Here is a 121,896-nt window from a genome sequence, read left to right on the forward strand (position 1 = left end):
ACACAACCAGCCCAGCTCTTGCCCCCCACCCACTGCATCCCAAAACCAGTCCAACCTGTCTCTGCCTCCCTAACCGGTTCTTCCTCTCACCCATCCCTTCCTCCCACCCCAAGCTACCTACTAACCTCATCCCACCTCCTTGACCTGTCCGTCTTCCCTGGACTGACCTATCCCCTCCCTACCTCCCCACCTACACTCTCTCCACCTATCTTCTTTACTCTCCATCTTCGGTCCGCCTCCCCCTCTCTCCCTATTTATTCCAGTTCCCTCTCCCCATCCCCCTCTCTGATGAAGGGTCTAGGCCCGAAACGTCAGCTTTTGTGCTCCTGAGATGCTGCTTGGCCTGCTGTGTTCATCCAGCCTCACGTTTTACTATCTGGGACTAAAAACCAGTTGGTCCCTGGATCTGATGGAATGTACACGAGAATATTTAGAAGAAGTAACTACGGAGATAATAGATGGAATGGTCATAGTCTTCCGAGAATCCTTAGATTCTGGAGAAGTACCAGAGATTGGAAAGCTGCCAATGAAATTTATTCAAAGTGGGGAGAAGACAAAAAAGGTAACAATAGGTTAGTCAGATTCACATCTGTCATTGGGGAAAATGTTAGTCTAGTACATAGGTTGTAATGGTAGAGCATTTAGAAATCCATAATGTTATTAAGCAGATTATTATTGGTGAAGCCATGCTGAAGAGGAAAATGTGTCACACAATTTAGTATGAAAATTTTTGAGTTGGTAACAAATAGGATAGATTAAAATGAAATTGTGCATATGATATGTTTGGACTTCAGAAAGGATATAATAAGGTACCACACATCAGGCTACTTAGTGAGTTAAGAGCCGCTGATGTTATGAGTGATGTTCTAGCATGGATTGAAGATTACTATTAAATAGAACACAGTGCTGGGGGGGTGGGGCTGTTCATTTTCAGGATGGCAACCTGAAACTAGTGGAATGTCGTGGAGATCAGTTCTGGGTTCACAATTATCTCTTGATGAATTAGATGTAGAAAGTGAATGTACTATAGTCAAGTCTATGGATGCCACACAATAGGTAGGAAGGTAAGTGCTGAGGAAAATCTTGTCTCCAAAGGGAAATAGACCGTTTAAACAAGTAGAGAGAAACTTAGTAGTTGGAATACAGTGTGGCAAACGTGAGGTTGTGTTTATCAAGAAGCGTTCAGGAGCTCAATATTAATATTTTAAATGGAGAGAAAACTGAAGTGTACAAATTCAGATAATAGGGAAAGTAAATAGAATATTGGCCTTTTAGTTTGAAAGAATTGCAATCTAAAAATAGATCTGTTGCCAATACACAAGGCATGAATCAAACCACACCCAGAATACAGTGAACAGTGTTAGTCCCCTTAACTAAGGAAAAATATACCCAGAGAGGGTTCACTAGTTTGATCCTGGGTATGGAGAATTATCTTTTGAGCAAAGGTTGAATGGGTTGGGTTTGAATTCATTGGAACTTAGAAGAAAGAGAGGCAACCTTACCAAAACACGCAAGTTTCTTAGAGGACTTGACAAGGTACATGCAAAAAGGTTGTTTCACCCCTGTGGGAGAGTCTCTGACCAGAGGGCATAATCTCAAAGTAAGAGGTTTCCCATTCAAAACAGATGAGAAATTTCTTTTCTGACAGTAGAAAATCTATGGAATCTCTTCACCACAACGGAGTGTAGAGGCTGGATCATTAAGTATACTTAAGGCTGAGATTAACACAATTTTTAATCAACAAGGGAATCAAGACTTATGGGGAAAAGATAGGAAAATAGAGTTGAGGATAATTAGACAACGATGATCTCATTGAATGTCAGAAAGTACTTAATAGGCCTGCTTCTGCCCCAACATCTTACAATCTTATGCTTGTTGCATGGAATCTTTGGAATTTGCATTTGTCGGCACTAACTTAACTTGTGTTTGAAAGATGCTGAATTCTGAATCAAACCCTAGTAACTTGAACAATGTGTATTATTATTGTGAAGGTGTGGGCTGATTTGATGTATTTTAAACAAAACTTTAATTATTAGAAGCTTAGGTACTGTTGGATATGTGTTCATATCCTAAACATTGTATCATTTGCTCCAAACCATGCTTAACCAACAACAGTACCTACAGCTAGACCAATCACTTCATAAATAAGATCAGCATCTTGTATATGTCTGTACTATTCCTTTTATGTGGCTCAGTATCAGATTTTGATTTTTATAATACTACCATAAAGTATCTTGGGACATGTTTTTAAATTAAAAAGGCACTGCAGATACAGGTTTATAGCCATATGGCAAGTTCACCAGTCATGTAGTCACCATGTTTCCAAGATGCCTTTGAAGAGCAAACGGTAAAATGATAACACAAACGATTCTATTTTTAGTAACTTAATTAAAAGTCCGTTTTGGCATAAAATAGTTATGCCATGCTTGTTAGTCTATCTGAATCTTAAACTGCTGCCATCGGATACCATATAGCAGTGTTCCATCCCAGGGAGGATTCGTGAATAAAGAGAGCCTCAAGGCAGATCCAGAAGTTCACCTCATGTCAAGCAATCAGTAAGACATTTCTATGGGCTAGCTGCAAGAAAAAAATGTGAAGTCTAAGAAGCATTGATACGATAAATCATGTACTGACCAGGATCCCTAAAATTTTGTAAGAGTTGTGCTTAAATGTGAAATGTGGCAATATTTAAGCAAATGCTTTTTGATATTATTTAAGACGACTTGCTTTAAAATTATGTGTGCAACAATGTTTGTAAATGGTGACAAGCCTACTTCTAGGGCCTGTAGTGCTAAAGTAGTGTGATCATGACTTGAGAATTTCAAATGCTGTTATTTGATTGGAAGTGTTTATGAGGAAAGTGAGAGGGTTAAATTAATTCTTGGCAGGGACAAAAATCAGGCAGCAGTCGAATGAAGGGATATTAATATTAGTGAGTGTAATTGGTTGTCGGCTTACAATTCACTTTTTAAAAGTTCCACCAAAGTTGAATTTCATATTCAAGAATCCCATTAATAAATTCCTTTGATTTCCATTTTGCATTTGAGTTATTGACTGTAATATTAAATTGAGAATTATCATTATTTTTGTCTTTCAGCCGAACCTGTATCCAACTGTGGGGCTTCAAACACCGGGTGAGATAGTAGATGCCAATTTTGGGCAGCAGCCATTTGTGTTTGACATAGAAGATTACATGCGTGAGTGGAGGGCAAAGATTCATGGCACAATTGAGCGATTTCCTATAGGCGACAGACTAGGGGAGTGGCAGACGATGATGCAAAAGTAAGAAATGCTGCTCCTTGCTTATCATACATAAAGGGTTAGCTGATTTATTTGGTACCACATTTAAACTAGCTCATTGTGTGAGAATTTGTTTTATAGCATGGTGTCGTCCTACCTGGTGCATCATGGGTACTGTGCAACAGCAACTGCCTTTGCCAGAGCAACAGGGCAGACCATTCAAGAGGAGCAGAGTTCAATCAAAAACAGACAGCGTAAGTCTGGCAGTGATGTGTATGTGTATAACATTTTGAAATTTCTATTTTAAGTCCCCTGTTGTCTCAGTTGCTAACTGCACTGCCCAATATTGAGATGAGCCAAATACATTTCGAGGAGGGAATTGCCTAACAAGGTAACAGTTGGGTACTATAGTCATCCTCTGCAGCTCCATACTACAGGCATGAACACTAAATGAAAGTACTTAATAATGATCCACGTTCAGGAATTTTGTTTCACTGTGAAAATGATTGCCGTTGTGTCTTCTGCAGTAAAACAGTCTGCTGACATAGATTTCCAACTTGCGCCCCAAGACTAAAACTCGCTGCCAACAGGCTTGGAAAGCAACAGGAATTAAATTCTGCCAGCTTCCATAACAGACATTGGAGCTGCAATTGCATCTGTTCAGCATGTTGAAAATCGTCAATTCCACGTTACATGATGAAGGACCAATTGAGCAATATATTAAAGGCTTTTGAAGGCAATTGAATCGCACCAGTATCTGAATATATGCTGGACTAAACAGGAGAAAATTGGATGATAAAAAAATATAAATTCAGTTGTTTGGGTTATATGGCCTGGTCATGCAGTCAGCCTTGTGAATAGATTCCACCTGTCTGGAGAATTAGGATGTAAAATTCAAAATGTGCTGATTTTTACCGAACACTTGAAAAATTGTTTCAGAAGCTAAAATATTTTAATACATGCATTTTGTTTCCATATGTCTTGTAAAGGGACAGAATGTATAAAATAAATAAGTTTTACATGAAGTCTCAAGTTGGAAGCAAATAAATGAACAGGTGTTTTGTAAATATTTTATGGTTTTACTTTCAAAAACACTGCTTGAAATGCTCTTCAAGATATGTCTACAGCAAGGAGTGTTAAACAATGAAGCTGAGCTGACTAAGAGTCTGCAACTTGTTGATCATGTCTTTATTATGCTTCTAAAAACAAGCTTTCACAAAATAGCTGTTTAGTTTATATAATGTTTTCCTGCAGTGGGTAATAAATAACAAACCCACAACAGTGTCTTGAATCCAGTTTTTTGACTTTAGCTGCCTCTAAGAGTTATACAGCTTTGCTTTTGGCTATCAGTAACTTAGCTCGAGAGATATCATCTGTCCCTTGCAGACACAAAACTCAGCCTTACCCTCTATTTTCATAGCAGTATAAGTTGCAGTGATGCTGCAATTTACAGTTGTTGCTGTAAATTGGAGTTAGTGAACCCCGACTTGTTTCCGTACACAGACTCTGAGGAGCCTATACCATAGTCAGTTTGTTTCAGTGCTAGCAGTCTCATTCTAAATGAAGAGGTCATCTTTTCAGGTCTTAGATGGGCCTTAAAAACATCATCTGTGCGACCACTTCAGTGCAGTACTTGGGAGTATTCGGTTGTCACAGCTATTGTTTTTCAGATCATGCATCGAATTAAAAGTGTTGACTGCCTGATTACAAAAGAGAAAAGAGGGAAACCAGGGAATTAGCATGATATCTCTTGGGAAATTACCAGAGTCTAGGTGAACTTCAGAGTTTCAGCTGACCAAAAGGAGCCAGAATGAATCTATAAAGGATATGACATGAGTGAACCTGAGTGAATGCTTTGAAGGAGTAACTAAAGTGGCGAACAGAGGAATGTGTATGGACGTTATTTACATGGACATCAGCAAATTATTTAATTAAAGACCCATATAAAGGACTGCAAGTTAAAGTTGAAGCTCGTGGAATTGAGACCAAATTGTTGAATTAGTTATGAAATCGGCTGTGGAGACAGGGTAATTAGCAGTACTATAATTGGCAGCATGTGATCTGTGATGCCCATTAAAGATTTGGGTTGGATCCATGAGTGCTTTATATTTTAGTGACGTGGATGGAATTGACTGCAGCATATACCAGTTTGACAATAACAAAATTAGGCAACATTAAAAACAGGTTGGATGGAAGCACAAAATGTAGAAAGGATATTAAAAGATTGAGTGAATGGGCAAAACTATGGGAAAATAGATTTTAGTGTCAACAAACCTAAGGGCATCCACCTTGAACCCACAAGATCAAAAGTAGAAACAGTGATTATCGGAGACTAGGGGTCCAGCTAAGTAGATTATTAAAATGTCATGAATAGGAACAGAAAAATAATCAAAAATCAAGAATGCTGGTCTCTGTAGCTAGAGGATGCAAGGGGATAAAAGTTAAATTACTGTCCTGATTAATTAGATCACACCTGAAGTACTGCAAATGATTCTGGGCATCAAGCATTATGAAATTTACTGTAATGATGTACGTAATCCAAAAGTTACTCCACAAAGGATAGATTATACAAACTAGTGTTATATTGCCAGGAAACATGCGAGTTATGTGTTCAAGGATTTCTCACATCCGAAGTAGATAGAGACATGCTATTCATTCTGCTGGTTGAGTAGATTCGGCCTAGGGGCCATAACCCCAAAATTAGAGCCAGAGTGTGGTTGATGGTGAGGGAAATTAGGAGTTCACTTGGCAAATGCAAATTAATGCTAGATAATTTGTTGATTTTTAAATTTAAGATTGATAAATTTGTGTTAATATAAGGATGTTAAGGCATATTTTACAAAGGTGGGTAAATGGAGTTCAGTTACAGATCCGTATTTATCAACTTGGATGGTGAACAGGCTCGCTTGGCTAAATAGCTTTGAATTGTTCTTTTTAGATGGATGTGGATTATTTCATCTATGTGTATTTGAGAAAGAGCAGAGGCATTTTCTAACAAACCTTCATCCCTCAACCAATTCTGATTAACTGGTCATTTATTGCTACTGTATGAGATCTTGTTGGTTGCAAATTAGTTGTTGATTGTTTACATAATAGTGATAACCATGTCTCAAATGTAATCAATTACCTGTGAAACTCCACCTGGGAGTTACCATTGACCAGAATCTTAACTGGCCAATGCATATTAATACTGTGGGTCCAAGAGCAGGTCAAAGGCTGTGTCAAGCAACTTGCCTCCTGCCTCCCCAGTGCCTGTCCACCACCTGCAAAGTACAAGCCAGGAGTGTGGTGATGAGTACTCTACTCTCCACCTGCCTGAATGAGTGAAACTGTTAACAACACTCAAAGCTTGGCACCATCCAGGACAAAGTACTCTTCTAACTCCTTGTACCACCAACAATGAGCGGTAGCAGTGTATACCATTTACAAGATACAGTATGTCAAACTGCCAATGTTCCTTAAACAGCTTCTTGAAACCTGTGACCTCTACTACGTAGAAGGACAAGGACAGCAGATAAAGTGAAACATCACCACCTGCAAGTTACCCTCCAAGCCACGTACCATCCTGACTTGGAACTAAATTGTTGATTCTTCACAGTTCCTAAGTTTAAAATCTTAGAACTCCCTCCCAAGCTGCATTGTGGGCTTACTTACATCCCAAGGAGTTCACCACTTCCCTCTCAAAGGCAGTTAGTGATAGGCAATAAATGCTTGCCTAGTGTGTGATCCGACCCTAACCTACTTGCCATGATTGAATATTAAAAACTTGTCTGCAACAATTTTCCACCATGGTTGGTGGAAATTTTTGAAGCAAAACATTTTTAAAGCCATGCTTCAGCAATGAACACTGGCATTTAAACTAAGCCCTTTTAGTTGAAAGGTCCAGTCAATGCCCCAGTGTTCAATTTATTTAAAATGGGAAAGATTTCCAGTTTCTGCTGAGGAGATGCTACCTCTGCAGTACAGGTTGGATGGGGTCATCAATATACTAACATTTTGGTAAGACTCACCATTTTAAAATAAAAATGGAACAAAACTGTTTCAGTAATTGTAGTTACCACATCTTTTTCAGGAATACAAAAGCTAGTTTTATCAGGAAGAGTGGGTGAAGCTATAGAAGCAACACAACAACTATATCCAGGATTACTTGAGCGTAATCCAAATTTGCTCTTCATGTTAAAGTAAGTAAACTCATACATTAAACTTGTGATTTGTTTGAATGAAGATGGCATGTGAACAGGGATAGGTTGCAGTTTTGCTCAAGTGAGGGCATGTAGCTGAAGCTCCATTAATGTTTGATGGACAAGTTGTTTTCAGCAGAGGGTCTCATTTAAAACAGACTGTTAGCTGATCAATGCTTGTTAAGTGTGAGTGGGAGGCTTGTTAGACTGAAATGTGGGAGATCTACCAGCTCCATGAACAAGCTGAGCTGGAAATTTTATATTATTGTTGGGAAGGAGTGGTGTGAATTACACAGGAGTGAGAGTTTACATGGCAACATAGAGCTAGGTGAGACAGGAAGACTGGTAATGGATGTTCAGCCCTCTTAAAGTTGGTGCTGTTTTTTTGAAGTTCTCTCCATTATTCATTTATTGGATGACAGGCCCCTTGCTATCTAGTTTGTATCTTGTTTGTACTTGAAAATTACAAGCTAAAAATCAGGTGTAGAGCCCTGATTTTCATGTTCAGGTAACATTGTTTTGTTTCAACAGTGGACGTATACATAGAAAGGACAACTCCTGTTTCTTTGGCATTATTGCCTACTGTATTATTTGTAAACTGGATAGTTGGCAGTTGAAAACCATTCATGGGATGTTTTCTCAGAGTTATTTGTTTTGACTTTTCAATTTTGTCCTTTCGTTTTACTCAAGATGTATTCTTTGCTCTTGTGTAGATGTCGGCAGTTTGTGGAGATGGTGAATGGTACAGACAGTGAAGTACGCTGTTTCAGTGGCCGTAGTCCCAAGTCCCAAGATAGCTATCCTGGATCACCCAATATGAGCCCTAGACACGGAGCAAATAACACTCACTTCAACAATGCAGGTATGGTGTTAAGTCCAGGCATAATATTGATGGGGAAAAAAATCCTCCCCCTGACTCACCACACAGCCACTATGGCATTGTGTTGTTTCTGGCTTCATCGTTATTTGGTAATGCTAAAATAAGAAGATCACCTGGTTCCTATCTTGGGATTTACACCAAACCAACTGATTATTAATTTAGACATTGTGTACCTTGTTTTTTTTTTCAGGATATCTTAGCACATGGGCGGCCTGCTTAAGTAAACTTATTGAGTTGTTCGAATTGCAGCAGTATGGCTAAATGAGAAGTCAGGTCGTCTCAAAGACACCACAGATGGAACAGAGATTGGTTCCACCAGCACAGAATTCAGTCTGATCCATGTAGGCTATCTAGCCGACTGAGTTGACCAGCAGACCCCCAAAGTATCAGAGTTGCTGTGCCCAGCACTCGGCATATTGTAACGGTGTGAACAGTGACGATAGAGGCTCCAATTTATTTGGATCATGTCTCTCCACTCTTAACACTTGCTGTTCGTATGCTTTGGGAGGATTTACAGGTTGATTTGCTACCTGTTTAGCTGTATTACGAATACCCTGTCCTTGGCTTTAAAGTTCTGGAGTGGGATTTGAGCCTCAATTTTTGCTCAGGCAGAAATGTTACTCACTGCACATAGTGACTGCTTAAAAATAATTGTTAAATTTCTTAAACCCAGCGGATGAAGTAGAAAACCAGATTTCCAGTCTTTCGCTTATTCTGTATGAATCCAGTTTAAATTTTAATGTTATAAATTTTTACCACGTTCATGATATTCCTTCCTTCCCACACCTAGGCCTTGTTATCTCATAGCCATTACACACTACCTATTGTTAGCCACTTAGAATCTCTATGAATAGCTATTCACCATCCTAGCCATATCATTATCCACTCCTTTGTCCAACTGTTTTTCTCTCTCTTGAGACTCTATCCCTATCTATCATTTACTCTTTACCCCCTGTTCCCCACCCTACCTTCTGCACATAAACCACCATTTTTCTAATTACCATTAGTTCTGCGGAAGGTCACTGGACCCAGAATGTTAACACTGATTTCTCTTCACAGATGCTGCCAGATCTGCTGAGCTTTTCCAGCAATTTCTGTTTTTGTTATTATTGGTATTCTAGAAGTGTCTTTTTACATGTGCTCAAGGTACTTAATCAGTTAATACCCTCAACCTACATGTCTTGTTTAATCTTAAGGCATTTAACATACCATTGACACAGTCTCCCTTCTACGAATCAAAACTTCACATATGCAAACATATTTTCATGCAAACATATTTTCATACAAATTGGAAAAACAAAGGATTTTCCATTATCTGTGCAACAGATCATAATACATGACATTCTCCTTCTCAGACCTATTTTTTACTTAAAGTAACTGACTGTTGATATTTTGTATCAATCTTAGAAAAACATTTTCTTCCTCTCACCGCCTTTACTCATGGTAAGGTCAAGTCTTACCTTTTCTCAGTCACTTTTTCTTGTTAAATTTACATTATGTCATGGACAAGAATGATTTTTATGATATTCAATAGGTAAAGTATTCTCAATGCCTCTTGCATATAATTTCCTCTGAAATATTTTACAAATGAGACTGCCTTTCCTATTGCTTCTCTAAGAACCAGTGTTTCTTCAGACAAAGTACTTCTAACCATCTTTTTTATTTTGTTAGTTTTTCATAGCTAGATAAAGTAAGAAACTGGATGTCAAACCTTCACTTAATGAGATTTATTTATAGAATACAACATTTTGAATGTCTGCCTCCTTCCTATCCAATGTCCTAGTTTCCTGGATATTGCTCAATCTGTACCCGTGCCTTCACCTCCTATATACTTAACCTTAGTATTGCCAGTTAACTCATCATCAGCAGTATTGGTTTTTTTTTTAAGTTCAGGCAAATACATTGAGGGAGGAACAGCCATGAAGGAAAAAAGTTTTCAAACTGCAAGTGTGCAGTAGAGTATTCCCCTGCCGGAATACTTTACCACCAACTGAATCAGGTTTAGCTTTCCAAATTTTTTTTTCTCCCCTACCACTAGAACAATATGTGGCACTTTCAAGGTTACCCCACATCTATTCTTCTTCATGTCTAACCCTATATGTTGAAAGGTCCCTAAAGCCTCATGTAAATTTTTGATTTTATAGAGGCATTCTCAGAATTATTTACCAATTGAATATTATAAAAGTCAGTGTTGTCTGTAGAATAATGTAAACTCAACAAAAAAAGTTGGTTAAGGTCTCCCTTTAATCTTATTCATAGGGATTTAAATGAATTCTAAAACAGTTCTCTTTAGAAAATCACTAATATGCATTATAATTTCCCTCCAGGATACCAATAGAACATTGCTGAATCTATTTTCCGGAATACTTCCATCCACTGTTAAGCGTCCACATTAACATCTTGATTTTCAAGATACTCTTTGAAACCTTGACCCAAGTCACTGCTGTTGCTTTAGCCTTGGAGGTTTCACCTGGGTGGAATTTTTCTCTATATCTGCCTGCTTGATGAAGCTATCTATCCCTTATCTGACATTTCTGAGTAGACATGAAATTCCTTGCAACCGTTTAACTCTTTGTTTTGCCCCTTAATTTATTTTCCACATTTAATACGGACCGACACGAGTTAGTGAGACAGAAACCAAGGTACCTTTCTTTGTGGATAGAGTCTGTTAACAATGCAGCCTTACAGCTCCTTTTATACATCAGTCCCATCTGTTTTCCCTTTTATATCTACTCAGTCAATGTTTTAAGCAAGTAACCCCCAATCACCTGAATAATTACATGCTATATAAACATTCTGGTGTCTTGGCAAACACCATAACTTTCTAGTCATAAGGGGTTCTGCTTCTTGTATTTTCAGATGTTTTTGTTGTCCTCATTCTGTTGCATAATTTAATCAGACTATGATTTGCTACTAGCTCCTTTATGGCTTCATGAACTACTATTGCAGGATCTCTTTTTTTTTTCCCCCCACTCAACCCAAAAGAAACAAAACACGTTGCCCACTGTGCCTCAGTCAGAAGCTGACAGTTGTTTCATCTCCATTCACTGGATCTTTGCATACATCACCTAAGCATTGTCCTTCGGATACATTATCTTATCCTTCATCTATTGTCATCTATTCCTCATAACTGTCAAATATGTGAGTATGAGATACAGGGGTACCTCATTTCCTTCTGTAACTGCTCAAGTTCTGAAATTTTAAAATCAATCTCAACTAACCATGCTGAATAGACCTGCTAATTTGACAACCATGTTGATAATCCACCATTACTGTCACACCCTACCATCACTGGACCTTTCTACTGTTTAAGACCCCCACTTTTATAATATAGGATTTAAAGTTTATTTCAAATTTTTCCTCTAATACCTGAGAACTTCCTGAATTTTCTCAGAGAATTTGACCTTGATGAACGCCATTCTTCTTGTGTTCAAGTTTGCACAACAAAATTAAACTAATTGTAGACCCATTCTATAGAGAATATAAATTAGGATTCCTTTCATAGATCAGCTGATGCGTATTATATTCCCCTCCCCTTTAGCCAGTGGTTTGAGTTCAGCCTCTATTCATGACTATTTGTCTACAATCACTATTTTGTCCTCACCATGTATTCCTGTAGAAAAACTGAACTGCGCTACAATAACTATAAAATGTAAAATGAAAAGGTTTGACTTTGTCTTCTAAACCTATAACTCTGTGCCAATGAAGGATCTACAGTGAGAAGGCCTGGCATCCTCCTCTTATGTTATTTATATTTTTCACCAGTCTTGTTTGAGATTTACAGCTATACTAGCATCTTTTAGAAGGATTTTTAATTAGTGACAAAAAAGGCAAGGAGATCGTCTGTGTAATCTTGACTCTTCGTTTTTTTTTAACCTGATGCCATTAACACTTTGCTAACATTCTGATTAGAAACATCAGGCTTTGTTAAGCAATTGCAATAATGCTCTGATTCAGTAAATTGCAGGTCTCTTCATTTTTCAGAGATGATTGCTTTATCATGTTCCATGCCCGGTTTTATATGTGCCTTTTCTTGGAAGGCTGGCTTGCTCCTAAATATAACCCCTATTTAAGCCAGCATAATTAAATAACCAATACATTCATTACAGGACTACAGCTGCTTGTAATTAGTACAATTCTATCAGACAAATCTTTATCTTTGTCTTCAACTTGTGAATTCTGTCACATGTCACTTCAAAATCATTCTGTTGTGTTTTAGACAGTTCATTGCATAAAGTCATTTTGATTTGTATCTAAGGCACATGTTAATTGTTTCCTGGGGATTCCTGAAATACACTTGTCCATTATTGCTGTTCCAGTCCTGTTGTCTGTTGTAATATTCATATCTTCCAAAAGTGCTTTCATCTTCAACCCTTCTGCCCGTAACTCTTGATTTATACTGACACTTGTGTCTAATCTTCAACAATCTTGAAAGGCCACATTCCTTTGTGAAGATGCAGAATGTCTCATCTGTACTATCAAGGCAATGAGATATGACTCCTTCTCCAGGAACTGAGGTTAAAGCGCAGATGTTCGATCCAAAAAGATGCCTTTTAATGATAACTGATCACCAGTAATACCAGGAACTATCAATATGTGATACTTAGAATAATCCAAAAATTTAATTGTAAGCACTGAATTCAGTTGCTAAAATTTCACCTCCACTAACCCTCTGCCCCCAGCACAATAATTGTAGTTAATTTTCCAATTACCTCACTTTTTGTCTAGTAAGCTCTGGCATGCACTCGCTGGTTCTCACTCTGTGTCTGTCTTCACGGAAGATGGTAAACTGAGGCTATAGTCTCTCAGTCTTGCATAATAGTCATAACTAAAATCTCCAGCATTCTGTTCAGTGTAACTTTGAAAACTAGATTCTGACAGTCAGTTCAAAGGTTATTCCAATAATGTTTCTGCACCAGATAAAAATGTTGCTGGTTCTCTTAATTACTGTTTGTTCTATTTGCTATTCAAGTTCTACCCAGATGTTTTCTTTCTTGCCCCTGCAAGGCATTCCTTGTACCACAAGTGCAGCTTTATTATGCCTGTGCACTATTTCTGAATCTCTAATCCAGTACTGGCAGAAAAACATGGAGGTGGATATATTTTTAGTTAGAAGAATCTTCTTGCCTTACTAGCCAAGAAGCATATCATTTTTGTGAAAGGAATAAACAAAGAAAGACCAAACTCAATTTATAGAGTAACAACCATGTTAGTGTTAGGCAACTTTCTTTGTCCATTAATCTGTTCTTGTGCCTTGCAGGAGCAGATAGTCCAAACTGCAGCAATGGAGTTGTGTTGTCAAAAAGCAAACCTGTGCACAACAAATATCCAGCTATAAGTTCCTCATCATCATCATCTTCGTCCTCTTCCTCGCCCTCCTCTGTAAACTATTCAGAGTCCAATTCTACAGACTCTTCCAAATCCCAGCAACACAGTAGTACAAGTAACCAGGAAACCAGGTATGTTTATCTCAACCCTAACTGCAATCAAACCAAATCTTTTCTTAATAAAGAGGGATAACAGTGTCTTGATGAATAAAGGCAAATCGATTTCCATTTCTCAGATCACAGAGTATGATGAACAAAACACAAATGCAGTCCTTGAATGTCTTTTAATAATATAGATGAAATTTGATGTATCATTCATTAAAAATCTAAATGGAGGATGTTACTTTCTGTTAGTTGAGACTGCACCATTTGTGTTATTATATGGTTATACATCCTTTTTATCAACTTTATTCAATGTGCCATAGTCATTGCATGTTTGTAACTCATACTCCAGACAGACTTTTGACTTGCAGCACAATGTATTTGATCATTTGTGACTTGTATCTAAGGCATATGTTAATTGCTTCCTGGGGAATTCCTGAAATTCACTTGTCTATTATTGCTGTTCTAGTCCTGTCGCCTGTTGTAATACTCAGATCAAGGGTGTCCTCACTTAAAGTTCAGGTAGCATTCTCAAGCATTGGGACTTCAAGTGAAGCATAACTTCCCACTGTGTTAAAGTCAGTGTTGGGTTCCTGAGGACAATTGTTGTTCAGAAAACCAATGTAAAAATTGAATTATTGTGCCATGCATGTGCAGCATTGTGCATTCCTAGCTGAAATAACTTGCAAATTGAATTAAGGAAAGCCTCAGTGAAGAAAACTGACTTCTTGTTTGCAGAGAAGTCTTTAAAGAAATTTACAGTGCAGGTAACAGTACAAATTCTCAACTACAGTAACTGTACAACAAGGTAAACTACTGGTAGAGTACCTTGCAGCAACAGGTTCTTTTTAAGAAAAATTTAACTCCACAGCAGTTCCTGTCCTCGTCTAAGTACAAACAGCAGAGGAGTATTTTAAAAGATTTTCAGTATCTGAGCAGAGGATTATTGAAATAGGAACTATGATCTTAGATCATTAATTGTAGGGTGCAGAAACAGTGGTGTCTACTCTAGCAGCACTATCAGGGCTTCACTGATCATTCACATGAACAATTCCTGCAAAATGCACAAGGCGCAATGCTGATTTTTTTAAAAAACATTCATTCACGGATGAGGGCATTGCTGATGAGGCTGCATTTATTGGCCATCCCTAATTGCCCAGAGGGCAGTTATGAGTCAACCACATTCTCGACCCACAGCAGTCACATGGAGGCCAGACCAGGTAAGGATGGCAGTTTCCTTCCCTAAAGGGCTCCAATGAACCAGATGGGTTATTCCAACAATCGACAATGGATTCACAGTCATCGTTTGACTCTTGACTCTTAAGTCCAGATATTTTATTGATTTGAAATGCCACCATTTGCCGTGGCAGGATTCGAACCTGGGTCCCCAGGACGTTATCTGGCTCTCTCTAGATTAACAGTCCAGCAATAGTACCAGTTGGCCATCACCTCCCCAGATGTGATCAGGGAGACATGAGGCATGATCAGGAAGTAAGGATGCTAAACAGAACAGCATATTACATAAGGAGAGTGGACATAAAGAAAATAAACAGCACTAAAACAAAAAAATCTTTAAAATGGGAGACTTGAGGTGAGGACTGCCTGTACAGAGCAGTTTGAAGTTTGAACTAAGCGAGAGATCTTGCATGATCAGTGGAGAGAGGAAACAAGATAGTGTTTGAGGTCAGTGATCTTTAAAAGTTAATGCTTCAGTTGATTACCTCAAATGCCAACTTGGTTTTTCTCTGCATAGATGATGCTAGACATGATATTTGTAGCATTTTGTTTTTTTTTTTCCGGATTTACAGACTCAACAGATGCGACCAGACCTGCTGTGTTTCTCCAGTGCACTCTGCTTTTGTTTCATATTCTTAGCATGTATAGTTTGTTGTGTTTATATTGGAACAATGTTACTTTTAAAGTAGCACTGTTTAAAATGGACTTTTGTAGTGAGAAGCTGTGCTTTAATTCATTTTGGAGCTGAATGAATATGATTTTCTATTTTTGATATAAAAATCAGAAATATACAGATACTTGATTTAGTTTTTCCTAATGCATGGTTGCTGAGAATTTAAAGGTTTCCAGCTCTTTCTTCCTATGCAAAGCACAGTTCATTGCAGGTTTGACCTAGTTAAAGCCTCTTAACGTGAAGTTATAAAGAATGAGATAAATGGTTAAGTCAATAGTCAGTGAAAGTTCAAGCTGAATCTCGTCAACTTTGATAGCTATAATCTTATTTAATAAGTTTAAAATGCTTCTGATTAATTAGCACTGTGGAAATGACTGTTTGTCATTTATAGTGAATGATGTGCTAGGGGTTTAAGAAAATAAATCATAGCATTTATCGAAATAGCAGGGAGAACTTTCACCATTGATACTTGGAGCTGAATTGCCATAGTCTTTGTGATCTCAGTGTTGGGCCAGAAAGCAAGTCACAAATTGCTAGCAGCAGGATATGCTCATCAATTTTGCCATAGGTGGCCTCCTAATTGGCTGCCAGCAGGTCCATAAGCCCACTTAAGTACGATGAATATGTTCCTGGTACTGCCAGTGCATTCTGAGTGCATGCAGCTCTGAAACTTCAGTAGTGCCCACAGGACAGGTGTCTGCTACAAAGGCAGGCAGGAAACACCCTCAGGGGAACTGGATATGGGCAATAAAAGCTGACCCAGCCAATGGACCCCACTTCCAATGAATGAATAAAATTGACCTCCACAATGAGGCTCCCTGATAGAGTAAAGGTTTTTGAAAAAAAATAGAAATTTGGGAAGGCCCGGCCAGTTGCTGGGCAGCCCTTGGTTTGAAGTGTGATGATGAGGACTGCCTGATCTATCTGAGACCCTCTTTGAGATCATGGAGCTTTGGGTCCACAGCTTGTCGGTTAGGGAGGGTGCTACCACAAAACTAGTGGCCTACCTACCCAGGTAATTGGCAAAATTCTGGCAGCCCTGTAAATTGATTCTCAATAGAGTGTTTAAACGTACAAATTGACTGCCCACCAAGCACTTGCTTTTGAGAAACTTCCCTGACAATGGGACAATGCCAGCTAGTCATCCCGATGTGTGTGTGTCCCAGCCTATTTGCCCCTCATTCCCACCAGCTTTGAGTAGTCCGCTCTTGGTGAATAGAAAGGAGAAACTACTTTACATTAAGTAAGAAAAATTGGCTCCAATAAAATATCTGGAAGTGTTTGTCTGAGATTTCCCTCTTGACAGTTAGATAATCATGAAGAATACTATCAGCTATTTGCCCTCCCAACCATCCAAATGAAGAAAGAATCCACCTAAATTGGAGCAAGACTGATTGGCTTGCATTCTTGCATGCTAGAGAACTGCAGCCAGGTAGTCTGACTGAAGACAGAAAAGGAAAAGATGAAGACCTGTACCCTCATATGTTTTATTGGAGGATAGGAATTCTACTTGTATCCATCTCAGTTGTTTTGTGTCTGAAAGATCCATTGAAATTGATTGGAGAATTTTACCATTTGATTTGTGTTATTGCTTAACAGTGATAGTGAAATGGAAATGGAACCAGAGCACTACACCAATGGAGTCTTGGAAAACACCTCCTCTAGAATAATGAATGGCAACTATAAGCATGAAGAAATCCTGCAGACGGATGAGTCCAGCATGGGTAGGATGAGGCAGAGGGCTGGGTGCGCACACTTTATGAAAGAAATGAGGAACTGTTATTGGAGCTGTAGACAACTGTGTTTGGAAAGGGAAAATGAGAGGAAGAACCTGTGCTAAACACATGCATGAAGAGGTAGTAAAGTGAGATTCTGAACTCGACAATATTTCACTGTTTTTCCCGAAAGCTATATTGGTCTTTTTGTTTGCCTCAGCCCCTTCTTTAAGTCCTCTGCCATTGTCTCTCTCATAGAACGTAGAACATTCCAGCACAGTACAGGCCCTTCGGCCTTCGATGTTGTGCTGACCTGCCATACCGATCTCAAGCCCATCTAACCTACACTATTCCATGTACGTCCATATGCTTGTCCAATGACGACTTAAACGTACCTAAAGTCGGAAAATCTACTACTGTTGCAGGCAAAGCGTTCCATTCCCTTACTACTGTCTGAGTAAAGAAACTACCTCTGACATCTGTCCTATATCTTTCACCCCTCAATTTAAAGCTATGCCCCCTTGTGCTTGCCGTCACCAGCCTAGGAAAAAGGCTCTCCCTATCCACCCTATCTCAGCCTCTGATAATTTTATATGTTTCAATTAAGTCATCTCTCAACCTTCTTCTCTCTAATGAAAACAGCCTCAAGTCCCTCAGCCTTTCCTCATAAGACCTTCCCTCCATACCAGGCAACATCCTAGTAAATCTCCTCTGCACCCTTTCCAGAGCTTCCACATCCTCCTTTATAATGCGGTCGCCAGAACTGTACATAATACTCCAAGTGCGACCGCACCAGAGTTTTGTTCAGCTTCACCATAACCTCTTGGTCCGGAACTCGATTCCTCTATTAATAAAAGCTAAAACACTGTATGCCTTCTTAACAGCCCTGTCAACCTGGGTGACAACTTTCAAGGATCTGTGTACATGGACACAGAGATATCTCTGCTCATCTACACTGCTAAGAATCTTACCATTAGCCCTCTACTTTGCCTTCTGGTTACTCCTACCAAAGTGCATCACCTCACACTTGTCTGCGTCAAACTCCATTTGCCACCTCTCAGCCCAGCTCTGTAGCTTATCTATGTCTCTCTGCAACCTCCAGCATCCTTCGTCACTGTCCACAACTCCACCGACCTTAGTGTCATCTGCAAATTTACTAACCCATCCTTCTATGCCTTCATCCAGGTCATATATAAAAATGACAAATAGCAGTGGACCCAACACCGACCCTTGCGGTAAACCACTAGTAACTGGTCTCCAGGATGAACATTTCCCATCAACTACCACCCTCTGTCTTCTTTCAGCAAGCCAATCTCTGATCCAAACTGCTATATCTCCCACAGTTCCGTTCCTGCGCATTTTGTACAATAGCCTATTGTGGGGAACCTTATCGAATGCCTTGCTGAAATCCATATACACCACATCAACCGGTTTACACTCCTCTACCTGTTTGGTCACCTTCTCAAAGAACTCAATAAGGTTTGTGAGGCACGACCTTCCCTTCACAAAACCGTGCTGACTATCCCTAATCAATTTATTCTTTTCTAGATGATTATAAATCCTATCTCTTATAACCTTTTCCAACACTTTACCAACAACTGAGGTAAGGCTCACTGTTCTATAATTACCAGGGTTGTCTCTACTCCCCTTCTTGAACAGGGGAACCACATTTGCTATCCTCCAGTCATCTGGCGCTACTCCTGTAGACAATGACGAGTTAAAGATCAATGCCAAAGGCTCGGCAATCTCCTCCCTGGCTTCCCAGAGGATCCGAGGATAAATCCCATCCGGCCCAGAGGACTTATCTATCTTCACCCTCTGAAGGATTTCTAATACCTCTTCCTTGTGAACCTCAATCCCACCTAGTCTAGTAGCCTGTATCTCAGTATTCTCCTCGACAACATTGTTGTTTTCTAGAGTGAATACTGTTGAAAAATATTCATTTAGCGCTTCCTCTATCTCATCTGACTCCACACACAACTTACCACTACTATCCTTGATTGGGCCCAATCTTACTCTCGTCATTCTTTTGTACCTTAAATACCTATAGAAAGCCTTAGTGTTTACCCTGATCCTTTCCGCCAACAACTTCTCATGTCTCCTCCTGGCTCTTCTGAGCTCTCTCTTTAGGTCTTTCCTGGCTACCTCGTAGCCCTCAAGTGCCCTAACTGAGCCTTCACATCTCATCCTAACATAAGCCGCCTTCTTCGTCTTGACCAGAGATTCCACCTCCTTCGTAAACCACGACTCCCACGCTCTACAGCTTCCTCCCTGCCTGACAGGTATATACTTATCTCGGACACACAGGAGCTTTTCCTTGAATAAGCTCCACATTTCAAATGTGCCCATCCCCTGCAGTTTCCTTCCCCATCCTATGCTCCCTAAATCTTGCCTAATCTCATTGTAATTGCCTTTCCCCCAGCTATAACTTTTGCCCAGTGGTATACACCTATCCCTTTCCATCACTAAAGTAAACATAACAGAATTGTGATTGCTATCACCAAAGTGCTCACCTACTTCCAAATCTAACACCTGGCCGGGCTCATTACCCAGTACCAAATCTAATGTGGCTTTGCCCCTTGTTGGCCCATCTACATACTGTGTCAGGAAGCCCTCCTGCACACACTGGACAAAAACTGACTGATCTATAGTGCTGGAACTATAGTGTTCCTAATCAATATTTGGAAAGTTGAAGTCCCCCCATGACAACTACCCTGTCTCTCTCACTCCTATCGAGGATCATCTTTGCTATCCTTTCCTCTACATATATGGGACTATTCGGAGGCCTATAGAAAACTCCCAACAGGGTGACCTCTCCTTTCCTGTTTCTAACCTCAGCCCATACTACCTCAGTTGACGAGTCCCCAAACATCCTTTCTGCAACTGTAATACTGTCCTTGACCAACAATGCCACACCTTCGCCCCTTTTACTATCTTCTCTGTTCTTACTGAAACATCTAAATCCAGGAACCTGCAACAACCATTCCTGTCCCTGCTCTATCTATCTATGTCTCCGAAATGGCCACAACATGGAAGTCCAAGGTACCAACCCATGCTGCAAGTTCACCCACCGTATTCCGGACGCTCCTGGCATTGAAGTAGACACACTTCAAACCAACTTCTTGCTTGCCGGTGCCATCTTGTTTCCCTGAAACTTTATTTCGGACCACCCTACTCTCAACCTTTTCCATGCTCGAACTACAATTTTGGTGCCCATTCCCTTCTGAAGAACAGTGAACCCATCACCACCAATTGTAAGATATAACTTGATTTTTTTAATCAATTTTTAAGTCTTGGTCACAGTGGTGTTTGCATTATCCTAAATTTAAGAAACCTTTCACTCTGCCGGCCTTGCCCCACCTTTTTTGAATCTGCTCCTGAGTAAGCCTTCATTTCCTTTTGTAACTGAAGGACTCTTGAATTTGAAAATGTACTCGTGCTTCACATAAAGACCAGCAGCACAGTTCCCCATTTTCCAGCACTTGGCCCATAGCCTTGAAGTTGGCATTGCAAGTGCACATCTAAATATTATTTAAATTACCCTTACTGGCAGTGCGTTCAAGGTTCCTACCACCTCTGGGTGAAAAGGGTACATCCTTTGCAACAGTCATCTAAATCTGACAGTTATAAGATTCTTCACATCCCAACTGCTGAAATGCAGCACTGCCACCTTTAAAGAATAAGTGACTACACCCTGATGGACTCTAAATACTGTCGTCACAAGGAAGCCATTATGCTCTTCACACCTTTGCTAGCTCTTAGGTAGAACTATCCAGTCAGTCCCACTACCTTGCTCTTCCCCAGTGCCCAATGCATTTTTTATTTCAGTTCTCTTTTGAAAGTTCCTAATGATTATACCTCCAGCACCTTTCCAGGTATTTCACTCCAGAACACAGCAACTAACTGCATTAAAAGTATTCCTTCCTGTTGTTTTCTAGTTCTTCTGCTAATCCTTTTAATCTTATATCCTCTATGTAGTGATTGTAATGAACTCAGTTAGGTGGACCTCTTAGAATGTGTTCTCTGATCAAGGTTGTTAATCTGGTCCAATCAGGGAGCCCTGGCTGACGGATATGAACAGGAGTGTCAGACATCCTGTTCACTCAGAGCTGGCGGAAGTTAGGCCAATGTCAAGGACTCTCCATGTGTAAATAAAGGGTGACATGGTGACAAGATATCGGCTTCTGTGGAGTCATTTCACTTTGATCACTTTGTCTTTTTGTTCTGGCACTGGAAACCATTTTATTTTATTTACTCCATCAAAACTGTTCATAATTGAAACGTAGAAAATAGGAACAGAAGTAGGCCATTTGGAACCTTTGGGCTTGCTTAGCCATTCAAATTTGAAACTCCTCTGTCAAATTTCTTCTTAAACCTTCTCTGTTGGAAAGACAACAACCACAAAGTCTCCAGTCTCTGGGCATGACTGAAGTTCCTAATGCCACGATCATTCTTTTCTCCACCACCCTAAAGGCCTCAAAATCCTTCCTGAAGTGTGATGTCAATTGGACATAATATAGCTGAAGCCTAACTAATACTTTATACAACTGTTTATAAAGCTAAGACATGTGTTCCTACTACCTTTTCACTTTGATTTGCCACCTCTGAAGATTTGTGTGCGCTCGCACCAGGTCTTTTAGTTCTGCACTTCCTTCACAATTGTATCATTTACTTTATATTACCTCTGCATTTCTCTAACCAACTTGTGCCAGCTTCACATTGTGCATTAACTTGATGCTGTGTAATGTAATATAAAGTGGCTACAGACCAAACAGACCATAGTGCTGCTGTCTCATGTGTTGTTTAACTGGAGGATCACCATGCCATGGGCAAGGGGAGAGATTAAGAAGAAGAGTTCTTCATGGTGACCTCAGCTGGTGTAAGATTTGATCCATGACGTTGGATTAATTCTGTATCAAAAATCATTTATCCAACCAACTGAGCTAACAGACCCCCATCCAGCCTGGGCTGCATATACATCATTAAAAAAATTCATTCATGTCAAAGGGCCATGCTAATTTTTATGTTCCAAACAAGGCTTCATCTAACTTCATGAGCATAAGCATATTTGGAAGAAGAGACAGATGGTTATCTGGCATCTCCTATGCCAGTTGCCGGGAGCAGTTCAATGTAGAGACATCTTCATGATTGTGATCACTTTTTAGGTTAAAAAAAATGTTTCTTCTGAATTCCCGATCAATGCACAACTTACATTCGTGGTCTCCTGTTCCTATCCCTTCTCTGTATCCACCCAAGCCCCCCGCCTCCGTGACCACCAGCCCTGGCATCTTTCTGTCTACCCTATCAAATTATTTCATAATGTAAAAAGATTTCTAGCCAGTGACGCTTCAGCTTTCTGTTTTTCTAGACAAAAGGGCTCCAGTATGATATGTCTTCCATAATAGATGTTATTTTTCTGATATCATTTTAGGACATCTTTTTAGCATCTTCTCTGGTGCACTTTTTTAAATAGAGATGAGAACTGTCAGTGCTCTAATTGGAATCTCATCAAGATTTAATACAGGTTTGACAGAATTACTTTGCTTTTAATGCAGTCCCTTTAAAAATGAAAAGTATTGCTTTGTATCCTTTCATATGGCTATATTAATCTGATTCATCACTTCTGTAGCCACCCTGTACTGTATATTCATTTGCTGTGCGTTTTCCCTTTTCACCCTGCTATTGCCTCCTAAATACGTTACTATGCCCCTCATTGTTTCCTACAGTAGTGATTGGAACCATGTTGACTTTGTTGACTATGAAGTCCTTGATTGGTGTTGTTAACACGAGCTGTATAAACAGGTGATTTAGAATCTCCTCTCTTCTGGGGACTGATTCTGAGCTGGCCAGCCATAGCCAGTATACTGCGCACAAGTAAATAAAGGGTGACTTGGTGACAGGATACCTGCCCCTGTGCAGTTATTTCAGTGGTGACAGGAGAAAACAGTGAGTGTCTAAAGAACATTCGCTCACAACAGTCATCTTGGAGTCGAGGTGAGCATTCCTAACATCATGCCTTTAATTGGCAAGCTTGACTTATTTAATCCTGCCATCAAAGACTGGGCCCAATATGTGGCAAGAATGCTATTTTTTCTGGACTAATGACATTGAGGCAGATGAAAAACAATGAGTAATCCTTCTGACTGCCTGCGACCTACAACATTTTCGGTTATACGGGGCATAACTTTCCCAGAGGCACCAGACACCAGAACCTTCTAAGAGTTGACTGATTTGGTTAAGGAATAATACGACCTCAAACCACCTCTAATCCTGAAACAGTATCTGTTTTATTCGGCTGTTAGAGAATCAGGAAATCCATATCACGATTTTTGACGAGGTTAAGATGACTGGTGGAGGCATGTGATTTTGGGTTAACCATGAATGAGATTTTGAGAGACCATTTCGTGCGTGGTATTAATGATGTAACCATGCAGAAGTGCCTACTAGGAGAAGTCCAACTGGACTTCAGAAATAAGCACTACAGCTAACTTTGCCATTAGAAAGTGTGGGAAGTGGAGCATGGGAACTGCAGGGCATCCAATGGAAGTGGATATCCTCACCTGGTTGACTGAGCTTGGGGAACACCACTTGAGTGTTGGCACTTGCAGAGCCACATACAGGGCATATCCTGAGCAGAGGGGCCTTAGGCCAGCCCACAGCAGAGCCCCACAGTAAAGCCAAGTCTTGGCCAAGCGATCTGGGCCGGCAAGCCATTGTTGTTGCTGTTGGTATGCAGACTCGAGAGCAAAGGTGTCCTACGAAGACGGACTTGAGTATAAAAACTCATAGGTCAGTACCCAGGAGAGTGCACACCCTCAAAAGTTCCCCTACATGTGGATTGCAACAACCAGACTGAAGAATGATCCAGACCCGAAATGTCATCTTTCCTGCTCCTATGATGCTGCTTGGCCAGCTGTGTTTGTCCAGCTCTACACCTTGTTATCTCAGATTCTCCAGCATCTGCAGTTCCTACTATCTCTGAAACAATAAAAATTAATGTTTGGTTAAAAGGTCACCCAGTTCCAATGGAAGTCAGTATTGGCGCAGCTGTATCCATAGTGCAGAATCTGTCTTTAACAAGATTCACTCGGGTTTCCAACCCTTAAAATTGCACAAGACCTCAGCCAGACTGAGAACATGCGCTAGGCAACTGTTGCACATCAAGGGTATGACTTTGTTTGCAGTCTCCTATGAGAAGCAGTTGATGCAGTTCCCACTGATGGTAGTAAGAGGCTTGGGACCAAGCCTATTGGGGTGGATTTGGTTGAGAAAGATTCATCTCGATTAACTCAACATTTTTTGATTAGAAGATAGCTACCTCAGTGAAGTCCTAGTGAAATACCCAGAAATATTTCAGGAAGAGCTTGGGACTATCAAAGGGGCTAAAGCCACTTTACATGTTGACCAGAAAGCAAGTCCACAACTTTGTAAGGTTGCGTGGTGCTATTTGCTTTGTGGGTTAAAGTAGAGGCTGAAATGAGGTGGCTGGAGAGTAAAGGAATCATCAAACCAGTGCAGTTTGCAGATTGGGCACTGGTCATACCGATTGTGAAGCCTGACACCTCAGTTCGCCTTTGTGTGGATTTTAAGCAAACGGTAAACCGCTTCTTGCAGCTGAAAAAATACCCGATCCCTTGAATGGAGGATTTGGATGTAAAGTTGGTTGGGCAGGGCAGGGTGGTGTGGGGAGGAGTGGGTGCTGTCCTTTATGAAGCTGGACATGAGTCATGCCTACCTGTAATTGCAACTGGATGAGGAGCCCCAGAGATATGCCACAATTAACGCCCATAAAGGCTTATATAAATTTACAAGACCGCCATTTGGGATATTGTCGGCCTGCGCCCTTTCCAGAAGACCATTGAGAACATTTAACGAGGGCTTCCCTCAAGTTGCCATTTATCTGGATGATGTGCTAATAACAGGGAACACCCTAAAGAGCACTTGGAGAACCTGGGCATAGTGCTTAAATGTTTCTCCCAGGTGGGCATATGCTTTGGAAGGGAAAAATGTGTGTTCAAGGTGTCCCAAGTGACCTACTTGGTTACAGAGTTGACAAAACAGAGTGGCATCCGTTAGAAGATAAAGTGAGCACAATCAAAGGAGCTCCAGCGTCCATGTCTATGTTGGAGTTTAACCCTTTCCTTGTGGTGGTAAAATATTATGAAAATTCATACATCACCTGCTTCCATCTTTGCATTCTTACACCTGCTATTGAAAAAGAGTCAGCTTTGGAAATAGTCATGTAGCCAAGAAGTAGCCTTTAGGGAAGTGAAAAAGCAGCTATTGTCATCCAAGATGTTGGCCCACTTTGACCTGAAGCGAGATGTACTGCTGACATATGATACCTCCCCGTACAATATTGGGGTCGTGTTGGCTCACCAGTGGTCCAACGGAGAGGAAGGCCTGACAGCATGTGCTCCCTGGACTTTGGCTGATGCTGAACATAAATATACCCAGATACAGAAGTAAGGTTTGGTGGTCATCTTCGGTGCAAATAAATTCCACCAGTACCCTTATGAATGGGAATTTGTCATAGTAACCGATCACAACTCATGCTCAGGCTACTGAAGGAAGACAAGGGCAGTGCCGAATAGCTTCCAGTAGAATTCAGCATTGGGCCCTTATTCTCAGCATGTACAGGTGCAAGTGAGAACAAGATCCAGGAAGCCAAGTGGCTCATGAGGATGCCTTGAGCCACTTCCCACTGGTAGATACTCTGTTGATAGTGGCGTCTTACCTGGAAATGTCCATCCAGGTTTTGAACTTCCTGGACACCCATACGGTCACTGCTGACAATATCTGACTGGACACAAAAAGATCCTGTCCTGGCAAAACTAAAACAGCTGGTGGTATTGGGGGTGACTGAAGGGCCATCACAACCAGGATTGAAACTTTTCTGGAACCGACAAGACCAGATGACAATAGAGGATGGCATACTATTAGAGGGAGCAAGGGTGATAGACCTGAGTGAAGATGCTGGCTGAACTCTACCAGGGTTATCCAGGGGTTTCCAAGATGAAGGTGCCAGAAAGAAGCTATATCTAGTGGTCAGGGTCGGATGCTGGCATGGCTGTGTTGGTGGGGCAGTATCTGAAGTGCCAACGAGGGCAGAAATTGTCACCAACAGCAGCCCCACATCCTTGTGAATGGCTGGGTAAACCCTTGAGTCAGTTAAGTCGATTATGCCGGCCCCTTCATCGGCTCAGTGTTCCTGGTCATTGTGGATGCCCATTCAAAGTGGTTGGATGTACATAAAGTCCTTAGCAAACTCCAGGATGACTGTTTATAAGCTGTGAGCATTGTTCGTAACACATGGACTCCAATTGCCACTAGAAGAAGAGGAGTGAAAACTTCCCAAGGGGCTCCGGATGCAAGAGATGGGCTGTGGTCTGGTGCACACTGTCCGTGTTGTAGTCCAAATCAGACCTGGGATGAATTCATGGCAGAACAAGCTATAAAAGAAAGACCAGGCCTACATCCCTGACTTAGCAGGGGGAGAGATATCATGATTGGAAGCGGCTGGACTTTGTTGACTGTGAGGTCTTTGATTGGCTTGGGTTAACAACTCCAATCAGGAAACCCTGGCTGCCCAATATAATCTAGAGATTTTGAATCTCCTCAGTACAGAGATCTGACTCTGAGCAGGCTAGCCACAACTAGTGTCCTGTGCAGAAGTAAAGAAAGGATGACTTGGTGATGGGATACCGGTCACTGTGCAGTTATTTCACCAAATTTTGTATTATCTGTGAATTTTGACACCCTATGTACCCAAATTCATACATTAATGTATATTAAAAAATGCACACCCCTAATATTGATCAATAGGGATACTGCTGTATTATGAAACAACTGTTAACTCACTGCTAATCCATGTTTTTTGTCCTATGACCAGGTTTTGTCATATTTGCAATGCAATTGTTGCTTTAATCCCTTGTAGTTTAATCTTGCTAATAAGCATTTTATGGTATATTTTGCTTTTTGGAAATCCATATGTACATCACCCTTCCTCATTGTATTGTGAAAGGAATGGATCAGTCAAACTTGATTTGTCGTCAATAGATATATATTGAGTTTCATTTATTAGCCCATACCTTCCAATTTACAATGAATTTTGTCTCTAAAGGTTTCCCAATCACTAAGATTAGACTGACTGCTGGCTTTATCCCTGGCCATTCTTATGAATTGTTCTCTGGCAAATCCCCCAAATGTGGGGAAGGTTGCAATCAGCCTTATTTTGTTCAATAACTCTGATCTGTCTGGACCAGGTGACTTTTCTCCTTCGTGTACTTGCAACCTTTTAAATGCCTCCTCTTTATTTCTTTCCCCTATCTTTTTTTTAATCCCTTATCCAATATTGTTAGTACATCCTTTGGGCTGTTAACAAATACTCTTCTCTACTGAATACAGATAACAAGTACCTCAGACATGTCCTGTGCCTCCTGAACCTCCCAAATGTTTTATTTTCATGTCCATTCACAGTGCCTTAGATCTTGCATTTCATCCCCAGTGTCAATGAAGAACCTTGTTTTATCTATTTTTTTCAGACACAAGACCATTGATAATTTACAGTCACACAAACTCCAGAACTCTACTTTAGTCATGTCAATTTTTTGTTTTTCACTATTGTTTTGCTGTTATTTTTTTTAGCAGACCTTTGAATTTGTGTTGGGTCCTAATCTATTCTCTGATGCTCCTCTTTTCCCTTCTGTCCCCCTTCATAGTGATTTTTTAAAAATTATTCAGTTATCAACTATCAAGTACATTACATTTGTTACAAACCTCAGTTAACGTTTTGCCTACCAGCGTTTGATTCTAATTCTCATGGGTTTGATTCTAATTCTCATGGGCTTGATCCCTTTTCAAAACTCTGAACTTTAGCCCCTCAAGTATTTTTCTGCATTTCTTTTCATCCTTCTCCCTCACCTGAAGAATCCACCCTTGATTTTCTGTCCATCCAATCTGAAACCTTCCTATCCTGACCAAAGTGCTTCAGTTTGTCATCACTTTCCAAATCCATGCCCTTTCTTTTGTTCAACATTTAGATTTCTTCTTTGGATTTCAGCCTCTTGTACATGCTGAAACAGATGCTATTAGACTGTGACCAGAATAAATGATCCCTTCTCCTCTTTCTTAACCTCTCTGTAGCCTTCGCAGAATTAATCACATGCATCGCTCTTTGCTTAATCCAGCTTAGTTGGACTGTCTTCACCTAGTTCCATTTTATTTTCTCTCCAGTCATAGCCAATGCCATTTAGCTGGAGTAGATTCTCTGCACTGTTACTTTCAACGTTTCCCAGGGATCTTTCCCGAGGTCTCTTCAGCATCTCAAAGGTATAAACTATCCTTTGACAACATGAACCATCACAACTTTTGATTCCATAATACTTATGAACTAGTTCTACCTCATTAATATATCTCTTAACCCATTGCTTATCTAACATCAAGTCCTGGCTAAATATTGGAAGACCAAGACATGTTGACATACTTCCTCACCACAAATTCTGTTCTCTAAACATCAACTCCCTCCCTCACTTTGGAAGGGAGCCTGAACTAGACCTTGATGCTGTGTTTGACAGCAGGATGACATTCAGATCTTACATTTGCATTGACAATGCTGGTGTAATTTGAGCTCTGTAATATTGACCAATTCTGTCAATCTGATACTGAAACACTCATCCATACATTTTTACCTCTAGACTTGACTATTCTAATGTTCTTCTGACCACCTTTTCATCTTCAACCCAACTTGTCCTTGACCTAAACCGTGATTGCCATTTATCACTTGCAACAAGTCCCATTATTGCTGCAGTGTTCACTGGCCTACATTTATTCCCTAGTCAATAATGCCTCAATTATAAAATTCTCATCCCTCTTTTCAAATCCCTTTGTGGCCTTCTGTGTAACCTCTTTACATCTCTACAAACCTTTGAAATCTCCAATATTGACTTCTTGACCAATATTGACCTCTTGAGTATCTCTGATTTTTAATCACCTAACCAGAAATATTACAGATTTTGTACACCTTCCGGCTGTACTTGAGTATAGATGACAATAAAACCCAAATCTAAAATCTATTAAGTTTTCTTTAAGCCAAATCTGTTTATTACCACTAATCTGTGTACCATATACTAACTTCCATGCTTTCAAATCAGTGCCTTTATTTACTGTGCTGCGTGCCATGTGTATGCCAAAACTATGCTTCACATCTACTCACTGTTTGATTCCAAGAGGAGGAAAAAAAAACACCCAAGCTCACTTGCCCCACCCACAAGATGGAATTTCAAGTTTGAATGAGGGAAGACTAGCTTGACTGTCAGCCTGGAGGAATATCTAGCACTGGCTCACTACAAACCCTATTACAAAGAAGGAACTCCAGAACCAGTAGAAGTAAGAGTACCTTTCCACTGTTTCTCTCTTTGCCTTACTGATCTGACTGTGTTCCTCCCTCATTTTCCCCAGCGCACCTTCCAGGTATTTCCATTGTCCTTTAACATTACATGACCTGAACATTCCACTTGGTCTTGATGTTAAAGGGTTTAACTAGTATTGCAAAATTTGAAAGCACAAAGACCACAATATGACTTTAAATGTAGACAAATATCATGAAGTTTGTGGATAACCCAAAAACAGATGGGAAGGCAAGTGGTGAAGATGATATACATCTGCAAAGGGAATAGACAGGTTAAGTGAGTAGGCATGTGGAATATATGTGGGAAAATGTGAGGTTATGGACTTTGACAGGAATAATAGGGGAGCTGAATATTAGTTAAATAGAGAAAGACTGCTGAAAGTTGTAGCACAGAAAGATTTAGGAGCCCTTGTGCGTAAATCACAAAGTTAATGTGCAAGTTCAAGTAATAGGGAAGACAAATGGAATGTTAGCCTTTATTTCTAAAGAGAATGGATTATATACATAGGGAAGTCTTGCTAAAACTGTACAAGGCACTAGTTAGACCATAACCAAACTGTGAACAGTTTTGGGCACCTTGTCAAAGGAAAGATATACTGGTATTGGAAGCAGTCCAGGGATGGTTCACTATGTTGACGCTGAGTATGGAGGGACTATCTTATGAGGAGAGGTTGAATAGGTTGGGCCTGTTCTCATTGAAGTTTAGAAGAATGAGGTGACTTATTGAAATGCCTAAGATTCCTAGGGAACCTGACTGGATAAATGACAAGAGATGTTGTTTCACCATGTAGGAGAGTCTGCGACCGGACAGCATGATCTCAGAGTAAGGGGTGAACCATTTAAAATAGATGACAAGGAATTTCTTGTGTGGGTGGTGACAACATTACATTCGCTTTCTTAATCATGGACTCTACCTGCAAGTTAACCTTTAGAGAATCCTGGACTAGCACTCCCAGATCCCTTTGTACTTTGGCTTTATGAATTTTTTTCACCATTTATAATCAGTCAGGGAATTGAGGAATTGGGGAAAAGGCAGGAAAGTCGAGTTAAGGATTCAGATCAGTCATGAAATGACTGAATGGTGGAGCTGACTCAATAGGTGGAATGGTCTACTTCAGCTCCCATGTCTTATGGTCTTACGTGCATTATCCAAATAATCCCCATGTTTTAATTCCACTTAGAATCACACATGATTCTCCATGTGCGCACCCAGACAGGATGGACTTAGTTTTATTTATACATAAAACAAAATAACGTTGCATTGATCACTCTGATGCCTTTCTTTGTGATATTCTTTCTTCGTGCCATTTCCCTATTATGCATTCTAATTCCTACCTTGCCTCAAATTTTTACTCCCGCTGAATCAAACAGTTTTTGCTCAGCCTATTACATCTGTCCTCAATCCCATGACATTGCACTTCCAAACTTATTTCTTAAATCACTCCAGTTTCCTGTTTACCTCCTGCTAAGTTGCACCACATTCATTATAGACTGTGATTCTACACAAATATATGGACCCAGATTTTAAGGGTGGTGGTAAAATGACTGCACTGACCGTTGATCTTGAGTAAACTGCATACAAAAATCAGGTGATCTCTGACGTGGATTTCACCTTCCCAGTATGGGTTTGGGCCTGACGCCAATCCATGGTGATTTCTGGGCATCCAGCAACAGTGCTGTCACCAGCAGGACAAGCAGCCAGTATTCTTGCAAAATACTAGCCAGGAAAAACGCACTGATTATCAAACTGTTCAAGATAAGTTGACTTAGAACATAACCTCTACCTTAAAATCTCCAATAATAATTAACACTGAAACATTTTAAGAATTAAATATTTCGATGAAAAGATGTGTAATTTTTAATTATTCAGAAATTTGGTGTGCCATATATATAAAATTAGTTTCCCTTCGCAGGACTAGTGATGTCTTTCAGTAATAATTATGAACAAAGGGTGTCAGTGAAAACTGTATTTGCACTTCATTCAGCATGATGTATCTTTTTTAGGTATTTCATAAGACCAAAAGACATAGGAGTGGAAGTAAGGCCATTCGGCCCATTGAGTCCATTCCACCCATTGAGTCCATTCCACACTTTAATCATGGCTGATGGGCATTTCAACTCCACTTACCCGCACTCTCCCTGTAGCCCTTAATTCCTTATGAGATCAAGAAATTATCTATCTCCGCCTTGAAGACATTTAACGTCCTGGCCTCCACTGTGCTCTGTGGCAATGAATTCCACAGGCCCACCACTCTGTAGCTGAAAAAATGCCTCCTCATTTCCATTCTAGTCTCCCCCCCCCCCCCCCCCCCCGACCCCCCGCCAATGGAAACAACCTCCCAGTGTCCACCCTTTGTAAGCCATGCATTATCTTGTATGTTTCTATTATATCTCCCCTCAACCTTCCAAACTCTAATGAATACAATCCCAGGATCCTCAGCTGTTTATCATGTTAGGCCTACCATTCCAGGGATCACCCGTGTGAATCTCCGCTGGACACGATCCAGTGCCAGTATGCCCTTCCTGAGGTGTGGGGCCTAACTAGAGCTTTATAAAGTCTCAGAAGCACATCACTGCTTTTATATTCCAACCCTCTTGAGATAAGTGACAACATTACATTCGCTTTCTTAATCATGGACTCTACCTGCAAGTTAACCTTTAGAGAATCCTGGACTAGCACTCCCAGATCCCTTTGTACTTTGGCTTTATGAATTTTTTTCACCATTTATAAAATACTCTATGCCTGTATTCTTTTTCCCCAAAGTTCAAAACCTTGCATTTGCTCACGTTGAATTCCATCAGCCATTTCCTGGACCACTCTCCTAAACTGTCTAAATCTTTCTGCAGCCTCCCCACCTCCTAACTTCGTATCCTCGGCAAACTTTGCCTGAATGCCCCCAGTCCATTCATCCAGATCATTAATATATGAAGTGAACAGCTGCAGCCCCAACACTGAACCCTGCGGGACACCACTTGTCACCGGTTGCCATTCTGAAAAAGAGCCTTCTATCCCAACTCTCTGCCTTCTGTCAGACAGCCAATCCTCAATCCATGCCAATAGCTCACCTTGCATACCTTGGCCCCTCAACTTACTCAGCAGCCTCCCGTGAGGCACCTTATTAAAGGCCTTTTGGAAGTCTAGATAGATAACATCCACTGAGTTTCCCTGGTCAAACCTACTTGTTACCTCTTCAAAGAATTCTAACAGGTTTGTCAGGCACAACCTCCTCTTACTAAATCCATGCTGAATTGTTCTAACGCGACCCTGCACTTCCAAGAATTTAGAAATCTCATGCTTAATGATGGATTCTAGAATTTTACCAACAACCGAGGTTAGGCTAATCAGCCTATAATTTTCCATCTTTTGTCTTGATCCTTTCTTAATCAAGCGGGTTACAACAGTCATTTTCCAATCATCTGGGACTTTCCCTGACTCCAGTGACTTTTGAAAGATCACCAACCAACGTCTCTGCTATTTCCTCAGCCACCTCCCTCAGAACTCGAGGATGTAGCCCATCGGGGCCAGGACATCTATCAATTTTTAGACCTTTTAGCTTTTCTAGCACTTGCTCTTTTGTAATGCCTACCATACTCAACTCTGCCCCCTGACTCTCCTTAATTGTTGGGATACTACTCATGTCTTCCACTGTGAAGACTGATGCAAAGTACTTATTAAGTTCTTCAACTAGTTCCTTATTTCCCATCACTAGCCTTCCAGCATCAATTTGGAGTGGCCCAATGTCTACTTTTGCCTCTCGTTTGTTTCTTTTATATTGAAAGAGACTTTTACTATCAATTCTAATATTACTAGGTAGCCTACCTTTATATTCGATCCTCTCCTTCCTTATTTTTCTCTTTGTTATCCTCTGTTTGTTTTTGTAGCCTTCCCAATCTTCTGATTTCCCAGTGTTCTTGGCCACTTTATAGGCTGTCTCTTTTTCTTTGAAACATTTCCAGACGTCCTTTGTCAGCCATGGCTGTCTAATCCCCCCCAGATAATCTTTCTTTTCTTTGGGATGAACCTCTGTACTGTGTCCCCAATTACACCCAGAAACTTCTACCATTGCTGCTCTACTGTCTTCCCCGCTAGGCTCTGCTTCCAGTTGATTTTCATCAGTTCCTCTCTCATACCCATATAATTACCTTTATTTAACTTTAACACCATTACATCCGATTTTGCCTTCTCTCTTTCAAACCGCAGACTGAACTCTACCATATTATGATCGCTGCCTCCGAAGTGTTCCCTTACTTTAAGATCTTTTATAAAAGTCTGGCTCATTACATAGCACTAAGTCCAGAATAGTGGGTTCCATCACAAGCTGTTCCAAAAAGCCATCCTGTAAGCATTCCATGAATTCGGATCCACCGTCAACATTATTCACTGTCTGCCTGCATATTGAAGCCCCCCATGATTACAGTGACCTTGCCTTTCTGACGTGCCCTTCCTATTTCCCGTTGCATCTTGTGCCCTGGGCCTGATCACTGTTGGGAGGTCTGTACATAACTCCCATTATAGTTTTTTTGCCTTTGTGATTCCTCAACTCCACCCACGCAGACTGCACATCATCTGATCCTATGTCATTCAGTGCCATAGATTTAATTTCATTCTTAACTAACAGGGCAACCCTGCCCCCTCTGCCCACCTCCCTGTCTTTTTGATAAGTTGTAAATCCTTGGATGTTTAACTGCCAGTCCTGAACCCCCTGCAATCATGTCTCTGTGATGCCTACCACATCATAATCATTGAAGATGATTTGTGCCATTAATTCATCTACTTTGTTACGAATACTACGAGCATTTAGGTAAAGTGCCTTAATGCTAACTTTCTTATTATTAGGGATATTGGAAATCATAAGATGTCCTAAGTTATCCTTCCTTTTTGCTGCATTCCTAGCCTGCCTCGAGCTTAAACCCACCTGTACACACACTATCCTGCTGCTTATCTTTCCATTCAACTCCATACTCTCTGTCGCTTTCGCTTTCCCTCCTCCACCCCCCCCACCTCGACTCAGAGGTTTTAAAGTCCTACTGACCACCCTATTTATCCTTTTCGCTAGAACACTGGTTCCAGATCGGTTCAGGTGGAGACTATCCAAACAGTACTGATCCCCCCGGTTCCAAAACTGATGCCAGTGGCCAATTTCAAAAGTGAAACAACGCTCATGAAGAGCAGGTTTTTGTCAGTGCACTGACTCTTGATTGATTGTATACTGGTCGAGCTGAACAGCACATACTCTGGAGTAGCGTTGAATCACTGACAGCACTTTCTGGATTTCAACCTTTTTCCTGTGCACATGCCAACTCTAGAATGGGCTGTCAGAGGTGTAATGATGTCGAATGCTAACAGTTTTGCAATCATCAGTAAACCTGGACCCTCTCCAATACCTTATCAGTCTCATCATTTTCACTCACCTGCCCCTGAATCCAACCATCACCCATTAATTCTGACTATTCCACTACTTCAAGCTCACTGTTTTCTTCAATGCTGCTTAAATTGTACCATGCTTCATCAGCATGTTATCTGTTGATCATCGTTGCGTCGTCAGGTTATTCTTTCTCCTATGTCACTTGCAGTGATTTAATTTTAGTTCACGTTCTTTTGATGCTCATCAGCAACAGGCAAAGGTTTTTGGAAGTGTAGCCTGGCTCCATGCTCTGAGCTGTGTTTTCTGATTCTGCCTGATTTTTTTTTTTCTGTCTCCAAGGAGTATTTAAGCTTCTCTCTGTATGTGATTTGTTTGTTTCCAAATCTTTGACACTTGTGCAGCCTTCTATAGCTCTCTGCCCCATGCACTGTCCCTCCAACCTAAATCCCAACCAGCAGCGAGTACTCAAATCCTCTTTGCTTTTGATGGTTCCTAAGTTTTCCAAGTGCAATGAGCATTTACAATTTATGCTGACTCAATCGTAAGCATTAATAATGTTTTAAATGTGCCCTATTAATAGTTGTAGCGATGAATAATGCATTTAAATTGCAAAACATTCTTAATTTTTCCCTCTGGCATATCACTTGTATCATCCCTTTTCTAACCTGTTACACACTGTGGCTGCTTTAGGCAATTTGTTTGCCAAAGTTTGCAGAGAGTCTACAGACTTCCAGCTCTTTTGTCCCTACTAACCACCTCAAATCTAAATTATTTTTTGCATTTCTTCTCAACCCCAATAAACATCCAGGCAGCAGCCCCAGCGAAATGATTATATTCCTCCCTTCGTACGCTTGTTGCCAGAAAATGCAGCCTTAGGTCCTTGCCAGCTCTCCTCACCACCTAACTCTTGTATGCAGTTTCCACAGGAAAATATTACCTATATCTTTCTGATCCCTTCTTTATCGCTATCTTTACCTGACATAGAAAAAGAAAACAGAAAGACAGCAACCGTAAATGAAGAGAAAGGGAATGAAAAATAGGTGAAACAGACAACTGAAGAGGAAGATAAGACCAGAAAAAGAAAAGCTGAAGAATTGTAATATCAAGTCCACATTGACCCTCCAAAGAGCATCCCACCCAGACTGTCCCCGTTTCTGTAACTCTGCATTTCTCATGGCGAATCCACCTAGCCTGCACATTCTAGATACTATGGGCAATTTAGCATGGCCAATCCACCTAACCTGCACATTTTTGGACTGTGAAAGGAAACTGGAGCATCCAGAGAAAACCCACACGGACACGTGAAAAATAGGCAAACTTCACACACAATCACCCAAGGGTGAAATTGAACCCTTACGTGGTGAGGCAGCAGTGCTAATTGTGATGCCCAAAGAGTAGAAATTTTAAAAAAATACAAATAGACCGCAGCATGCACCAGGAATAGGCCCCCTCCTCCAATTTATCATGAAAATTGCCATAAATGGCCCATTGATAGAAGAAGACTTGCACATTGAATATCTTTGCTGTAAACATTGCTGCCATATTGCAGCTAACCTTTGACGGAAAGAGCACAGCAGAGCAATGTATGTGTGTCAGCATTTAACCAGATCATTTACTTGACATTCATTCATTGAACTCTGTAGTGTCCAAGTAATAAATATTTTGCCACAATCTTTTGGTTAAAATACAGTAGTTGACTTGAATGAAGTCCCCACAGTTTGAAATAAAAACCTACATTTTATTTATGTCATCATAGTGATCCACTTTTGACAATTCTTTGATACCCTTGTATAATTTATTTCTTTGATTATAGAGGACAGCTGCCCTCAGCGCCAGCTCTGTGGAGGTAACCAAGCTGCAACAGAACGCATGATCCAATTTGGGCGAGAGTTGCAAGCCTTGAGTGAACAGCTTTGCCGTGAATATGGAAAGAATGCTACACACAAGAAAATGTTACAGGTTTTGCATTTGCTTCTATTTACTTTGAAAGTCATACCAGAGAGCCCCATTGTAAACCTCTGACTGTTAAAACAGAAGGACATAAATAGGAGCTGGAGTAGGCAGGTTAGCCTCTAGAGCCTGCCCCACCATATACTACATGATCATGGTTGGTCTGCCCTAGGACTGAACTCGTTTTTTTGTCAGCTCCTCATTGCCCACAACTCATCATTATTTCAAAATCTATCTACCTCCTCTTTAAATAATTGCAGTGATCTAACCTCCTTATAACTGTCTGGAATGGAGATTTCCAGATATTCACTATCTTCTGAGAGAAGGAATTCCCTTGTATCTCCATCTTAAATGAACGGCCCCTTATTCTGTAACTATGTCTCTAATTAGAGATTCCCTGACAATTGGAAACACGTCAATGTCCATCTGGTCAAGCGGGAATCTTGCGCTTGAATAAGATCACCCTTCATTCTTCATATCTTAATGAATAAGGCCCAACCTGTTTAGCCACTCTTGATTTCATCTCCGGAATCAGCCTAGTGAATCTCGTTTGATCTGCCTCCAATGCCAGATATTCTTTTTTAAAATTCTGTGACAAAACTCTCCATCATACACTCGGCCTGAAATGCCACCACCACCCTGTACTGTTGTAACAGGCGTTTAAATTGCAACCCCCTAGCAGTGAAGACGAAAATTCCATTCTGTATGTGGCTTCCAAAAAGTGTGTTTCCAAAGCAACACCAAATATTCGACTTCACTAACTGCACCTTATGAAGTACTTTGCACTCCCTACGAGACATCAAAGTTTAGAACCACAGTTAAAATGCCAGTTGATTTTTTTAGGTATTTTTAGAAACCATGCCTAATCTACTGTTACGCTTTGACTGTTTTACCATGGAGAGTTATTGTTGACTCAGTACAGCCACTGTGCACATGCAGCCACTGATATCACCTGGCAACAGGACTGGCCACAGAAAGTGTCTTTGTACATTGACATCACACCATTCTTTGCTGGTGAGGGTTAGTATTCAGTGAGAGCAAGACATAGGCCAGTGTCAATGGGTTTGGGTGGATTTACATTGGGAATAAAGGTGAGGGGGTCTGCAGTGGGAGATAACCTCCTTTTCTTTTGTTAGGTTGTGATTTGATGACTGGTGGAGAATTGGAAACCTGGAGGAGAATAGGATAGAAAGTGAGGCTGCTAGGATAAAATAAATTTTTTTTATTCTGTGTTACAGGCTATTTTATTTTACATTCAGGCTGCATCCTTACACTGGCAGTTGCTTCCCATCGCTTGAGAGTGCTTGAGCGTTTGCTTTATTTCTTCTGTTTCTCCCACCTAGAGGTGGCATTCAGCTCTGTCATTTTGCCACAGGACTTGGAAGAGGGTTGTATTTAAATAGCCTTCACACAGGCTCAGAAAAGCATTTGACGAAGTGATTTAAAAAGTTAAAAGAACTAGACTTTACAATATTTGGAAGATATATTCAAAAAATAAGCCTTTTGCTGGCATGATTAAATGTTTCGTGGTATTGATAGATCTCTCATCAGAAACCAGGCAGGTGTTGTCTGGCAAAAACCCTTTCTTCCGAGTTCTGAATGTAGCACATAAAACAGAGGTCAAAAGTACTCACTGGCAAACAAGCATTTTGGCCTGATGAACTACAATGGCAAGCTATTGTCAAATTTGAAGTTTAAAATGCAAAATGATTATTTAAATCAAGTAAGACAAGTCACTAATGGTGGAATATTTAAATGTTAATATTGTTTTCTGATGAACTAAATGAGTACAATTGTAACTATTACTCAGTTTGTTCAGTTTCTGTAATATTAAAGCAGGTTACATATTTGTATCTTGGCCTTGTATTTTAAGTTGTGCTGTTGTATATATTTCTCCAGCCGTTAGAAAGTCAGTTTAAGAAAGCGCAAGATAAAGTCAGACAAATCATTTAATCTACTTTATTTTATCATGAGGAACATACAGAGCAGTTGTTTGGATTTGGCTTAATCGAATTAGCATAAGTTGTCTTCATGTAAGAGTAGAAAATAATAAACAGGCTGTGCCTATCTATATTCGTGGATTACCTCGCTTGACCTAAACACACTAATTTCTAATTGCCCTTCTGTGTTGCAACCTTATGAGTTTGGTAAAATTATTTTTTTTTAAACTGGCTGTCTTCTGACCACTACGGAGGATGGCGTGTAGCCCTGCACCTTGAACCAGGAAAATCCAATATGATAAATATCGGTGCTGAGATAGAATAATAAATCGTGTAGGTTTTTTCTATTTTTGAACCTGTAAATACACTTTGCTTTGAAAAAACCAACCTTTAAAACTTTTTCAGATCCTTTTTAGCAAAAACATTAAAAATTCTCAAAAGCTGACGCCACCTTAGATCAGAGATAGTAGGAACTACCAGTGCTGGAGAATCTGTGATAACATGGCGTAGAGCTGGATGAACACAACAGGCCAAGCAGCATCAGAAGAGCAGGAAAGCTGACGTTTTGGGTCTGGACCTGAAATGGAAGAAGGTCCAGGCCGAAAACGTCAGCTTGCCTGCTCCTCTGCTGCTTAGCCTGTTGTGTTCATCCAGCTCTACACCTTGTTACCACCTTACATCAGTTGGATCATGAGATGTACTTGTGCATCAGAGCAGCACTCAATTCACTGCCTGTTTTACCTTTGAACATTGCTACATGGAGCTGCTAATAAAAAAAAATCTCGACTGAAGAACAGCATTTGACAATGCATGAAAGCAAATTTTCTGTTGCTTATGATGGAGATATATACATTTGAGAAGTAACAGGTAAAAGTTAGATAGGGAGGGAGGAAGCTTGACAGTGATGAACTTTCTCTTCATTGTTGCTGAAACAAAATTTGTTTTAATCTTTCTTCTCCAGGATGCGTTTAGCCTGCTAGCATACTCTGATCCTTGGAACTGTCCAGTTGGTCAACAGCTTGATCCTATCCAGAGGGAACCTATCTGTGCTGCCCTTAATAGTGCTATTTTAGGTAAGCAGCAGAGAAAAAAAGGTATTTTGTTTAGCTTTGCTTCCTGAAATGAGTCTAATTTCTACCACAACCACAAAACGATGCAACATCCCACACCCCAAAGGAAGACTGAAAAATGGTTCATGAATTAAAAAAACATGTTGGAGAAACTGAGCAGATTCAGCAGAATCTGTGGAGAGACTGAAACAGAGTTAATGTTTTGGGTTCAAAGGCTGTTCTTTGGAATACTTCCAAAGTAGAGTCATCGGACCTGAAATGTTTAACTCAGTTTCTCTCTCCACAGATGCTGCCAGACCAACTGAGTTACTCCAGCTTTTTCTCCTTTACTTCAGATTTTCAGCATCTACAGTATTTGGTTTATATCCGAAAGATGTCTCAACCTGGTATTGATTCGGGCTGTTTCTCTCAAAACCCTGCTGGTCTTGTGTAACATGTTATGTCTCTTACATATGTAAATCAGGTACTAAAAGCCTGTTTCGGACTTCGTTGCCCTATGAAATTACATGTCAATGAGTGGCTGTTTTGCTTCAGTTGGAAGTCTTGGTCTCCCATGTGATCCCCATAAAGTAAGAGTTTTGTTTTTGAGAAAATTATAAAATTAGTTCCTGCAGTGCTCGGAAGACCAGTTATGTTTCCATAAATCCACATTAATTGCAGTGATCCTAGATCCCTTTGTCACTCCACTCACTGACTGTCTTCCCAGGCCTCTTAATGCAATGAAATAATTGATTACATCAGCTATTTTAGTTCGTTGCAGGATAAGTGTTTGGCCAGGCCCAAAAGTTCTTGCCCTACTCTTCAAACATTCCATCTAAGACATCACATCTGAAAAACCATATATCCAGCAGTATGGCAGCACTCCCTCAGAGGGAAATAGTTATTGAATATTTTTTCTGACATTTTCCAAGCAATCTTCAAATCTCCAAATTAAATTGGGTGAGTGAACTAAAGTAACAATTCATTATATTGTCATTAAATGGTATCGTACCTGACCTGGCCTTCTGACGTGCCCCAATCTTGTTTGGGTTGCTGGTTTTCTGCTTCTTAGTAACCTCAACCTTTATACTAAGCTATGCATACACTAAATATCTGTTTTAAAAATGCTATCTGGAGAGTGGGGAAGCAGCTTTCTCAGGCAGAATCCAATGTTTTTGAAACTAAAATCAGCTGTTCTTATCTATGTTGCTGTCCAGGATAAAATATTTGCCTCAAATGTAAAGAAAATCAGAAGTAATCTGGTTATCCCCTCCTGTAAGTACATCTTTTGGGAGGAGGAAAGAGCAATTTAAAATGCATTACCTTAAATGTGATGAAGTGGAAATGACTGTGATCTATAGGGTTTGTTGGACTGTAGTGGTTATCATTGTACGAGATAAAACTGTTTTTGTTCTTTCTCATAAAGAATCTCAGAATCTGCCAAAGCAGCCTCCATTGATGCTTGCACTGGGCCAGGCCTCCGAATGCCTCCGACTGATGGCACGTGCAGGGATTGGATCCTGCTCATTTGCCAGAGTGGACGACTATTTGCACTAGCTGCTGTGGCAGTGGAAAGACCTCAAATACTGCCCCTCACCTCCTGTTCAAGACGTACAACAACCCCTCCCCTCTTGAAGACCATCGCACTGCCCACCAGACGGGTGCTGACCATTTTCCTTTCTTACCTGCATCCTTGTTACATTTTATCAGGTTACATGACTGAATGCATTGCATTTTGAAAGAGATCATGGGTGCAGTAATGCACAGTGCAAACGTAGCATATTTCTTTGATTTTTATTTAGTCACTGAATCACCAGTATTTAGCCCTGGAGGTTTTGTCCTGCGCTAGCCTCTATTGTTTACTGGTTATCATAGGGCTGTAACAAAACTCATGTATTTTGAAGCTTTAATACTTTACATTATTTAACAAGGCTGAAAAACGTCTTGGGTTTGTAGCAGCATTACCCGATGCAATTTTATTCTCCAGCATTAATCAGTGCTTCAAGTCCAGTCCCCATTTCCTTTGGCAAAAATTCATTGACACTCAAAAACTTTGATATGTACTATTGCCAAAGCTTTGAATTTTCCCTCTGTTTCACTTATTCCTTTGCCAAAAAAATACAACTCTTGGTTTGTTACAGCCCCAGTAATCAATCACATTTGGTTTACATCACCATGTTCTACCTGTGTATATTTGTGTGGAACAATGCTGCTCATCATCACTTTTGGTTTTGCTTTCCTTCCTTCAGCCTTTAGTTGCACAGCCATAGCTTCCACTTGTTTCTTGCCGGAGGTTTAACATCAAAACCCACAACATGTCAGTGAGTTCTGGGCGGCCTCCTACTTCAAGCTCCCGCATTGTACTCCACCAGGCCTTCCTTTTCAATAACAGTACCACCAATTCTCTAGGTCATTTGTCAGCAGCAAATACTGTTAGAGTAGGGAGGGAGGTAATGTTAGCCAAGGATAATATGGGTATAAAGCTAATAAACTTTAGGAACCAAGGAAACTAAGGCAAAGGCCAGTTCGGCAGTTGAAGTATACGTCTCTGTAGATATACTACACAACCTCCTTCTTTGGAAGGATTTACTAAATGTTTTACTATAATGCCTGTGGGAAAGTTAGTTGACTAGCGACTGGTTTTGTTGGTTTCTGATTATGACAACATGGTAAATTTCCAGCTTACAACTACGATGTTGTTAATTGAACAATCATCTCTGGGTGGGGAGGTGGCAGGCTGTGGGGGACGGGAGCCACTCTGATAGTTTGTAAGCTAGTAACCTTTCAATCAATCAAATTAGTCATGCCCATCTAATTAGCCCCACCTAAAAGCTACATGAACAAAATCATAAGATTACCACAACAATATAAGTCATCAAAGGAATAGCAGAATAACAGAACACCAGACATGAGCCAAGAGACTTAATATGCTGGAGATTCCTGTGGCTGCTGAGAATATCATAAAACAGCAATCTAACTACTTGGAATTCATCAGTTCTATATATAACTATACAGAGAGAAAAATGTTTCTAATTGGACAATTAGCAGTGACCATGAATCAAACAGATCGAGTAGTTATTCTAAATAGTAGCCTGTAAAATCTGAATAGGAACTGGACTGTGTAACTGCTTCATTGTGAGCTACATTGTGGAATTGTTCACTTAACAAGTTTGGATTGACATGTTAGCTTTTAATTTTTTTTCTAAGTGCAAATTGGGATGATGCTTTTGGGTTTTAATAGTTTTAAGAAAATAATACCATTACCTCCTCTTCTAAACGTATTTTGTGTTGGTGCTATTCTAAAACAGATTCACTGTGTCTTCTCCCAGAATTTTATGCTAAATTCAGTTCCTTTGTCTCTGAATTAAATTAGACATAGTTTCCAGAGAATTTCAAAGAGGAAGCTTGCATGTCTGTGTATCAGCACACAGTCAGACCTGTCCATTGTAGACATGATTGTAAAATAACACTGCTCGGAAAAACATGAGGTTTTATTGCCTGTGGATTTGCATGATCCTATGTTAATTTACTCGCCATCTTGTTGACTTGCCTAAGGGCCTGTAACAATGCTTCACTTTCAGAGTGGAATGAGGGAGCCAAAATGACACATGTAGCAATTGCAGGAAAGGATCATGTTCCTGAACACAATGTCAGTGGAAGATAGAACCACTTTTTGGCAATACTTGAAAATAAAACATGAAGGATAATGGGCAACTTGTGCAAGACCACTAAAGCATGTGAGGAATTGCCATTTCAAGGTTCAATTAATACAGTACCTTCCATTTTCAAGAGTTTTTGACATAGTTTGGACAATAAAAATTAGTTTTGGATCAATTAGACTTTAACGAACATCTTCAAAGAATTTAGTGATCAATTATAGGATGGTTTATTGCTAAAAACATACTTCCTCAGCTTTAGCAAAGTTGTCACTTGTTACCGATATGTTGCCTTTTAACTAGTAATAATTTCTTAAAATATTACAAATCAACGTTAACATTATAATGCAGTTACTTCTTTAAAAAAGGTTCATTGCATTGTTTATAATTGTTTCCTGTAATTCCCTCCCCATTCTCTCCCAGCTACAGTGGGCATTGTTCTCTGCCAGGGAGACCAGCTAGCTTTCCCAGGTCTCTGCATATTCCACATTAATTTGCTGCAGGGAGGTACAAAGAACTGATCTGGTATGATGTCTGACCTCCATTCAACTCAGCCAGTTCTTAAAGTTTGTAAAGTATGCAGTGCAGCATGTGACTACCCATTGCTGTGCTATATTGTGCAACATACGGGAAAAATCTCTATTTGTATTTGATGTTTACGGAGCATTTTGGTTATTGAATTTGATTGGGAATTTCAACATTGCATGTTTTTTCTTAAATGTACATGTTAATATCAAAGCACTTGTGCAATCCATAATGTTCAAGAAATAGACTTGTAGTTACAAGATCCCTGTTAATGCAGTGATGATGCTAAATTTCAGCTCACTGAGCTATCAGAAACCAGATATTTCTTGTCATCTATACATGCCATGCTTAAATAGCAAATATGCACACTCTCACGTACATGCCAATACTGCTGACACTGACACCACCCAATATTCAGATTTTCACCTATGTAACTGAGATAACTTGACCACTATCATTGTTTTTCTCTGCCACTGATTTCCTCATGAGGCCCCCTTGTTGCCTGCTTCAAGAGGATTTAAACACTGATGTTTTCAATGTAGCTTTGATTGCTTGACTGAAAATGTGACAGAGCCCATCACTTTGTTCTATCAAGTGCGACAGTGGTTAACAGTTAGTGAAATTTACCAATGCTACTCTGCTAAAGCAAAGCACATTTTCCCCACTGAAGCTAGGACTGATCTTGAGGGAATGAAATTGGGTCAGTGATGTGTGAAGAAAAATCCTTGAAGTCGTTTTCTGCATTCATGGAAATTACTGGCTTGTCCCTGACTGAGCCTGATTTTATCTGGACTCTGGCGTAAAAATAAATGAGGGAAGGAAGTGGTGCAATAAATCACTCGTCTGCAAGAATGACAAAAATTGCCGTAATTTTATAGCGTAATACAAAACAAATAAAGTTGCTAGTAGAGTTTTTGCAAAGTTTGGAAGCCATTATGATACCTTATCAGCTAGTTATCTTAGATACCACTGCAGGAAACACAAATCAATTTTGAATGATGGTCTCTAACACTGCAGTTTTGACAAATAAACATAAGTGTAGTATGAGTCACACAAAGTGATTTGAGGTTTGAGTTGCATTTGGCATTTTTATTTTCGGAATATCTGACTAAACCAATCTTAATTTTAGTTTTTGATAAGATTCATGGGGAATTTGGAGCTCTCATAAATTCAGCCTTCATCTTTTGGAAGCTTCTACTATTTAAATACATAAATCAATGTTGATTTTGCTTTTGCACTGATTAGACTTGCCTTAAAGTCAATGCCTTCCTTGTACTTGGATTTGACAGAGGGTTAATTAAAAGGAAGTTATATGGAATTGATCTTCAATCTGATTTTTTAAAATTAGATGACAGTTGTTCATCCACCATAAATGAAATAGATGTATATCATTTGATATTAATTAAGAGCATCATGCAGAAGACATTCTTCATAGATTTCCCTCTTCTGCTACAGTACATTCACTGATGTTACAGTGAAGCAATTTGTGCATAACCCACTTTCTCCCACTGGAGTGGAAGGGAATTTCACATTTGTTTCTACTAATTATTGAAGTATAGAACTTATGCGTTAATATTAGACTAAATTATGCCAAATCATTTGTAACTATTGACTTTTAAAGAGGTATAGTAGGTTCCAATTGCTGGATGGCCCAGTATTGCTGAAAAATAATGACTTTAAATAAACAAATAGTTAATAAAGAACCTCCCTTGAAAAATATGGGTTGTGGATGTTCCATTTAAGGTCACTTTTAATCCGATAATAAATCCAATTTAAGTGAACATTGCAGTTACTTTAGTATGAATTGAATCAAGGTAATATCTGACCACACTGTTTCAGATTTTTCCTTTGCTATTGGTTACAGGGATTAGTTCAGTCATTTCTCCTACAAAACCATGTCAATGAATTATGCTGAAAAAGATCAGCAATTTAGTTCTTTAAGAAAAAATATATAATTATTCAAAAAGGGAGTGTCATGTTTATAGCGTGTGGCCCAATAATGATTTCTAACTAACCTTGGCTGGTACTGCAGTAACAATATTTTAGCCACAGACGAAGTAGAAAATGGCGTACACAATGCAAGTAAATGTACCTTGTGTATATTCACTTGGCATCTAGCACCATTCAGTAACCAAGGAAATAAATAAAGCAATCACAACAACCAAAAAACTTGAACATTTTGCTTTTTGTCTTGCCATTTTAGCAGTAACTGCACAATGCATGTGCCATGTGTCTGAATATGAGGGTCATATGCTCCACTGAGCAGAAATGGAATTGAAATAACAAATCAGGATGTTCAATTGGCCAAATACGGAAAATGTTAGACAATAATTACTCAGTAAAAGAAACATTTTCTGCAATTACCCTGTTCCTCAGGTGCCCTCATGATTTTTTTGACTACGTTCCCATCCTTTTGAAAATACATTGAACCAGCAAGGGAAAGTTTGGTCAATTTCTGATGCTGGATAGCTTATGGTCTGCTGGTAACCTGCAAGTTGATATTACATCAGTATGCCCTTTTCTGGAGATCTAGCTAGACGTTGGTGGTCTTGAAATTTCATACTGACTTATTGGAGAACAGTTTTTAAAAATTATACCGGGCTTTCAAATAAATATTTCTTTTCTGACTGGCTGCTGATGATCTTTTTATATATAATGTTAATGCACTCGTCAAACCAGCATGTAATTGCTAAATTCTACTCAGCTTTCTCTTTCCCACTCCCCCTGCACCCTAGCCCCAATAAATCGGTGAAAAAAATTAAATAGAAAACCAATGACATTTAACTGTCCAGAGTAAATTAATTACCTTGAAAAGCCTAGAAAAAAGACATATTGTATTTAACAACATGAACCTGTATTCAGTATTGTGTAATTACAAATAGTTGAAAGAACAGCAATAGCTATGTTGAATACAGTGCAACTGGTTACACATGCAACCCAGTTGTTACTGTAAGCTGGAAAACTGTATTGCGTGAATGTGAGTGGAGGTGTCATAGTATATGACAAACTACAACCACTTTGTAAAACCATGTATTTTCCTTTCTCGAATGTTTTAAATGTCTGTCAATCAGTAGTGAGGTTGGTAATGTCACCTTAATGAGACAATCTAAATTTTAAAGTTTCTGATTTCATTTTCTAACACTCAGCATTGGAAACAATTTTAATTTGTCTATTGTCTCACTAACCTTAAGGCTGCAGTAATGTGCCATTTTGACTTTTCTTTCTAGTTGTATGTTTTCAATCCCACTGTCCCCCATGCAGCCACATTTTTTGCTGATTCGGGAGATAGTTTACAAACTCTGACAAGTTGAAAAAAGTGATATAATTTACCTCCTATCTTCTCTTTCTGCTAAATTTCCCAAATAAGTTCTGATTTTAGATGTAAACAGACAGTAGCTCAGAAAGAGAAGCATGCTGCAATTTAACAGTAATTTACATTTGCACTCTCACAAAACCCTGAGGTTAATGCTTTTGAGTTTGTACCAGGCACTTTGAAATATGGGAACAGGAGGTCTCATTTTTCCTGATGTGATGAAGTGTACTGAAGCATGGCTTTGATTTTTTTTGTGTATGCTCTTTTCCCTTGGTTGGGCTCTGCAAAACTAATGCTGATTTTTTTTTTAAATTTTTTTTAGAATAAAACAATACAAATTGTGTGACACTATTTAAAGACTTAAAAATTCTGTTAATCTAGTAATTCTAGTTTTGTGTACTTAACTGTGCTCAGCTTGAAACTATAGTCATTTTGTTTAACGGAAGGGAAGGGTGATAATAAAATTTTAAATTCTGTATACAGTATAAAATGTATACATTGTAATTTAATGATTTTCTTTTGTTGCTCCAACTCAGGTATGATGCATACAATTACAGCATGGAATGTGAAGCAAGTTGTTTCATTTTACCAACACAATACTCATGAACTAATTTCTGCTCCATGCTCAATATCAGTTTAGTTTTGTTATGAATTCAATAAATGAACACGCAAGTTGTGCTCAAGTACAATGGTTGTTCAGTTTGAGCATAGTAAGTATTTGTGAAGCAAAAATTACCCAGTACGAGCATGAACATTTGAGAAACTTTTAAAACAAAAGCAAAACTAAAAAAATGTACTAGAAATATGTTAAAACAAAATGTATTCTGTTGTATTTTGACAGAATTATTTTTATTAAAATACACAGTCATGTGCTAAACTGCTGTTGGATTCTTTTAGTATCTTCTGCCTAAAGGATTTTTGCAGCTGGTTGAATGCATGTTTTCACTGTTACAGTTTTAACCTATAAATAGCAAATTAGCAGCAGATTGCCAGTGTTGTTTAAATGAACATGCACAGCACTCCATTAAGGAAGTCAAAAGTTTGGTTAAACTACTTTTATTCTCGAAACCAGGCCCAAATCCAGAATGAACTGATGGGCTATATTACTCCTTGCTGTTCAGCACAAGCGTCCTGAAAGAAGTGTGAATTTACAGTCGACTATGCTGAGTTTCATGATTCTTTCATTTTGTTTTGTATTTTTATTACAGAATTAGCATAAAACAAAATTTGAAAAGTTATACATCGTGTTTCATATGAAGAAGTTAATTTAATCACTTCTTTAACAGTGAATGTAAACTTGCAACAGTTTTTATGTTTAATTGCTAAGGAAAGCTTGAAGATGAAGCAGATGGGATTAAAAGATGAGGGCAATGTGCAGAGTAATCTAGAGGTTTTCTGGCCTGCTGTGTTCCTCCAGCTCCACACTGTGTTATATCTTACAATGGTGATGCATTTGTTGTCCACGTGATGTGGTGATGCAGGTAAAATTCATGTTACACCACTGTGAAAGGAACTTTTCCCAGTTGTAACATGTTTGCATTGGCTCTAAAGATTTTTTTTCTGTGTTCTTGACAGTAGTTTGGCAAGCTCACTCTAGAAATTTAAGAGAATAAACTAGGTGCTATATCAGTGGAATATTGAAGCAATATTGCATTGCTATTAATGCCATCTTTCACAGGCAAGGTTAAAGCAAGATTCCATTTGGCTATTTTAAACAATATTTTCAATCTTATTGCATGCCTGGAATAAAAGCAGTAAGTACTCTGTCATGGCAAGTAACACTCAGCAAATCCTGTTAAAAGAACAGAAATAAGTTTCCATTCCTTTTATTGCTGTTGATAGAAAATACTCCCAAAATAATTGTAGCTTTGACCAATATAACATTCACTGTGCTCAAACTGTTGCATTATGAATTGCTTTGAACATCCCACACAAGTGCACTGAGAATTTAAAGATACTTGAGAATTTCAACAGTTCACTTAGGCTTTTGTTAACTTTCCTGATTGCTTTTAGCTTTCAGACATCTTTTTTATATATTTCCTAATCAATTAAACATGTTGAAATGACAGAGCCTTAATTCTGAAGTTGTAGGCCAGGGCTGCTTCTACAACTTTGCTTAATACCCATACAACAGAAGTACAATTACGAGGCAGCAGCATGCATTTTACAGCCTTTATATACAAGTGCTTATGGAACTCTTTGTAGGAAGCTAAGGTTGCAAGCAGACATAAAAGAAGTAGACATACAGGTAATGCCTATAGTGCATCAAGTAAGAGCAGAAGAGATCAACAGTTGATCGCAAAGGAAAATAAAATAATCAATGAAGTTGAGTTTCAGAGGTTAAAGTGAATGAGATATGGGCGCTGACGTTGCAGAGGATGCCCTATGTGACTAGTGCTACCTTGTCTGTTTATCGGAATGAAATTTGAATTAAAAAGGCTTATTTTGAAATAATGACAGGTACGTTGTTCCAAAGAAATAACATGTTCCAGAATGGAAAAGGAAGGACAAGATTTATGAATGTGCCAGTTGAAGAAATTTAGGCCTAGTGGACTTTACAATTAAGTAATGTGAAGCAAAGATTGCAGGGAACAGGACCATAAAGGAAATTGAGTAGCAGGTACATGGTATAGCTGCGTATTTAAGAGGTAGCAACTGTTAACAGCATGCTGGCCTCCATATCAGCCACAGTAATTTCCTGACAACGTTCATTTCTAGGGAAAACCAAAGGCGAAAAATAGTAAAAGGACAAAATTAATGGGTCTGTATCAGCATGCGTGTAGTATTTAAAACAAAGCAGATGAACTGAGAGCGCAAATAATGATAACATTTGTATGACCTGAATGCCATTACAGACACACATTACAGAATGGTCTGGATTAAGACCTGAGTATTCAGGGTATATGGCAGTTATCAGGAAACTAAGAAAAGGTGGAGTGGAGACTCTGTCAATTAATAATGACATTAGCACAATAGAGAGGGCTGACATACGTTTGGGAAACTATGATTTAGGTATGGTTTGGGTAGAAATGAGAAATAGTAAGGTAGGAAATCACTTGTAGCACTGTAAATGAAATATTTATTGCGTATCCCTGATTGTCCTAGAGAAAATGGCAATGGACTGTTTTGAACTGCTACAGTCCTTCTGTGGTAGGTACCTATTGTGTGCTCCACTTAGCAGCAATTTGTCCCTGTTTCCATTGACACTAGTTTTGCTCTGGATCCTTCATACAACACTATTGAATGTTGCCTTGATGTCAAGTGCAGTCACTCTTACCTCTGGAGTTCATGTTATTGTGTATGTTTACACCGAGGTGATAATGAGGCCAGGAGCAGAATAGCCCTGGTGGGATGCATACTGAGTATCAATGACCCCTTCGCTGATGATCAAGAGTAGACTGGGGTGATATCTGCTGGTTTGATTTTGTCCTGCTTTTTGTACACATCACATACCTGGGCAACTTCTTGTGTTGTAAGGTAAATGCTAGAGTTATAACTGCACCACAACGGCTTGGATTGGGATACAGCTACTTCTGAAGCACAAACCTTTGGTAATGTTGCTGAAATATTATCGTGGCCCATTGCTTACATCTTTCTCTTCCAACCTCCTTGCCTCTCTTCTTAACACATTTTTTTCCACACCAACACTCTATGCTTTTCTTGTTACACTTTTTCATTTGATTTTTTTTTAGTGAGAGATGGTGACTGATATGAAGATATATCAGCTTCATTTTGGGGTGACAGCTCCCTGCCAATCACTCTTCCTTCCTCATTTCCCTTATCCCCATTATTTGCCTGCCATTAATCAGCACAGTCAACTCAACAGTATTAGTGCATTGTAGGAAAATGAAGGAAAATTCCAAACTGAATTCACTGTCACATCTCTGGGCAAAAATCTTAAGTCTATACCAGGCTTTTGAGAGCAGCTATGAACTACAAGTAACATTTTACTGAAGACAATAAATGATAAAATAAAATCAATACATTTAATTTTTTTATTGTAAATGTTACTGCCTAAAAATTGATCAAAACCTATTTTAGATGAAGAATAATTCAGAAAAATTGGGAAATCTGAAATTGTCAGATGAAAGATGCTCAGAAAACAATGGTGTGAAAGCCAGAATCTGACGGACAGATTCTCCGAATAAAGATTGACAAATCTGCATAAACAAATCCTATAGATGAATAAAACCACTGGAATTTATTCATAGAAAAATTTGATATAAATGTAACAATGCAGTATAAGGTTTCCTACTTAGATTTGTTTCAGCCATAGATGTAGATGTAAAAACATATGGTGGGATTTTCTCATTTGAAGGTTTTTTAAAAATCCAGTTTCATGGTGTCATTTCTGCCATGATTTGGGGTAATTAGTCTCACTTCAAGTCTCACTTAGTCTCATTATTTAAGTAAGTGAGATGTCGAGTGCAGTCCCTGGGAATCATGTGATGGGGAGAAATTTCTCTCCTCGGCCAGGACCTTCCTGGATTCAGGTGCCATATTTAAAGTTCAGGTAATCATGACTTCAGAAGCTGCGAGCCAGGATTATGCTCTCGCCCCATGGTGCTTACCTCTAAACTCTGATCAGCTGACAGAAAAAAAGCTAAGCTTGCTTCCTGCTTGACAGACAAACTTCTCAAGGTTCTAGAGGTTGGTGTGATAGAAGTCAGTCCTGTTCCTGGCTACTCTCAACAAGAGGGGCCCTTGTCCGCATTTCCCGCAACACACCCCACAACCACCCCAAGAGGATCCCCCTCGTTCTCACATACCACCCCACCAACCTCCGGATACAACGCATCATCCTCCGACACTTCCGCCATCTACAATCCAACCCCACCACCGAAGACGTTTTTCCATCCCCAACCTTGTCTGCCTTCCGGACAGATCACTCTCTCCGTGACTCCCTTGTCTGCTCCACACACCCGGCACCTTCACCTGCAACCGCAGGAAGTGCTACACTTGCCCCCACACCACATCCCTCACCCCCATCCCAGGCCCCAAGATGACTTTGTTCACCAGCACATCTGTCAATGTGGTATACTGTATCCATTGTACCCGGTGTGGCGTCCTCTACACTGGGGAAACCAAGCGGAGGCTTGGGGACTGCTTTGCAGAACACTTCCACTCGGTTCGCAATAAACAACTGCACCTCCCAGTCACGAACCATTATAACTCCCCCTCCCATTCCTCAGGCGACATGTCCATCATGGGCCTCCTGCAGTGCCACAATGATGCCACCCGAAGGTTGCAGGAACAGCATCTCATATGCCGCTTGGGCACCCTGCAGCCCAATGGTATCAATGTGGACTTCACCAGCTTCAAAATCTCCCCTTCCCCCCCCCCCCCCCACTGCATCCCAAATCCAACCCAGCTTGTCCCCTCCCACCCACTGCATCACAAAACCAGCCCAGCCTGTCCCTGCCTCCCTAACCTGTTCTCCCTCTCACCCATCCCTTCCTCCCATCTCAAGCTGCACCTCCATTTCCTACCTACTAACCTCATCCCACCCCCTTGAACTGTCCATCTTCCCTGGACTGACCTATCCCCTCCCTACCTCCCCACCTATACTCTCCTCTCTACCTATCTTTTCTCTCCATCTTCGGTCCACCTCCCCCTCTCTCCCTATTTATTCCAGTTCCCTCTCCCCATCCCCCTCTCTGATGAAGGGTCTAGGCCCAAAACGTCAGCTTTTGTGCTCCTGAGATGCTGCTTGGCCTGCTGTGTCCATCCAGCTCCACACTTTGTTACCCAACTATTCCAACCAGCCTGAAGAAAGATGAAAGCATGGATCATTGTTGCCTTGACAGTCAAAAGGCATGGCTGGTACTGCAGTTAGAGAGTTAAATGATCTTTTGTACTTCCTAAAAGTAAGTGGCATCATATTCTCTCCTATCTTGTGCTCAACGGCCAGCTTTCACTTCAACTCATCCACTGCAAACTCATCTCTCAAAGCACTTACAATATGATATGCCATGATTCTAACCTTATGTTTATGAATAATTTTCAGGCTCCACCTACAGCCCGCAAATTCTTCTCTCTTCCCCATTCCTTGCCATTCTTTACATTCCCTTTTCATGTTGCTGTCCCTGCAGGTGACATTCCCACTAGTTTTTCTGAGGAAACCTCTGAGGCCCGTGTGTGACAGTAATGTTCTAAAAACAAAAGTCAATGCTGGAGATGCCAATTGGCCTGTGTGGACTGTCGGAGTGGGCTGTGCAGCTTAAAAGGAATGTTGTTAGTGGTCTCCATGATGCTTCAGCCTCACCCTGTTTCAATTGCACCCCTTTGCATTACTGTCAGTAGGTTTACTTTAATTCCAGAACCCATGGTTCTGACAGTTCCTGGGACCTTGCTGACCCTACACCTTCCCCATGTATAAGCCAGAGTAAATGTGATCCACTTGAACACCCTAACTGAGGTCCCACACTACTATCTCTAATCATTCCCTATCAGTGCCAAAGTTTCCTTAGCAACCAGATGTAATGAGGCCCATCCCCATACTCTAGTTACCAGCTTCCCCAAAGATGCCATGGACTGTCTCCTAGTGACTAAACCCCATGACTAAACATGGCCCACCTACCGACTGACTTGGGAGGCCAACCCCAACAGACCTTAGCTCAATGTCCACATTGAAAAGGAATGGATTGCCTGACCTTTATAGTACCAAGTGCCTGACCGTGGCCAACCCTCAGACTAGGGTCAGGTCAGCCCCCTGTGGTGTGGTGGTAGCTGCTGCCTAACCAGAGGCCACCCTTGCTTCATTCTTGTCCCTTTCAATGTTGCATATCATTCTCTTCAACACATGCAGTGTGTTTGCCGCACAATTGGCTGACACGCTGCAGTTCTGAGGTTGGCGTAACACCGTGGTTATGGGTGTTGCTGCTGGAACTAGAATTTATTGAGCATTCAGAGTTTCCCTTGAAGGTGGTGGCGAGCTGTTTCTTGATCCACTGCTGTCGATGTGCTATAGGTAGATCCACAGTGCACTTTCGGGGGGCATTCTAAGAAATTGACCTGGCACCGTTGAAGGAATGGCAATTATATTTCCAAGTCAGGATAGTGAGTGGCTTGCAGGAGAACCTGCAGGTGGTAATGTTCCCATATATCTACTGCCCTTGTCCTTTTATTTGCAAGTAGTCATGAGTCTGGAAGGTGCAGTCTGCGGGTCTTTAGTGATTTTTTTTTGCAGTGAATCATGTAGTTGGTTACACACTTGCTACCAAGTTTAGGTGGTGGAGGGTGTGGATGTTTGTGGTTGTTCTGGCAACCAAGAAGGATGCTTTGTCCTGAATGGTGTCAAAATTCTTATATTGTTGGAGTTGTACTCATCCAGACAAGAGGAATTTTTTTCTATCACAATCCTGACTTATTCTTTGTAGATGGTGAACAGGCTTTTGGGAGTCAGGAAATGAATTGCTTGCTGCAGCATTCCTAGACATCAGTTGCTCTTGTAGCCACTCTTGTATTTATATGGTGAGTCCAGTTGAGTTTCTGGTCAATGATAACCTCCTAATGGTTGTTAGTGGGGCATTCAGTGATGGTAACACTATTGAATGTCAAGGGGTGATTCTTCAATTTGTCTTTTATTGGAGATAGTTATTGTCTGGAATTTGTGTGGTGCAAATATTATTTGCAGCCTGTCAGCCTAAGCCTGGATATTGTCCAGATCTTGTTATGTTTAAACCTCTCTGCTTCAGTATCTGAGGAGTTGCAAACGGTGCTGAACATTGGGTGATCATTGGTGAACATTCATATTTCTGATCTAATAACAATGGGAAGATCACCAATAAAGCTGTGCAGGTTGTTAGACGTAGGAAACTAGGTTCAAATATAACAATATCTAGACAATATCTGACCTCTAAAACCACATGTACCAGGTCCATGAGTCTGGAGACATATGGTCCAACCAGCAGAGAGTCTCATCCCTGATATCAATTGATTCCAGTTTTGCTACGGCTCCTTCGTGCCACACTTGGTCAAATGCACCTTGAAGGTTTTCACTCTCACCTCCCCCGGAATTCAGCTCATTTGTCAATGTTTGAACTAAAGCTGTAATAAGGTCAGGAGAGGTCTGGGTGAAATCCAAACTGAGTGTCATTGAGCAGGGTATTACTTCGCAGGGTGCTGCTTGATAGTTAGTGGAAATAGCAAGAATTGTAGATGCTGGAAGTCTGATTTGATACATTGTGAAGCTGGAGGAACACAGCATGTCCAGCAGCATCAAAGGAGTAGGACAGTCAACGTTTTGGGTGCGGACCTTTCATTAGGTCTCCTGATCAACAGTACTGCTACCAAGCCTCTCCTGGTGGTGTGCATTGAAAACACCCACTTGGAGTATGTTATACAGTGAATGGCAGAACTCTTAGGAGTATTGATATGCAGAGGGAACTGGGTGGACGGGTACGCGGATCACTGGGAGTGGCAGCAAACGTAGATAAAGTAGTGAAAAAGGCTTATGGCTTGTTTGACTTCATTGGAAGCGGCATTGAGTATGAGGATAGACAAGTTATGCTGCAGCTTTATAGAACTTTAGTTAGGCCACACTTGGAATGTTACGTACTGTTCTGGTCACCACATTACCAGAAGGATCTGGATGCATGAGATAGGGTACAGAAAAGGTTTACCAAGATGTTCCCTGGAATGGGGGATCTTAGAAATGAAGGTTGGATAGAATGGGTTTATTTGCACTGGAATGCAGGAGGTTGAGAGTCGACCTGATAGAAGTTTATAAGGTCGACAGAGGGTGCAGTCTTCCTCGCCCTTCACTCATCCCTGGAATATCTGGATATCAAAGACACCTGCTTGTTGACTACAGCTCTGCCTTCAACCCCATTATCCCCTCCAGACTGATCTCAAAACTGTGTGACCTTGATTTTGACTCTGCCCTCTGCAATTAGATCCTCAGCTTTCTGATTCACAGGCTGCAACTGGTAAAGATAGATAACTGCACACCCTCCACAATAACACTCAGTAATGGAGTCCCCACAAGATGCATCCTCAGCCCCCTACTTTACTCCCTTTTATACCAACAACTGTGTTGCCCCATCTAAAAGAACACCATCTACAAGCTTGCTTACATCAGCATTGTAGTGGGACAGATATTTAACAACGATGAGTCATTCTACCCAAGGGAGGTAGAGGGCTTTGTGACATGATGCAATGAAATCAACAACTCTCTCAATGTCAGCAAAACGAAAGAACTGATCATTGACTTAAGAAAGAAAGGAGGAGAACACACCCCAATTTACATCAATGGTACCGAGTTTGAGAGGGTTAAGTTCCTCAGTGACGATAATCGGCAACCTATCCTGGATTTCCCAAATGGATGCAATGGTCAAGAAGGCACAACAATGCCTCTTCTTCCTTAGGTGGCTCAGGAAATTTGGCATGTCCATAAAGACCCTCACCAACTTCTACAGATGCACCATTGAAAGCATACAGTCTGGGTGTGTAACAGCCTAGTATAGCAACTGCTGTTCCCAGGAAATTTAAAAAAAAACGACAGAAGTGGCGTTCACAGCCCAGACCATCACGGAAGCCAATCTTCCAAATTTGGACTCCATTTACACGGCTTGCTGCCACGGAAATGCTACAAATATCATCAAAGATCCATACTGATCTCCAACAACCTTTTCCATCAGGCAGAAGGTACAGAAGCCTGAACAGGAACAGCTACTTGCTGGCTGTTCTCAGACTGATGAATATCATTTGCTAATGTTGATCTCACCTCGCACATGCCCTGCGCAATATAACCTGTATGCCTCTGTCTAAGTCTTATTGATCTCTCCATCCTTTGCTTACTATGATTTGCCTGTACTACTCATAAACAAAGCTTTTCACTGTATTTAGTACATGTGACAATAAATCAATCAGATTGTGAATGGCATGGATACAGTGGAAAGTGTGAAACCTTTTCTCAGGGTGGACCGGTCTATTACGAGGGTCAACAGGTTGAGAGGGAAGAAGTTAAAGAGATGTGCAAGGCAAGTTTTTCACACAGAGTAATGAGTGCTTGGAGCATGTTGCCAAAGGATGTGGTGGAAGCAGGCACAATAGCAGCATTTAAGAAGCATCTGGACAAATACATGAGTAGGAAGGGAATAGAGGGATACAAATTCTGTAAGTGAAGGCAGTTTCAGTATAGACGGGCAAAATGTGTCAGCGCAGGCTTGGAGGGCCGAAGGGCCTGTTCTGTGCTGTATTGTTCTTTGCCCTATATTCTGTGCCCTTGCCGTCTTCATTACTTCCTCCAAATGCTGTTCAACATGGGCATTCCTCAGCCAATGGAGGACAGTACTTGGTAGTCAGCAAGTGATTTGACCTGATGCCATGAGACTTTGTGGGCTCTGAAGCCCATGTTGAGGATTCTCAGGCAAATCTCTCCTGACTGAAAACCACCACACCTAGATCTGTCTTGTTGGTGGGACCGGTCACAGTCGAGAGATGGTGATGGTGATGGTGGTATCTGAGATATTGTCTGTAAGGTATGACTCCATGAGTATGACTGGGGTCAGGATGTTGTTTGACTAATCTGTGAAACAGCTCTTCCAATTTTGGCATTTGCTCCCAGATGTTAGTATGGAGGAATTTGCTGGGTCTACAGGGCTATTTTTGCCATAGTAGGATCATTCATGGGAACCCACAGTTATTTTGTGGGATAGCTGTTAAGCAAGGGAATACACTACAAAATTGAAAATTAAAAGCAATGTGAAGAAACTCATTACGATACATTCTCAGTACTTGGAAAATGAAGGCAGGAAAGCTCATGATTAACTGCTTTTAAAAATCGGTGGTGGAAACAAATAAAATGTGCTTTGCTGATGTCAATACAATACTAAGAACTAACCTTAATATACAATGCTGTGAATATTTTTGTAGAGCTGCACAAGTAGGGGATGATGTCTTCAAGCATGATGGGATAAAATTTAACAGGCAAGAACAAATGGATTTAGAATGAGAGAATCGTTAAATTCAGTGGATAAAAATCGTAACTCCATATTCCAAAATTGTGATCTCTGGGTTTCAATGAGCCACAATCGGTTACGTACTCCCAATGTGTTCACTGGAGTTGACATTTCATTATTGCAGCCAGGTAGGCAATAAAAATGAAGTTTGTTCACCTGCCATCCCACTCCATTTTGAGTATCCCGCTGAGGCATCTTGATGGAAATTCTCCAGTGCCTGGATGTGACCCAAGTCTCACGTCTATACAGAAGGGCAATGACAAAAATATTGTAGACCAAGGCCTTGCACTGCTTGGGCAGATTTCTACTGTTGAAAAGCTGGTTAGGTAATATTTGGAAGGCTGTGTTGTCACAGTTAAATAAATAAATACATTGATTTCAATTCTTTTGACAGTGTCCTTTTCAAACATGTATATGAATTCTTGACATAATAGAGGCACTGAAAAACTGGATGGGGCATAGTTTGGGATAATGGGAACTGCAGATGCTGGAGAATCCAAGATAATAAAATGTGAGGCTGGATGAACACAGCAGGCCAAGCAGCATCTCAGGAGCACAAAAGCTGACGTTTCGGGCCTAGACCCTTCATCAGAGAGGGGGATGGGGTGAGGGTTCAGGAATAAATAGGGAGAGAGGGGGAGATGGACCGAAGATGGAGAGAAAAGAAGATAGGTGGAGAGGAGAGTATAGGTGGGGGGTTGGGGGTGTGGGGAGGGGATAGGTCAGTCCAGGGAAGATGTACAGGTCAAGGAGGTGGGATGAGGTTAGTAGGTAGGAGATGGGTGTGCGGCTTGGGGTGGGAGGAAGGGATGGGTGAGAGGAAGAACAGGTTAGGGAGGCAGAGACAGGTTGGACTGGTTTTGGGATGCAGTGGGTGGAGGGGAAGAGCTGGGCTGGTTGTGTGGTGCAGTGGGGGGAGGGGACGAACTGGGCTGGTTTTGGGATGCGGTGGGGGACGGGGAGATTTTGAAGCTGGTGAAGTCCACATTGATACCATTAGGCTGCAGGGTTCCCAAGCGGAATATGAGTTGCTGTTCCTGCAACCTTCGGGTGGCATCATTGTGGCACTGCAGGAGGCCCATGATGGACATGTCATCTAAAGAATGGGAGGGGGAGTGGAAACAGTTTGCGACTGGGAGGTGTAGTTGTTTGTTGCGAAACGAGCGGAGGTGTTCTGCAAAGCGGTCCCCGGCCTCCGCTGGGTTTCCCCAATGTAGAGGAAGCCCAATGTGGAATCCCAGGCCCCAAGATGACATTCCACATTAAGCAGAGGTTCACCTGCACATCTGCCAATGTGGTATACTGCATCCACTGTACCCGGTGTGGCTTCCTCTACACAGAACCTGTTCTTCCTCTCACCCATCCCTTCCTCCCACCCCAAGCCGCACACCCATCTCCTACCTACTAACCTCATCCCACCTCCTTGACCTGTCCGTCTTCCCTGGACTGACCCATCCCCTCCCTACCTCCCCACCTATACTCTCCTCTCCACCTATCTTCTTTTCTCTCCATCTTCGGTCCGCCTCCCCCTCTCTCCCTATTTATTCCAGAACCCTGACCCCATCCCCCTCTCTGATGAAGGGTCTAGGCCCGAAACGTCAGCTTTTGTGCTCCTGAGATGCTGCTTGGCCTGCTGTGTTCATCCAGCCTCACATTTTATTATCTTGGGGCATAGTTTGGATATTTTTGATAACACGTCAGAGTAAATGCATTGCTATTTGATAGGATTGCTCTCCATCATTCTCCTCATCACTACTCCTACCTCTCGCCTCTGCTTCTGCCATTTCAAGTTGACTTTGAGTTTTCACTTCCAACCTCCGAAGATCAAAATCTCTATTTCCTTATTCTGCCAGGGCTTTATTTTTTCTTTTTTTTGTCCTGCCAGGGCTATTCTTTTCTTTTTCCTCTGCTAGAGATATTCTCTTACTTCTTTTGTTCTGCTTTCAATCATAATTTAAACTGTTTCATTTCCTATATACGTTCGAGCAGTTTCATTTGCAACTGAATTTTAACCATTTCCAATGACAGCAACGGCATTCCTGGCAATCATGTATGTTGAGCTATTGCTGCAATTACCTTCACTTTTTGCACAGATAAAGGCAACCCCAATTCTAACTTGTCTGCCAATTCCAAAAGTTTTGCCTTGCTCCCTTTCTGTAAAACTCCCGAAATGATTTCTTCCAACCCCAGGAGACCCTAAGTGACAGAAAGAGCCATTTTATTACACAAAGTACACCCTATTTAAACCAACTGAATGCATCACCTGAAATAAAAAAGACACACCAACAGCTTTAAGCTTCCAGGTCTCTCACTCTCCATGTGTTTTACACACTTTTTAAAAGGCAAACAAAAAAAGGAGTAACAAGTTTGATATTCATCTGATGGATGCAGTGCATTTGGAGAAAGTGACTGTAAAAGTAAATGTGTCACCTCTTGTACAGCCAGAGGTGAGCAATAACAGCAGATGAAAAGATGGGGAGGTGGTAAAGTGCATACAAAGTGAAACTGTATGCTGCTGACAGATGACTGGGCCTGGGGAGGCATGTGACAGAATATCTTAGCAAGGCAGAGTGAAAGAAATAATGAGCTTGAACAACAGGATAGTTGGGTGGCATATGTACTCACTTTTTTTTCAACCTAGGGAGGTCATTAAAGCTCTTCCAAGACTGGAACACAATGTTGCTGTTGTTTACTTCAACCACTATGCTTTCTTGGAAGGTGCTGTATGTTTATTTTTCTTTTGCTGAGAGAAAGAATGTTTCTCCTGAACTTGACTCTACTCCACAACAATTCTAATGTTGCATCATTAAATCTAGATGCTACACTTTTCTCTATGTATTCATCTTAAATATCTCCTAGTTCCTCCAAACTCCATTTCTCCTTTTAAATGGAATTAGGAACACTTTAGGATTATCTGTAACTTACCACCTGGACAACTTGGAGATGTGAGGGTATTGCCCCAAACAAACTAAAATTTAAGAAGCTGCCCTCTCTTAAGAATTTTGCCAACATAATTCCTATTTCTCTCTCGGCCATATTTACATTAGTATTTGGGAAAATGCTTTATATTTCAGCAAAATTATCCAAACAAAGCCCCTCTGGATGTCTTAAATGTTGTACAATCAAACAATCATAGTTAAATACAAACAGAGAATGCTGGAGAAACTCAGTTGGCCTGGCATCATCTGTGGACAGAGAAAAAGAAGTAATATTTCAAATCCAGCATGATTCTCTTTCATAGTTGTAGTTTATGAAGAAGTGATACTAGCCTTGTAGATCCTTTAGATCCTTGTTTACCTTTAGATCATGGAGTTAGTAAGATATAGACCTAGAAACAGGTGTAGGCCTCTCAGCTATTGAGTCTGATCTGCCATTCAACCACGGCTGATTTGATCATCTTTAAATCCATTTCCCTGCCTTTTCATCATAACCTTTGACTGTCTTATTTGATTACATTCAAGGCAGCCAGCATTTACTTAATGACTCAGCCTTGACAGCCCTCTGCAGTAAAGAATTCCACAGATTAACTACCCTCTGAGAGGAGAAATTCCTCCTCAGCTCTGTCCTAACTGGACTGCTGGTTCTAGATTCTTCTACAAGAGGTAACAGCCTCTCTGTATCTACCCTGTTAATCCTCCAAAGAATCTTGCGTGTTTCTTAGCTCATTTCTCTAAACTTCAATGAGTACGGACCCAACCTCCTCGACTTCCCCTTATCAAACAGTCCCTCCAAACACAGGATCAGCCTAGTGAACCTTCTCGGCACTGCCTCTAATGCCAGTATGTACCTTTCCTTACATGAGAGGACCAAAATTCTTCAGTGTTTTAGGTATGGTACAACTAGTACCTTTTCAGTTTTTGTAAGACTTCCCTATTTTGATGTTCCATTCCCTTTGAAATAAAGGCCAACATTCGACTTGCCTTTCCTATTACCTGCTGAATTTGTAAATTAGCTTTTTATGATTTATGCATGAGGACACCCAAATCCTTCTGTGCTGCAGTCTTTCTCAGTTTAAATAATATTCAGTTCCTCTGTTGATCTTGCCAAAGTGCACAGCCCCTCATTTTCCACAACCTTCTGATTTAAAAGTGATAATGCTACCAAACAAGCTGAGCTAAAGCTAAAACTTTTATTTTTCAGTCAACTTCTCATACAGTCATGTTCCCTTATCATATAAATTATGGCAAACCCCAGCAACAATGATATCAGTTCACTGCAATAATTTTAAACATACTGTAGAAATGGAAGATGTACATTAATGTCTACCTATAAAAAGGGACGGTAAAGATGCAATCCATAATGTTATATTATTAATATTATTAATAGTAAAGCAATAGTTGTAGAAATAAAATCCTTTGCCTTTCATCCCAAATACTCTCTGGCAGTGTTTCACTTTACATTTTATTGTCACAGTAAATTATATTCTTCCCTGTTCTCTAGGGTTCCTATGCATGCAACATGAAAAGAGGGAAAGAGGAGGTGTTGACATGACATGGCAATACCTCCATTAAGGTTAACAATTTAGCTAGATACTAGGTGATGCACTTGAATGAGTTACCTGTTAATATTGTCTCTTCAACAAGTTTCCTAGCTTCACTTAAAGCATTGCTCAATCATTAGTGTATGCTCAAACCTATTCATATACTAACCTAGTATATCACCAAGCAGTCTTTCAGTCTGTTAATCCTTATCTGTATGTATTTAAAGTCATGATATGCCAGTTGTGATTTGTCAATCAATGCAACATGAAGGACAAGATAATAAAATGTGAGGCTGGATGAAGGACATGAAGGACAGTTGTAATGTGGCTTTTGGATCTTTTGTCTGGGAATATGGAAACTGTCTGCATTACTTTCCAATGTTAATCCAACTCCCTCACCCCACTTATGATAGACTGTGCTGAGGGAGACAATCTGTTCAACAGTAAAATTAAAACTCAATTCTCCATAAATCTAAGGAGCAATTTTTTTTGGCTTGTACTGTACTTGCAATAAAGTATGCAGTAGACTTTACAATGCAAAATCCAGGTTAATCCAATGTACAAATCCTTTCTGAATCTATTGAATATTTCTGACTAGAACATCATAAGTAGCCAGGATGTTTACTTTTTAGTTCAAGTTTGGATGCATACCTCATTGTTGTGTACCATATCATGCACCTCAAATCATTTTCAACCCTAATCAACAGATGCCAGCATTTTTTTTCTGCCTGCTTTGCTTTTAACTTCAATTGAGAAAAGACATAGATGTGGAAGTAGGCCATTCAGCCCATCAAGTCTGCTCGGCCCTTCAATGAGATCATGGTTGACCTGATAATCTTCAGCTCAATTTTCCTGCCTTTTCCCCATAACCCTTAATCAGTAAGGGAATCACAAATCTGCCTAACTCAGTCTTTAATATATTTAACAACTCAGCCTCAATAGCCCTCTGTGGTAAAGAATTCCACAGATTCATTTATAAGATAACAAAGTGTGGGGCTGGATGAACACAGCAGGCCACGCAGCATCTTAGGAGTACAAAAGCTGATGTTTCGGGCCTAGACCCTTCATCAGAAAGGGTCTTCTGATGAAAGGTCTAGGCCCGAAATGTCAGCTTTTGTGCTCCTAAGATGCTGCTTGGCCTGCTGTGTTCATCCAGTCCCACACTTTGTTGTCTTGGATTCTCCAACATCTGCAGTTCCCATTATCTCTCCACAGATTAAATACTCTTTTTTTAAATGTGTGACCCCTTATTCTGAGATTATGACCTTTGGTCCTTGATTCTCCGACAACCTTTCTATATCTAGCTTCTCAGTCCTCTAAGAATCTTGTATTTCAATAACATTGCCACGATCTATGCCTTGGATTTTACTTCTCTGCTTTTTTTTTGTTCATTATCTGAGATTCAGCAAGGGACAGCATAGCAGTAGAAATGGAACTTCGACATATCAATCAACTTTATCACTGCATCAAAGATTAAGTCTGGAGTGTACACTTTACAACTCAACTGTCGCACCAGTGAAGGAATTATTTCGTGCTCCATACTCCAAAGGAATTTAAATAAGTGTAGTACAGTAGATGTCATGGTGAGGTGTTACTGTGAGCACAATAGTTACAATGGAATTCCTTTGTATTCTTATGACTTACGGGAATGTCAACTTCCAATTTTTTTTAATATGAAAAGACTGTAGAGAGCAGCTTTAGTACCTGTGAATCCACAAGAAGATTTTTTAATGAATAAAGTGTATTATTGTAATAAAAAATAAGCACAGTAGTTGCGATGACATGATTACTCAGTTACTCACTTTACTCTGTGTTTTCAGAAACAAACATTTCCAAAAATGATTGTTTCCAAGGTGAATTTACTTCATTCTTTGTTCAAAGATGCACTTGTTGACATCGTGGGGCATCTTGTATTCAATTTAGCTCCTCAACAGTAAAAACAGGATATATTCTAAATACTCAGAAGGCGAGGCAGCATCGGTGGAAAGTTGAAGATGTAATAGGTTTTGAAGAAGGTGTGGATAGGCCAATGACAACGAAAATGATAGCATGAAAGATAGGAACAGTTGAAAGACAGAATTAGTCATACAAATCCAAAAGAAACGATACAAGTGAAAAGAAACAAAAATATAGTGAGAACACGTATGCTGGTGTCTGAAAGCACTAATGAGAAAATTCGAAACGGAGTGATTCGCACAAACACAAAGCCGTCAAAAGTCCTGTTCTTAGAGGCTTAAGTGAGTGTTACTGGCAACAGACGTTACCTAGTCTGAAGAATATGGAGGGGCGTGGCTGGCAGCACGATGTTCTGTGTGTAATAATGTCAGGACGGCTCCATGCGTGCAGATTGCCCGACTGAAGCTGAAGTTCTAAGAGCAGTGACAAACACGGTCACAGAGTAGCCAGCTTCTTATGGTGGAGGTGAGGGAGGGCGATTTGGGCTTTGAGGTCTTTCCGTCCATCTTGACAGTCAGCAATCAACCCTTCACTGAATGCCACTTGGAAGGCTGCTGTGTCCATCACTTGTCAGCGGTGCCAGTATTGATTGGTAGGGTTTCTGATCCTGAATCCTCCTTGAACTGCCTAGAGGTGCTGTTCCAATGAATTCATTCCAATGGGGTGGAGAGGCGTTAACATTTCCTCACACAAAACATCCCATTCTATTTGCTCAGATGCTCCATCTTTCTCACGCCTGTTCTTATGTTGCAACCTTACTCGCCAGCATACTGACACATCTTTTCGTGCAATCGAAAATAACTCTCTACCACAGTCGACAAGGCTCTCAGCCTCTCTGACACATTTCCCACGCTTCCGCACCCTGACCGAAACCACAATAACGTTTTCCATATTCAACAGATAATTTCCTACCAGCTCCATTGTGCTGTTTTCACCGAACACATCTTGCTCAACCCTCACATTTCAGTTTTATAAAATGACTGTTCCTTTCATGAATCCTGATCTACCCTTTATTTACACTGCAGCCATTCCCTTTCCTTCGAATATTTCCATAGAAATACAGGAAATATAACATTTGGCTTTTAACTTCTCTCTCCAGGCCCCAAACACTCTTTCTAAGTGAAGCAGCGATGTACAGCATGGAAACAGACCTTATGGTCCAAGTAGTCCATGCCGACCAGATGTCCTAGATAAATCTAATCCCATTTGAAAACATTTGGCCCATATCCCTCTCAACCCTTCCTATGCATATACCCATCCAAATACCTTTCAAATGTTGTAACTGTACCAGCCATTTCTTTCAATTTTGTGTATTGGATTCACTATGAGACATTAGGGACACAAAGGGGCGACAATTTTGCACAACACATCCGTTCGGTCCACAAGTATGACCCCTAGCTTAATGGGCCTATCATTTCGATACTCCATTTTGCTTGTATGTTGACATTGCTATTCTTTATGTTCCACTCAATCTCAGAGTAAATAGGACCTCCACATTTGAATAGGCATTTTACAATCTTCCAGATTCAGCACTGAGTTCATCAGTTCACATCATAAACTGATAATAAGACCTCATTTTGTTTTCGATTTTTATCCTAGCTTTGCTTTCAGGCAGCAGTTCATTTGATGTTGGCAAATCGTTTCCACGTCGCTTGTTATATGGCTGTTTCTTTTGGTCCTGTTAGACTGACTCTTCTGCCGTTGAATCTGACCTTCCCCCCTCCCAAGTGCGCATGTCCCAACTCATCATATGTTCAAAACTTAGATCTCTTAAATTTTCCCAGTGTTGATGAAAGGTCATTGAAACTTTAAACTTCTTCTCTCCCCACAAATGCCTAGTCTTCTGAGTATTTTCAGTATTTTCTGTTTTTTTTTCAGATTTGGAAGCTCTTCAGATGCTCTTAAGGTAGCAGATCCCAGATCTGGCTGGGGAAGATTTGGGACTTGTCTCCTTGCCCGAACTGTAGTGTAGCGCTGCCTTCGAGCAGAGAATTCATAAAGATGACTCCACTATCCCGAACAAAAACAAAGTTATTGGAAAAGCATAGCAGGTCTGACAACATCTGTAAAGGAGAAAGTTTTCTCCTCCACAGATGCTGCCAGATCTGCTGGGCTTTTCCAGCAACTTTGTTTTTGTCCCTGATTTACGGCATCAGCAATTCTTTCGGTTTTTATCCAGTATCCTCAGTCTGCTTTTCATTTGTTCCTCAATACCTTATGCCAAAAAAATGGAACTGTCGTTGCCTCTGGTGTAGCTCAAAGGCTTGTTATCTATTTCGAGTTGCGCAATATTTACATTTCAATGACCTCCAGGCAATTTACCCCTCCTTTTTCCGCAAATTTTTGAGAGAAACATGAGTTTTTGAAATAGTTCTTGATTGATTGCATTGCTTACGTCACGTTTGAATGGGATACGATAGCAAAACGAAGATAAATGAGTAAAGATCTACGCTCAATGTCTCAATTCTCAGCTATCAGTGCAGTGTAGGTTGGTGCTGAGATGCTGAGAAATGCTAGCGGGGCGCGGACACGAGGCTATGTAAAGTGGGGCGGCGTCTGCCATGTAAATAACAGTAACGATTGTGGCAGGTCTCCCTGACGTCGGTGGCTGAGTAGGCGGAGAATACGCATGCGTATATCATGACAGTCCGGCACCGGTTATCTGTGACGTCTGCACAGTGGGCAGTTCCCTAGCACGCTTGCGCAATACCGTCAGCCTGGGAGGTTGAACGCCGCGCATAGGCGGCTGTGTGTTGCTGGAGCTCGCAGATAGCAGTTTCCTTGTGGCGGCGGTAGCAGCAAGTCGAGGCTCAGTCACCTCAGACGGATCCCTTGGTGCCTGTTGGGCCCGTCGCCATTCGACCGAGCCGAGGGCGGAGCCTCGACCGGGCAATGAGCCCGAGACAGTTCTACGGTCGCTGTGATTCACCTCCTGCTGATGGTAACGATTGAAATTGGGATTGGGTTTGGGATTGCTCTCCTCGGTATCTGGGTGGTTGGGACTGCTCGGCATCTGGGTGTAGTCAAGGCCCTGCCGTTGCCGCGGTGATGGAAACGCGTAAAGGGCCAACCTGACCGCAGCCAAACCTTTTTGTCGCAGCCCTCTGTCCTGTGTTTCGGCAATCGGGACTGGCAGCGAGGGGATGGACTTCTGGGCCGGGGCAGGCGGTATGTGTGCGGCATATGGAGTCCGGGTTTGTGTTCATGATCACCTCACTGGTAACAACACCTTTTATAAAGGTAGCACTTGGGCTATGAAGTTGGAGAATGAAGAATAACTTCAACCGATATCGGCGGCTGCATTATCATTGTTGGTTTATTTAAGGATGGGAGTTTTCATTCCACTTGCTAAGACCTTCCATCGATTGTGTGCTGTACGCTCCTGAATGATCAGGTAATGCTGGCAGGAATGTTGATGTGTTTGGGAAAGAATGACAAACTTGGTCAATTGTGCAAATTGTGGGAAGAGTGACTTTAAGTTGCTACACGGGAATATTTTTACCGCTCTGTCGGGTGTTTCTTTCACAATAATTTCTATCAAAGGGTTCTCAACATAGCTAACTGTTGTAGGAAGGCAGATTCTAAATGTTGCTCTGTAGCGTGTTTTAGATTAATTGAGAGTTGTCTGTAGATTGTGGAAGAATGTAGATGTGCTGTTGTAAATGTTTTGTTGGATAATTAATGCCCTCCTTGTGCGAGCGAGGGCTTGCAATTCAGCGACGTTTTCATTTTATAAAGAAGGTGTTCAAGGTAACCTTTCTAATTGCGTAAATCAGTGAACTCGGGCCAGGCTGGATGTGAAAGTCAACTGTTAAACAAAAAGCATTTTTTTTTTCCAGTAGTGTCAATGGCTAATGAAATAATTTAGTTTTCCTTTCTCTTAAACCCATCCCTTCCCCATCATTGATTTGTGTTCCTGTTGTCTAGAATTGATCACATAAATATGATGTAATGAAACATCGATAGTGCATTGAGTTAGTTCATCTTGGCTCGGATGATTACGTTGCTGCTGGTTTCAGTATCCTTAGGTTTTTTTTTGGAGAGGGTGGGGGAACACTCAGCCACAGTTCCTGCTCCTTATTCCTGTCCTCTTTTAAAAACAAAAAATCGTTTTGTTGCATGTGAGTATTGCTGGCTGGCCAGCGTTTCTTGCCCATCCCTAGTTGCCCTTGAAAAGGTGGTGGTGAGCTGCCTTCTTGAACCACTGCAGTCCACCTGCTGTGTGTTGACCCATTATGCCATTAGTGATGGAATTCCAGGTTTTTGATCCAGTGACAGTGAAGGAATGGAGATGTAGTTCCAAGTCAGAATGGTGAGTGGCTTAGTGGGGAACTTGAAGGTGATGGTGTTCTCATGTATTGTTGCTGTTGTACTTCTAGTTTGAAATTGTGTGTTCTAGGTTGTGGGTTTGGAGTGTACTGCCTGAGGATTGTTGATTTATTTCTGTAGTGCATTTTGTAGATAGTATGCACTGCTGCTATTGAGCATCGATGATGGAGGAAGTGGATGTAGTGCCAGTCAAGCGGGCAGCTTTGTCCTGGATGGTGTCAAGTTTCTTGAGTGTTTGCTGGAGCTGCGCTCATCTAAGCAACTGGGCAGTATTCCACCACACTCCTGACTTGTGTCTTATAGATGGTGGATGGGTTTTGGGGAGTCAAGCAGTAAGTCACTCACTGCAATATTCTTCTGACCTGCTGTTGTATCTATGGTGTTTATGCGGTGAGCCCAGTTGAGTTTCTGATCAATGGTAACTGCCAGAATGTTGGTTAGTGGGAGATTCATTAATAGTAACACTATTGAATATGAAGGTTAGATCATCTCAATGGTGATGGTAATAGCCTGGCATTTGTGTGGCCCAAATGTTACTTGCCAGTCCAAACCGGGATATTGTCTGGATTTTGTTGCATTTGGACGTGGACTGCTTAAGTATTTGAAGAATGGCAAATGGTGCTGAACATTGTGCAGTCATTGGCGAACATCCACAGTTCTGACCTTGTATTGGAGGGAAGGTCATTGAAGCAGCTGAAGATGTTTGGGCGCAGGACTCTATCCAGAGGAACTCCTGCAGAGATGTTCTGGAGTTGAGATGACTGACCCCAACAACCACAACCATCTTTGTGTGTCGGGTATGACTCCAACCACTGGGGAGTTTTCCCCCTGGTATCCATTGATTCCAATTTTGTTAGGGCTCCTTGATAACCTCACTTGGTGGAATGCAGCCTTGATGCTAAGGACTGTCACTCTCATGTCACCCCTGGATTTCAGCTCTCTTTGTCTATGATTGAACCAAGGATGTAATGAGGTCAGGAGCTTAGTGGTCCTGGCAGAACCCAAACGTGGCTTCACTGAGCAAGTTATTGCTGAGCAGGTGCTACTTCATAGAACTGTTGATGACACCTTCCATCACTTTACTGTTGATCAAGAGTAGACTGATGGGGCAGTAGTTGGCTGGGTTGGATTTGTCCTGCTTTATGCACAGCACGTACCTGAGCAATTTTCCACATTCCGGTAGATGCCACTGTTGTAACTGTACTGGAACAATTAGTCTAGGGGAGCGGCATGTTCTGGGGCATGAGTCTTCAGTACTATTGCTGGAATATTGTCAGAGCCATAGCCTTGGCAGAATCCATGCCTTCAACTGTTTCTTGATATCATGTGGAGTGAAACAAATTGGCTGAAGACTGGTATCTGTGATGCTGGGGACCACTGGAGGAGGCCAAGATGGATCATCCGCTCGGCACTTCTAGCTGAATATTGCTGTGAAAGCCTCAGCCTTGCCTTTTTGAACTGATGTGCTGGGCTCCCATTTTGGCAATCACTTAGGATGGGGATTTTTACTTTTGGAGCCTTCTCATCCAATGTTATTTAATTGTCCACCAGCATTCGTGATTGAAAATGGCAGTACTGCAAAGCTTCGATCTGATCTATTTGTTTTGAGATTGCTTAGCTTTGTCTGTCACTTGCTGCTTATGCTGTTTGGCATGCACATCATCCTCCTTGGCCCATGCAGTTTAATTTCTTTGAGAATTCTGTAATTTCTTTTGTTCTCAAAATTGCATTGGCTGTATGGTGAGAACAAGATCTGTTTGTTTTGTGGTGCCCGGATTAAGTCGTTGTACAACCTAACAGATGTAGAAATGATTGACCACTTTAGAAAATTGCTGGAATATTGCCCTGGCTCTTTTCTGTCACTAATGTCAGCCTGTTCTTTCAGGGAAGTGAGATACAAAGCTGAATTGCAAAAATGAGTTATATAAAAGTTTCATTTAAGAGGGGGATGAAACTGCTATAAAGATTTTCTGACATTGCTTCAACTTTTAAAAAGCACATTTTTGCTTAACTATAAGATTTTGATCTGAGTAGCAGTTCAGTATTATTGAGCCCTCTGGTGAAAGGAATTAAACAGGATGAACCAGACTGCATTACGTTGTTAGAATTTTATGCATTAAACCCTTGCAGGCTGTTTAAATGTGCAACTGATGGTCATTTTTAATGGCAATTTGTTCTTTAGAATAGTGCAGGTGATTGAAATTTTACTTCAAATGTTTGTTCTTATGCTCAGTGTTTAGTATTGGAGATTATCCTTTTTAAAAAGGGCAACTTTCATGTTCATAGCACCATACATGAGATTCTCAAATGCTTTGCTATCACTGAAGCATCATTTGTCTTTTCCTACACCACTGACTGCACTTCAATGTTGCAAAGATTAGTTGCAATGGCCGGATCACTGGGATTTGTGTTTTTTTAAGAGATTAAAGCATGATTTTAATAGACTAAAAGTAAACTTCGTTCTTTTTATCAAGAAACATGAAGGAATAATGGGAACTGCAGGTGCTGGAGAATCCAAGGTAACAAAGTGTGGAACTGGATGAACCTTTATCACTTTCTGATGAAGGGTCTAGGCCCGAAACATCAGCTTTCGTGCTCCTAAGATGCCGCTTGGCCTGCTGTGTTCCTCCAGCTCCACACTTTTTTTAATCAAGAAAATGAAAGCAGGTGGCAAGACTTCTAGAAGTCTTTAAAGAGGACAGTAGTTAAAGTTCCTTAGAGGATTAAGCAAGGAAATTACAGAATTTGAATAAACATTTTGAACCTGTCTTCATCCCTGATCATAGCCCAGTAATAGTCTGTTGATAAAATGGAGAGCTAATCTTTATGTAATCGCACTTAGTAGAGAAAGGTACTGGGGAAAAATACACCTAAATGCTGACAAGTTCCCTGAACCTGATGCCCCGATGCCCCCAAGGGTCATAAAAAGTGACTGCAGAGGTAGGGGATGCATTAACTACAGAATTTCCAAAATTTCCCTTTTTATTTTAGAACAATCTCAGTGGATTTTTTAAATCGACTAAAATATTCACTTTCAAGAAAGGAGGGGGGCATATATCAGGAGCCGAAGATCAGTTAACCTAACGTTTGTCACTGGCAAATTATTGAAATCTCTTATTAAAGAAGTCGCAGCATAACATTGTAGAACCTCAGTATAATCAGGTGGAACGACCATAATTTTATACAAGGAAAATCATGTCTAACAAATCTATTAAAGTACTAGTGATAATGTAAAAAGTAAGATGTTTAAAGATATTATGTGGAGATGCAAGAACTGCAGATGCTGGAGCCAGAGACAACACAGCATGGAGCTGGAGGACTACAGGCCAGACAGCGTCAGAGGAGCAGGAAAATTGATGTTTCAGATCAGGACCCTTGTTCGGAAATGGAGAGGAGGAAGGGAGCTGGGAAATAAGTGGGGAAGGTAGGTAAGTGTGGGTAGGGAGTGTTGGGGATTGGTCAGTGGAATGGGTGGGGCACATAGGTGGGAGAGAAGGTGTACAGGTTGTGTCAGGTCAGGGAGGTGGGGATAAGAGGGAGGGGTGGACATGGGATGAGGCTGGGAGTGGGGACACTTTAAAACTGGTAAATTCTATGTTTTAGGCCAACAGGCTGTCGCTCCCAAGGTGGAATGAGGTATTGCTCCTCCCTCTCTGCGTGTGCATGGGCGTACGGGATGGACATGCCATCCTGGGCATGTCGGGTCATTACACTGGTTGGCCACCAGAAGGTGTTGTCGTTTGTTACGTACAGAGCGCAGATAGTCTATGAAATGGTCCCTGAGTCTGCATTTGCTCTCTCCAACATCGAGGAAACCACGTTAGGAGCAATGGATGCAGTAGATCAAGTTGGTGGCTATGAGAAAGGTTTGCTTTGGGCCTTTGAATAGAGGTGGTGTGGTTAGTGGGGAGTGTGGCGTGGACAAGGGAGTCTTGGAGTGAGTGGTCTGTACAAAAAAAGGGGTGGGGAGGGAAATATCTCTTTGGTTACGGGGTTGGATTGTAGGTGGCAGAGAATGATACGTTGGATGTGGAAATTGCTGCGGTGATATTAGTACCAGTGGGATTCAGTTTTTCTTTTTGGGGAGAGGGGGGTGTGAGGGCAGAAGTGCGGGACATGCAAGAGGTGCAGTTGAAGGCATTTTCGATCACCAGAGTTGGGGGGTGGGGTGGTGGTGGATGTTGCGATCCTTGAAGTCGGAGGATATTTGGGATGTCCTGGAGTGTGACACTCCATCTTGGGAGAAGATGAGGAGGAGGGTTGGGAGTAGGGGATTGCATTCTTGCAGGAGGGTGGGTGAAAGGAGCTGTAGCTCAGGTAGCTATGGGAGTTGATGGGCTTGAAATAAAGGTCAGTGTTGAGGCTGTTACCAGAGATAGAACATAGAACAGTACAGCACAGAACAGGCCCTTCAGCCCACAATGTTGTGCCGACCATTGATCCACATGTATGCACCTTCAAATTTCTGTGACCATATGCATGTCCAGCAGTCTCTCAAATGACCCCAATGACCTTGCTTCCACAACTGCTGCTGGCAACGCATTCCATGCTCTCTCAACTCTGTGTAAAGAACCCGCCTCTGACATCCCCTGTGTACTTTCCACCAACCAGCTTAAAACTATGACCCCTCGTGCTAGCCATTTCTGCCCTGGGAAATAGTCTCTGGGTATCAACTCTATCTATGCCTCTCATTATCTTGTATACCTCAATTAGGTCCCCTCTCCTCCTCCTTTTCTCCAATGAAAAGAGACCGAGCTCAGTCAACCTCTCTTCATAAGATAAGCCCTCCAGTCCAGGCAGCGTCCTGGTAAACCTCCTCTGAACCCGCTCCAAAGCATCCACATCTTTCCTATAATAGGGCGACCAGAACTGGACGCAGTATTCCAAGTGCGGTCTAACCAAAGTTTTATAGAGCTGCAACAAGATCTCACGACTCTTAAACTCAATCCCCCTGTTAATGAAAGCCAAATCACCATATGCTTTCTTAACAACCCTGTCCACTTGGGTGGCCATTTTAAGGGATCTATGAGGAGATATCTGAGACAGTTCATCTCTGGATCCCCGATACCACCTTTCCCTTCCTGGACCCCTCCATCTTGTGACGTACTGCTTACCTTTCTCCCCAGTCCAGGACAGTCCTCCGCCTCCTTTCTTCCCCCCCACCACCTACATCCAGAATATCACCCACCCTCTTCAGCTCCTCCATGGCCTCCAACACCTCATCTTCACTATGGACATCCAATCCCTGTACACTTGCATTCCCCATGCAGTTGGCCCAAAAGCCCTCCGCTTCTTCCTCTCCCACAGGCCCAACCAGTCCCCCTCCACTGACCACCTCATCTGCTTAACAGAACTTGTCCTTATCCTGAACAACATTGCCTTTAACTCCTCCCACTTTCTACAGAATAAGTGGGTAGCCATGCCTACCTCTTTACAGGATACTGGCTCTAATCCCCACCTCTTCCTCCACTATATTGACTGTATCAGTGCTGCCTCGTTCTCCCACGAGGAGCTTGAACAGTCCATCAACTTTACTCACAGGTTTCACCCCAACCTCAAATTCACTTGGACCATCTCCTCCTACTTCAAGGATTGCAGCTCAGCGCAACACCACCAGCCCCCCCCCCCCCCCCCCAGCCCCCGTTGACCCAAAATGCCCTAAACTCTATCTGTTGCATTTCCCACACTTCAGCCCTCAAACCCCCTCCCCAAAAAAATAGAATCCCACTGGTCCTCTCTCATCACTGCATCAACCTCCTCATCCATCATATCATTCTCTGCCACTTCCTCCACCCACAACCAAAGATATTTTCCTCCCTGCTCCGATCTGCCTTTCGTAGGAACTGCTCACTCCAGGACTCCCTTGTTCACTTCACTGTCCCTGTTAACCCCACCGCACCTGGCACCTTTCCCTGTAACCACAAGAAGTGCTACACCTCTATTCAAGTCCTAAAGCAAACCTTTCATATCTGACAGGTGTACCTGAATATCCGTCAACTTGATCTACTGTATCCCCTGCTCCTGATGTGGCCTGCACTACATCAGTGATACCAACGACCATTTTGTGGAGCATCTGTGCTCTTTACGCCACAAACGATAACATCTTCTGATCGCTAACCATCTTAACTCCCCCTCCCACTCCCTTAATGACATAACTATCCTGGGCTGCCTCCAGTGCCACACTGCCTGCACGCTGAAGGAGAAACACCTCATATTCCACCTCGGGAGCTTACAGCCTGATGACCTAAATGTAGAATTCACCAGTTTTAAAATCTCCCCACACCTAGCCTCATCCCATGTCCAACCCTCCCTCTCATCCCCACCTCCGTGACCTGACACAACCTTTCCATCTTCTCTTCCATCTATCCACCCCTCCCACCTCACTGACCCATCCCCACCACTCCTTACTTGCACTCACCTATCACCATTCCACCTACCTTCCCCAGCCCCACCCATCCTCTCTTTATTTATTTCCCACCTCCCTTCCTCCTCTCCATTTCTGAAGCAGAGTACTGACCTGAAATGTCGATTTTCCTGCTCCTTTGCTGCCTGGCCTGCTGCGTTCCTTCAGCTCCACACTGTGTTGTTAAAGATATAATGTATGGCTTTGCAAAGGCATTCGATGATTGCTACAAGAGAATCAGAAAGTTGGTGCAGTGCAGAAGGAGGCCATTCGGCTCATTGTATATGTACTCACTTTCTGAACATTTTAATCTCATGCCAAACTCCTGTCTTCTCCCTGTATTAATCCAAGTTGTTTCTATTTAAATAATCATCCAGCGTCCTCTTGAACAGTGCAGTTGAATCTGCGTTTACCACCCCTTGAGGCAGTGCATTCTAATTTGAGAGTTTTTCTCACCTCTTCTATGCTCATTTTACAAAACTTATTAAAAGTGTGCCCTCTGATTCTCAGATAACAAAGTGTGGGGCTGGATGAACGCAGCAGGCCAAGCAGCATCTTAGGAGCACAAAAGCTGATGTTTCGGGCCTAGACCCTTCATCAGGAAAGCCTTCATCAGAAAAATGATTGCTTTTCTGACGAAGCATCAAGCTCTGAAACGTCAGCTTTTGTACTCCTAAGATGCTGCTTGGCCTGCTGCGTTCGTCCAGCCCCACACTTTGTTATCTTGGACTCTCCAGCATCTGCAGTTCCCATTATCTTTACCCTCTGATTCTGATTGTTTACAAGTGAGAAAAAGTTCTTCCCATCCACTCTGCCCACACCCCTCATGATTTTGAAAACCATCAAATTTCTTCCTCCTCCTCCTCTCCAAGGAAAACAGTTCTAAATTCTTTAATCTTTCCTTAGAACTGAAGTATCTCAACCCTCTCCTGTAATTTCTCCAGTGTACTCACATCCTTCCCATAGTGTGGTACCTGGAACGGTACACAATACTCCAGTTGAGATCGAACCAGTGCCTTCTATGTTCATGATGATGACTTCCCTGCTCTTATGTACTATGCCCTTATTTAAGAAGCCTAGAATACTTTATGCTTTATTAATAGCTCTCTATTTGTCCTGCACCCTTTAATGACTTGTGTACGTATACTGTACCTTCATACCTTGTATTTTATATATTTTTTGTTATTTGTACCATATTGCATTACTTAACGCATCTCTGCGTTGAACATTCATCTGCCCACTCCATTGATGTGTTAATGTCTTGAAGTGCTACTGTGCACTCATCATAGTTTACAGTTCTTCTAAGTTTGTCATCCACAAACTTTGAATTTTCCCCCTGCGTACCAAAATATACGTCATTCATGGGTATATCCGGAAAAACAAGAATTGGTTTTTAAGGCAATTGTGAATACATGGAAGTAGGTTGCAGGTTAATGATGATATCGAGTGGTAAAATAGGAGTTGGCTATTTAATAGCCAACTCCTGCCCTTTTATTGTATCAGCTTTGTTCGCTGACAAGTATTAGCTCTTGGCCCCACAAAATTTAGTTTTTAACTTCTTATCCTAGTTTTCAAAAACTTGCATGCTTTGCACAGCCTAATTCTCTGTCATCCTCACATCCAACTTCTCTTGAGAATTATATGCACCCCTCTAATTCTATGTGCTGTATTTTAGTTACTTCACTATTGGTGGCTGTGTCTTTAGCTGCCTGAGCCGTAGACTGTGAAATTCACTGCGTAGGCTGTTTTACCTTCTTACTGTTTCTTCTCCTTTTTAAGATATTCTTCAAAATCCACCTTTGACCAAGTTCTGACCAGACTCCATAATGTGCCCCATTATTATATTTTGTTTGATAATGTTCCTGTGATGTTCCTTGGAACATTTTAAAGCTGTGTGCTTTAAGGAAAGTGCCTTGAAAGTGATGGAACAAAAGTTTCAAATTTAACCTGCCCTGAATTTACAGATGCTTTTAGTTGAAGATCAGATTGTCTCAGCTTTTATAATCCACCACTATGCACTATGCAAGATCTATGCATTCTTATCCATTTGCTAAGAAGTTTAATCTTCAATTGTGTACATCATGTTATTGTATTTGAAATGTATTCTCCACAAAAAAGTGGCCATGGCTGTGTTTACTTTTCTTTATTTGAAGTAGGTAAGTGTGGTGACTTGCAATAGCATATCATTGTGTATCATTGAGACACGTTCCTGTAAGGGGAATTTTGTTGAGCTTTGTGCGCACAACCCTCTCTTGCCCACTATTCAGCTTTCTGAGAAAATTGCGACACCTCCCCAGAATTTGGCAACTTGAACATCATTTTCTAACTAGAATCCAAGAGGTTAGCGATTATTCCACAAAATTGTAAAAATGATCTATATAATGTCAAGATCAACTATAGATAATTAGATGAGTTGAAACCTGATATCTTTCAATTTAAATTTACTACTTTATTCAAAGTGCTATGTATTTCCATCTTTACAGGAAAGATAAGTGACTATCCAGAAAATTTTAATCAAAGATAAAAGGTTAATTTTTGTCCTTTTTAACTGTGAAACACCACTGAATTTTAAGACAGTTGTGCTCTTTGTCCAACAAGTTGGTGGATGAACCAGAACTTTTAACACCAAGATGAAAACCACCCTGTTTTAATTCAAGAATTTCTGACTGTTTCCAGAAGGCCTTTGAGAAGGTGCTGAATGGGAGGCTGCTAAATAAGATGAGAGCCCATAGTGTTAAGGGCAAAGTACTACCATGGATGGAGGATGGGCTGACTGGCAGAGAGATGGAATGAAGAGGTCTCTTTGAGGATGGCAGCTGGTGACTAGTGGAGTTCTGCAGGAGTCCGTGTTGGAACCACAACTATTCATATGCTTTACTGATCTGGATGAAGGAACTGAGAACATGGTTGCTAAATTGACTGATGACACCTTCACAATACTAAGAGGCCTGGATAGAGTTGACATGGAAGAGTAAGGGGATTGAAGATTACAGGGAGAAGGCAAGAAATGAAGTAGATCGAATGGCAGAGCAGACTTGATGGGCCATTTGGCCTAATTCTGCTCCAATATCTTCTCATCTTATGGACCTTGTTTCGTGATACCATCCTTTCTCTACTCATTCAATCTTAACCTGATATGGAACTTAGTCTTTTCAATCTTTTTTTCATCCTATTTTTTTCATGGGATGTGGGCATCACTTATTAAACTAACATTTGCTGCCCTGGAGAAGGTAAGAATGAGTGGCTGCAGTCCAATTTGGCATCTGCCTTTAGAGTGGGAGTTCTAGGTTTTTAACCAGGTTGCAGTGACAGCAACATTAAGTGAGGATGGTGAGTGGCTTAGAGGGGGATTTGCAGCTGGTAGCGTTCTCATGTGTTTTTTTTTCCTCTCTAGATAGTAATTATCATACATTTGGAAGGTACCATTGTTCATTAGCATGGTTGGCAATGATGCAGTTCTTGGTGTCTGTATATTTACCTTGAGGTTATCATGGTCACGTGTAGACTAAATCAGCTGGCAGTGTCAGGTTATTTTCAAACATTGACACGTCGTTTTATTTACATCAGTAGGACTACTTTTCTCATTTTTCTAAATTTTGTGAATTCAGTAATAAGGCTTGCCATGGTTTGATTTGAACATACTGGTTAGTCATTGAATACTGGAATCACTTGTAGCTTTTACCCTGATCTAGACTACTCCAATTCTTGCTCTTCAGGAAAGTTATCTGCTTCAATCCACACAAGAATATTCCCCTCCAGCCACATCTTCACCGCTGAAACTCACATCCTTGCTCAGTTACACCCATCCTGCTGTGATTTTGAGTCATTATATACTCTGCCCTGCACTGAATCTTACTTGTGTAACTCTTCATTCACTGGCACATATTCCCAAAATCGTCATGATTTCATTTAGCAATGTAAAATAGAATCATGGCATAATATCTGAGAGTCCTTAGTGTGGAAGCAGGCCATTCAGCCGATCAATCCTCTGAAGAGCATCCAGCAACAGACCCACTTCTTACCCTATCCCTGTAACCCCGCGTTTCCCATGAGGGAGATATTAAACCTCAGTCTTTGGCACTGTTAGGCAGTAGTGTTATCCATTGTGCCACTGTGCCACCCAAAATAGTTACTGGTTAATTAATGATTATTGATTTTTGCCAGTAATAGGTTAATATTTAGAACAGATTGGGTAAATGATTTTGTGATATAAAATAAAAATGAACCAATACTAGTCAGGTATCCCTTCTCCACACTTCCAAAACTCAATTTCCTCTTAGACTCGTTTGAGTTAGTTGGAACCAAGCAAAGGTTTTTGTTTGCACCCAAATGGACCTAATGTATGTTTGGATCTTTGAAAAATCAAATATATCCTTTACCTGAGAAACAACCAGTACTGAGGCTTTCAGGTAAAGGATTCCCAGTACTAACATCACCTGAGTTATGAGGACCACTGTTTTTCCACAGCAGGAAGTTCACCTGAAGATGGGTCAAAAAGAAGCAGTGCCTGGAATAATTTCACAAAAATGGAGGCAAATGCCATTAAATGTAGACTGCACTGCAGTGCTGGATCTCGTGAACAGCACTGGTGCAGTTCTGAAGCATTTAAAGTTCAAATAGCAATGAAAACAAAACCACAAAATCCAGTGAAACAGTGTGTTTGATATGATAAAAAAGAAAATGCAACAAGTGAAATGCCCAAATCACTATGGATATGTTGAGTAGGTGACATTGAGGGCACAGGTTTTCATGCATTGATGAATTTTGTAGAAACTGAATTCCATGTGCCTATGAAACAGGCAATAACCTCACATCTAGTGATGTGATGCGAGCTATGTGACGTCTTTGTGGGAAAAATTGGAACATGCCTTTACAGATTTCCCCACTGATGGACAGTGTTAACTGCGGAAAGCTACATGACTGTTACTTGTTATTATATTGAGAATTTGGGGCTTTAACCTGTAGTTCCTGGAAACTGACAATGAGGCAGAGCAACATACAGCAGAAAGCCTGGCTGAAATATTGAATGCAATGGTGGAAAAAAGGGAGCTTGTAGACCCATCTTGGCATGTGTACCCAATATTGCAGGCAACACTGCACTAACTGGTGCAATATATTGCATGGAAATCTAAGAATTGTTTCCCTTACAGCAAGTCATAAGCAATGGCTTCTCTTCAGCGTGAATTGTACCATTGCAGTTGCAAACAGGTTACTTGCATACTTCTGACACAGCACCTGTGGCGACAAAAGCACTTGAAAGAAAACACATGCAACTTCAGATGAACGACACTTGGAGCCAGTGTTGTAAAACTCATTGGAATTTGAGCACAGATGGGCTACAATAACTTTCCTTTTAGATTGTGTGCAGTTGAACCGTTCAGGCAGATAGCTCAGAACAATGTCCAATAGTATCTAATTGAGAACATCATCTTACCATTGCAGCTGCAACGAATACTGAACATTCAGTTTAAATTTCAAACGTCTTATCTAATTTGCAACAGTCTTCTCAAGTTCACCACCAAATTGAAATTTTTTCCAATAGTGGGAAAGTTGTTGATTTCAAGGCTGCTGTTTGACACACTCTGGAGTGTGGCATGAAACCAAACGATCCTGTTTTAACCTATGTTTTTGGCTCTTTATTAGATCCACAGTATAAATACATACAACTTGTTCCATCTGTTATGCAAATCATTGCTAAATCAAAGTTTTTGTAAGTTGCAGTGATATGAGAAATAAAGAACCTTGCATTGCTGTAACTGAATGAGGTGACCCTATACAGCTCTCACTAAAAACAATGCATGAAACCGAAAAGAATGCTATAATAAAGCTTTTAAGTAAATGTTACGCTGAGATGAGGAGAATATCTTGGAAAACGAGTTTGAAATTATGTCAGGGGTCCGTGTCAAATATTAGTGATGGAACATAAATGCAGCATTCTCCCAAGCTTGTTGAATTGGCAGAGTTACCTGCTCATTCCAGGATCATCAGTACCTGCAGATTGTTTTTTCAATGCTAGTTTTGTTCTTAATCGTTGGCATTTGTATTTATTAAACACACCTATTGACATTTAATGGTTAACTGGTGTTTTTAACCATTTAAAGTTTACTTTTTAAAACCATATTTGCATCCATATTTCAATATTAACGGTACACTTTTTATTCCTTCATCAGTGGTACTCTGCAGCAAAATCCTTCCTTATTAGTCAATTGGCAGGTAAACATCTTGGTCTGTTTCTTGCCCTGAGCTAGCCAACATAATGAATGTGATCAATTTTTGGAAATGGTCTAGTTGCATCTCAACTTGTACCCAAAATTTGGGAGTTGTAGATAACTGTGACCTTTGTTTGGCAGGCATGGGTTGAATTATCTGGCACAGATAACAGACCTGGCACAGCAGAATGACAGAAAATCTATGAGACCATGGGAGGGGCCTGAGCTGCAGGGTGACCCTTTCATTTTCTCAACATGTGATCCCAAATGTTCAGTTTGCAATTCTAACTGTGGTCCCAACCCCAATTTTGGAAGCCCTGTTCTAGATGATCTTCACTGTGGTCTTGTTTCATAGTGTGATTAACACATTGCACTGCACTGTTTTCCAGGATTAAACCTCATTGTGCAGAATCCCTGTAGCCCATGAAGATTTGAACAATTTTAATCACAGGGATTTATTTACCACTGTAATACTAGTCATAATGCTATCTGTGCAAAATTCTGTGAACTATTCATTCCAAAATCATTTTCACTTTTTTGGTCAGTAATGAATACAGCTACCACAAACCCTTGCCAACTTTAATATGGTTAAGCTATGCGGGTTCAAAACTAACATCTAATAGTAAGGGGAAAAACTGTCCAGGAAGTGTCTGGCTGCACAAACTGGGAGTGCATTTCAATATGGGACTTATAGGGCAATATCTATGGTAAAAGGGAGGGGCTGCATCATTTGATTGCGCACACGGACATTGTGAAAATGTCTGGAAGCGAGTGTCAATATGTATATTTTTTAAAATGACTTTAATACTAAATTTAGACGATCGGCGTTTAATGACCAATCATTAAGTCTTTTTCTTGTTCGTGTGTGACCAAATTTAAATCAGATTTGGGAAGTGATTTCTGGATCTTAGAGTCTTGTTTTTTTTTGCAGCAGAACAGAAGCTTTCTCTAAATCTGGAGAGGACATTGGCTTTCAATTGCTTATGAAACCTTGTTTCTATCAGAAACAGAGTGGAAAATGCTCCCAGGGGTCGGTGTGTTTGGGACAGGTACAACTGCACGGATTTTGGTACCTCTGTTGCGTGCTGAAGGTTTCACCATTGAGGCACTCTGGGGAAGAACAGAAGAGGAGGCCAAGTTGTTGGCAGAGGAAATGAACATTTCATTCTACACAAGTCGGACTGATGATGTTTTGCTCCATCAGGAAGTAGATCTTATCTGCATCAATATTCCTCCGCCTCTCACCTGCCAAATTGCTGCTAAAGCATTAGGTACAGTATTTCTTTCTTCTGATTACTTTAAGCAAGATCATGAAGTATACCATGCTATCATGAGATTTTAAAGACTTCTCAATACTGAGAGTTCTGTGTAATTGTAGTAGTGTCAGTACCCAGTATGTAGATATTACATTTTTAAAACTCCCCATTCCTAAGTATTGATTCACCTTTTCTGTTTAGAAATTGGCAGAATGTGGATATTGCTTGTTGCGCATTCTGTTGCTGGTGTGTATCTTGGTAAACAAATTTGTTCTTTATCACATCTCTGGGAGCATGTACGGTCTGCACGTCATAACTGCATAAAAGCTAAATACAACCTTGTAGTTTATGGCATTGGTTTGAGTTCTGCTATACATTAAATGTGAAGCTTGAATGTTTCAAATAATTCTGACACATTTAAGGGGAAAAACCTATACAATGACTTTATTGATCACAGTGACATTGCACATGTAACTGTAAGCTATAGGATTCATAGATTTATTGTTATTCACCACAGATAAATGCAACTACACCAAATCAAGTAAATGTTTGCTTAAATATTTGTGTTTAATCAGCTTCGAGATCTTCGTGTAAATTTCACTTAAATCTAGGTGTTCAATTGCACACAGTCATTTTCAGCTATTCTGCTAGAGGTAAAGTTTTTTTTTGTGTGGAATGCAACTGTTGTAAAAAATCCACAACCTTGTGAGCTTACCACCTGGTAAACTGTAACAATAGAACATTGGCAATGAACCTGGTAAATGAATTCATTTTATAAAGTTTATATCTTTCAAACAAATGTTGAATCATACATATAGGCAAACAACTGTCTGAACCAGTGGAAATGTTACATTTTTGCTCAACTACTGCTTAACTTCAATGTTAAGCTACAAATGTGAACGGTATTTATATCACTTGAACTGAAAACAGTCGTAAAATAAGGACTGCTCATCTATTTGAAGTTACAGTTTGTATGCAACAGATTGGGATTTATTAAAAGGTTTGTTGGTTCCTTGCATTGTTCAGTTTCCCTGCATAAAGAGATTTTAGGAAGGTTGATCTTTCAATGATGCTAAAGAGTACACTTGCCTCCTCTACAACCTGTTCAAGCTGTTGGGAATTTCAGACTGGAAACAAATGATTCCAGGCTATGTATTGGACGAACCTTTTACTCCTAAGACTTCCTGGATGTTCAGCTTTTGGTGCATGTCACTGACAGCATTATGACAAATTAATGACCTGGATGAGACACCAGAGAGTTATCTACCACTTATCCATCCCACTTTTCTCACTGACCAATCCTCACTCTCTCCTACTTGCATCCACCTATCACCATCCTAGCTACCTTCCATGAGCCCCACCCCTCCTCCCTTTACTTTATTTACAGCTCCCTCCTTCCTCCCCAAATCCTGACAAAGGTGTAAACCCAAAACATTGACTTTCCTGCTGCCTGACTTGCTGTTTTTCCTCAATCTTCACACTGTATTGAATCTAGTATGAATTATCAATTTTTAAGAAATGAATGTCGGGGGAAGGAAAGGGAGAAACAGCCATCTTTCCCATTTTCTTTTAAGAGCTCCCCCACCATTAGTACAGATGGCTTTTGATTTCTGAATGTCCAACTTACAAACACCTACTAAGGAATGAGATTCTGCACATGTGCATTAATAGTAATTTTCAAGTTTCAACCTGTGAATGTTTGTTTGTACTTGCAAATGCCAATTTCATATTGTATTGAGTTCTAATCTGCATACAAATTGACCACTGAATGTACTCAAGAACAGAACCCATTCTTAACACTGGGACTGCTGGTACTGCTTTCTACAAATTATATATCAAACTTCTACCATAATAAAAGCTTTTGTAACAAGAAACTGGAATGTCTACATGATACATACAGAGGAAGTTGTTTTAATGTGATTATTCTATTTCTGAAAATTTACATTAGTTGTATTGTTTGAGTTATGCAATCCTCTTCACTTCTGCAATAAACTTTGCTTAGGAAGTTATTGAATACAATGTTCTCAGAGGATAAGTTACTACTTTCCTCGAGTGGGAGGCTGAAACATTTTCTGTAGGCTTTGGCTCGTAGAAAATACTGGTTTAAAAAATGTTGGCGTGGTTGTCTGGGCTAAACTATGTGGATCACATTTTATTGTAAAATAATCAGTACTTCACTGATTTCCCAGGCAAAGATAAATCACTTCATTTCTTTGACAACCAGTTACACAAAGTTCATTGCTAAATTGAGGAAACAGCCAGACAGGAACCTGGGGTGGCAGGGCATACCCTGAACACAAATGCATTGTGATATTGTGTAGACATAATGTTATCTTGGTATATATTGGAGCAATAAAATACCTGGTAATTGTAGACATTTTAAGTCTTATTATGCTAAATGTGTAGATGCCTCCATTAAATCAATAGATTCTTTTGTAATTTAGGAAATTTTGTTTTATCCTCTTCTAATGCTGTCATGATTTAAGTCTGTAAATATCTGTCCTTTTTAAGGGGAGTGTTCAACTGCAGTACTTATTTTGTTTCACTTTTTGAAGTTGTCAAGAACAGACCAAAATTTTCTGACGAAATGATGGTGGGAGTTAAAGCATTTGTTGCAATTTTACATGCATTTGCTTTCTTAAAGTTTGTTCACGGGATGTGGAAGCTATTGAAGGAGCTTTTGGGGAGTAGTTGTAGTGCATCTCATGGAAGATATGTTCTGCTGCCATTGTACTTTGATGAAGGAAGTAAATGGTGATGAGGTACCAATCAAGTGCTTTGCCCTTGGTGGTGTCAGGCTCCTTTTTAAATGTTGCTGGAGCAATCATCCAGGCAAGTAGAGTATTCCATCTCACTTGACTTGTGCTGTATAAACTGTGGGCAGTCATTTGGGTAGACAGGAGTTGAGCTATTCACTGCAGAATTCCTAGCCTCTGACCTGCTCTTGTAGCCACAGTACTTTATATTTTCTGCAATAGCTTAAGGCCAGGTCAGTGTTAAACAAGGAGCCCAAGATCTTCTGCTTCACTGTTAACAAAACCATCTTTCTATCTGCCTCACTATTGAAGCCCATTTACAGATAGAAGTCACTGCATTTGCACTAGTAACAAAATTTACCTTGCACGAGGAATTTTTTCTCCCTTTAAGCCTATGTATTCTGTAACAATAGGCCAAATGTTAATTACGGCCAAAAAACGTATCCGGCTCTAAAATTAACAGTTACCAAAGGGAATCTCACTTCTTCAGGTTTTACTTGTTGGAGATTTTAAAAATTAACATTTTTACAAAATATTCTTCCTTGTCCTCTTTACTGTCTCATCCCAATATTTCTTTTTCCTTGCCCATATATTTCACTTTCTGTACCAGATTTCACGGTGAATTCACCTAGCCTATTGCATGCACTCTATGTCCATGCGCCAATAGTTTCACAGTCCTTCAATCTGGTTAAGGAGACAGGTAATCGTTTCTACCAGAGTCCCAGATGCATGGTTTCCCTTGTAATATTATCAGCTCATGTCTTCAACTTTCTGCATTGATTTAGACAGTTACGTCTAACTATTGGCAGATGTTCCTTTGTTGCCCTGCTCTGTCAAATATGGTAGACAAACCTTTTGTTTCTTGCCTCTAGAAACATTTCTTTAATCTATGTATTTTGTCTACCTGTGGCTCCTCTTTGGCTGAAGTGTTACATTGGGAAAACAATCATGTTGACACCCTTTTCTTCTGTGTTACAAATTATTGTAACTGTTTAAAAGTAAGCTTTCTTGTGTTAGTCCTGGAAAGTGCAAGACAAAAAGTTTCAGTAACTCGTCTCCCATTTCAGCAACATGTGTCTTTATTTATAACTTTCTTTATTTAACAGCAATTAAGTTGAACAGTCTAGCATATTCCCAGTTTTACAACTAAAATGTTAGTACATGTATTCAGTAATTCTGTGAAATCTCTTCTGGCCCCACTGCTCCTGCTGGCAGCAGGGTAGAAACATAGGATTGAGTTAGGGTCTGATTGCATGACTATACAGCCTTATCTCACAGACTGGAAGGCAGGAAAAGAAATTGAAAATTGTTAGTGGTGTAAAATGCTTATTACTGATCCATCCTACTTTTTGATGTGAAAATCTTATAAATGTGAAACATTTTTCATTGTAACTATAGTAAGGTTGAATAGCAAATACTTTAAACCTCCAGAACATAATATTTGAGAAATTAAAGTTGTTTTTAAGTCATGTGACCATGTGTAGCCTGGGATCTGCAATGTAATTTCTCATGTCTGCTGTAATCATATAGCAACAGATAAACCACACATTTTTTTTTCTACAAAGCACTTGTTGAAATGAAAAAGTCATTGGAGGAGGATGGTATTGTCAGCCATTTCAAGAAGGATGAGGATGGAAGGATTACTATTATTGCAGTCACACAGGATGTCATTTGTGATTTGATCTATTTTGATACTTTGACAAGGACAAAAACCTCACTGCAAGAGTTTAAACATGGAGTACTAGCAAAGTTTGAAACTGACTCAAAGTGACAGTACTTTCAAAGATGGTGGAGACAAGTAGGGGCATCGGAGAAGGTGAAAATCCTTTTCAAAGATGCAGGGTATTAAAGGGTTGCCTTATTGAGTGGAGGGGTGATGACAAATTTAATGGAGGAAAAGATAGCATCTGAAAAGAGTTATTTACTATATAGGCCAACATGAGGGCTAAAGGGAGAGGTTTGTGATAAGCAGTTCAGTGGGAATCGGATTGAAGGTCTTTAGAAATTTAACTTTTAAAAGTTACATTTTTTTAGTAATATGCAGTAACTTTTTTAAAAATGGCAACGGAAACCAAGGTGAAATCCTCTCCCTAATGCTCTCTGCCTCTCATTTCTCTTTTAAGACACACTCCTTAAAACCCACCTTTTTTTTTGAAAAAGTTTATTTTTTATTTCATCAATAAATTGATCCATGTCATTTGTGACTTGGTCCTTCATTTTCTTTTGTAATGCAGGTGTGACATGTCCCCAAAAAGCCTCTTTTTTTAAAAAAGATATTCATTCCCAAGATGAGGGTGTTGCTGGCTAACCAGCATTTATTGCTCATCCCTAGTTGTCCAGAGGTCTGAATGCTGTGGATTTGGAATCCCATGTATGTCAGACCAGCTAAGGATGGCAGTTTCCTTCCCTAAAGGGCATTAGTGAACCAGGTGGGTTTTTCTGATGATCGTCAGTGGATTGGTTGTCATTTAGAGTTTAAATTCCAAATTTTCTTGTTTTTTGAATTCAACAACTGCCATTTGCTGTGGTGCAATTTGAACTGGGCTTCCCAAAATATCATCTGGGACTCTGGATTAACAGTCCAGCGATTTAATACCACTAAACTATCACCTCTGCAAAAAAGTTGTTGTTATTGCACTGAACAGTCCCAATACTTCCACTTTTGTCTGTGATTTCTCTTAACTACTGTAATTATGAGTTGTGATAGGAGAATCAATATAACCAAGAGGCGGCTTATGTAGCGCATCAAGTAAATTCATATTTCAGTGTATCCCATTATCTTTTCTTTAGTGCATCAAACTAAAAATGTTTATCTTAATTCAAAGAAATTTGTTGAAATCTCCACTGATATTAGAAACAAAAGTCTTACTTTTCATGGCATTTTAAAGTTAAAGCTCTAAAATAACAATTCCGTTTTTCATTGTTGCATTCCTGAACCAGAACAATCCCGAAATGTTTGATGCACCTTGGAGTGCTGAGTTCTGAACCACAGTCCAGCAAGTACAGAGCATGACAAACTATTTAATCTGGTGGTCACTGAATATTAGTGAAAGACTGTTTGATACACTACTACAATGGTAATCGGTTCAAAGAAAATTATAAATCATGAATACGTTGGGAACAAAATGTAGTTGTAGTAATAATAATACTTGCATAATAAGCCGAAAAACTCAAGCAATGTATCATTTTAAAATCATAGTTTTAATTAAAATTCATAATACTAAGTGTTATAAAGTAGATAAATAATATTTAGTTATTTTTATTCAACTTGCATCTTCCAAAACTGAAGTGTACAGCATTTTAACCTTGTTGGTCACATCTTACATCCAGCTATGGGTAAGTGGCTGCTACCTGTGGTTGACTACACTATCCTCCTATGAGTTTTCCATTTCATTTCGACAGTTATTTTTCACAGCACAGCTTACAGGGAAACGATGAATGAGAACATCTATTAGACTGTTATTTCTGCACAGAAGATATGGCAGAGAGATCAATGTGATTTCTCTTTGCAGGGTAGATGTTTCACTTCTTTGTCCACATACAAGGCTATAGCCACTTGTCCAGAAACTAATCAATTAGTTACAACTGCAATGAGTCCTTCTAAGTGCACAGCAAATGGTCAATTGAAAATCAAATCAAAAGACTGTGCCTCCAAGGGAAACTACCCTGTGCACACAGGCGGATGTATGTGTACACACATACCTGAGATGTCTAACATCTTCCTCCAATGTTTCAATAAAGCAACTGTAGACACAACACTCAATGAATTCCAGTAACCTGTTTTTAAAGTTGCAGCATTATCTGCAATTTCCTTGGCTCAAGGCGGTACCTTTTTTTTTCTGACTTTTAGTCCACAGTCCCAAAAAAAAACTGATCTTCACACTTTGGAAATTCGGATAATCCAAAGGAAATGTTCAATACGTCTTGATCAAGCTCAGCAAACCAATTTAGAATTAAGTGAAATAGCCCAATTGGTTCAAAATGAAGTCAAATCTGTAGAAGTTCAAGAATGCTGCTATAACACCAAATGTGATTCTGATCAGGACCTGGAGTCGTGTTCTCAGATAGTGGTGCTACCCAAATATCACTAAGAAATATCAAAGATAGCCATTGAAATTCCAAAAGTAGAGTATGTCAGGATCAGTAGGACCCAAGAATATAAAACAATATTTTCACTGGCCACATAATCACAAAGATGTGCAACAGTGTTTAAAACATGCCAGAAATATCAGATTGTGGTAAAGGTGCAACATGCAACCAAGCTGACAGCTCTAATTCGCATGCCACTTTTTGAGGAATCATTTTGTAGGGTGTTGGGTGGATTGAAAGAAGACCTTTACCTGAAAATAAAAGTTCTCCAGCGTATACTTTTTATTGTGGATATTGCTACTTGATTTCCAATCACGCTAAGTTAGTAAGAGGTTAACGCAGTTATGGGTCACTCTATGTGAATTGCCATTGGAGATCCAAATAGATCGCAGTCCCAATTTCATATCTGAATCTTTATATGTAAAGTTACGTAATCTGCCGGTAACATCTTCAACACCTTGCCCATAGATACTCGGAGCTTCTGAAAGATGTAATCAGACAACGATCAGGGCATATTGTCATGATTGACATGATTTAAACAAAAAATAGGATTTTCTTTTGCCACGTGAGATTCACCGAATGAGTTTTCTAGTCTTAGTTCTTTTTGAATTAATTTGTGGCCATGAAGTAAGAGGCCCTCTGACCCTAACTAAGGCAATGTTTTTGAACTGAAGTTTACGTCATCAATATTAGGCTAGACATCACTTCAGAGATTGCAGACATCTGTGAGCCAAAGTAGATCAGGCACACCTTGGAACATCACAAACAACCATGAAACAACGAGCTGACAAGCATACCAAGTCCCTAACGTTTTGACAAGGAGATGACTTATTAATGTTGGAGAAAACAGTTAACGTTTCAGGTCCGGTGACCCTTCCTCACCGGACCCGAAACGTTAATTCTGTTTTTTCCTCCACAGATGCTGCCAGACCTGCTGAGCTTTTCCAGCAACATTGTTTTTGTTCCTGATTTACAGCATCCGCAGTTCTTTTGGATTTGTCTTACTAATATTACTGCCTATACAAGCTGAACTGTTGGAAGCAAGCATGGTTCAATGGTCTATACGTGATAGTTCTTAAAGATTGATAAGTTGTCCAATTTACACACCAGATTGCTAAGAAAAGAATCAGTTGTGTCTGTCAATATATTGAAAAATTATCATCATTGGGAAGGGGTGAGGGGTAAGGTTGAAAGGCGACAAAACAAGGTGCACAACTCTAGCCATATGTGAGGTAGATGTAGCAGAATCCTTTCCTATAAAACAGCATCCTTATTGCCTAGATAAAAAGAAACAGGCCAGGTGAAATCTGAAGTCTGACACACGTTGGGAAACTGCCAAATTGAACGCAGTCAAATCATTGGAATTCCTCAGTATTAGTAGTAGTACCTAAACCAATAATTGCATCTAATTTTCTATTAACAATAGAAAGGTCAATGTAGTAACAAATGCAGACTCCTACCTATTTGCTTGCTTCCTATACTATATTAATAGGGGTGGCAATCCTCAAGTTTTCAGCAAAGTAGATCTGTTAAAGGGATACTGAGTGCTTTGACATCCAGAGCTAAAGACACATTAGTCTTTGTGACAGCAGACATTTTTTTCCCAATACCTAATGAGGCCACTCTGGCTAGAAAGAAAAGCTGCACTTTTCCAGATACTTGTGAATCAAGTGTGGCTAATGTTCCAGTTTGTGCAGTTTATATTCATGATGGTGAGGAAATGGGAGGAACAAATGGAACCTTTGACCAGGAACCTACAATTAGCTGTTTTGTTGATAATTCTCACCAAAAGTGAATTTGCAGCGACACGAATAACCTATTTATGGTATATTTATAGGGTAGGTTAAACGCTGCCAAGAAAAGCAAAAGGACAAGTACTATTGGAGTTTCCTGCCCCTAAGACTAAATAGGAAGTTACTTTTGGGCGTATGTTGGTTTAGTCACAAACCTGTAACAGATTTCATCAGGATAGCTTCTACACTGATGGACTTGCTCCAAACAAAAACCAATGTAGTTTGATCAAGCCAGGCATCTCTTGGGAAGTTGAAAGTCTTTTGATCAATGTACCAAAATTCACGAAACCTTTCAAGGTAGCCATTGGTGCTAGAGATTTGGGATTTCTGAAGAATGGTCTAGGCCTGAAACGTCAGCCTTCCTGTTCCTCTGCTGCTAGGCCTGCTGTGTTCATCTAGCTTTACACCTTGTATGTCTCAAATCCTCCAGCATCTGCAGTTCCTACAATCTCTGGGAGTAAACACAGTTTGATTACAAGAAGATGAAATGGGCATAGAGCAGTCCATACAGTGTTATACTTGAAAAATAAATTGGCACAAAAGAGATACTCTACAGTGAAGAAAGAAGCCCTAGAAATTACTAGGATTGCTACTGGCTCTTAAACACCATGAAATATGCCTTTGCTGCAGAAAAACATTAGTGTATATATTGATCATAACCCTGACCCTTTGATTTTAAAAAAAAACTCCCAGTTCCACATTTGACTCTGGTATCCCTGAAAGATTAAACTATGGCTCCCTCCTAGTTTTCATCTACATGCTATTCCTTTGTTGAAATTGTTCCAACCTACTTGCGGTAGTGCTCAGTAAATTGAGCCCCACCATTCCTGGAGTTGTACTTTTTTAAAAAAAGTACGTACATTTACCTGAATTTATCTGACTTCTAGATTGATGTTGGTAGAAAGCATTGACCCAGCTTTCTGTATTAATATTTATTGCAAGTAATTAGATTATAGCTATAGAAAAATCTACAGATAAACATTTGCATAATCTTAGCTATTTAAAACTTCTACCCCTGTTATTAACTCCCCCATAAAACACTCCAAAACGTCAGCTTTTGTGCTCCTGAGATGCTGCTTGGCCTGCTGTGTTCATCCAGCCTCACATTGTTTCATCTCAGTATTCTTTGCTTCCTGGTTTCGATGTTGAGATGATCCTTTGGCTGACTAGACGTCTTTGTTTAGATGTCTTTCTCTGAATGTTTCCATTGTTTGTTTTTTAAGGAGTACGGAGTAACTGATTCACTTGGAAAATGTGAGAACTCGGTGTGAAGCTGAGCAGCATCATGCTTGGCCTGCTGTGTTCATCCAGCTTCACACCATGTTATCTCAGATTCTCCAGCATCGGCAGTTCCTACTGTCTCTGTAACACTTGGAAAATGTCTCTGATTTATCATTCAAAATCACAACTTGTAACAACTGCTGGAAACCAAATAGCTGGTTTTCTTCAGGTTTAAACGAAGTTTCCAACTGCAGGGAGATCAGGTAGCTTATGGATGGGGAGAAGATATGCATAATTCTTTTTCTGTTTCTGTCTCTGAAACTTCCAGCTCTAAGCTGCTCAGCCACCTGAGAACTGGTCTCACAGTTGTTGGCAAGTTTAAAAAGTCTGTCATTGGTCTGTGGACTAATGACAGTTATCAGTCAACTTCTTGTTGCCATCAAGAGCTGTTCAGTGCACACCCTTGGCTCCAGGTAGTCTGCAGTCTGAAATGCAATTATTACTTATTCAAACAGTTGTTTACAATACCTGCCATGAGTAACAAGTTACTTGCTGTCAAAACTGCAGACACATATCTACACACTAGTTTTTAAAAATGCCAAAAATAAAAATTACGCCATCTTTAAAACACCATGTTAAGTCATGATTTTTGCGTGCATACTAAGGATGTCCGAATCTCTCTCTCCATTTCTCTCAATTATTTACCATTGCTTAAGCAATCAGATTGTTTATTCAGCAGTGTAGGTGGGATAAGCAGAAATTCGAATGAACGAATTTGTTTGTTTTTGCTCCTACTTTTAAACACCGTTCCCTCATTGCCAGGGAAACCGTGGAACTGGCAACAGCCTTAATTTTAAGCCAGAGATAGTAAGAACTGCCAATGCTGAAGCTGGAGGAACACAGCAGACCAGGCAGCATTGGAGGAGCAGAAAAGTTGATGTTTTTTGGGTTGGGGCCCTTCTTCAGAAATGGGGGAAGGGGAAGGGAGCTGAGAAATAGGAGGGGTGAGGCTAGGGAAGGTAGGTGGGATGGTGTAGGTGAGTGCAGGTAGGTAGTGGTAGGGATTAGTCAGTGAAGGGGGAAGAGAAGTTAGGTTGTGTCAGGTCAAGGTGGCAGGGATGAGGGGGGGGTTGATCATGGAATAAGGCTGGGATGAGAGAATTTGAACCTAGTAAAATCCACATTTAGGCCATTGGGCAGTAGGCTGCCAAGGCAGAACGAAGTGCTGCTTCTCCAGTTTCCTGGTGGCGTCATTGTGACATTGGAGTCTCAGGATGGACATGTTGCTCAGTGAGTGAGAGGGGGAGTTGAAATGGTTTGCAGCAGGAAGGTGGTGATGTTTGTCATGAACAAAGCGCACCCGCTGCACACAGTGGTCTCCAAGCCTCCATTTTGTCTCACCAATGTAGAGGAGGCCACACTGGGAGCAGTGGATGCAATAGACCACTTTAATGGATGTGCAGGTGAACCTCTGTCTGATGCGGAAGGTTTGTTTGGTGAGTAGGTAAGTGGGGGGTGGGGAGGGGAAGTGAAGAGCAAGTGTAGCACTTTCTGCGGTTGTAGGGAAAGGTGGTGGAGCTAGCGGGGAGTGTGGAGCGGACGGAGTTGTGGAATGTGCGATTCCTACAAAAGGCAGATAGGGGTGGGGAGGGAAATATATCCTTGGTTACAGGGTTGGTTTGCAGGTGGCTGAAGTGGTGGAGAATGATGCGGAGGTTGGTGCAGTGATATGTGAGGACAAGGGGATTCTCATTTTGTTTTTGGGGGGAGGGGATGTGAGGGCAGAGGTGTGGGAAATGCACTTGATGTGGGGTTTAGAGTATTTTTCAACCTCTGGAAGGCCGGGGTGGGGGGGGGGGGGGGGGGGAGATGTGCGGAGAGGGGGTTGCAGTCCGTGAAATAAGAGGACATCTGGGATGTTCAGGAGTGGAATGTCCCAGCAGATGCGGTGGAGTCAGAAGAATTGGGAGCAGGGGATCACATTCTTGCGGTAAAGTGGGTTGGAGGAGGTATAGTTTAGGTAGCTTTAGGAGTCGGTGAGCTTGAAATAGATGTCAGTTTTAAGGCGGTCACCAGACATGGAGACAGAGGTCCAAGAAGAGGAGAGAGGTGTCAGATGGTCCAGGTGAACTTGAGGTTGAGTTGAAAATTGTTAGCAAAGTTGATGGACTGTTCAAGCTCCTTGTGGGAGCATGAGGCAGTGCCAAAACAGTCATTGATGTAGTGGGAGAAGAGAAGGGGGACTTTGCCAGTGTAGCTGTGCAAGAGGGACTGTTCCATGTATTCTACGAAGAGGCAGGCATAGCTTGGGCCCATGCGGGCTCCCATGGCCACCCCTTAGTCTCTAGGAAGTGGGAAGGGTTAGAAGAGTTGTTCAAGGTAAGGACAAGCTTGGTTAATTGGATGAGTATGTCGGTGAAGGCGGATTGTTTGGCCCTGTGGAGATGGGGAAGAAGAGGGCTTTTGGGCCAGCTGTGTGGGGAATGCAAGTGTACAGGGATTGGATGTCCATAGTGAAGACGAGGTGTTGGAGGCCAAGGAATTGGAAATCTTGGAGGTGGAGGGCATGGGTGGTGTCTCAGACGTAAGTGGGGAGTTCCTGGATTGGAGGGAGTAAATGGAGTCAAGGTAAGCAGAGGGAAGTTCATGGGGCAGGACCAGGCAGAGACAACGAGTCGGCCAGGACAGTCAGCTTTGTGGATTTTGGGAAGGAGATAGAAACAGGCGGTGCAGAGTTGGGGAGGCTGTGAGTGGGAGGTCAAGAGATGATGATTTGGTGGTCGGGTGGAGTTATGATCGAGGGGGCGGTAGGCGGAGGTAGCAGAGAGTTGCTGCCTGGCCTTGGCTATGTAAAGGTCTGTGTGCCATACCATGACTGTGTCCCCTTTGTGGGTTTGTTAGTGATTGTTTCACTAATGGTGTTCCTCAGCTCCAGTTACAGTAAAATCCTGTTATTCACAGGAGTTACTTCCCTGGAAAACTCTACAGACAGCAAATATATTTAGTGTTTGTCAATTGGATGGGTTTCTACTGTCTGCTATACAGTAAAAGACAAAAATTAGAAGCATGTTTTCAATGCATATAAAGGCATTCTGCTCAAAAATTGTTTATTTCAATAAGAAATGTGTAAAATTTGTCAGATTTATCCAGTATAATGCAATGATCATAACAGCAATGAACATCCATGTGCACTCATTCCTATAAACAATATTGATGATGCAGATGCAGTGCGTGCTTTCTAGTTCAGGAAATGCAGTTTAATATGTCATTGACGCCTTCCATATCTTAGTCATTCTGCACTCATTTAAACACTTCGTCCCCAGTTGGTAAAATGGGGCAGATGATGTTTTGGGTGGATAACAAATTCTCAAATGGTGGGGTGTTACCTCACTACACTTCTCTACCTTTTTATCTTTATCTTGATTTTTTACTTTTTAAGACTGTCATGTTTTTGGCCATCTGACCTAATATCTCCTTGTGTGGCCCAGTGTCATACTTTGTTTTATTATGCCTCTATGAAGTTCCTTTGGCTGTTTCATTCTTTAAAAATGCTATATAAACATTAGCTATTGTTTAGTGAATGCGGTACAGTATATTTTCACTTTGCAGGGTTTTCCAAGAACGTTAAGCCCTGTGAACACAAGATTTTACTGTAATTCCAGAGCTTTGGGAGCTGAAACTAAAGGCCTGACCACCAATAGAGAGACAATTATGATTGCAGAGGCATAAGAGTTACAGAAGCACAGATATAGGATAGTTTTCATTGCTAGATCTGAAAGTTGTAAATGGCTCAAATAGTGAATAATTATCAGGTTTCAGTATTGTGAGGAATATGGTAAACATTGGCAGAAAACCACAATATGGTAGTAGATCAGGGTAGTTTTGCTTTAATTTGCACTGTGGTTCAGTTTATATTTGAAATAATTGGCCTGCTAATATGATGTTAAAGGTTTGGGGGAGAGAGAGTACCAGACCATTCTTGTAAGAGTTGCAGTTGAGGATCTGCAGTTTGAGCTGCAGATTTTTACCATATCGGGGAGGGGATTATGAATTCATTTTGCATTCTTGAATACATTTTAAATTAGATATTTTAAACTTGGTCTGTGAAAAAGTACAGGAGGGTGTGATAGTAGGTGAAGTAGATATAGAAACCCAAACGTCAGCTTTCAAGATACCTCTGTTCCTGTAATTGTCATACAGTAGCAAGGTTCTGTAAACCTGTGTGGACTAAGTGGGGGGTGTCTGCGATGGGAGGATGAGCGACCTGACTGTGGTACAGGGATCTGGTCAAGTGGTTGGTGGAAGTAAGAAAAAAAAGTGATAGGGGACAGTATCATTAGGAGGATAGATACTGTTTTCTGCAACTGTGAGCATGAGTCTTGAACTTCTGTGCCTGCTTGCTGCCTGGGTTAAGGATGTCCCCTCCAGGCTGGAAGGGAGCTTGGTATAGGAGGGGAGGGATCCAATTGTTGTCAACATTGTCAAAAACATTGTAGTCAGCGAGTTTTGAGAAGATTTGTAGCTCAGGTTGAGGTTCTGGATGTGAGTTTGCTCGCTGAGCTGGAAGGTTAGTTTTCAGACGTTTCGTCACCATTCTAGGTAACATCATCAGTGAGCCTCCGATGAAGCGCTGGTGTTATGTCCCGCTTTCTATTTATCTGGGTAGGTTTCCTTGGGTTGGTGATGTCATTTCCTGTTCTTTTCTCAGGGGATGGTAGATTGATTTGGAGCAAATGTGATCCATCAACAAACACATTGGCTCCAAATCAATGTGTTTGTTGATGGATCACATTTGCTCCAAATCAATCTACCATCCCCTGAGAAAAAGAACAGGAAATGACATCACCAACCCAAGGAAACCTAACCAGATAAATAGAAAGCGGGACATAACACCAGCGCTTCATCGGAGGCTCACTGATGATGTTACCTAGAATGGTGACGAAACGCCTGAAAACTAACCTTCCAGCTCAGCGAGCTAACTCTCATCCAGAACATTGTAGTCAACAACATTGTAATAATAAATATGGTGTATCTGTGGAATTCTTTACTGCAGAAAGCAATCAAGGCTGAGTCATTTAAATATATTCAAGATGGTGAAAGATTTTTAGCCATTAGGGTAATCCAGGGTTATGGGGATAAAGTAGGAAAGTGGAGTTGAGGATTATCAGATCAACCATGATTTCATTGAATGGCAGAGTGGATTCAATGAGTCAAATCGTCGTCTACTGCTCCTACTTTTGGTCACAGGTGTGAAGAGCAGAAGGCCATATTGAATAAAGATTGTAATGCTTGTGTTTAGATTTCTATCAAGTAACCTTGTGGAAGGAAGATGCTGTACAGTTTTTGTCTTCTGTTGCAGTAGGCTAACACTGACAGATTTAAGTTGCTTGTCTGTAGAGATGGTGAAAGAGTCCCATTTTGTGTTAGGTGCTAGAGTCATTTCAAGAACTTCTGAAGCAAATTCCATTTCTCCTTCTGGATTGCTAAGATCTTGGAAGTGCTGGTCGAAGGACGTACCGATCTTTATTATAGAAAGCCCAGTAGTTGGGACCAAGGGAGAAAAGAACAGTATGACAGAAGTAAATGCAAAATCCAGTTTTCTGCAAGGACAAAAACCAAAAGAACTGTTGATGCTGTAAATCGGGAACAAAGACAGAAGTTGCTGGAATCACTCAGCAGGTCTGGCAGTATCTGTGAAGACAAACATCCGGGTTAATTTTTCAGGTCCGGTAACACCACCACAGACCCAGAACATTGAATCAGATTTTTTTGTTTATCTTCACAGATGCTGCCAGATCTGCTGAGCGATCCCAGCAACTTCTGTCTTTGTTTCTGCAAGGACGTTTTTGTTTTATCTGTTCATGAAGTAACATTGCTCCTCACCACCAGTCTCCAAGAAAGTTGCTCAAAGATCTCGTGATCTCTATAGCATAGTTTTCTCCTTGCTTGACACTCCTTAGAAGTCGGTGGGACCTCTCTGCTTCCAGTAGTGTTGATATCAAGGAGGTTAAATAATCAAACACATTCTAGAAAACTGAGCCAGAATTAAAGCCATCAAATTCTTTCCTTTTTCATTATTTAAAACTTTTTTTAACAAAAAAGTAAAAGACTAGAATATGTGCATGAGATTAAGAAGAAAGCTCTACTATCATAAAGTTTAGAAAACTAAAATACCTGAAACTTCTTTATCATAGAAAAATGGGACATTCAACAAACGTAAATGTATTCCTTCAGGAACAATGAGGCTGTTTAGTAGTAGTAATAAACTTGGCAAGCTATTGAAAACTGTATTCAGTGAGGCATAACTTTTTTGCAAGTATTTGCAGCAAGCCTGTTGAAGGATTTGATTGATAGCAGTCTGGGGAACTGCACTTACGGGAAAACATTGAATCACTGACAGCAACTGCGAAATTCTAGATTCAATTGCTCTCATTATGGACTCCAGAAATCAATCAGTGAATACTATGGTTTTCCTGCTTTTACTGCTGTAAACATCTGGCCAATAATTCCATGTTAATTGGCAATGCTGTAGATGCCATGTTTATCATTGGGAGGAAATGTTGGAATTTCTGAGAATTGCGGTATTGTTCCTAATGATTAGCATTAACTAATATTTGATCAAATTTGTGGATTGATTGTGGTAATTATTTTCAAAATCCCAACAGAGGAGAAAGTGCTGATAAATGTGTAATTCCTTATTAAATTATTTTCTCATCAAATAAGTCAGTTACAAAATCCTAGTGATTAAGCTAGTGTACACTACCAATAGACTAGGCAAGCGTCAGATACCAAAAAGTTGTTGGAAAGAATCCGAGTTATCACTCCACTCCATGTGGTAAGTCAGCAAGCAGCTGGCTGTTCAATCCACAACCAATTTTTAAAAAAATTGATGGGCTGTACGTATGAGCTTTCCACACTGTTTAAAGGGGGAAGACTCTCTCTCGTATTCTAGTAGTTTTTGATAATTGTCTGCAGATAGTCACCCACATGCTGTCCTTCACTTTAGACAAGATTTTTCTAGTTTACATTATGCATAGTGTTTTTCGTTCTAAGACTTTTAAGATTGGGAGCGGCTCTAAATGACATGAGCTATTGGCAGCAGTATTGATACTATATTTAGCTCTCCATATTGAAGGCTTTCTTCCTGCTCCTTGACAATCACCGGATGTACATCTGTGTGAAAGGAAAGGAATATGATTGTACAAGCCAGGTCTTGTGACAGTGCATTCCAGTTTCCTGTTGAAATAAAATTCTTGTGTATAAAGATAGTGATTTCAATGATATCATTTCAATTCTCACATGTTGGACAGTCTGATCCATTAAGTGCTGTGATTCAGCTTGTGCTAAATAAAAATGCAGTCGCTGGTGATCTTTTTGTAGTCTAACAAAACCACAAAGTCTGGTGTTAAGCATGTATGTGGATATGATTCATTTCTCTTTCTAGCAATGATTTGTCAAAATTGTCGTATAGTAGACCACTGATTTCAGTTATGGTTTGTTCAATAATCTAGTTACCAGTAACACATTTGTGGCTTTATTGAAGAGAAATAGTGATTGTTATTATTAAGAATATTAGGAAATTCCAAGGAATGTGTCATTTATGGCTTAATTCCAGTTGGAGAGTTTCATAGACTACAGTATTTCATTTCAGTAAAAGCTCTTCCATCTTAAGATAACCAAGTGTGAAGCTAGATGAACACAGCAGGCCAAGCAGCATCTCAGGAGCACAAAAGCTGATGTTTTGGGCCTAGAGATGAAGGGTCTAGGCCCAAAATGTCAGCTTTTCTGCTCCTGAGATGCTGCTTGGCTTGCTGTGTTCATCCAGCTTCACACTTTGTTATCTTGGATTCTCCAGCATCTGCAGTTCCCATTGTCTCAAAGCTCTTCCATCTGTCAGTTTTAGTTGATCCCACATGAAGCGAAGCTCCCTGAATCATTGGCCAAAGGTGCTCCATTTAATTCTTCTTTGTCAAATGCGGGATTTACATTATTTTCACAGTAGTCCGCTCTTTGTTCCAAGCTAGGTGAAAACTGGAGAAAATGCATTAAAGGGTGATGGCAAGGTCAACGGTGGGAAAACTTGCAGACAAATAGAAAGCATCTTGAGAGCAACTGCCCTTGGGGAAGGACAGTTTTTCATGTTCATAGTCACTTAGAATGTAATTTTGATTGCATACTTTTCAAAGTTACTTGAATTTCCTTAAATTATATATAATTGCGCAGAATGTTATAACTGAAAAACAGGCTATTCTGCCCAGTCTGTGAGTATATATTGTTTCACATGAATTTCTCAACCCTTTCAACATAATCTATTCCTTCCTCCTTGTACTTTTTTATATATATATATAAATGCTTTTTTAAAAAAACTGTCACAACCTGCTGACTGCTGATCTTCTAGATTCTGCAACTTGCATCACTTGTGTTCAAATGTTTGCAGCATTGTAATTTACAGAATGACATTTGAAGAAATCCTACAGCCTGAGTTCAAGGGAAAAACATGTTCCACAGCTAAACCTAAGCATAAATCTTCCGTGTGGTCATTTAATTTGTCTCTATAAAGTTAGTTAACACTTATTTTGCCTCTCCAGAATCTTGATGTATTGTCACACTTTGATTGAAAAGCAGTTTTAGGATACTATTAGAATATGTTGACATTTTAAGGAACTATATAAGCAGATATCTCACCATTTGGAGCGAAGAAGTACCTGCTTAAAAAGTGCATTTCATGTTGTTATTGTCCTACTAATACTCCTTACTGAGCACCATAGATTTGTTGGAACAATTATTAAATTTCAAGTGAGGGGATTCTCTGTAATCTCTTTTAGTTTCACCACTGTGAAACAACACGTTAATGGGATTTGATCAGCAGTCTGAAATTGCCAATTTTGTCACTAACTCAGAGCACAAGTCAGGTACAGCTTGGAAATGAGCAAGAGAAGGGGCCAGAGGTCTCTCTCCTGTTCTATCTGACTTGTGATACACTGTAAATGCTGTTTCATAGAACATTTTAGGAAAAAAAACATGTCTGTCAACAAATGGCTTATTTGCATTAACAGCCAGCTTGATTAGCAAATAGGATGGTGTGTGCCTGTCTTGCCTTTTATTGCTATCTACTTTATATTGTTTGTTTTTAATGTGACTGCAGAATTAGTTTTTCAAAAGAATGAACAGAATGCAGTACAGAATATGAAATGGATTATAAGTTCTGACATCTGAAGTAATGGATTCATGTTTCTTGAAGCTGTATTAATATTATTTAGAATTGTTATTTTCAGCTATATTGATCTGGACCTTAGGATCATCATTGCATGTTTACCATTTTAAAACTAAAAATTGAGACAATTTATGTTTTTTTTTAATGTGTTTAAGTGTGGAGGCATGTGTCACTGTGAGAGACTGTAAATTTGTAGCTTGTCAAAATGTAGCAGAAGAATTGATATGAAATGAATTTTTTTTGCTATTTCAGCTGCTCACGAAACTTTCTTTTGCAATTTGCAAAAACTCTTTGCTTCTGCAAATGATCTTGTAAGTGATTAGGCCAAGTGATTAGTAGAAAATTGTTTACCACTATTTCAGTGAAACCCCAAAAATGTACCTCTAATGTTAATCGTTTTTATGTTCAATCAGAAAATAATTATTTAGCATCTGTTTTCAAAAAGTGTTATTACATTGTCTGCTGATATCTTGTTGAAATGACTTAGCTTGCATTAGCTTTAGATATGATTGCTGGAATTGGGGGAGTGTATTTCACAGTTGCATAGTCCCTTTCTCGCCTAATGGCAAACAATGCCTGTATTCTCTTTGTTCTGACCTAACCTAACCTTGCAATCCTGGCATGAGGTTATTTTACTTTTAATGGAAACTTGTCTATTGGTAATGTACGTGAAGAAATGCATCTGCCACTTTGAACTGCTCTTGAGGGCTTGGCCTTATGCACAGGCTAATCTTTCATTCATCTGAATGGTTATTGAGTTGAGCCTTTTTGAGTGTCTGTTTCAGATCCTGAAATTTATTTGGCAGATTTCTGTACCATAACGGGTTAATAACAACAGCAATGATAATAACTAGAATTGAACTGGAACTTGTGTGGAAAGTTTGAGATGTCCTTTGAAACTCTGTCTAATACGTAAAGATAAATAGATAATGAAGTTGTAAGTTTTCACTGGCATGATTGCAGACTGTCTCCTCTCAAGCATGCAAGCGTCAATCCTAATGGTGACAGTATGTGAACCATTTTATAAGGCTCCCAGTCAATGTTGTGAGGGATAGTGAACCAGGTGGAGAATTTAAGACATGCACAAGCAAAAAGCAGTTTGGCCCAGATTGATGCAATCAACTAAATGGAAAGAATTCTGATAACGTTAGCAACAATAAGTCAATCAAATCATGAAACAAGTCCCAAAACTTTGCAGTAAAGATATGCAGAAGGATGGAGAAAACCTTGTGCTTTCTTGATCTGTGGAGTATGCAGGAAACCTTGACCAAGATTTGCCCTGGATTGACTGGCATTCCACATCAGCTACTGCACTGCCTCCAGAGCTACCCAAAAATCAAAGCTTAGGTCTGTCTCTACATGTATTCAGCAGCGAAATAATAATATTTTGTTACCAGGGATTGAAGGGTGAAACTGCTAGCTGTACAGAAGTCATTGTTAGCCTTTAACTCCTGCTTTACTGTGCTGGTAGGAATTAGAAGGTTCAGCAGGGTCACCTGAAAACTAGTTCATGCAGGAGATGAGGTGTATATAGGATGCTTGTCAGCAAGCACCTCTGAAGAGAAAAAATATGGTTGCCAACATTATTCCACATCTACATTGTGGGGAGAAAAAAAACCCTCGGCATGAAGTTTTGTAGTGCTGAGTGTGACGTGCAGCAAGAGAGGCTATTCTACAATGGTGCTGGAGACCTGTGTTGGCAGGGTGAAAACGTAAAAACAAGCATACCAGTCGGTGACTGCCCAAGAAGTGGATGCTTTTGAAGAGCAAGATCTATTCTGGAGAAGTGACCAATCACAAGATGATTTCTGATATAAATATCATAAAAAAGCTAATTTTACACTAGATATGTGTAAGCTTATTCAATCTTGTAGTTACCAAATTTTACCTTTGTCTACCTTTCTTCGTTTTGGGGCACAAAGTATTCCAATAAGTGTGACAGTACATGTATGCTGTGCATCATTATAGTGGGAGAGAACTATCTGCTGCTGTGTATGTGATTACTAATCAGGATTGGTCATTTTATTAAGCAGAGACACCTTTGTAGCTTTGAATCATCTTTATTCACCAGTTGCAGAAGAAATTGAAGTTAATTCATTACCCTGTAAATTTAATCTTGAAGAAACACCACTCTTGTGACCACAGGAAAATATTATTGATCTTTCACTTCACTTTGAGGAGAGGCTAGATAAAGTAGAAGAGAGGTGCACCGAGGATGAAGTTGAGCACCTACAAGATGATATGCTGGACCTTAATTTACTCTTCAGGAGAGAACATTAGAAATTAAAGATGCTGCTGATGTTGGGATTTGAGAAGGAAATCTTGAAACTTGTTTTGCTGTTTGAAGGCACTATTAAAGTCTTGATGTCTCATGAGAAGATTCAGCATGTTATTGAAGAAGGCTTTAGCAGTGCAGAGCATTTTCAAGATGATACAGATGTGAAGTTCTTCATGGAAATTAAAATTGGTTCAAATTTCAAACTAGCGCTTTGGCCTTTCCTTTGTGCTAAGGAGAAGGAAAAGCAGCAGAAGAAGAAAATGAGAATTTGTTTATTGTTTTCCTGAGTTTTTGATCGGTGGCATGGGGTGATGGGTCAAAAATGGAAATAGTTAAAGCATAGAAAAAAGATTTTTGTGGAGATATCAGTTTTATTCATTATGAAAGTGCTGAATCTTTGAGCTAAAGGCACACTTACTGAAGAAAGCTTCACAGGCCTGGATTTTGCAGTGGTAATTACATTTGAACTGTAAGTGTCCGCTGCCATTATCTTCACCTGAAACTACCTTACTGCAGCGAAACGGAGTCTGCAGAAATGCCAAACAAGGCTGAAAGCCATGAGTTGTCAATGATTCTGATGTTGTCCCTTCGAGCCATTCCCATGATCAACACCTGGTAATTAGTTAACTGTTGGCATTTGTTAATGCATGGGGAGTGTTAGTTTTGTGTTGGTAGAGTTGTGAAAACTTGGATTGGGTAACTGTTATTGGCTGTATACGTGTTTAAAAGAGCACTTGAACTGTAGTTTTTAAATGGCCTTCTTTTCACCTTTGGTTTTTTTTTGGCTAAAACAAAATAAAGTGATTTTGGGAGTTGCTGAAACAGAAAAATATCAGTGCATTTACACAAGTGTGGCTTGTACTTCACTGCTCCATAAGAGAATGCTTTGGCAAATTTAATGGAGTTTTGCAATTTCCCCTTTTAAGGTTAGCGGGAACTTCATAATGAACAAGTGTCATTTGCTTATATCTGACGTTTGTCTGTAACAGCAATATTTTCTTTTTTATTTTGTTTTAAGATTCAAGTTCTGATATCCGAGAGAGGATGTATTTATTTATGATTGAGCACTTTATCTATTGCCTGCAGTTTCTTCAGACATTAAAATTTAAGCGATCATTGCAATAGTGTTCACATCAATTCCTTAACTATTTTTCAAATTGACCCCACTTTAACACTTAATTTAACGTGATTCAGATGTCACAAAAACCAAATAGCAGCAAAGTGGTACAGTATATAAAGTTTGCATAATACAGATCATCACACAAATATGAAAATCAGTGATGAAAGCCCTGGGTCCTCAGTGATTAGGCTGACCTTGGAGATGCCTTCAAAGATGGTATGGATTTCATCTTTGCTCCCATGAAGAAGAACAAGGACAGCAGAAATGGAATACCATCGTAATAGTGTGAAGCTGGTTGAACACAACAGGCCAAGCAGCATCTCAGGAGCACAAAAGCTGATGTTTCGGGCCTAGATCCTTCATGAGAGAGGGGGATGGAGTGAGGGTTCTGGAATAAATAGGGAGACAGGAGGAGGCGGACCGAAGATGGAGAGAAAAAAGATAGGTGGAGAGGAGAGTATAGGTAGGTAGGGGTTAGGTCAGCCAGGGAAGACAGACTGGTCAAGGAGGTGGGATGAGGTTAGTAGGTAGGAGATGGAGGGGCGGCTTGGGGTGAGAGAAAGAATAAGTTAGGGAGGCAGAGACAGGTTGGACTGGTTTTGGGATGCAGTGGGGGGAGGGGAGATTTTGAAGCTGGTGAAGTCCACATTGATACCATTGGGCTGTAGGGTTCCCAAGCGAAATGTGAGTTGCTGTTCCTGCAACCTTCGGGTGGCATCATTGTGGCACTGCAGGACGTTGTGCATTCCCGCACATCCCAGATGTCCAAGTTCTTCAAGGACCGCAACATTCCCCCCACAGTGGTCGAGAACGCCCTTGACCGCGTCTCCCGCATTTCCCGCAACACATCCCTCTCACCCTGCCCCCACCACAACCGCCCAAAGAGGATCCCCCTCGTTCTCTCACCACCCCACCAACCTCCGGATACAACGCATCATCCTTCGACACTTCCGCCATCGACAATCCAACCCTACCACCCAAGACATTTTTCTATCTCCACCCTTGTCTGCTTTCCAGAGAGACCGCGCTCTCCGTGATTCCCTTGTTCACTCCACACTGCCCTCCAACCCCACCACACCTGGCACCTTCCCCTGCAACCGCAGGAAATGCTGCACTTGCCCCCACACCTCCTCCCTCACCCCTATCCCAGGCCCCAAGATGACTTTCCATATTAAGCAGAGGTTCACCTGCACATCTGCCAATGTGGTATACTGCATCCATTGCACCCAGTGTGGCTTCCTCTACATTGGGGAAACCAAGCGACAGGCTTGGGGACTGCTTTGCAGAGCGCCTCCACTCGGTTCGCAGTAAACAACTGCACCTCCCAGTAGCGAACCATTTCAACTCCCCCTCCCATTCTTTAGATGACATGCCCATCATGGGCCTCCTGCAGTGCCACAATGATGCCACCCGAAGGTTGCAGGAACAGCAACTCATGTTCCGCTTGGGAACCCTGCAGCCCAATGGTATCAATGTGGACTTCACCAGTTTCAAAATCTCCCCTTCCCCCACCGCATCCCAAAACCAGCCCAGTTCGTCCCCTCCCCCCACTGCACAACACAACCAGCCCAGCCTGTCTCTGCCTCCCTAACCTGTTCTTCCTCTCACCCATCCCTTCCTCCCACCCCAAGCCACACCTCCATTTCCTACCTACTAACCTCATCCCATCTCCTTGACCTGTCTGTCTTCCCTGGACTGACCTATCCCCTCCCTACCTCCCCACCTATACTCTCCCTCTCCACCTATCATCTTTTCTCTCCATCTTCTTCAGTCTGCCTCCCCCCCCCCCCCCCCCCCCCCCCGCCTCCCTATTTATTCCAGAACCCTCACCCTATCCCCCTCTCTGATGGGTCTAGGCCCGAAACGTCAGCTTTTGTGCTCCTGAGATGCTGCTTGGCCTGCTGTGTTCATCCAGCTTCACACTTTATTATCTTGGATTCTCCAGCATCTGCAGTTCCCATTATCACATGGAATACCATCACTTCAAGTTCTCCTCCCAAGCCAGTTGCCATGCATGTCACTGTATTCCTGCAGTGTCACTGGGTCAAAATTGTTGAATTCATTCCCTAACAAGCTTGTAGGTGCACCTATACCAAATGGGCTTCAGTGGTTCAAGGCAGCTTGCTACCATCTTGAGGGCAGCTAGGATGGGTAATAAATGCTGGACCTGCTAGCAATGTCCCCATTCCATGATTGAATAAAAAGTATGTTAGTTTACTTCTGACATTAGACAGAGATTCTTAATAATTAGCAATAGTGAAATTATCGAACAGGCTAGGCAGTTGATCATATTGAAGAATTCTGTGACAACAGACCAGAAAAGACACTGATCATTGTTCATTATTTAATCATTTTAGAAGTAACAAATGGGGATCTTCTACTCATTCACAGGAAGTGGCTGTTGTTGGCTAGGCAGCATTTATTGCCTATTCCTAATTGCACAGTTAAGAGTCAAGCACATTGCCCTGGGTCTGGAGTTACATGTAGGCCATACCAGGTAAAGATAGCAATTTCCTTCCCTAAAGGGAAGTTGGTGAAGTTAGCATTAATGAACCAGACGGGTTTTTCCGACAATTGACAATGGATTCATGGTCACTGGTAGACACTTTAATCCAGATATTTGTTGAATTCAAATTCCGCTGTCTACTGTGGTGGGATTTGAACCCCGGTCCCCAGAATATTATCCGGGTCTCTGGATTAACAGCCCAGTGATTTTAAAACCACTACGCCATCGCCTCCCCAATGATGGAGTGCAATGGTAACGTCACTGGATTAGCAATTCAAAGGCCCAAGGTAAAGCTGTAGGCATACAGCAGCTAGTCTAATTTAAATTCAACTAATAAATATATCTGGAATTAGATTAAATTCCCCACAGTGTGGAAACAGTCCACACCACCCCAGACCCACCCACCCTCTTCTCCTCTCCTCCCCCCGCCCATAACCCACACATCCTTGAACACTATGGACAATTTGGCATGGCCGATCCACCTAGCCCGCACATCTTTGGACTGTGGAAGGAAACTGGAGCACCAGGAGGAAACCCACGCAGACACTGGGAGAATGTGCAAACTCCACACCCGAGGCTGGAATCGAACCTGGGTCCTGGCACTGAGGCTGCAGTGCTAACCACTGAGCCACTGTGCTGCCCCTGCTGTAATTGAAAGCTTGTCACTGTAATGGAGCCACAGAACTATCATCAGTTGTTGCAAAAACTCATCTAGTTGACTACAGAAGGAATTCTCCCATTCTTCTGGTCTAAAATGTTATTCAACACCACAGCAAAACGATTGACTCCTGATTGCCCTCTGAAGTGGCCTAGCAAGCTACTTAGTTTATGATCAGTTAGGGATGGCCATCATATTGCTGTAGGTATTGAATTGCATTTTGGCCAGAAGGAATGAAAACAGGATGGGGTGATAGGAGGGGAGGAGCAGAAGAAGTCAGAGGCAAGGGTGGGGAGAAGTAACATTCTGTAACTGCCATCCTTCCTAGCCCCCGGTCCCGTTTATTGGGCATAGAGTAATTGATAATGAGGCACCTGCAGCAGTTTGTTGGCCAAGTTGAGGCATCACTAAGTTACAAGGGGTCCTGAGATAATGGATATCCATTGGCTTGCTAAAGAGCCTAACTGATATCCTGCTGTTGGAAACTGGGAATTCCACATCAGCCCTTTTTTGACTTCATCTTAATCAGTGGGGTTTCTGCCTCCAGGGACTGATGAAGAACTTCTCCCATGAATAAGTAGACCTGGCCTCCCTGGTTTCCTGTGCACCTGGCAAATCCAACCTCTTCTAAGTTTCCTTTCATAATTACTGAGTCAAAGCAGTTATTCAATATTTCTGTCATTCTTGATCATTACTTCTAAATTTTATCTTGTGCATCCTTTATCATATCCTAATTTTATCGTTATTTGTATTATTGCAGAATTCTATTTAATTTTATGTTCCTCCACCTTAGTTTTGTATTTCCTTTTTAACTTATTTAACTGACATGGTATGATCTCTCCTGTCTCAAACTTACAGGATGCATAACTCAGATTTATTTCTAATATTACTACTCATTTGATATGGCTAAAATGTTTTTAATTTCAATTATTTTATTATTCCGCATTCGGAGCTACTTGTATTACCACCACAAAGAATTCAGGCCATGCTTTAAATCTCCAAGTGATTAGTTACTCTCAGGACCTCAAGTCTGATGAGCATTACAGACATTCACTGTCTCAGTAAAGCTCAAGGCTAATGAAGAAAGGGAGATTGAGGTTAAATGTGTTCCTACCAGCCTTGAATCTTGTGTGCTTGGAGACCAACAGTGAAAGTAATTTATTGTTTATTTGGAAAAAAACTGCCAATAAGCGTATGAAGCTATCCTCAGGAATACTATCCTATCAATGTGTGAATGAGTTCTACAAATTGTAGTCATACAGATTTGAAGTTAAAATTTCTTGCTTATTGCAAGCTGTTTATTGAGCCACTAATCTGAATTCAGTGAGCTAAATTGTATTTGTAATGTATAATGTTATAATTTTTGTGAAATGTATTAATAACGTCTGGAAGATGAGTAGGAGCTGAGCAAAACAGAATTTGATATCTCGCTGGATTATTTCAGAGGGGAGATCATTTTTCATTTCAAGCCAATCTGATTTTGTAGGTGGAGAGGTGGGAATAAGTTTGTATTAGCAAGTTTGCATTGATAATTTTCAGGAACTTTAAATTTTGCAATGTGTTTTTGTGTCCCATGAGTTTCATTTGTATTCAGTGTGGTCCTTTTTGTTTGAACATTTTGTGGATACAAAGATATAAAACATCAGGTGTGGCACTTGTGTTGGAGTCAAATATAATTTAATGTCTCCAATCGTTGTTATTGCAATTGTTTGGACATTTTGATAGTACTATGTAATATCCAGAACTTGAGATAACTGAATGGAAATGTTTTAATTTTGTGTGATTTTTCTAATTTTCTTTTCTTCCTGTCCAAATTAAAGGTATTGGAAAGAATGTGATTTGTGAAAAAGCAGCTACTTCAGGGGATGCCTTCAAAATGGTGAAAGCAGCTCGTTACTATCCTAAACTCATGAGTATTGTTGATAATGTACTTCGGTTTCTGCCAGCATTTATGAAGATGAAGCAGTTAATTGAAGAAGGCTACATCGGTAATGTCATGATCTGTGATGTACGTGTATATTGGGGCAGTCTTCTCAGCAGCAAATATAACTGGATCTGTGATGAACTGATGGGTGGGGGTGGGCTTCACACAATGGGCACCTATATTGTAGATCTGCTGACTCACTTGACCAATAAAAAGGCTGAGAAGGTCCACGGCCTCCTGAAAACCTTTGTGAAACAAAATGATAACATACATGGAATCCGACACGTCACTAGTGATGATTTCTGCTTCTTCCAGATGTTAATGAATGGTGGTGTGTGTAGCACTGTTACACTCAATTTCAACATGCCTGGCCCATTTATCCATGAAGTCATGATTGTGGGATCCACAGGCCGTTTGGTTGCTCGGGGCACAGACTTATATGGGCAAAAAAATACTTCCTTCAAGGAGGAGCTGCTGCTTGCTGATACCATGTCTATAAATACACCTGGACTGCTAGAGAAAGCATTCAGCGATATTCCCCTTATATATTTAAAAGGTACAGTTTATATGGTGCAAGCCTTGAGCAAATCCTTTAAGGATCAAGAGGATCGGCGCACTTGGGCCCACAGGCCCGTTTCAATGGCTGCATCCTTTGAAGATGGCCTTTATATGCAAAGTGTTGTGGATGCTATTAAGAGATCGAGCAGGTCTGGGGAATGGGAAGTTATTGCTATGATAACAGAAGAACCAGATTCTAATCAGAACCTATGTGATGCCTTGCAACGTAATAACCTGTAGTAAACATTATGCAGTAGATACATTTCACCGAAACAGAACCTTATTCCAATTCAAAGATGTTTAAGGTAACAATACAATTTCAGGTTAGTTTTTGTAAGTACATTACTGATTCTGTGATTTTTAGAGTTGTTTCAGTGTATGCAGTTATAACTGCGCAAATATCAAGGAAGCATTCTTAAGCTCTAAATTCCTAAATTTTAATCATTGTCTGTTAACAGACAACTTCAAGTATCAGATAACAGTAATTGAGCAACGAATGAGAACAGTACAAGCATTGAAATGATCGTGCTGGCTCATTCCTGAAGCCACTCTGGAGGAAAAATTGGATGCATTCAATATTTCAAAATCACTTTACAGGCAGAAAACACATTTATTCATAGAAATTTAAATAAGGGTTCTACTACAACATTGAAAGTTGTGGCTGGCTGTAAATTATTTTTCCTGGTTTGTATTGCACCTTGTCTGTGGACCTACTCCCTTAAAAATGCAAAAGAAACCTAGCACTGATCCTGGAAAAATGTCCCTTTTCCCAGAGGTTAAATTGCATGTTTAATGACAGTTGAATCTAATTCTTCTTGTGATTTGAAAATTTGTTGCAACCTAGATAATTCTGTATGGTTTCAGCGTTTAACACATACTAATCCTGACCTCAGTGAGGGTGAATGTCATGGGTATAGTTCCTCTGTAGAAATGGATGTAATCACTGTAACAGTGCCCATGACCTAGTTTCAAAAGAAGGACCAGGTGAGCAAATCAAATCACCTTCAGTTTAAGTTAGGAAACAAATCACAAGCAATTTGTATAAGTTCCAGTGCCGTTAAGCCTTTTGAAATCACCAAGTTTGCTTTAAGCTTTGTAAATCAAGTAGAACTGTCTGTGATGACATGAACTATGTGGAATGAAGGTAGATTATTATCTGTAGTGCCTTATGTGGGCCAGCCTCTGTTCTCTGTCCTGCTTTTATGTGCATACAAGCTAAATATCCAAACACAGTAACCTGATCAATTGGCAGACTTCATTTTTAGAAGAATGTTATTAGTGATCCTGTCATGGCGTGCCATTATTATTTAGTACTTAAGCAATTAACTTGAGTTTTTCCTTTTGGTGTATTGTTTACAAATTGACGGTTCTAGTAAACCCAAAAAATTATTTTAATAAATTGGCTATTGATAGGACTAGGAGGAAAAACAAGTGTTGAGCACCAGTTTATCCGTTTAAAGATACATATTTCCCCTTTTTTTTTGAAAGATAAATGTTCTTGCTTATGGAAAAACTCATTCAAATTGGTGTGGGGAAATGTGGTGACACAGGAAAGGGATTCGAATTGACTAAGTAATTTCAAAATGTATATACCATATTTGAAATAGCATGGCAAAAATGGCTGGAATATTTTTGTAATGTGCTGCATTTGTTTTCCACTTTGAATTTTGATGATGTGAAATACCAATTACTGTAATAGCTGTAAAAGATGTTTTTGGACCTGTAGATCTTAAGTTTTTAAGTACATCCAAGTTGTGTATTTTTTTCATAGTTTTTAAAATGTCTAAATTTAATTTTTTCAAATCTTTGTATATGTTGACTCCAAAGAGATATTTATTACAGTCTTGTGTTTTTTTAATTAAAAACTTTTTGCTTTGCAAGACTGTTCAGAATGGGGACTGAATCCATGTTCAATATTCAGCTAGGCTGTTTCACTGAAATGGTTGAACTGTACAGAGAGTTGGGTGAGTATAGATAGGTATTTATTTTTCATTAAATTCAGATATATGGGTTATTTATATTGAGGTTTATTTTCCATTGATAGGGGGTCCAAGCATTAAACATGATAAAATTCCTGTGTAAAATGCTTAAAATAAAAATGTTTATTTAAGATGTTTTGTGTTTTTAAAGTATTAGAGTCCTGTTACTGTAAAGATGGAACTTTGGGAAATAGTCTTGTGTCCGTATGTCAAAATGTTTGTTTTACAAGTGTAGATTGTCTATACAAAAGACAAGACTGATAATTTACTTGATAATGTGATTAAATTTTATTTATGGACACTGATCTATTAATTCTTTAGCTGGTTTTTAAGCAGTTCAAATAAAGAATGAAAATAACACTGAAAACAATGCCTCCCTTTGGTTTGAATACTGTCCATTTCCACACAGGAAATGCAAGTTTTGCTGTATTTGGGAAATGTACCCAGTACATGTTCTGTCTTTGAGTTCTAGCATGTCGTTGAAACTGTTAAAAGTTTCTGCCAGTAAATTATTTACCCTGTGTTTCAGAAATAAAAGTACTATTTTAAAATTGAAATTTTGGCCTGTACTATCGTTTTTTAAAAATTCTATAAATCGACCAAGTATGTAACATACACATCATGCTGTGAAGTAAATTGTAACTTATTTAGTAGTGCACTTCTTTCCAGAGGCTTTGAATCCTTTCAAATAACTTTTTTTTAACTTTGAAAGTTGAAAAACTTTATCACTTTTTGAAATTGCTGCTGTCAAGCTCCCGTGGAGGCAAATAATGTGAGAAGAATACCATATGATGAGGACAGAAGTATACAATTTGTAGACAACATTGAGCCTATTCATCGATCTTTTCCAGTTTGTATGTAATTGTATACTTAGTAAAGAAAGGAAGAATTGCTAAATTTCTACACTGACTGGATTAGATAAATCAAAACTCAACCGAGAAATACTGTTTTTTTTTTCAGATAAATAAAATCATTCTTCTTTATAGCATATGTGGACCATAATCAATATTATGATGCTGTGCTAGACGGGAAAGAATAAAGAATTGAAGTTTCTATATGATGCTTGTTTGGATGATCCTTTTTATGCTTACATCTCCAGGCAATTTGATTTTTTAAATTTGCAGCCTTCTATTTTTACTTCTCAGCCAGTAAAATAATAAAGTCTGCTAGTGGTTGTTTATTTTTAATATATAACTTGACTTGTTTTCAAAATTGATTCCCTCATTGTCATATGTTCCTGATGAAGATTTACTCTTTTGCATTTTGTTTTTGTTCATAGGTACCCTCTAAACTTCTGCATTTATGTTTTATATTCAGCTAGGTGATATCTGTTCTTGCTGATTTTTTTTTTCCCAGTTTGTGATGTAATCTGCTACAGTTTTAACCTTGTTCTTAGAAGTTTTGTTCTGTTGCCACTTTTAAACCCTCCCAGCACTTCCTGATTTTTGAATTATTCGTTGTGATTTTGTTGTGTGTTGTGTATTTTACGTAGCTTTTCTTAAAAGATTGGGGAGGAGGTGATTTTGCTGATGGATTAATGAATTGAGCCGAACTGTGTAGAGCAGATATTTGGCTCTGTTCGTGGTCTGTTGAATTAGCTCATGTCTGCTGAAATAGCAGTACATTACAATTAACCTCTATACTATTGGTGTAGGATCTAATGTCCTCTTGCTCTATAGTGATGCCAGCTGGGAACTGTGAGCTGAGACTGTGGTGTCATGCTGTTCTGGTTTCAGAGTTTGTAACTAATTTTTTTTTTCCTTTGCTTGGTGATGGCTGTTTAGACACTTGAAGATGCAGACTTTTGCCACAGTCCAGAGGGGACAGCATCAATTAATGAATCAGTTAAATTATTTTGCTTTGCTACCAGTTCAATGATGCAATTCAAAAAGAACACTTTTCTTTCAGAATTGGTTTCCTGAGCCTTGTAATCTTTATTAAAAAAAAAATCTGTGCATAAATAATATAAATAGACTTCTATTATATTTCCCAATTCTGCATTTATATTTTTAATGGGTTTTACCCATGTAAAACTGTAGTTTATTTCTAATGTCCAATACAATGGGTTAAAAGCTTTTTAAAAACTGTGTGATTTTGCAATTACATGATTAAATTTATTCAATGAATTGCCATTGTCTTTAATATCAGGTTTTTACTAGAAAGCTGCAGTTTCCCAAAAGGCTATTTTTTTTAGAATCAGTACTTTTGTTCAGCTCTGTGATGCTATGAGCTTTTGGTTGTGCTGTCTCAGCATAGGCACTGTTTTTATTTTTCAAGGATTAGTTTGTTCAGATCTCCACCCAAACTGATGGGGATGAGAGAGAAATACTGGAATAAAAATAAATTGACACAACAGTTGTCATTTATGTATTTTATTCATTATGCTCAGACCACTTCTGTTTTGGTTTGGACTGAAAAAGGAAAAGATGCAGCTTTGAACCAAGAAAAATGTGGGGGGGATAAAAATGTTGCGGTTTTTAAAACCAGTTGGTACAAGTGATATATGTTAAATAAAGGAGTTAGGGTGCTAAAAGAGTATAGAGTTAAGAAATAAGTTGAAAAGTAGGACCTCAAAGGTAGCTAGCAATCTCTCAATCACTACCCACAACATCCTAATCAGAGTAGGATAGAAACTAAAAATTACATGAATTCATGGCTCAAGCAATGGTGAGAGGGAAAGTTTTTCGTATTCCTGGGACATTGGGACCAGTACAAACTGGATGGGTTACACCCAAGTAGGATTGGGACCGAAGCTCCAAAGGAATATTTGCTAGAGTGGTTGGGGAGGCTTTAAACTTAATGGCAGGGGAATGGAACCTTTTGAAAGGATCCAGAGAATGTGGAATCATGGACAAGAACAAAAGACAGGAATAAGAAACATAATGGACATAGAAATCAGAGGCCAGGATCAAACAGTTGCAGTAAATTAAAGGAAGTGGGGCAAGTAATGATGAAAAGACAAACCTTAAGGCTTTGTGCATTAATGCACAGAGCAATTACTATAAAGTGGGTGAATTAATTACATGAAGAAAAGATGAAAATTAAATATTATGTAGTTGGGATTATCAAGACCTGGCTGCAGGGTGACAAGGGATGGGAGCAGAACATCCAGGGTATTCAGTATTTAGAAAAGGCAGACAAAAAGAAAAAGGCAGTGTTGTAGTACTGCTGGTTAAAGAGGAAACTAACGCAATAGTGAGGGAGGATATTAGCTCTGATGTCAAACCTGTAAGGATAGAGCTGAGAAAAACCAAGGGGCAGAAAATATTCATTTGGTTGGGTGGAGGAGAAATTGACCCCCCTCCCCCCCAAACTGTGGGCGTGATGTTGGTAATGGCGTTAGAGGTGTATGCAATGAAGGAACATTTCAAATTATGGATGACTTAATTTGAATATGGGCACATCAAATTAGTTCATAAGTGGGTCATATGTGGAATGGACTGCCAGAGGGAGTGGTCGATGCAGGTATAGCTACAACATTTAAATGACATTTGGACAGATTTGAATAGAAAAAGTTTAAGATGGATATGGGCCAAATGCAGGCAAGTGGGACTAATTTACTTCAGGAAATTTGGTCAGCAGAGACAAGTTGGACTGAAGGGTCTGTTTCCTGCTTTATGATTCTATGAATCTGAGAAAAGTGGTCAAATCATGGCTTACAAAAGAAATTAGTATTAGATCAAGTGTATTTTCTTTTCAGGGCAGTTTAGAATTCAGCAAAGGAAGACAAAAAAAGGGTTGGTTTAAGAAGGAGAAAATAGAGTATGACAGTAAGCTTGCAGGGAACATAAAGACTGTAAAAATGTGTTTGAGTATGTGCAGAGAAAATGATTAGTGAAAACAAATATAGGTCCCTTACAGTCAGAAAAGGGAATTTAAAATGGAGAACCAGAAAATGGTTGACAAACTAAATATATGCTTTTGTTCTATGCTCAGAAATGAGGACACAAATAACACCAAAAATATTGGGAACACTGGTTTTAGTGAGAGCAAAGAACTAGAGGAAATCAGTATCTGTTTGGAAATGGTGTTTTAGGAATTGATGGGATTCAAGGCCAAGAAATCCTCAGGCCCTGATCATTTACATCCTAGAGTACTTAAGCAAGTGATCCTAGAAATAATGGATGTATTGGTGGTCATCTTCCAAAATTCTATTGACTCTAGAACCATTTCTACAGAGTGGAGACTAGCTAATGTAACCCCTCAATTTGGAAAGAAAGGTAGAGAGAAAACCTAGAATTATAGATCAGTTAGTCTCTAGTCAGTAGTGGCGAATATGCTGGAGTCCATTGTAAGATATTTAATAACAGAGCACAAAAGAACAGAATATTATTTAAGTGGAGAAGAACTGCAGAAAGCTGCAACGCACATGAACTTGAGGGCACTTGTGCACAAAAGCAGAAAGATAGCACAAGGGCGCAGCAGCGGCTGATCAGACAGGCTAATGGAATGTTGCCCCTTATTTCAAAGGGGATTGGAGTATAAGAGTAAGGGAACCTTACTGCAGCTGTACAAGGTGCTGCTGGTGTGATCACATTGGGAGTACTCTGAGCAGTTTTGATCCTCTTATTTAAGGAAAGATAGCGGTTCATTAGGATGACCTTCAGCATGGAGGGATTGTCTTACGAGCAAATATTAAGCAGGTTGAGACTCTACTCAATGGACTTTAGAAGAATGAGAGGTGATCTCAATTAGACAGACATATCGAGTTCTTCAGGGGCTTGGGTAAATGCTAGGAGGATGTATATCCTCATGGGAGAGTCTCTGATCAGATGAGACAATCTCAGAATTACAGGGCACTAAATAAAGACTGGGATGATGGGGAGTTTCTTCTTTCACAGGCCTGAGTGTCTTTGGAACTCCTTGCTACAGAGAGCTGAAAGGGAAGAGCCCTTGTGTAAATTCTATGGTTGATGTAGATTGATTCTTGATCAGTAGGGAAGTCAAGGGAAAGAGCAGGAAAGTGGATGTGAGGAATGTTGGATTAGCCATGATCCTATTGAATGGCAGAGTCAGGTTAAATGGCTTACTCCTGTTCCTATTTCATTTGCTCTCATGAACATTCTGCTTGTTCTCTGACTCATCCTGAGTGTTATTGTCAGAGGGTATTGTACTAGGTCCTCTCTCAGGAGTGTCAGATTGTGGATGGTGTAATAGACCACAATAATGAGTGATTCACAAGCGAAGGAATATTAGATAACTGCCTGCATGAACTGAGCATTGACATCTCATTTTGGTTTGCTCAATGATAAGTCTGAAAGGTATGAAAATTTCAGGATAACAGATTTGAGCTGTGTACTTCAGTTTGTGCCCCTTGATTCTAGAAGCCACCCCTCTAATGGCTCCAGTGGATAGGACATCTGTGGCAGCTGGGAGAACCTAAAGATGTAGGAGTATTGATCATTTCACTCCTGCATGATACTTTGGTGACACACAAGTTAGACATTGCAGTGAAATCCTTTATAACTGACAAATGCCAACAGCTGGCCTGATGGCGCTTTGATGGCCAATTGCAGGTAACATTGAACTTTAGAGAAACTGACAATGCATGTGAAGCTTCTCTTGACCTAACCAGTGATAATGCCTAAACGTTACATTCCATATCGTGATCACAGATGAAAAGTGTAGCTTGAAATATGCCACAAAGATCTCCAGCGGCTGCTTGGAATGACCCAGATGCCTGAATGTTCAAGGTCATAGCCAGCTTTATAAGAGCAGGATTAGGGTAGCCACCTAATTTGAATTTCACTCCCCAGCCCAGCAATTTACAAAAAGTTACTGATCCAAAAAAACAACACAATTTACAAAGATACTGGTGCTCTGAGAACTGAGCATAATTCATCCTTTGTATCTAGACTCTGCACAAGTAATGTCATCTCCTCAGACGCTGTTGTTGTTTCTTCTGGCACTTGGGCAAGGAAGATTTAACATACTGCTCTGGAATGTCAAACTGTCTTGACTGCCAATGGATACTATTGAAATCTTTGAAGTCCACTAAGTTGATAACATGGGTATCTGATACACTAGCTTTAGTTTTTGTGATATTCGTAAGCATAACAATTACTTGCCGTATGATCTGCCAACCAGAGACCTTCCTGTTTGTCAGTGCACTGTTACCTCTGCTTTCAATCTGTTGAGTATTATGCTGAGAACCTTAGAGTATTGACAGACGTATTATGCCCGTTCAAATTTTGCAGTTGGTGAGTCTCCCTTTTGGCAGCTTGACAATTACTAGTTGTCTCCAAATATCAAATGGATCAAAATGCTGGAACTTCCTCCCTAATGGCATTGTGGGTCTATCTTTTTGTTTTTATTCATTCATGGGACGTAGCCATCACTGACTGGACCAGTATTTGTTGCCCAACTGTAATTGCCTAGAGGACAAATGTAATTGCTGTAGGTCTGGAGTCACATGGAGGCCAGACCAGGTGAGGACAGCAGTTCCCTTCCCTGAAGGACACGAGTGAACAAGATGGGTTTTTCCTGACAATTGACAATAGCTTCATGGTCATCGTTTAGACTTTTAATTGCTGCTTAAAATAAGTAGCTGCTGAGATAGACACATTCATTTTAATTTTCCAAAATTCTTGTTAGGTCCCTTTCCGATTGGAAAGTAGCGAATGTGCCTATGACAAGGAGGAAGACGGAAAGCAGGAAACTACAGTCCATTTAGCTGAGTGCCTGTCATGGGGAAATGCTGGAGTCTTATGATAAGGTAGGTTATAGCAGGGTACTGAGAAAATCAGAACACATCAGGCAGAGTCTATTTGGTTTTGTGAAAGGGAAATTGTGTGATTAATTTATTGGAGTTCTTTGGGGAAGTAACAAGTAACATGTCTGAAGAGAAAAGAATTCCAAAAGGCATTGAAAAGGTGTTAAATTTAAAGTCAAAGCTAATTGAGCAAACTAAGAGCTCATGCTGTAGGGCTAACATTGGCATGGCTAGATTGTTCAGCGAACAGTAAACAGACTGACATTAGATTCAAATGTTATTGGGAGTGGACAGGATTGTGGAGCAGAGACCAGAATTAGATTAGTAGGCATGAGGGGGCAAAACTCCTGCTCCTAATTTGTATGTAAGTTTGTATGTTGACTGCTCCAGGATGATGTGCAATTGCACAGTCCAAATTAATTTGAATTATAATTAGCTTATTGTCACATGTACTAACATGAGTAAAGTGAAAAGTTTACAAGCCACCATTTAAGATGGTACCCTAAGTACAAATGTATCTAAGTGCAGATTCGTAAGTACAAATACTTTAAAAAAAAAGTTAGAAAAATAAAAGAAGGCATGTCCAGCATTACAGATCTTCATGCCATCTTAGGCACAGAAGTACAAAATCATTTGAATAAATTAGAAAAAGAAAATAAAATGTTCAAAGTAACAGTCCTTCCAACCTTTGTCTTCAGTCTATGCCACCCCACGCCTCCAGACCATGCCAGACTTCACTTTTAAAGCTTGTGAGGCCAGGAATCACTGCTGAGGCCTGGAGTCCCCAAGGACTTCACTTGAGGCTCAAGCACAGGAAGTAAAAAGGGGGGAAAGAAACATGAATAGTGGAGAAAGAAAGGGATAGAGTGGATGACTTCTGACTAAGGAGTCCTACTCCACTGTTATATTGAATATCTCTCAATTTAAAACAAAATGCTGCCACCGAGAACCACAATAAAAATGAATGAAAATGTGTTCAGCCACTTCCAAGTGGTATGGTGTACATGGGCCATAAAATAGATAAGTTTCTGTTAAGTGATCCCAAATTACTCCCTTATGTATTCCTCTCTGAAATAGTACTACCCTCTTTTAAAAACAGCACATTATATAAAAACAAATGTATACCTTTTAAACAGTTTTTATTAGGTATTTGAGACAGATAGTGGAATTGAGGCACAGGACTATATAATCTAATTGTGTGAGGGAGAGTTAAGGTTTAAATATTCTATTCCAATAAAACTACATATTTAGCATTGCTAAAGTATACATGAATATTAAAAGTGGTAATTAGATCTTGTACAAAAATAGTAAATCTATTAAACTGACGTGCACTTCCCCGTATTCATCTGACTTAATTTATTGTGCTTTGAAGCTTTTCCATCCTTTTTTTTCACATTTTTTATGTATCTCTCTTATCCTATATCTGTTATAGCAACCCAGCATTCTAGATTTTGAAGTCTAGATCTAATGCCTAATTAAATGGCAAAATCATTTTACATAGTGAAAGTTCAAGAGATTACAAGCCAACACTTAATTTTTCTCACACATTAACATTTTGGTTGTGGAGACAATGGAGGTACCAAAGGAGCTGCACAGATACTAAGCATCTTGTTTATATCCAGAGAGACTTGTGCCGATTTGTTGGGCTCTGATTTTTCTGGCGTACCTAAAGACAAACTTGGTGAAGTTCGCAAAAGAGAATCTTCCTTATTTTCACTACCTGCGTATATAAAATATGATTATTGTTTTACAGATTAATGTTAATTAATCCAAGAAACTTTAGTTTTGTTGACTAATACACTAATATGTCATAGAGGGTCATGGAGTCCTACAGCACGGAGACAGGCTCTTCGGCCCAAACTGGTCCATGCTAACCCCATTTCCCTGCACTTGGCCCATATCCTTCTAAACCTTTCCTATCTATGTATT

General features: G+C 40.3%; 2 protein-coding genes across 6 annotated transcripts in view; both read left to right on the forward strand.

Moving 5' to 3' along the window:
• Nucleotides 1–48,426, forward strand: part of ranbp10 (RAN binding protein 10) — a 184,101-nt gene extending 135,675 nt beyond the window's left edge. Inside the window, exons 6-15 of one of the 3 annotated variants that reach the window (XR_009446779.1) lie at nt 3,098–3,282; nt 3,355–3,494; nt 7,313–7,421; nt 8,135–8,283; nt 13,562–13,760; nt 17,239–17,363; nt 36,943–37,088; nt 39,981–40,092; nt 41,495–44,249; nt 48,099–48,426. Coding sequence is in view for 2 of the 3 variants with exons in the window: in XM_048547115.2 (XP_048403072.2) it covers nt 3,098–3,282; nt 3,355–3,494; nt 7,313–7,421; nt 8,135–8,283; nt 13,562–13,760; nt 17,239–17,363; nt 36,943–37,088; nt 39,981–40,092; nt 41,495–41,625 (1,296 nt within the window). In the remaining variant the exon portion in view is untranslated. Of the gene's footprint in view, nt 1–3,097; nt 3,283–3,354; nt 3,495–7,312; nt 7,422–8,134; nt 8,284–13,561; nt 13,761–17,238; nt 17,364–36,942; nt 37,089–39,980; nt 40,093–41,494 lie in introns of all 3 variants that reach the window. The other 2 variants (XM_048547115.2, XM_048547116.2) reach the window with 2 other exon arrangements.
• A 19,265-nt stretch (nt 48,427–67,691) lies between these two features.
• Nucleotides 67,692–113,812, forward strand: LOC125459781 (glucose-fructose oxidoreductase domain-containing protein 2-like). Of its 3 annotated transcripts, none has more exons than XM_048546619.2 (3): nt 67,692–67,903; nt 82,835–83,174; nt 110,615–113,812. In XM_048546619.2, the coding sequence occupies exons 2-3, from the start codon at nt 82,922–82,924 to the stop codon at nt 111,514–111,516; spliced, it is 1,155 nt and encodes a 384-aa protein (XP_048402576.1). In that variant the 5' UTR covers nt 67,692–67,903; nt 82,835–82,921; the 3' UTR covers nt 111,517–113,812. The 3 variants fall into 3 exon arrangements, with proteins under 3 accessions (XP_048402576.1, XP_048402577.1, XP_048402578.1); XM_048546620.2 differs by having other exon boundaries at nt 82,838–83,174; XM_048546621.2 differs by lacking the exon at nt 67,692–67,903 and adding an exon at nt 68,284–68,356 and having other exon boundaries at nt 82,838–83,174.
• The last annotated feature ends 8,084 nt before the right edge of the window (nt 113,813–121,896 follow it).

This window comes from Stegostoma tigrinum, chromosome 16 (genome assembly GCF_030684315.1).
Source record: "Stegostoma tigrinum isolate sSteTig4 chromosome 16, sSteTig4.hap1, whole genome shotgun sequence".
NCBI classification, from domain to species: domain Eukaryota; kingdom Metazoa; phylum Chordata; class Chondrichthyes; order Orectolobiformes; family Stegostomatidae; genus Stegostoma; species Stegostoma tigrinum.

What these genes read in the sequence shown, in the direction of transcription:
- LOC125459781 (XM_048546619.2), top strand. Translation starts at nt 82,922, where the DNA reads ATGCTCCCAGGGGTCGGTGTGTTTGGGACAGGTACAACTGCACGGATT. An exon ending in AATTGCTGCTAAAGCATTAG is followed by an intron (nt 83,175 to 110,614) that starts GTACAGTATTTC and finishes TCCAAATTAAAG; the next exon opens with GTATTGGAAAGAATGTGATT.